At 38.6% G+C, this 121,896-nt stretch overlaps 9 protein-coding genes and 1 long non-coding RNA gene across 11 annotated transcripts; 8 read left to right on the top strand and 2 right to left on the bottom strand.

Annotated features, from left to right (window-relative positions):
* Window positions 1–473: 473 nt before the first annotated feature.
* laptm4a (lysosomal protein transmembrane 4 alpha) lies at window positions 474–5,785 on the top strand. Its single transcript, XM_077220819.1, has 7 exons — window positions 474–753; window positions 1,685–1,805; window positions 2,016–2,092; window positions 2,763–2,885; window positions 2,987–3,082; window positions 3,187–3,285; window positions 4,657–5,785. The coding sequence occupies exons 1-7, from the start codon at window positions 628–630 to the stop codon at window positions 4,729–4,731; spliced, it is 717 nt and encodes a 238-aa protein (XP_077076934.1). The 5' UTR covers window positions 474–627; the 3' UTR covers window positions 4,732–5,785.
* A 309-nt stretch (window positions 5,786–6,094) lies between these two features.
* matn3a (matrilin 3a) lies at window positions 6,095–16,285 on the top strand. Its single transcript, XM_077219586.1, has 6 exons — window positions 6,095–6,271; window positions 9,506–10,081; window positions 11,032–11,157; window positions 15,388–15,486; window positions 15,654–15,723; window positions 15,799–16,285. Exons 1-5 carry the CDS (start codon window positions 6,115–6,117, stop codon window positions 15,707–15,709), a joined length of 1,014 nt encoding a protein of 337 aa, XP_077075701.1. The 5' UTR covers window positions 6,095–6,114; the 3' UTR covers window positions 15,710–15,723; window positions 15,799–16,285.
* Window positions 16,286–19,592: 3,307 nt separating this feature from the next.
* Window positions 19,593–20,679, top strand: ttc32 (tetratricopeptide repeat domain 32). 2 transcript variants are annotated; one of them, XM_077221033.1, is made up of 4 exons: window positions 19,593–19,759; window positions 19,949–20,115; window positions 20,247–20,419; window positions 20,582–20,679. In XM_077221033.1, exons 1-3 carry the CDS (start codon window positions 19,644–19,646, stop codon window positions 20,372–20,374), a joined length of 411 nt encoding a protein of 136 aa, XP_077077148.1. In that variant the 5' UTR covers window positions 19,593–19,643; the 3' UTR covers window positions 20,375–20,419; window positions 20,582–20,679. The 2 variants fall into 2 exon arrangements, with proteins under 2 accessions (XP_077077148.1, XP_077077147.1); XM_077221032.1 differs by having other exon boundaries at window positions 19,595–19,759; window positions 20,247–20,679.
* A 952-nt stretch (window positions 20,680–21,631) lies between these two features.
* zpax1 (zona pellucida protein AX 1) lies at window positions 21,632–27,729 on the top strand. Its single transcript, XM_077221031.1, has 21 exons — window positions 21,632–21,742; window positions 21,825–21,919; window positions 22,015–22,110; window positions 22,197–22,321; window positions 22,389–22,529; window positions 22,614–22,721; window positions 22,793–22,957; window positions 23,029–23,125; window positions 23,295–23,512; window positions 23,587–23,740; window positions 23,977–24,185; window positions 24,258–24,375; window positions 24,453–24,652; window positions 24,720–24,834; window positions 24,937–25,106; window positions 25,175–25,287; window positions 25,369–25,499; window positions 26,600–26,789; window positions 27,208–27,340; window positions 27,409–27,508; window positions 27,607–27,729. Exons 1-21 carry the CDS (start codon window positions 21,720–21,722, stop codon window positions 27,681–27,683), a joined length of 2,778 nt encoding a protein of 925 aa, XP_077077146.1. The 5' UTR covers window positions 21,632–21,719; the 3' UTR covers window positions 27,684–27,729.
* A 4,330-nt stretch (window positions 27,730–32,059) lies between these two features.
* Window positions 32,060–34,097, top strand: mixl1 (Mix paired-like homeobox). Its single transcript, XM_077221229.1, has 3 exons — window positions 32,060–32,398; window positions 32,490–32,698; window positions 33,248–34,097. Exons 1-3 carry the CDS (start codon window positions 32,299–32,301, stop codon window positions 33,911–33,913), a joined length of 975 nt encoding a protein of 324 aa, XP_077077344.1. The 5' UTR covers window positions 32,060–32,298; the 3' UTR covers window positions 33,914–34,097.
* A 15-nt stretch (window positions 34,098–34,112) lies between these two features.
* lin9 (lin-9 DREAM MuvB core complex component) lies at window positions 34,113–50,674 on the bottom strand. Its single transcript, XM_077221221.1, has 15 exons — window positions 50,566–50,674; window positions 49,326–49,358; window positions 49,118–49,209; window positions 48,890–48,994; window positions 48,658–48,788; window positions 46,279–46,404; window positions 45,966–46,123; window positions 45,544–45,677; window positions 45,298–45,423; window positions 36,271–36,372; window positions 36,104–36,184; window positions 35,876–36,001; window positions 35,561–35,743; window positions 35,195–35,292; window positions 34,113–35,046 (listed from the first exon to the last, which is right to left on the bottom strand). Exons 1-15 carry the CDS (start codon window positions 50,594–50,596, stop codon window positions 34,941–34,943), a joined length of 1,632 nt encoding a protein of 543 aa, XP_077077336.1. The 5' UTR covers window positions 50,597–50,674; the 3' UTR covers window positions 34,113–34,940.
* Window positions 39,119–41,491, top strand: LOC143728987 (uncharacterized). Its single transcript, XM_077219969.1, has 4 exons — window positions 39,119–39,371; window positions 40,065–40,199; window positions 40,569–40,724; window positions 41,483–41,491. Exons 1-4 carry the CDS (start codon window positions 39,192–39,194, stop codon window positions 41,489–41,491), a joined length of 480 nt encoding a protein of 159 aa, XP_077076084.1. The 5' UTR covers window positions 39,119–39,191.
* Window positions 50,675–51,661: 987 nt separating the features above from the next.
* parp1 (poly (ADP-ribose) polymerase 1) lies at window positions 51,662–102,160 on the bottom strand. Its single transcript, XM_077221191.1, has 23 exons — window positions 99,082–102,160; window positions 98,309–98,471; window positions 95,262–95,377; window positions 90,157–90,371; window positions 80,428–80,509; window positions 79,955–80,071; window positions 79,596–79,772; window positions 79,339–79,507; window positions 75,570–75,710; window positions 74,800–75,042; window positions 73,808–73,873; window positions 73,578–73,710; window positions 60,696–60,891; window positions 60,060–60,188; window positions 59,882–59,965; window positions 58,623–58,745; window positions 58,407–58,535; window positions 58,210–58,308; window positions 54,867–55,019; window positions 54,525–54,652; window positions 53,489–53,550; window positions 53,282–53,396; window positions 51,662–52,524 (listed from the first exon to the last, which is right to left on the bottom strand). Exons 1-23 carry the CDS (start codon window positions 99,202–99,204, stop codon window positions 52,443–52,445), a joined length of 3,045 nt encoding a protein of 1,014 aa, XP_077077306.1. The 5' UTR covers window positions 99,205–102,160; the 3' UTR covers window positions 51,662–52,442.
* LOC143728856 (uncharacterized) lies at window positions 65,358–67,311 on the top strand. The gene is made up of 3 exons (XR_013199907.1): window positions 65,358–65,393; window positions 65,763–65,918; window positions 66,872–67,311. It is a non-coding gene; the product is annotated as an uncharacterized LOC143728856 (long non-coding RNA).
* On the top strand, window positions 86,509–87,654 carry adorb1a (adenosine receptor B1a). Its single transcript, XM_077219968.1, has one exon. It carries the CDS (start codon window positions 86,509–86,511, stop codon window positions 87,652–87,654), a length of 1,146 nt encoding a protein of 381 aa, XP_077076083.1.
* Window positions 102,161–121,896: the final 19,736 nt, after the last annotated feature.

Raw genomic sequence — 121,896 nt, 5'->3', positions numbered from 1 at the left:
TGCTATGTTCGAAAGAGTCGGTTCTCGGTTCGATGCGGTTTTTTTTTAATTATTAGGCTATTCAAGCAACATGAAATATAGAAATACAAGTAATAAATATGTATGCTAATATGCATACAATACAAAACAAATACAAGAAAACAGGGTGCCTGGGGAGATGATAATATAGAAATCAGAATAAAGGTGCATTTTGGTATAAAGTTATCAAGTAAATATTTAAATCTCACATATTTTTAAAGTCTTGATAGCCTTCTTATTAACAGAGTCTCAAATACTGTTTACATACAGCCTAACCTCTGTCAACACAAACATAAAATTGGGTTTCTGGTTACAAAACAAATTTTGCCTAAAGGTTTACTCGAGAAACCATGAGAAGTAAAACCGTTTTTCTCATTCTGATTCAGACCACTTCAAACCTCTTTTGTGAACCGGTTCAACCGATGCATTAAAAAGATTTGACGAATAGAAAGAACGATTCGTTTCCGAGTCGGGCATCGCTATGCTTTAGCTGTGGCCACGCCCCCATTGTTTATCACCCGTCAAGGGGAGTTTTGCAGAAAGATCGAGCACTGCTGTCGTAACTGCTGTTTTTGACAGAGGAGACTCATTTCGTCTCTTTTTTTTTCGATGTTTCTTCAAAGCAACGGGAACGACATGCGTTTTAAACCGTCTCGAGACCGACTGTACAGCGCGCGCTGCTGCGGCTGCTGTCACGTGCGGACTGGAACCATCATCCTGGGTACCTGGTATATGGTACGAGGCTTAAATCATTCAATAAATGTCGTGTTGTAGATTTTAACACAACTGATATATATCAGCAGTCTCCCCTCTCTTTTCGATGTGTGCCTGTGTGTTTAAAGTGAGTCTGTGTGGATGTTTTTTTGGCAAGCAGAGCCGTGTTAGCTCGATGTTCACGACCTCTCTAGGCTAACTCAATGTTTTGAATTGGAACTATCAACAAACAAGACACGTAAACGAGATTAGACGGGTTACATTTGTATTAAACGCATTATAAGGATCTTGTCTGTCAATTCAATTAGGACATCGTGATGTGGAGATTATATTTCAGTCTTAATTTATATTATATTTGTGGATCGCTAACAAGCTAACCGCTAGCTGAGGCCTGCCGTTGTGTTTACTAACTTGTACTGTCATTGGGTTGAAATTCAGTTCGTTCGATAATTTGCACGAAATGTATTTAAAGGAAATTATTTATAATAATATATATATATATATATATATAATATTTGTTTAAATTAGCTCTATATAGTTGTATGTAGATATTAAACAAACCAACAAATCTCAACTAATAAACGATAATGAAGTGTTGCTTGGCAAGTTAGAAATAGTATTTCAATAGTAAATATTATAGTAAAGCATTGCGTCAAAGTCTGAGTGTTTCCAAATAAAAAAAATTATTACAATTTTTTTTAATAAAAAAAAATTTTTTTTTGTTAATTTTCAAGTTACACATATTCTTAGTAAAAAGTGAAAGGCATATGTTTTAACACCTTCATTTCTTAAACCTGTTGAATTACAATAACAAAATGTACAACAAAAGAGTCACATGACAGTGAATCATCAGACTCTGCCATATTACACTTTCATTTTTGATTAAAGTGTTATGTCTTACTATCTATGTCATCATCTATACTTTCTTTGCTAATATAATCTCTGTCCAAAGGTGGTGAACCTGTTGATGGGTATTCTGTTGACTGTGGCAGTAACTCACCCTGAGAACGTCCCTATTGTTGACCTGCAGTATGAGGTTATTGAGCATTACTTTGCATCAGACAGGATGTCAGGTATGTAATGAGACTTTTTTTTTCAGTCGTTAATACAAAATACAATATTTTGTAATGCTATGTTTTTGTGCCACATACTTATATTTCAATATTGATTTGTATTTAAATGTTTAATTATAAAGCCTAATTCAACATTTTTATATTTGATTGTATTTTGTATATTTCTTCTATTTGTATGAGTTATATACAACATCTCTTTCACCCCTGTAGAGAACGCTTGTGTGGGCTTTGCCATCTCTCTCCTGATGCTCACTATTAGTGCCATGATGGTGTATGGAGCCATTACTGTAAGTTTATATGATTAGTATGCCTGGCTATTAGTTTAATATCTGATGTTGAACACAATAAAATGTATTCTTTGGTACTGTAAATAGGGATGTCATGGTGCACGCATATAAGGAGTTAAACATGGTAAACATTCTCTGACTTTTAAAGGCAATACACTGAATTTCATCCATTATTACTATCAATGCGGAGAAAGTCGGTTTAATGTATTGTGAGAATAATGCATTTCACCATTGTGTTCATCTGAACTTCACAGTCTTGCTTGACGTCATCTTTAAAAAACAGGTTGGATCTGTGAGCATTTGTTGTACAGTAGTTTGTGCTGTGAAATCATGAGTTCACTGCTATACCTGAGCTTGTTAGCTCGAGTGAACATTGAGCTTTAACTGTGTTTTAGACCCTAAGTATCCTCTGACCGCAAATCTTGGGCCTTATAGGCAGTGAAATGCTGTTCCAGTAGAGTCACAGCCTTGTCAGATCTGCTAATAGCTCCCTTTCCATTTTAGGCTTTCTCTGAGTTCTCTTAGTTATTCAGCACAGCTCCTTTTACTTGCTCAAAACTGGATGATTCATTATTCCCTGGAGTCTTACAGGTTTGCATCAGCATTAAAATGGTGCGAAACAGTCTAAAAACGCCTTATGACATGACTGTTATTTTCCCCTCTGGCACAGAATCGTGATGGCTGGCTCATCCCGTTCTTTTGCTACCAGCTGTTTGACTTTGCACTGAGCTGCCTGGTGGCCATCAGCTCCCTCACGTACTTGCCCAGAATCAAGGACTACCTGGACCAGCTGGTCAGTCTGCCCTCTACTGCCACTGCTGACCGCCTGTCTGTCGCAAGCTTCTGACGCTAGAAGCTTAAAAACATGTAACCGAAAATCTCTGTCTCTTTTAGCCGGACTTCCCTTACAAAGACAACCTGCTCTCTCTGGACTCCAGCTGTCTCCTTCTGTTCGTGCTCATCTTTTTTGCCATTCTCATCGTCCTCAAGGTAGATGTATAAGCCTCACCTGATGTTTCCAACAATGTGAACCCGTACATATTTTATTTATAAGATCCAGGTTAAAGACTACTAATGTGTTGGTTTTTTTACAGGCCTATTTGATCAACTGTGTGTGGAACTGCTATAAGTACATAAACAACAGGAACACTCCAGAGATTGCCGTCTATCCTGCTTTTGAGACCCCCCCTCAGGTATGTCCATCCAGACTGAGTCACCAGTCTGAATCTTGGCTACTTTGAGTTAAAGGACAAGTTTGGTATTTTACACTTACAGTACAATTTTCGGTTTCTGTGGTAGCACCCCCCACCTCCACAATGGTTTCATAGGGGCACTGGAACAATCATTCATAAAACTCATTAAACTTTAGTTTACAAAGACGTGAAACTCGCCGAGTGGTCTGGGGTGTTCACTGATATGCTCACACAAAAACCGCTGCAAAAGATGCTTTGCTACAGGTTTTATCGTAGTTTTTGTCCATCTCCATTGATTTAAGTCAGGACTAAAACTACGATAAAACCTGTAGGAAAGCATCTTTTGTAGCGATTTTTCATTTAATCAGAAACAATCTTAAAACAGGGCTTTAAGTGTAAAATACTGAACTTGTCCTTTAAGTAGATGATATTACAACAACAATGCACTAACCCAGGCACTACACCATTAACCGACATTATACAATCTGATGAAATGTAACAACATAAATTAAACCCTATTTACTTCAGCATATGTTGATTGTCTAATTGTGTAGAGTTCATCACTACATTATTCTGAAAAAAACATGGTTTTCTTTGCCTCTGAAACGTCTTTCTCTTGTTTTTCAACACCTTGCTCCATTGCAGCATATAACGCCCGCTTTTTGCAATCCAAACCTCTTCACGAACAAATTCCACTTTTAATGTTTGTCAATTTTGCCATTGCATTAACAACTATTAGAATATTTTTTTTCTTTTGAGTGCAAATTAAAATCAATAATTGCAAATTATTTTAGTATTATTTATCTACTATATAAATAATAATTTGTATACCATATAAACTGCATTTACTAAAATTATATGCTGTTTAATAAAATAATTATTTTAATATATTTATTTAGCCTAGTTCTCATTTTAGTTAATTTTTATAATTTTATCATGTGCTTTTTGTCATTTTTATTATTTTTATTTTATTTTTATAAAGCTTTAATTTATTTTTAAGTTTTAGGTTTAGTTATTTTAGTTCTTTAACTAATACATTTCCAATTTTCATTTAAGTTTTTCATCAAAATTATATTTTATTTAAATTATTTTCAATAATTTTAGTTAATAATAATACTGATCTGTACAGTGATTTAATTTTTGCTGCATCCTAATATCCTCTCTCATTAGTTCTATCCAAATACACCAATACACACTGTTACAGTAGATGGCACTCTTTGCCTCTGAAAGAGCTTTTGAGCAATGTTTTTCTAGACTGCTTAACAGACCAGCAGCTGTACAGTTTTTTTTGCAAAGGAAAGTGTTCTGTGTGGTTTTGTTTGGCTAAACTGCCTCAGATTTTATTTTAATGGTGTCTTCTTTTTATCATAGTACATCCTTCCCACCTATGAAATGGCCATGACAATGCCAGCGAAGGAGCCACCTCCTCCTTACATGCCAGCTTGAATTCCCCTGACTGGTTTCGTGAGTAAAAGCCAGTGCAGACACATCTTTGCCTTTCGATCCTGCCTTCCATCCCAACACTTGGAGGGCGTTTAGACTCCCAGCATCCACTCATCACATCAGCAGCTTACACTTACCCATGACTATTTCTTTCGCATGAATCTTGTAACTCGTCACTGCAGATCTATTTTTGTAAAACTCTAGGAAAACAGTTGAGGCGGCACAGTGTTGGGGAAGAGATTGTTTGTGGCAGGATTTATTTTTAATTACTTGGTGTTTTATCTGAGATATGAAATGCCATTCTCTTTTGTGGACGTCATGACTCGGGCTCTGCAATAAATTGTGCTTACCACAGAATTATATAGTTAATTGATAGTCAATCACTAATGAAATGATTCTGAGATGGGGCAGATAATCTAAAATGACGTTTTTACCAATGAAAGCTTTCACTTTACCTGCCACCATGAGATCTTTATTTTTCCATGCTTTTCAATGCTATATTTTGTTCCTGATGTCTTAGTAGAGGATGTTTTGTGAAAATCAACATTGACTGGGTACTTGCATTTAAAATCACCACCCTTGGCTAATAAATCTGTTTTGCTAGATTAAAAATGTTTAGACAATCCAGTGTGATGGTTAAAATATATATTTTTTTCCATTGTATACTTTTATTTGTGGACGTAGGACTTTCATCCTTTCAAAAGTGAAAAAGCTCAAAGCACTTTTTATCTTGTTTATATAATTTGTGTGTGTGTGTGTGTGTGTGTGTGTGTGTGTGTGTGTGTGTTTGTTTGTGTTAGTTTGTTTGTTTTCCATCCATTGAACCATTGTGCACCATCATGTAAGCAGCTGTCACAGTGATCTGTTGTCATGGTAATGCTGGTTGACACACAAGAGGAAACTTTCCTCACATGAATGACAATGATTTAGAATTAAAAAAGAAAACTGCTAGTGTTGTATAAATCAATGGATGCATGTTATTTTATTTTGTGGTCCGTTTCTTTTCTTGTACATGTTCTGAATCTAATTACTTCAATAAACGTTTCAAAACATTGAATCTGCATCAGACTTTTTTTCCACAATGAGCATTTGGTGCATTAGTACTCTTACATGTGTAACTGTACAATATGTGATTTATAATAACTGCTTTAATGTTTTGCATCCTTTATGAGGTCTATTGTGCTGTATTATAATCTGTGTAATTCAGATTCCTGGTAATTTGAGGTGGTGCTCCCCCTCCTTTATTTGGATTGGACAAAAATCTGACACGTTTCTTTTCAACCCTTTAAATGTTTGGTCTAGGATGCTGTCAGAAGCATACTGGTGTCAGTTAGATGAGAGGACCGCACACAAACCTGAAGCAGACTTGAGAAGAACGCAGAAACAATGAAGTCCTTCATTGGGAGTTTGGTATATTGCTTCTGTCTTTTGCTGGTGGATCTCTGTGAATCCTATGACCTTAACAATCCATCCTACATTTTGGCCCAAAGTTATGCACAAAGAAGAAATCATGCGCTTCCTCACCGGACATTGAGCCCAGCAGGTAGGTTTCTGAACTTAAACCACTATGTTAGTTCCAACTGACATATTGAGTTATTATGTATTATTTACATTTTCAGTGTTTGCCTTGTATCTTAAACTGTATCACAGCAATGGAACATTTATGGTTTCATTACTCTACTAGATGCATTACAAAAAATATTTTTTGACTTTGTGCATGATGTAACAGTATGTAATTTATAGTGAAATGCACAATGTTAGAAATATATATATAGTGCATTTATAATATCATATGTGAAAATAAAATGCATCCACATTTAAGCATTGAAGGGCTAGTTCACCTGAAAAATAAAATGTCTTCATTTACTCAACCTGTTTAACTCTTAAATCTGTGGAACACAAGAATTTTTTCAGAAAAATTAGGTACTGTACTTTCGTCCAATCATTCAAAGTCAATGGGGTCCAATATTCTTAAAAAATATATCTTGTGTTCCACAGAAGAAAAAAATAGGTTTAGAATCACGTCAGGGTGAGTAAATAATGACAGAATATTTTTGTGCAAACTATCCCTTGTGTATGCATAAAAAGTGCATGAATGCTACAGAAAAAGCATTCGTGGGAGATCTGAGTGGCATGTATTTTAAATGTTTAACACTGAGAAATTGGGGCTTGTATTACAAACAATGCCAATTGTATTTGTTTGACTGATGTTTTGTTTGCCTAATTTCCTGTTCCTCTTCAACCTTCTGATGGTCTGAAGTGTACAGGACTAAATACTGGTTAGATGGACCTGATCGCCCTCTCAAACAGAGGAGGAGGACTTTGCCCCATCTAATCCCACTAGGTTATCCAGGACCCACAGCTCCTTCTCAGCTCACAGTTTATGACTGGCTCAAAGACATACCAACCACTAAAGTTTATAGTACAAATAAAGACCAATCTCCACCTGTGGCAATCAAGCAGCTGAAAGGTGAATGGGCGCCAATAGTTTGTCGAAAAGTTCAATATCCAGAACAAACAGTTGTAGTTACAGGAGAATATGGGGAAAAGACAGGCGTTTCAGCAGTGGTGTCAAATCAACCACAACAGTATTCAGGTCCAGAGAAATCAGTGGTTCAATCAACAAACAACCAACCAACCTTTTCAACAATTGCTCCTGAGACAGGTTTTCAGCCATCAAAGACAAATTCTTTGACTTTGGCAGGCAAACAATCTTTGAATCTCTCCCTGTCTCAGGAATCCATGCCACAATCTTTGTCAAAATTGGCACATGAACCTTATTCACAAGGCACCTCACCCCAATCCCTTCCAACCACTACTATGACACCAGAGGCATATCCTCAAAGTACCTTCTTCGAATCCCTGCCGACATCCACCCTTACACCAGAGACATACTCCCAGAGCACCTTATCCCAACCCATGCCAAAGTTCACCTATACTAAAGGGCCAAATCCTCAAAGAATCCCACCCCAATCAGTCACAGTAGAGCCGGATGCCCAAGGTGCCTTCCCCGAATCCCTGCCAACATCCACACTGACATCAGAGACCAATCCCCAAAGCGCTTCACCCGAGTCTGTGCCAATGTCCACTCATAGATCAGGGCCATATTATCAAAAGATCTCATCTCAATCTCTGTCAACATCCAATCTGACACAAGAGGCACATCTTCAGACCGTCCCACCTCAGTTCTCCCCAATGTCCACTGAGCCACAAGAATCACTACCAGAGGCACCAAGCAGGAATATTACACACGGCAGGATAGCCATTACTGGGTCGACAGGTATAATTCCATGAATAATTCTACTTCTTGGTTTAACCCTCCATCTATTCATGTAAAGGTGTCCAATCCTGCTCCCGGAGGGACAGTGTCCTGCCACTTAGATCCAACCTGCCCCAAAATACTTGTCTGGAAGTTTTCAGTAATCCTGAAGACAATGATTAGCTGGTTCAGGTGTTAATAAGGATTGGAGCTGAATTCTGCAGGACAGTGGCCCTTCAGGGGCAGGATTGGACACCTTGTACATAAAAGCAGTAGGGATCTTAAAGGGGTGGTAAAACACGATTTCACTTTTCTAACTTTAGCTAGTGTGAAATGTTGCTGTTTGAGCATAAACAACATCTGCAAAGTTACAATGTTCAAAGTTCAAAGCAAAGGGAGATATTTGCTTTTAAAGAAAAGGACTGCAACAAATGGCTGGTAAAGACTACACAACAATCCTCCCGGGTTAGTGACATCAGCAACCCTAAAATTTACATAAACCCCGCCCCCGGGAACATGCTCTCCATGTTGAGAAGAGGAAAAGTTGTTGTGTAAGAGTACATTTGTGAGTCAACTCAAACTTAGCATCCTTCTTTTCACATGCAATAAAAAGTCACTCTGTGTGCATCTCACAACAGTTACTATACGAGCGATTTATAGATTATCATGACAGAATATGCTAATTGAAGATAGTTAACTCCACATCAGCAACATAAATTCATCAACTAACCATTCAGAGAATTCCTGCTGCATTCTACATGTTGTCACTTCTTCTTGAGTCTCTCCATCTTTGTCTGACTCCGTTTTAACATTAAAGGCAGAACAGTTTCTGTCATTTTAGTGTGTCTGCGTGAGGTAATCGCAGCTGTTAACACACAAGAGCTCTTGAAACCCCGCCCTTTGAGGCAGCTCATTTGCATTTAAAGGGCCAGGCACAAAACGGTGCGTTTTTGCTAACCCTCAAAAAGTGACAACTTTAACATGCTATATAAAAATATCTGTGGGGTATTTTGTGCTAAAACTTCACAAACGCACTCTGGGGACATCAGAGATTTATTTTACATCTTGTGAAAAGGGCATTTTACCACCCCTTTAAGGGTTCTTTGTTTCAAAGGTGGATGAAGCAAAATGACATTAAGGGGCCAATTATTTGTTCTTTATTTCTGGCTTATTCCTATTGTAGGGCATCATACAGATCAGAAAATGTGACCTTTCATATTCCAGAAGCATCCAGTATTCCAGTGTGTTGAAGTATGTCATTTTGCTGATGTCCATTGGGATATTCTAAAAGCGACCACACTCAATATTTGTTAACTGACTAATCTAATCTAACTGTTTGCATGCAAAGTATATGCTTTACTCATATTTACCATTCCAATGGGTCAAACCATATACCATCAACTCTAAATCTGGTTGTTTTACTAATCCTTTAATGGACTAAAGGTATCCTCTTCATTATATCATATAGACATTGAGTAACGCAACTTTTAAAGTGCTTAATTTTTACTGAACTCTCAGCAACAGATTCACAGTGTAGAAGCCGCCCATTGGACCTGGTCTTCATCATTGACAGCTCACGTAGCGTGCGTCCAGGTGAGTTCGAGAAGGTCAAGATTTTCCTGGCTGACATGGTGGACACTCTTGATGTTGGCCCCGATGCCACACGTGTCGCAGTGGTGAACTACGCCAGCACTGTCAAAATCGAATTCCTGCTGAAAAACCATCTTACGAAGGACACTATAAAGCAAGCCATCAACCGCATCGAACCCTTGGCAGCAGGAACCATGACTGGTATGGCCATCAAGAAAGCCATGGATGAAGCCTTTACTGAAAAGTCAGGTGCTCGGCCTAAATCGAAGAACATCTCAAAGGTTGCCATCATCGTGACCGACGGACGTCCTCAAGACCAAGTCGAGGAGGTTTCGGCTGCAGCACGGGCGTCAGGGATTGAGATTTACGCCGTTGGAGTGGACAGGGCTGACATGGGGTCACTGAAGCTCATGGCCAGCAATCCACTTGAGGACCATGTGTTCTACGTGGAGACCTACGGTGTTATTGAGAAGCTCACCTCGAAGTTTCGGGAGACGTTGTGCGGTAGGGTTTATGCAAAAAAAAAAAAAAAGGGAGATGGGGCTCTCTTTTTTTCTTTTTTACAGGAAATATATCTCAGTCCTTGGTAGTGGGTGATGATTCATTCTCTGGAAAACAGTTGGCTCTGAACACCAAATTTAAAAAAAGTAATTTTCATCAGACATAAAAACAATTCAACATACATTGTGATAATTTGGCATTAGAACTTTCAAGGTGATTATTGTGTTTTCCAGAAGTTTGAATCGTCAGATCGCAACACATTCTGAAGGAAATCTTTCTTTAGTATGTGAGTGCTGATAAAGTCCACCGATCATTCAAAGAAGCATTCTTCTAAGTTTGGCTCATTTGAATGCTTTGAATCAGCTAATATATGTGCTTTGCATCCTATTTTTGTGGAATGAAGGTCTTGGAATGGAATGCTTTTGAAATTTAATACTGTCAATGTCTTTTCACAATTGTTATTAGACTAGTGTACTTCAAGTATGTTTTTTTTATAGAAACCTCAGATAATTGAGAGCTTTGAATATTTGACTGACTGTTTGTGGATAATTAAAATTGTTTGTCTTTTTCAGGAAGAGAGTCGATCTTTTGGACATTAAAATTGCTCAATCAAGTGCTGCGCTAGAAAAGTGCTTGCTAGTTACGCCTTCAGAGTGTACAAACAATTTGCTTAGTGCAGCTGTCAGCTAGTGACCATAACCTATTGATATAAATGCTAAATGCTATGCAAACTAAGGGCATCAACTTTGCTGAGTAATTTTATCACATAAGAGCCAATAAAAGTCCCATAAAGTTCCCAGTGTGTCTTTAGGGACTTTACAGATATTTTGAACAATATGTTTTTCCCCCACCAAAAACAAAAGCTAGTAGTAATAAAATCCAGACAGTTGACCATGAACTTAATCTTGCTAGAGTGGCTCATCACTCAGTCGTGTAATGAAAGCTTGTTCCAGGTATGGACGCCTGTGCCATGGGACATGACTGTGAGCACATATGTGTCAGCAGTGGCTCCTCCTTTTACTGCAAGTGTCGGAAGGGCTATATTTTGAAAGAAGACCAGAAAACATGTTCCCTAAAACGTAAGAGCCAGAAGATTATGCTGCTTTACTTTAGATTTTGAAGACATACTTAGTACAAACATATTTGATTTTATTTAACCGTGACTAATTTCAGCTCAATAATAGAGAATGCTTACATTGCGACAATACTTGCAATTCTATTTGACTAACCTGTTTATCTAGCAATTGCTTGCCAGCTTTTTACAAGTGTTCTGATTGTATTACTTGATATCATATGATGGCAGTCTATGATTCATTCATCTCATTGTGTGTGCTAAGTTACAGGTTACATGAAGATTTTCCAAAACCTAGTGAGCTACCTTGCTGTTTACAGCCAACATAGGCAACTGCCTTCTAAGGCAGCATTCTAATCATCATGCAAACTCAAAAGTGACTGATTTGGATCACTCTACTCATGTCACACAAATAGCTTAACATGAAGCATATGGGAGACAACGCAAAATATGTTAACATGCTAAGCTAACAAATCAAATCTCCAATAAGCAGAAAAGCAAATGTTTGTTTTTTTATATTGAATGGGCTGCTGCCTTAGATTTAGGTGAAAATTATGTATTTTAGAAGGCAGCATAACCTTGTTGTGGTTGATGTTTTGGAACAGCCTTTGTGCCTTAAAATGCTTTGGGCAGGTCATTAGGTTTTGGAACAGAGCTGTAATTTAGTTATGCGTGTGCAATGTAACATTATTTTTCTCACTAGCAGCTGAATTCTAGCCACTAATTCAACCCATGCAAAATCACTGTTGAATTACCGTGGACTTTCCTGTTCTGTACTATTCCTTTGCCAGAACAGGACAGCAATAACATCAGTTTCAGTGTTGCTGTAAATCTGAGACAGATGACAAACCATAGCTAATTTATCAGAGGCAGATTATATTGCATATCGGGCCAAATGAGCAGATTGCATAGAGGTGTATTGGTTACATCTTGACTTGAAAATGCCTGGAAACTGGAAGTTTGCTTGACTTTTTCAGTAAAACAAGACACATTTATTTGATAAACAACAATGCATAAAATATCAAAACCCATTTTAATAGGTTGTATCTTGAATATAGGTGTATTTAGTCTTACAGCAAATTTTAAGATAAATGAAGTGAAAAAATCTGCCGGTACAGTAAGACAAGAGGCACTCGTATCAAAAATACAGTCTTTGAAAATAAGTCTTAATATTTAATGCAGTCTTGCTTCTTAAGTGAATTTTGGTATTTTTTATATGAACTAGAAAACCTGAAAAAAAAACTCATTTAGAATAGGATTGTATGCAGTGTGAAGTTCAATTTCATTGAAAATGTTAGTATTGAATTAGTTTATTGAGACGGTAAGCTTGGCAGTGCTATAATTACATTTTAAACTCATTGTTTGAATCCCCAAACCGTGCAATGGAAAAATCCCTGATGCTTTACTTTTACAGTGCACAGTATTGTCAGTGTTTATGTTCTATGGTTGTTCCAGATATGGATGCCTGTGAAATGGGACACAGCTGTCAACATATTTGTGTGAGCAGTGGCGACTCTTATCACTGCAAGTGCCTCTCAGGCTTTGTCTTGAACGATGACATGCAAACATGCTCCATTAGAGGTGCTGGTGCTTACGGGCTTGGTGACAGTGTACACAGGGGTGACCAAAACAGAAGGAATGATGGCGATCAAAATGGTGAAGGTAGTGCTAGTGAGTTACGATCAGAAATGACTATGACTTTATTCATGCCATTTCATGATCTGAAAATCAAATAAAAATTCCATCAAACGATTAGAAGTAGTTTGAGATCCGACTGCTATTGGATATTAACATTATTTTAACAAAAAGTTCTTAAAATTGTAACTTTGCAGCAATGTGTGGTTGGGCGATATGACCAAATTCTTATTTCACGATGTGAGAAATTTATTTCCCGATAACAGATTTATATCATGATATAGCTATCTAATTTCTGTTATTAAAAATAAGCAAATTACAAATAATAGGAAAAATACAATATAACAAAAATATGAGTTAAACTAATTATGTTTTTAAGGTAAATTGGTTTATTTAACATGTAGTTAGAATTAGTACAGAAATGTAATAATCAAATGTAGAAAAATAAAATAATAGTGTAGTCTTTATTGCGTTAATAAAATATAAATGTAATCTTGTTAAAGCTAAAAACAAGTTATTGAGTCAAGAGCAGCAAGTTATTTACACTTTTGTTTGATTCACATTAATGACACAGAGCAGCAAGTAGGTTTATTAGGCTACTGTCACTTTAAAACCAAACACACAGATCCATAATACTGATACACATCCGGTTTACACCCTACAGTTTACTTTCCTTGAGACATAACCAGCTGTGTTTACATGAATATGCCACACGACGGGCATTTTGACATAATTAAGTGCGTATTCGACCATTCAAGCGCAATAAGGCGTGAAAGAGAACTGAATTTGTGATCGCCTCCTGAGAGAGGCAGCTTGTGTGCACACTTTATCAGTGTGCCAGTCATCCTTTTCAGGATGTATTGCGCTTATAACTCTTTTTAACATCAAACACGTCCCACTGTTTAAACTCTCATTCATGCATTTTATCACTCTGAAATGTCAATAGTGCAATATATATCACGATATATCGCGATATACCCGATATAGCAAACTCTCTAACGATAGACATTTTATACCGTGGTAACGATATATATCGTCATACCGCCCAGCCCTATGTCTCAATGGATATTCTGAAAATCAAGTGGAAAAAACTGATCCCGGACCTATTGGCCATCGCTATGGCTTATTTCAGGTGCGGATGTCTGTGCGTTGGGCCACGACTGCCAACACACTTGCGTCTCCAGCGGTTCTTCCTATTACTGCACGTGTCCCCCTGGCTTTGTCTTGATGCAGGACACAAGATCATGCTTCAAAGCCAGTGATGCTGATGGTGATGGTAGTGCCAGTGAGTTTTCTGTTTCAGACCTTCATAAATGGTATTATCATCATACCATTTCATGATAGGTTTCTTTAGCCAGCTGAGGATTATATAAATATGTTTGTTGTTAAAAATGTAATATTCTTTTAAGAAGAATCGAATAGTTCTATTTTCTTGAATGTGTCGCTGAGGTTTGTTAGCTTCAGGGCTCTAGAGTTTTAACTTATTGCAGGTCTGGACTACTGTGCGCTGGGTCATGAATGTGATCACATTTGCGTCAACGATGATTCTTCCTATCATTGTGAGTGCCGGCAGGGTTTTGTGTTGCAAGAAGACAAGAAAACATGTTCCAAAAAACGTAAGAGCTCATCCATGTGTTTTCTGCACTTGATTGATACCTACGATAACAAATGAAGAGTTCAGATGCAAAAGCCTCTAAGCGCCATCTGAAATTTTCTTCTAGAATGATCATTTTTTATTAAGCTTGTATATTTAAGTTCAGTAATTTCACTTAAATGGCAATGAAAATTACATATTAACTGTCATTTAAGTGAAATTACTGAACTTAAATATACGAGCTTGATAAAAATGATCATTCTAGAAGAAAATGTTAGATGGCACTTAGAGGCTTTTGCATCTGAACTCTTCAAATAGTTAAAATATTGCACTGAATGCAATAGATGTAGAAAATAGCGGGGGGGTTGACAAATATCAAACAAGCACCACTTAAAACATTATTCTCTTTGTGGTGGTGGTGGTGGTGCATTATATGGCCAATGCCTAACACACACACACACATATACATGGTCAAAGGTTTGGAATTATTCAGATTTTTTGATGCTTTTTAAAGAAGTCTCTTATTCTCACCAAAAATACTGCAAAAATGTTAATATTGTGAATTATTTCTACAGTTCAAATAATTGTTTTCTATTTGAATATATTATAAAATGTAATTTATTCCTGTGAATGCAAAGCTGAATTTTCAGCATCATTACTCCAGTCTTCAGTCACATTATCTTTCAGAAATGATTCATTAAAATAAATTGGGATCACTAAGCTTCATCTGTCAGTGTCTTATAATTTCTGACATGTTGAGTCAGTTGAACACTGATTCAACATCGATGTAAACCTATGTAACACTCTCACAATGTTGTGAGAAATTCAGAAATGAACAACATTGCATAAACTGTGTTGCACAGTGTTACATAGACTAAAATACTTTATGAAATAACTTTCACTTAGGAGTTGGGGGTAGATAATTTGCTCTGTAATTATTACCCTTAATTCAAATCACCCTTTTTCGAGGTATTTCTGTGATATTTCTCGTTTGACTGTGATGTGAAGAGGTGAAGGTGGAGATTGTTCAGGACCCTTGCATGTGTGAGGCCCGACTGGCTTTCCAGAGGCAGACACAAACCTCCCTACAGGACCTCAACGCCAAAAATATCCTTTCTGTCTTAGTGGAACTACATTTCCCATAATGCATTGCAAGTTGTTCCTCTTAAATCAATAATTCACCCAAACATGTAAATTCTGCCATCTTTTTTACTTCCATATTTGTTCCTGGAAATGTTGCCATTTAAACCCTTTTACCTTAACAGCCGTTATACTCGCTGCTGTCACAAGAAAGGTTGAGCAAATGGAAAACATGCTGGGACGCATGTAACCGAGCAACTATTGGTGAGTAGTGAATCTCTGACATGATTTTGATGGATATTATATTAAAAGCAGTCTTACTTTACTTCTGTTCATCAGGGTCCGCATGTGAGCTTTCAATAGTCCAGAAGCAAACCTTCTTCACAGGCCACAGTGATCTCAGGAACCTCTTTATGGCTTCAAAACACCGGGAACACAGTTTCACATGTTCACAGATCACTGAAAAGTCCCAGAAATTATTATTAATTGTGTTCAAATATAAATGAATATTAAATAATACAAGATGTATTGATTGTGTATGATGTGTAATGATGTGCTTTTGCTCTCCAGAAATGGATAGTAGAAATCTTTTCATTTTAAATAGACCAAATTATGCAATCTATTGTAATCTGTTTTGCTTTGGATCCTTATCTAAGGTGTATTTTTTATTGCCCATGTTCATGTCAAAAATTATTTTCAATATTATTATTGTTAATCTTATGTAGACTCTCAAGTACAAACAAAGACATAATCTAATCTATAATATTTATAATCAAGCGATTTAATCAATAGTATTCATTACATTAAAACTTTTAATACCTTCAAATAACAGTCTCAAAGTCTCTTTGTCCGGTTCATAATTTGCCTTGCTTTCATAGCACATGGTGTATTGAAACAGTACAGACATTCCCTATTGAAAATCATTATCACACAGTTCAGCTAGACAGACTATAGATTTAACAGCAAGATGTCAAAAACCTGTCTGTCTGCAACCAATGTGAGATGTGCCTGAATCAATATCTCAAACATTACAGACCAACTGTAGACTTTCAGTCTAGCCATAGACTAAACATTGTCGTATGAACTGCACGAAAACATGTTCATGACAGTTAAACTGTGTGAGATTGTGACTGTTTAAGCCCACAAATGCACTATAAAAACATTTGAACATCCCACAAATTCAGACAGACTTCACTGAGAACGTCAAGATCCCTCTCTCACCCCAAATGAATCCCATCTAAAATCGATTCACAACCCCTTGGCATTGGAGCATTTTCAGTATCACATCAACCGATATTTCTCCATCACCTGTTAAAGCAAACAGAGAAAGTATTCATCTGGTTGCAAGGAGATAGTATGAAAGAGTTGTTGTTTTTTAAAGAAGATTGATCAGTGCCCATCAGACTGCTCAAGGCTCTGCTCACATTAGACTTAAGTGTAACGTGTTAATTCTCACAGCAAACACCAATATTTGGGTCAAAAGTTTGAGCAAAGATCATTCGGTTCTGTGTAAAATCCATCTACCAGAATATGAGGTCTCGAAGTTCACTGAGATCTGGGTGAAGGTGCACCAGGCGCCATTGGTGCATTTCAAACTGTCCACCTTCTATGATTGCAACATGAGACATTCAAAATCACAACCATTTTATAGAACACAGCGGCCAGTATTTCTGCTGTCTGAATCTTGACTGGCACTTTGCTGGTCATAAATTATCCTATTCCCTTCAAAGCATTCCCTATACACATATTCCTTCCACTTATTGCTTCTCAAACCATCTATTCTGCCAGCGACTGGTTGAAAAACAAGTCTGGTAAAGATTTTCACATCCTAACCTCACGGGTAAGCATGGAGCTGAGAAATTCCCCAGCAAGTTAAAAAGGTTAGGCATAAAAAAATGTTATGCTGAAACACAGTACATATTGACATAACCAGGGGTGAATTTCTGTGCTAGACACCGCACAGAAATATTTTGCACATGCATTTCTTAGAAGTAAAATTACCAGATGCCAACAACATTATACCTCAATGTGGCACTTTGAAAGTTCACACTTTATATTGGTGGTCAAAGACAGTTTTTTAATGTGCTGCAAAGCTCTAGTAGTAGGCTATGTTCAACACAACCGGAGACTGCAGTTTCAGGACCGCAGTTTTAGGTCCGCAGTTTCAGGACCCTAGTTTTTTGTGACAGCGCCACCTACCGAACTGGATGATATAGCAGTGGCAGCGGTTTCAGGACCGCAGTTCTAGGATCCAGGTGGTTTAGTTTGTACATATCAAGACCCACCTATTATCTTAAGTCTTGTTAGAAAAAAAAAAAAAAATAAAAAAAAAAAAAATAAATATATATATATATATATATATATATATATATATATATATTATTAACAAAGAAGATTATGGAATAGAAAAGCTCCTACAGCAGGTGGATTAGTGGAAGTAGCATCAAGCTACATGACACAATTTAAAATATTAATATTACACTTTTACTTAAAGCTCACTTTAAACCACCATCGAGTATTTGTATCATATTCCGGTCGCGGTTTAAAATGGTTTTAAGTAAAAAAAAAAAGATGTTGAAATATGTTATATATAGCATTTTATATGCAGCTAATGGCTACACCTTGCTTGGCAATATTGTAAACATTCTTTATTCATATGAAAATATCAAAAATCACACACAAACCACATATACTCGAAATTGTGCATTTATTAGCTTCCTGTTTCAGGTGAAGAGATGTGTCGCTAGTTAGCTTTGTTATCACGGAGGTCAGAATGAGGATGTGCACATCAGCGCGTCATGCAGAAGGGCAGGATTATTGTCACGTTCAATCACGTGAGATGATTGACAGCTCTATAACGAATAAGAGAGCGCAGAGAACTGACGCAAATCAGGAAGAGGAGAGATAGATCCATAGGCATATGGATTTCTTTTACTGTCTATGGGCATATCTCACTGTGTTCGCTGTTTGAGCTTCAGATCGCATAATTTAGCGGAACATGAAAATCATTATTTCTCCAAATATGTGCACCATTGGACTAAGAGCCGTGGCGGGTGGTGTATGTATGTGAACACAAATAAACCGGAGAAGACGTGAATGACTGCTTTATGAGTGATGATTTCTATTCAAAATAACGAACGTTACAGATTAATAATTTTGCACTCCTGTCATAAATTAAGAATTAGATGTCACTGCAAACCAGTTTTATCATAAACAGTGGTCAACTATCGAAGCTGGAGTTTTAAATATTTCTAATGATGCTCAGTTTGTCCAGATCAAATAAGTAAGAGTTTGCTGTTTTACGAATAATGAATGTTGTACAATAATCTGGGGCCGTCTGTGATCTTTGCTACGAAAGGGGTTAAATGATGAGTGTTGTCGGTGATCCAGTTCGGTAGGTGGCACTGTAACAGAAAACTAGGGTCCTGAAACTGCGGTCCTAAAACTGGGGTACTGAAACTGCAGCCTCCGGTTCCAAAGCACAGCGATAATCATTACTCCAGCTCAGAAGGGGACGCTCGCATATCGCTAACGCACAGAAACATCAAAGGATCTAACTCTTATGAATATTAATTACGTTCAGTAACTGTACGTTCCAGGAAACATAGATATGTATATGTAGATTTCAAATTCCGCTCCAGACACGTCGGCGCTCCCGCCATTTTGGAAAGGTGAGCGTTTCGTTACTCGCAGTAAGAATCAATGATGCCACAACATTGCACAGCTTCTGGTTATGAAATCGCCAATATTTATATTCAAGAAGAAATAGGATAACCTTTTAACGTTACATGTGAGAATGTGTTTGGTTTGTGTTTTTATATGTATTAACTCAATATTACAGATTTGTTTTTACTAGAGTAGCCTACTTTTTAGTGTTTTTAGTTTTACTATAGTAACTTTTTAATGTCGTGTTACCTAATGCCTGCGTTGTATTGTGTTAGTTTAGCAAAATCATCTGTTTAAGTCTTTTGCAGATATAGGTGCGTATAACTACGGTTGCGGACGCTGTCAACTTGCTCTCGAGTGTTGTGTTCACGGACCGGCTTTGACCGTTCCAATACGGCGGACAGCCACTAATAAGGCATCTAGCTATGTAGCCTATAACTATGCCATAAAAAAGTGTAAAACAACTGTAGTACGCAATAATTAATATTCATGAGTTGACTGTCGCCACAGCGCGTCTCATGGAGGACAGGGAGCTCATAATCCTACAAAAAGCACATGATGAGTTCAACAGTAAGAATTTTAAACGAGCAGAGGAAATATACACACAGTTCATCGAGTCCTGCATCAAATCCAGGTATTAATGACTATAATTTAATGCGAATAAATTAGAAAGAAACTGCCCGTGTAAACATTAGCACAGCCTACATGTAAACTGTCAAGTGGGCTACATACATAAAATACAATGATTAGCTTGTCATCGAGTTGGTAATAAATTAAGATAATTTGTTTTCACTAAAAATCACATGTTTTATATATATTCTAGAGACTGTAATGCTCTTGATTTGGCCATCGCCTATAATAACCGAGGGCAGGTGAAGTATTTCAGGGTGGATTTCAATGAAGCCATGGATGACTATACTTTGGCCATACAGATCAACAGCCAGTTTGAAGTGCCACTATATAACAGAGGATTGATACATTATAGATTAGGTAGGTACAAAGTTTAACCATAAGGCTGCATCCCACCTTGCATGTGAAAAACTTCCAGAGCATTATTTCTGTCAATCTTTTGTGTTCCACTAATGGGTGCTGTATGATTTTAGTGTGTTTTTCTTCCCAAGGCTTTTTCAAGGAGGCTGAGAGTGACTTTCGGAGAGCCCTGGAGCTGAATCCTGGTTTTAAAGATGCTAAAGAAAGTTTGAGTCAGACACTCCTGGACAGTGAAGAAAAGTGGAAAAGAGGCTACTGATGAGAGCTAGTCATCACATTTTACATTTCTCATCTGAACCAAGTGGTTTGAACCGTTTAGTCAACAATTTGTTGTATTGTCATTGACAATCATATAAAGTGATTGTGCAGTCACAAGTTTAAGTAACATTAAAAAATGTTATGTTTCTGTATGTATACTGATATACTGATTTTTTTTGGCAATTACACATCCTGCTACAAATTTCAGCGAGTCCTTCAAACTTTTTCCAGTCCTGTTGGTCACTGCTCAAGATGTGAGTGATTACTGTTCTGAATAAAATGCATGACAGTGTATATTTCAGGGTACTTTGAATAGTTGTTGATGTCTCAATCCAGGGTTCCTACATGTTTTCCATTTCAAAATTCCACACTTTTCTTGACTGAAATTTCCAGACATCCTTCTAACCAATTTCCAGACACTATTTAACAGAGATTGTTTATACAGAATTATTTTCAGCATTATATTTGGTAGAAGTCACCTGTAAATGTTTTTGTTTTCTCTGTTTTGTTCCTCTGGTTTTCTTGAAGTGATAATGTTTTTACATGATAAGAAGAAACCTAAAGGGCTTTATTACCTGCATATATTCACCTCTGGCACAATAGTTTGATCCTGTAAATGTGGTTTGACGTTGCACATTCACCAAACATCAAAGTACAGTCTGATTTAGATGATTCTTTGCTCTTTTATCTGTTACTGGTTTGAGTGACTGGCACATTCAATTGCAATAATTATGTCTTTAAAATATTTAAAATGTGCATTTTGCCTGTATTTATGCTTTTTGTTATCTTGTTAAAATACATTTTGTTAAATTTCACAAGACCTTTAAAGAATATGACAGGTGCATATTTAACTCCAAAATAAAAAAATATATATATATTTTTGTTGATTTTGTACTATTTAGGTATACTTATATATTTCAGTATGGGTTGTATTCTCACATTATATTAAATACTAAAAATTAAAAACTGTCCATCATTGTTATTACTTGCACCCTGCAGTAACTAACTAAAATGTACATTTATTTAACCTTTTCAGAAGCCTGTACTGTTTCTAGAAATATAAAGTTGTTTTATTGCAACAATCATTGGCTGGGCTCAGCTTTCATGCAGTAATGGTGAGAGGGATTCCTCCCTCTAAATACTGCAGCATAATAGTTAACTCATGACACCTGTTCTTTAGATGATGATGATGAGCATCACCTGTGAACTATATATCTATTTTTTATACATTTCCTTTCAAAAAGCCTCACGAGTATTACCTTCAGTACTTGAGCTTGATAGCTTTACATTTTGGTGGTTATAATACATCTAGTCCACCTGATAACAGAGGGCTGTTTTGAGCAAAGATGCCATGGCTTCCTGGGATTTGGTAAATTATAAATCTGTGTTAAGAATGTATTGTTGCTGCTTTTTAAAATCCAGTTGTTGTTTAATGTTTTATTCTCTTTCAGTACTTTATGGCTGTTGGGGGTTGTGGTTTTGGCACAAAACTTCAAAGTTGTATCACCACAGAAAAATGTGATTCCAGCACAGAATTTCAACCAACGTATGTTTTAATGCGTGTGTATTGTTTAGGTGTTGGTCACAATTACCACTAATGTCCATTTTCCCTCTGTTTCTCTTGTATGACACATTTTTCAGGAACAGGATTGAAAACTGATTGTCTGGGCAGTTATATGCGGCTAACTGTAGATAAGTCTTTAGCTTTTGGAAGTCTGGTTGAATTTGATGCCGTCAGTAAGTTGCCTGTAATTAGTTATATTGCCAAGCAAGAATATTGTAATCTCTATTCATATTTTAACTTTGTACTTTTTCCTTTTCAGATGGCTCCCAAATTGAACCTTTAACTCCACACCTGGCTTCTAAATGTGGCTTTAGTATAGACTCTGATCCCTGGGGAAACTACAGAGTCTTTGCGTCTCTCTTCAACTGTTTTGCAGAGAATGAGGTAATGGCTCTCTTTGGCCTTAATGATTGCTGTATTCTGCTGTCTTTCACTTCTTTCTCCATTTCAGGATGATCACCTGTTTGATATTAAAATGCGTGTCCGGGTGCGTGGTGTCAAAGCGGAACAAGACGTCTTTCAGGTGGGGAAGACCTGTACCCAGGACCGATGGGCCCCCCGTGAAGTTCTTTGCAATCGAAATTATATGGAGGTAAATCCTTTGTCTTCAGCTATGCCACAAAAACCTCTAGCACTAGTGGTCTTAAGATGTCTGAACAAGGTACTTTACTCCTAGGTTTCTGTTAACCGATTGCCGGGAGAAATTACAGCCATGCGTAGGCAGCCTAAGATGGCTGAAAGGCAAGCAAAGGGTGAATACCAGTGGCCTGATACGGTTTCTGAGGTATGGAGATTCAGTTCTTGTTTGTCATCCTTGCACATGCAGCTTGGTCATGTGCACTCTTCACCTTCTAGGCTATTACCTCAAAATACAACATCTGGCGGATGGTGTTTTTTACGCCTAAACAAAAAGCCATGGTGTTGGAAGATGCCCTAAAGGCAGGATATGGCGTAACAACAACCAAGTCTCGATTGGTGCTACGAAGTGGTTTTGACATGCCTGAGACCTATGTAGAAAATGTGAGTAGAAATTCTGGTTTGTTCATTATTTTCTAAGAGCTAATGTTTGAGCTGTTGTACATGCTCTACAGGTGAATGGAGTGCCAATGAAGATGATAAAGGTGACCACCTACTTCAAGAGACAATGGTCCGTCACCATGTTGGATACTGTTGCTGCATGTCCAGTTGGTATGCAACTAAACTCATTTGAACCAATGAGTCCTTTTGTTCCTTGTCCTGTAGATCTACTTTCTTTCCAAGTGTTTAAGTTCCAATTATATGCATCCAAGTTCACTTGAAAAGAGTTGGGTGTGATGTAAGTGGATGGAGGAACCCTGATCTATTGCTTTACTTGCAGGTGGCCTTTCTTTTACGGATGAAATGATCACCTGGTACTTCCCCCGAATTAATCCACTAATGTCTTCTGCTGAGGCCAGTATCCTTGGGATGTTCATGGGAATTGATGGAAGTCAAATAGACTCTGCGCAAATGGCCAGTAGAGGATATATCTTGACAATAGAAGGCAATAATATTGTAATGAAAATGCCAATTGGTGGACCAGATGGCTACTACAAGGTTGTTGTTTTTTTTCTCTTTAATTTGACCACTTTCAGTCTTGATCTTAAGCTAATGGTTATATCCTGTTGTAGAGTCATGCTGTAGATAACCAGTACAACATAAGATACTACATCGAGCCAATGCTGGAGTTACTGTGGAGTGAGGGAGGCATGGATTCTACTAGATACAGAGTCATCTTCCCCATCAAGACTCCTTTCATGCCTAGACCACCCCAATTTGTTGACTGTGAGTGTTGTGGGTTCTTTGACACTTCAAGCTAGTGTAATATTGTTGCTGCTAGCAGCAATGCAAAATTGACTTTTCCAGGCAAGGTTCACAGTTTTCCTGTTGAACGTGTAGTCTTTACTTCATCGCTACATGCTCTAACTGCATTTCCATTTGGTGTTGCTAGTGTAGCAGAAGTCGTTGTGGTAGTTTTATTATAATTTGTTTTTAATTGCTTGATTTTCATTCCCTTGTAGTCACCGATGTTGACAAAAGGATGTTTGATGTGCTCTTGGGTCCATTTCTTTACGATGTCGAGTTGGTAAACCTCACCTTTTCTGCTGGAGTCCTTACTTTGGCAGAGGCCAATGTGAGGGGTTTCAACATACAGGAACAGCGCTTTCAAAATGGCTCCAAGGCGTTTAGACTTCAAGTCCCCTTCTCTGATTCTTTTGTTGTTAGAACTGTGAGTGTCTAATATAATTCAGTGCGGTTATTTTGTTATGGCTTTTTCTGATCTGCGTTTGTTTTATTGCAGCAAACTGATCTGCTGCTTACAGTTTATAGTCTTCGCTTTGTCTTTGGTTTTATGATCTTACCTGAATCCATGCCATTCTCCTACATTGCAATGGTTGACTTAACCCTTCAAGATGTCAGTAAGTAACAACTCTGGTATCTGAAGTTCTCACAAATACTGAAAAGATTTGTTGCTTATTTTATTTTTTTCATCTAGCTCTCCCAACTGTGGGTGGATCCTGTGATAAGGAAAAGTTCTACATAATGATTTCATATGGAAATCTGGGAAAAAACTTTAATGTCATGCTGGGAAAGCGTGACCTGACACCAGACCTGGGAGTAGAGTATGACATAAAGGAGAATGTTAGTCACATGAGCTTGGTGGTGCCTTTCCTAGCATTTGACGTTGCTTTTGAGGTATGACTTCCCTTGTTACCTTCTGTTGTATACTTTGCTGTGTCTAAGTATCTTGCTTGCTTTGTAGCTGATGTACCCATCATCCTTGAGAGCGCGGCTTGATGTGTTGCTTTGGGAGCCCGTCAACAAATGGACCCTTAGTGATTTCTCCCTGGCTTGCAATTTCCCCATGACTATGACTGGTAGGTTCTTTTACATGGTTATAAGTAATCAACTTTTACAGCCCCTTTGGATTTAATCTTGCCTAGAGAATAACAATTGTTTTGGCATGACTTTTTTCCCAGAGTGTTTTAGCAATGGCTCAATGTCAGCCCTTGCAGTAAAGGTAGAATCTGTACCCCAGCTTGTCCTCAGTCAACTTACCCTGAGGGATAACTCATGCAGACCCAAATTCAGCAACGACCGCTTTGCCTACTTCTCTTATGACGCAAACACTTGTGGAACCACTAGAAAGGTATGGGGTTAACTTTAATTGTCATAGTAATAAATGCACACCCTCTTATGCTTCTGTCTCTCCCTCAGTTTTATGATGGTGTCATGATGTATCAGAACGAAATCATCTTGGGTAACGGGCCACCAGTTTACCAGCAGGGTAAAAATGGAGTAACCACTCTACCTCCTGATCCAGAGTATCGGTGAGATGGACTAGATAACAGTTTGTGTATATTATGCCTGCTAATTGATGTCTTTGAAATTTTAAAACGTTCTTTTCTCAGAGTGACTGTGTCCTGCTTTTACACGCTAAATGATACCCAGACGATTGCCTTTTTCACAAAGCCGCGGGAAAATGAACCTTTGCCGGAGACTGGTTTTGGGGAGCTGCATGTTGCACTGAAACTTGCTTTTGGTATGCTAGAATACTAACTTAAATGCCATCTGCACAAAGACCCAGATATACTCGCAGTGAAGTTGGAAGTTTTGCATTGTTATACAGTTACCGAACATCCCAATACTGCCCACACTCTGTGTTTAGATCATTTAAATGCGTGCTGTGCAATTTCTTCAAAGACAAAAAACAGTAGTGAGAACTGCAGTTAAAGCATCTGATCATAGCAATGTGCATATGTTTGCATGAGCTCTGCAATTTGTCAAATGTGTATATACCAATTATCCCTCTTAGCTAAAATAACTTATCTTCCCATATGTTCATAAATTCAATGGATTGAAAGAAATATTTCCGCAAAGCCTCAGAGCACACCTATTACACAATTGCCATGGACCAATGATAGTTTAATGGCTCACTTGATGGTAGACATCTAACCGGTTTAATTTGACAGTTCGTTTGGCAAGCAGCTTAAACTTTGTTTTGGTTTTAAATGTCACATTCTTTTTCACTTGGAGTTTATCTGGGCCTTAAGATTGCTATGATGGTGTATCCACTCTAGCATTAGCTACTAAGTTGATTTGCTAAAACTTCTTAAAGGTGCAACTTAAACTGCACTTTAGCTCTGTTCATCTTTAGGCAGATTGTTCTGGTGTTTTGAGCTCAAGTCAGAAGTTAAGAAAATGGATGTCAAGGTCCTGAGTTGCCCACTGCTTGATTGAGTGATCTGGTCACAAGAGTTCAGGGAAGGATGTTTTTGTTAAATGCTTGTAATGAGTTTAAAACCTTTTGGGCTTAATTGAAGCCCTGTCAAACCAGGCCTTTATTACTACTAAATTGACAATTTTTGGGTCTGACCAATTGATTTGTTCCTTACGTCTCTTTGGATGAGGCTGCTAAAAAAGAGGGTCCGTTTAAGACCTTCCATTCTACCTAAATTGTGGTTCAATCACACATTGAAGCCATTTCTGCTTGTTTTTATGATGACCATTTTGTGATCAAATCACCCAAAACCAGGGTTAATATCAGGTGTAAAAGGGTGTCTTGGACAATTGAAAAATGGAAGGTAAACTTCAGATGTGCTCTTCATGGATCATGTTGCTTTTTTCTCCCTCTCCACCCAGATGGATCTTATAATACTTTCTATGCAGAGGAGGATTACCCAGTTCTACAGTACTTAAGAAGTCCTCTGTTCTTTGAGGTGGTGCTGTTTCACTCCCATGATCCTCAGATAGAGCTAGTCTTGGAGAATTGTTGGGCTACTCTAAAAGAAGACCGGAGTTCTACTCCAAGATGGGACTTGATTGTTGATGGGTAAATTTTATTTTTATCTAATTGACCCTTTGCTAAGTGTTCCATATGTTACTGATCAGAACTACCAAAACAACTTTGGTAGTAGCTGTCCTTATACGAACCTTTATTTCTAAAGTCTAAAAAAATCCTATATAGCAGGTTTTAAACCATGAAGTGTTCAAACCAATTCTGTACATCTACTGTTACTGCTGCCCACTCAACATTAAAACATCTAAAATTGACATGAAGTTCAATTCCCAGGGAATGTTGCAATGCATGCAACTGAGGCAATTTATAGTATGCCTTTTAAATGCAATGCAAAGTGCATAAATTTAGGCTTTTTTTTTTGAGTGGGTGACTTGCTGTGGAAGAACAGGGCCTTGGAAAAGGACTTTAAAATCTGCTTTGTTTACTTTCAACATGTCTTTGATCTTTACAGCTGTGTGAATCTGGTTGACAATTACGAGACCATTTTCCACCCTGTGACTCTGGTTCGGTACCCATCTCACATGAAACGCTTTGAAATAAAGATGTTTACTTTTGTGCAGAATGATGTCATGCTCCAAGATCAGGTATTTATATCTTATCTGAGAAGTTGTTGTGCTATAGGCTGTATTACTGAGACTACTTCTCTCCCCAGATTTATGTACATTGTGATGCTGTGCTCTGTGATGCCAATCAGAATGATGGAATCTGTAAGAGACTATGTCCATCTCCCACTTTGAAAACTGGAAAGAAAGGTATGCTTTTACTGACCCTTTAAACAAACCATTGGACAAATTTGCAAACTGGATTGAAAAGTTTGTCCGAACTAACTTATTTCTTCCCCATGTGACAGTACGAAGAGACACTACTAATGACCAGGTCCAGAAAACACAGCTGTCAACAGGCAAAATTCTGCTCTCTGCCTCTTAAGTCCATTGGTTTGCAACCTTAATAAAATCTTTCAAAAAGCCTTTTATCTTTGTGTCCTGCAGTTTTCAATTTCAGCCTAACTAAATCAAATCCATTAAACCAAGTGTAAGAGTAGCTTCTCCTGTACCTCATGAAAAGCATTATGTAAGGGTCCAATAAGCCTAAACATGAGTTGTGTGGTTGCAATTGCTCAAATTGTCTAAATATTCATATTTTAAAAACCCCTCATAAGCCAAGTAGTTTATTTTAGAATTTACAGGCAGTTGCATCATGTTGACTTCATGCCCCCCCCCCCCCCCCAAAAAAACAGAAAATTATAGTAAACTAGTCATCTTTAATTTTTTTTTAATAAAAATGAACCATGTCATTGTTATATTGCACTGAAATGTAGAATAAATGGCTCAGTTAATTTGCAACTCTTTGGTCCACTTTAGGTTGGTGCTCTTGAGCTGATGGCACAGCGCTGATCTTTTTGACTTAATGGTTTCAAAGACAGCCCAGCTCTTAAAAAGGTCAAATTTGAGATTGAAAGCTCATTTTGTGTTTATGGAATGTTAGTGGTTGGTGTGTTGAATAGTGGCACTGTCAGACTAGATTGGCTTGGAGAAGCAGTGGTGATTTTGGCAGGTGTGGAGTGATGAAAAAGCACTAACACAGTGTGAAAACTCATCAAAGAAATGTGCTGAAGTTCTGAGGACTGGAGATGTTAAATATAAAAAACCCACTCTGTGCTGCTTTTTAAAAAAAAAGTTTTTCTTTTTTGTAGCATGCAAAATATTTTTCATGTTAATAAGATTTCACATTACTCTTACTGCATTTTTTTTTTTCAAAATGTAGCCTGGGTGAGCATGACATGACTTTCAAAAGCATTGAAGTGTGTGGTTGGTAAGATGACCATTATTTAAATGCATATATCCATCACATACAAATATCCATACATGCATACATAAACTTGCCATGCAGTGATCATGCATTCGATAACTCCTGTGTATCAGGAACAAAAGTAAATATGAGTTTGGAGGAACTTAGGCCATGTTCAGACTGCCAGCAAAAATCTGATTTTTTGCATATACAGGTTTTTGAAAGTCTGGACAGCAAAAAAAAACATGAAATCTGAATTTTTCAAATCTGATTCAAACCAAATATGGAGGTGGTTTGAGATGCGATTCCAATCAGATTTTTACAGATGTGTTTCAGTCTGGACGCTCTGGCTGCTCAAATCAGATTTTAAACTGTCTTTTTTTGTCACATTGCATCTATTCCGAATGGTTTGTCGAAGTTTTAATGAGTTCTGCACTGGGACCCGATAGAGCCTTTATTTGGAATGCGAGATGATGCATCTCATTTTTCCTGCGTACATTTTAAAGTCTTGTGTCAAACGTGGGTATGCCTACGTCGTTACTAAAGCAACCCATGCAGATAGGTTGGTTATGTCTAGGCAAGCAAATCTAATTTGATCACTTCAGAGTCTGCTTGAAAAGATCTGTTTTGAAAAAAAAAAACTCTGATTTCTAAACCGCCTTAGTGTCGATGTGAAAAGGTTATTTTTGCTGCAGTGTTTTACCCAAACATCACTTTTTCCTTTCTTTTTTTACCTACAACAATCAATGCTTATTTTTTTTTATACTAATATAACACAGCTTTTTCTAATTTTGTGTAACCTACTTCCTGTTATGCTTCTTGCAAAAGGGAATCACTTAAAATGAGGTTAAAACTGGGACTTTGAAGAGGTTTTAAATATTTGTTTAAAAGGTAAAGCACCTTTTTTTGTATGTGTGTTGGGAGTGGAGACCTTCACACTTCTGCACTTATCTTTTCTGAAGTGTGGTCTGGGTGCCAGACTTATGACAGTGACACTTCTACTTCCTATTCCACCTAATGTACTTTTCACTTCTGGATGGTGCATATATATATATCTTTGTTTATTGTATAGAATGATCTTGCTTACTATTTCAAATCAGTTTTGAAACGTTCTGATATTACAAATAGCAGAAACGGGAGCAAAAGTTGTGACGCTGCCTTATTGGCCATTAAATTTCAAATGCTCAACAAATGCAATTCCTTCTAAAATTTGACGTATGTTTGTTGATCGTCTCGTATATCTTTATTGCAAAATCTTAAATGTAACAATGCAGATTAGAAGAGAAAAGCTTGACTGTGGGGTGAAGGGACATAATGGAGGAATAAAAGTTTAGGAAGCAGAGTGAAAACAAAAGGAAGTCATTCGTCAGAGCTGAATAAAACACTTCAGCACACGGAGCCTCTCTTTCAGACACCTCTCATAACATCTGTCTGTAAGCACTGCTTGCTCGTGTATTGATATTTATTATCTATTTTCTGTTTTCCCCTTTAAAAGTGATTTTGGGCTGCCACTGGTTATAAAAATGTATTGAATGTTGAGAAAGATACATTAGACACGAAACACTTGATCCCAAACTGGTGTCCGTATAGGAAGTGAGCATGTTGTGTGATTGATATCATAAATATGTTCCTTACGCTACATTTTAGAGTGTAAACAAGTGTTAGGCTTTGGGAGAGTTAGGAAGTATTGTACAAGCCTCACAGAACAGCAAATTCTCAGGACGGATCCTTCATAAAATTTCAGTCGTATACTTTTGCTTTTTGCTGCTGCCATTTTATGCTGATTGTACCTTTATCAACCTGCTACATTTTATACTGTTGTGCATTGGTTAGGGTTATAATATAGTATAATATAAATTGAATGCAGCATATTGTACTTTAATCCACTTGTGTTTTGAATCATTCACACACATTAATATCCAAAGATTTCAGAGGTTTTGATGAACATTATATAAGTGGTTGCACTTGCATTGTCTCAGGAATTGTTTAAATGTGACATAAGAACTGCATTTATCTCATGGAGGCGAAATAAACAGCAATAATTATTTGTAGGTTTGCATTATTACATTGTCTGAATCCAAAAAATAGACATACGTTGATTAAATTAATACAAAAATGTGTTATCTTTGAAGGATATAATAGGCCTGGTTTCACAGACAGGCAGGCAGCTTCTATAAACGTGTCTTTGAAAAAAACTCTGGTGTGAATCTTGAGACAAAACAATGACACAGGGTATATTTTAAGATATGTCAGTGCAAGTTGCTCTCAGTTAAAACAGCTCAAACATGCATTCTAGTCTAAGACTAGCTTAAGACTTGTCTGTGAAACCAGGGGATAATTTATTAAACAAAACTTTTTTAAATTATGTATAGTTCAATTAGTCGATTCAGGTTTTTTTTGTGTACATTTAAAAAAAATAAAGTAAGAGAGAAGGAAAACTCTAGACAAATGTCTAGACAAATGATGCCAACAAATTTGTGACATTAAGGGCAAAATGTCCCTTGCTAATCCCTCTGTCTATGGAGGTATTTTGGAGGTGAGAAAGCTTTGTCTATCAAAGATGGCAGCCGATGTGTTAATGGCTGATCATTAGATGCTGCTGTTGGCTGCATCAAAAGACACGGCCTTATGTCTGATGTTTCCAGATGGTGATATTTGTGAATAGGTGAGTTAATCATTGTGGCCGTGGATCTGATCAAAGTTAAAAAATGTTCATCTAGTGGAGGCATTTAAAACAAGACAAAAGAGGATTAAAGGAGTGCATACATTAGCATTATTTCAAAAGTACAGCAAATGTGTTTTCTTTGGTTTAGTTTATTGTCATTTCACAAGTATTCAGTGGAGCGACTGTTTGGACCTGTGTCGTCTGTTTTAATAAAACCTGTCTGAATCATTGTTAGATTACATGAACAGTCTTTACATGAACTCTACAGGTTCTTTTCAGATGAGGGTTAAAATCCAGGCCAAATTTATCCATATGACGCATGCTTTTTGCATGGCATTCAAAACAATCAATACTATATAAAACCACAATACTCCATTTTTGTCACAGGGGTTGCTCATTTCTGTTTGTTAAATGACAGCCACTTTAAAGCTTTTAAAAGTTTATTTTAATTCTCTTGCCATTTATTTTTGTGCTTTTTCATATTTAGCTTTGTTCTTTTTCCCTTGTCACAGACCCCAAAAATATATATAAAACTCTACTAATAAGAAATATATCACAAAGTAATATTAAAAAGTATTAAAAATATATTTTGTGAAAATATAACAGATTTTTTGTTGTTGTTGGATCGGCCTACATTAGTGATAGGAGGATTCTGTCATTAATAATGTAGCCTATGATGCATGTCTACAAAGAGTATTTTCTAAAAAATATACAGGGCCCAATGGAAGACCCATATAAGTTCTGATGCATTTATACTAATGTTGTATAAAAAGGTGATCAGTCTGCAGGAAGTGCAAGGCTGCAAGCTGATCTAAGGAGCTGATCATGGAAACATCTCAACTCAACAATACACGTACATGTTTTTTCAAGTCATGTGTATTCGGGTGGAGATCCCATTAAACCCACACACGAACCTTTTTCAGATGCAAATAACCCACGAATGTAAAAAATTCACACCTGCGTCCTGCCGCCTCTCAGCTTCACTTTGATCAACTCTGAGGGAAGGCTGGCTGACTGGATATATAGGCTAATGATGTCCGAAGGAAAGTCAAATTATTGCATGCTGAACCCGAGTAGGTCTAGGTCACAATGGCAGTCGTGCATGGAAACCTTGGGAATGGACACTTAAAACAATTCCAGCTGTTTCCAACCGCAGATTTGGAAAGGAGGACTAACATGCACACAACAGGTGGGTGTTTACGCTGGAATATTTCTTGAAATCCATTTGAGAGTAACTAAGTAATCAAATCCGCTTAACTAAAATAATTTTCGTGTTTCTCATTACGCAGCTCAAGACAGGATGCAGTTCCTCAATGGCGCCTCCAGGGCGGACAGCGCGAGCTTGTTTACGCACCGCAGAAAACGCACCAACTTCACGCAACAGCAGATTGACGTCCTGGAGAAAGTTTACTTGGACACCAAATACCCTGATATTTATTTAAGAGAGAAACTTGAGGCATTGACCGGTTTGCCAGAGTCGAGAATCCAGGTGAGATTTCTATTTGCAATGTTCATCAGGAAAAGACCTGCTTAACATTAAACGGGAAACCGGGGCTAGTTGTCACACGTTTGGTTTAACGTCTACAAAAGCTTATGAAACATTTTATTGGTAAGGGGAATAAGTTTAAGTTTATTCAACAAACTTTGAACTCAGAGGGATCAAGAAGAGGTTAAGTTTTTTTTACACAGATCTAAGAAATTGTTTTAAATATTACATTCTATCTTAAGTTTGAAAAAATAAACAAAGAAAAAGCCATACATAAATGTAATATGCTATGTATTTAAGTTTATCTGTATAAAATATTTGATAAAAATTAAAACAGTAAAACAAAACACTTTTGTCCCAAGTTAACATTTATAAAAAATTTGCTTGTCCTGAGAACAGTTCAATCGGTAAGTTTTAGAAAAAGCGTGACAACAAGCCCCGGTTTTCTCTACAGTTGTGTGAATTTATGTCAGTGTGGTTTTCTGTTCATTGAATATATTGTAGATAATTGAATGGCATCAGGTTCCTAAACTGTGTTCATTTTCTATTCAGGTGTGGTTCCAGAACCGAAGGGCAAAGTCACGGCGCCAGGTGGGAATTCCTGTTCCCAACAAGACCAGTGGAAGTATACTGACCCCCAACAATCTCCTTATGAACCAGTTTACGACACATCAGAACCACACCAGCCTGGAAACCCAAAGAACACCAAAGTTCGTAACGATGGACAACTTCAGTCAACAGCTGATCAACTCTGCAGAAGAGAAGATCTGCACCCTGAAAGGTGACATATACGACCCAACCACGATTCCATGCATGTTCAGCAGAACCGAGGAGAACCAAATCAAAACAGATCACCTGAGCGTTGTGGTGCCTCGCAATTACACACAGCAGTATCCGAAGGGACATGGACAGTTCACGGCCACAAGCCATGCTAAGTCTACAATGAAGCAATTTTTGGTGGAATACGACAACTTCCCACCGAACAAAACCATTGGGCCAGAGATGAAGGTGGTTATTCCACCTCTCCCCTCACAGAATAACTTCATGATGTTCTCATCATCCCCCAAACACATTGCCTGTTCTGTCCAAAACATACCAGACAAGGTCCAGCCAGAAAGTTTTGGAACCTTTTCTCCTATCAGAGCAAGCGAAGCTGTCGAGTTCTCAGATTCAGACTCAGATTGGGAAAGAGAAGCCATTTTTAATGGGTTCATTTAGCTTTTTAAGCTTTTACACTCACAGACTTTATCTGAAGCTTTGAAGAACATGTATGGTTTGAAAATCAGATATTTATGGTATATTTCAGATATTATTGTATATTATGTATGTGATTATCACACAATTTGGGGGTAAAAGGGAGACATTCTACACTCATAATAAAAATCTCTATAAACCACCAAAATACAGACTCTGAGCCTTTTTGAAGATAATAGAAATCAATTTATTTACAAATGTTTTGTGTCATGCATACACTTACAGGTTAAAACCCCGCCCCCCCCCCCCCACAAAACTACCGCATTGAAAAACACACCAGTGGGGCATTTGGGTGATTATTTCTTCTTCTAAGGACAAGACAAACTGTTTCATTCCACACAGCTGTCTATTATAGGCCTTGTATAAACAGAATGGTTTCTTTGCAAAAATACCTAAATCTGGCAAGTCAAAAATGTCCACATTACCCTATATATGATCGATTTATTGATATATTTTGAGTGAACTGTACAGTTATCTACAATGTACATATTTAAAACATACAGAACAGTTTAAAACAGAAAGAACAGTACCTCTTCTCTCAGGACACTCAAAGTTAAGCACTTTGAGAAAGAAACAGAGGAAATAAAATTATGCAAAACGGTATCAAAAAAACTGCACCAGCAAGTAGTGTTGCTCGGCATACACCCTAGTTGTAAACCAGCAATAATAATAAAAAAAAAATAAGGGAAAACTTAAATATCAAATTGAGTGTGAGTAGAATCTGAAATTGTGTCAAACATTTACATCTACAAAAAAACTTCACACTCACATTTTTTTTTTACTAGCTAGTCGAACATCATCCAAGACACTCTGGTGCCTTCAGGCATGGAATTTGAACACTACTTTTGCAGGTCCAGTTAATGAACAAACATTCTGACCTTCCATAACGTCAAACAGAAAGAACACAAAAGAACAAAGTGGTGATCTGAAGAGGTGAGTTGCTATCCGCATTTGCGATCGGATTCCTGGGAGGCGTGCAAGTTTATTTCAGTCACGTTCTGTTGGTGTTGTTGGCAGAGAAAGCATGGAGGTTACCCAGCTGGCTCAGACCGCTTTGTATGTGTGCTACATGGATCTCCACATTATCCTGAAAACAACTGTAGAAGACAGATTATTGTAGATGACAATGTTTTAAAAGCAAAGAACATGAATGTTTGGAGTTCTTGGAAATGGGAAAAACAACAAAACAGATGTCAAATAAAAACTTAAACGAATGCAGGAAAAACAAAGCAAAATAAGTATTACCTGAGGTTGGAGTCATCTATTGAACTCTTTATGTCATTAAGAGAGTCTGTGAGTGATTTGAATTCAAACGAGTTCAAGTCTCCCCCTTCGGCCAAACACTGCATTAAATAACGAGAAAAATATGATCAGGATCCAATGTACATGTAGTATGTAAAAGTCCTTGATAGAGCAGGACAAACAACTTGGTTAAGCTAGTATTAATTAAGCTGGATCATAGCAATCCTGACTCCCAAGTTCTTGGTCTGCGCTCTATGTAAATGCCTTTTAGTGATAAGGATGGGCACAAATAATTTTTTCTTCAGAAAGTGTAAAAATGTTCTATGTTGTTGTAAACGACATGCAACCGTAAACACTATAGTCTGGTACCCTGATCTGCAGGAGGAGAGCCGTGAGCCGTGAGACGAGCTGAGTGAGGCCGGGGCTCTGGACACGCTGTTCTCCATCAGGCAACGCATTACTCAGACGCACAATGTCCTGTGACTCTTCTTCACAGCGCCGTCGCAGCTCACTGGGCTGATCTGCAGGCTGCATGCCCTGATCTGGGGCCAACTGAGCAGAGAATATTATAGAAGAGTGAACGCAATTTGAATGCATGTTTTATGTCCAAAATATTACAAAGAAAACCAGAACTGAACATCCGGAGAACAAGTCTAGTGGGTGGGGTGGGGGGGTTGGACATACCTCAAAGCAAAACTGCTGTACTTCATGGAGGACTTTGTTGAGGTCTTTGTTGAGTTGTTCCAGGTCCAGCACTGTTGTGGCATATCTCTTCTGCAAGTCCAACCCAATTGGTATGGAATAGGACTTCTGCAGTGGCAGAATGGAAAAAGTTACTTGCCGTACAGTCATTACAAAAGAACAAATCCATATTAGCTCTTGTCATTTACAGACAGCACTTTAAAACCTTACTAGTTTCTCAGCTTCTGTGTTCATCTCCTTCAAATGCTTTATATGTTCCTTTTTAATCATGAGGATTTTGGACAGACGCGTCTAGCAGGAAAATAAAACAAAATGACAAAATTCTGTCTAAAACGAAAGTCAAGTAAATAGATACCATTATTGACTGCAATTCTCACCACTTGCACAAGAAACTTGACAGGAAATCCACCCAATGTCTCTCCATCAGTTCCTGTCAGTTTACTTTTCCAGGGGGACTGACTGAATAGAGGGTCATTATCCTGGGAAGAGATCTACAATTATTTTTTCAAAAATTTTTGGTGGAATAAGGTTTTGGTTAAAGACACAGATTTTACATTGAATATCAAGTGGGTACCCTGCATAGTACCAAATTGTTTGTAATAAAATAAAAATAAAATTTCTCTCACTTAAATGTATAAAATGGCCCAACAATCTGAAAATTGTTAATAGGGAATAGAATTGACTTTAAAGATTGAGTGTTTGGTTTCTAGATGACTCCTTGACACCTTGAGGTCAGAACAAACTGAACATTGTTGCATTTAATTATTGGCATTTAGTAGGGCTGCTCAATTATGGCAAAAATCATAATCACAATTATTTCTGGTCAATATTGAAATCATGATTATTTAACATGATTATTGGTGGACGATATGACCAAAGTCTTATTTCACGATATGAGTAATTTGAACAATTAGCCAAATATCACAATTATCGACACTTATTATCGACAGAAGCTTATACATGGTTAACTAACGATGAAAAAGGTTCTCGAAAAAAAATACAGAAAACAAGTACATAATCAGCAGTACAATAAGAACAAAGAAACGAATGACAAACAAAACAGACAAATAAATACAACAGAACGAAAAGACAAATTAAATAAACAGTGTTTTTTGTTTTGTTTTTGGAAGATGTACTAACAGTGGTATTCAGATAAGCAATAATAGTAGGGCGAAACCTACGCTCACTCTCACCCTCTCGCCTATCCTCTTTGGTCTCATCCACACTTCCTCCACCTGATCAGCTCTTAACACTAGATACTAACAGTGCAACTGATCCTCTTTTCTCCACTTTTACATCCTGCTTGGACAACATCTGCCCCCTTTCCTCCAGGCCAGGGTTTTCATAAATAAAACAATCATCATCAAACTAACACACATAATCTACCCTCCTTCTCTCTGCTTTCAGAGGCAGACGTCTTTAAACTCCACCTTTCCAATCGCCCTACTACCTGTCCGCTTGATCCTATTCCCACTAACCTACTTCAAGCCATTTCTTCCTCAGTTGTACCTGCACTCACGCACTGGTACACTGGTACTTTTCCCACAGCATTTAAGCAGGCTCGGGTAACCCCACTGCTTAAGAAACCCACTCTAAATACAGGACATCTGAAAAATTACAGACTGGTATCCCTTCTTCCATTCGTTGTGAAAACACTTGAACCAACAAGTTGTTTTCAACCAGATCTCTTCCTTTCTTACACAGAACAACCTCCTGGACAACAACCAGTCTAGTTTCAAAAGCGGACACTCAACTGAGACTGCCCTGCTCTCAGTAATTGAAGCTCTGAGACTTGCAAGAGCAGCTTCCAAATCCTCAGCTCTCATCCTGCTGGATTTGTCTGCTGCCTTTGACACAGTTAACCACCAGCTCCTCCTGTCAATTTTAAAGACGAAGGGCATTTTGCGAACTGCACTACAATTGTTCAAGTCTTACCTCTCAGTGTCATGAAGGGGTGAGGTGTCCAAGACCCAACATCTAACTACTGGGGTGCCTCAGGGCTCAGTGCTTGGATCACTTCTCTTCTCTATCTACATGACATCACTAGGATCTGTGATTCAGAAACATGGCTTTTCCTACCACTGCTACGCTGATGACACACAACTATACCTCTCATTCCAGCCTGATGATCCGATGGTTGCTGCGCGAATCTTAGCCTGCCTGACAGACATTTCTGGCTGGATGAAGGACCACCACCTTCAACTAAACCTTGCGAAGACAGAGTTGCTTGTTGGTCCCGGCTAACCCAACACTACACCACAACTTCTCCATTCAGCGAGGTTCGTCATCCATGACTCCATCAAGGTCAGCCAGGAACCTTGGAGTTGTGATTGATGATCAATTGAACTTTACAGACCAAATTGCTAGAATTGCCTGGTCCTGCAACTTCCCTTATACAACATTAGGAGGATCAGGCCCTTCCTATCAGAGCATACTACACAACTCCTTGTCCAAGCACTTGTTCTATCCAGACTGGACTATTGTAATGCTCTCCTGGCAGGCCTTCTAGCTTGCACTGCCAAACCTTTGCAACTGATCCAAAATGCTGCAGCTAGAGTCTTTAACGAGCCGAAGAGCACACATCACTCCTCTCCTCACAAAATTGCACTGGTTGCCAGTTTCCGCTCGCATCAAATTCAAGTCACTGACTTTTGCTTACACTGACTTTTTGAACCACTGGCTCTGCTCCCTTCTACCTAAACTCATTACTTCAGACTTACACGCCATCCAGAAACTTGCGCTCTGCAAGTGAATGCCGTCTTGTGGTGCCATCTCAAAGAAGCACAAAATCTTTCTCAGACCTTATTCTGGTCTGTTCCATGCTGGTGCAATGACCTGCCCAACTCAACCAGAGCTGCTGAGTCAGTGGGCATTTTCAAGAAACGGCTGAAGACGCATCTTTTTCGGCAACACTTGATCCATTAATACTAACACTTTATCTTCTATTCTATATTTATTATCTTTATATATATATATATATATATATAAATAAATAAATAAAAGTACAAATACTCCATTAGATTAAACTGGGAAGGATCATAGCATATTGTTGTCCTATTAAACATCGTATAAATTTTAAAATATTGCTGATTACTTACAAAGCACTAAATGTGTTCATGCGGCGAACCAAAAAAAAAGTCCAAAAAAACAAAAATTGAGAATACCATTTGACTTGAATGTATGTGTGCCAGTTTGTATACAGAATCACTTTGGGGGTGTGTTCGCGCGACCAAAACTCTGTATTTTAAATTTTAAAATGGTCTCACGCGGAAAAAACTTTTATGTCCACTAACGAAAAATGGAGACGCCGGGTGCTTTCATGTCCGCTTCGGACATTAAAAGGCAAAACCTCGGCAAAAAAAGGAGAGCAAACATGAATGAATGGAAGGACAGAGCAAAGAAGTCTTTGAGGGATGCTGGGAAACCATATGTGAACCGGAGAGGAGAGCAAAAACGAGGAAAAAGTCCACCGAAAGAGGTGAGTGAAAGAACCGTATACAAAGTATCTACTTAACGTTAGCTGTTACAGTCAGAGGGGCGTATAGGCTACTGGGCGTCGTCTACTAGAGTTCATTCAAATAGCTCACTCTGTTTAACGGATCAATTCAGGAACGGGTCGAAATGAATGCTGTAGGCTACTCCTTATAACCACGGATAAATTAATCAAAACATTTTAGCTGCGTTTGATGTCTGGCTAGCCAGTTACTTTGCAACGTAGCTGGTTACAGTCAGGGGGCATAGTGCTGGGCGTCTAACGTTACTAATGTTCATACAGCTCGACTGTTTAGCAAATCATGTCATGAATGGGTCGAAATGAAAGCTGAGAAAATTAGACTTTGATTGCTTTATGTCTTCACTGAAATTGGCACAAAAAAAAATATAGCCTATATATATATAAAAAATTCATTGTTGGTTTAAAATATTTTGATATATTTTTGGATCCCCTGTTACCATTTAATGCAACACTTTGTTTTGTAATATTGTATGCTATGTTTGTTTGTTACTCATTATTTAATAAATAAAATAACTAAAAGGTAATAATAAAAAAATGCATTGATTGTGTAAGCTGTTATATATTCTAGCTAGTAACCTTAATAGCTGTTAATAGCTCTAGTGTTCTATAGCTATAAAAAATAAAAAAAAACGCTAATGTGACTTTGTTTTTGTTAAGGGCAATGTGTGCAAGGAGACGTGTCCCAGGCAGTGTTCAAGCCTAACAGAACAAAGAAAACTCCAGCTCTTCACAGAGTTTTATGCTGTCTCTTATGAGAGGCAGCAGGCTATCATTCTCTCTGGTTTGGAGCAGGTAGGCTAACTTAAGCAATTCATGACCATATCATGTCAACAGTTTGCAATGCATCACAATGTAGGCCCATGAAATAACCAGTGAATTGAATACTAAGTTTGTGAATTCACTAAGACTGCACATGTGCCTGATCACTGTACATGTTAAATTCTGTGAGGATGGATGAAGGATGATCGGCATCAAGTAGGCCACCAAGTGCATTACAGACCACAGCGCTTTGGTGCCCTAAAAGGCATACACATGGCTTATTCATTCTCCTTACCAAAGCCTACTCACATACTTAATGACCTTAACTTGACAGCTCTACACTACGGCTAGCCTGCTACGCTATGGTAAATGTCTTTTTACTTCATGTCTTTTTACTTCTAGCACAAGGTGAGTCGCAGACGACCACGTGGGCCTGACACTGAGATTACTAAGAGGAAGTACACCTTCAAGTACCATGTGCAACAAGGAGGCCAAAGACTTGCTGTTTGTAAGCTCACATTTATGTCAGTCTTTCAACTGCCCAACAGTCGCCTACAGGCAAGTTGTATATAGCCTAGCGTTTTGGTTAGGATTCAGCTCACTGTTGTTGTCCACTCAGGAAACATATTTTTGCACTTTGAGATCGATATCATCAGGTAAAGTGCTATGCAAATGTAATGTATGATTATTCTTTGTATCATTACAACATGTGGATCTTAAAGGGATACTTCAGCTCTGGAAAGATTAATGTGTATTTAAAATGGGTCATTTATGTAGTAGAAATGTGAAATTATTTTTTAATTCGGAGCCTTCTAGACCTGAGAAAAGCCAGAAAATGTATTTTTGATTTATGGGGATGAAAGACAACAACTCCCAGATTGCAATGCTAAAACGCACACATCAATCAATCACATGTTTAGCATCCATGTAAACACTACATTCAGATTCAGAAATCGGAATAAATTCAGTTAGATTGAAACAAAAGGTGTGCAAGTAAACAATGACGTTTTTTGTGTCATCGGAGGATTTTTTCCAGACAAAAAATACATAAATCTCTCATCTCAGGGGGATATGAGGGAGGAAAGCATGGTAATTCGAAAATACTAAAAAGAATTCAGTTTTCTAATGATACAAAGCTTAATGCTAAATCCTGAAGTATCCCTTTAATGATTGTATGTGAAAAACAAAATCCTATAGTTTAGAGGAATGTTTAGAATTATACATTTATGGTCACAGAAACAATGCAATTGTGCAAAACAGACCAGCATAGTTTATTATATTTCCCTTGTTCATGAGTTGTGTTGTTTATTTTTTAGGCCTCATAGCATTCATCCTGCAGTGAGAGAGGGGATAAGATAGCATATCTTGAGCTTCCCACGCCAACCGAACCACTACTCACGGATGAAGGGAGATGTGGAGAGGGAGTACCTGAGCCCTGATTTAAACCTGCTCCGCATGTTCCGCCTGTACAAGGAACACAATCCAACATCCACTGCAAAGTTCTGGCTCTATAGGGACCTCTTCAAGCAGCAGAACCTCAGTTTTGGGCAGCCAAGAAGTGACACTTGTGCAAAATGTGACGCCCTGTTCTCAAAATTAACAGCTGCGACAACAGATGGAGAAAGGTTGAAGATCGCAGCCGAGAATGAGCTTCACCACCGGAAAGCTGAAAAAGCGTACACCCAGTTGCAGGCTGACACAGAGTGGGCCAAAGCCAATGATGACTGCCATGTCATTTGTATCGACATGCAGGGGGTAGTGAACACGCCAAACCTGACACACTCCCAACATGTACTATCAATGGCAACTGGCCAACTACAACCTCTGTATCCAGGAGATGGGCACTGACGATCTTCCTACAATGTGCCTCTGGCATGAGGGCATTGCTCACAGAGGTTCCATTGAGGTGGCAAGCTGTCTTTTGAAGTGGGCAGAAACATCTTTCGCTCCCCTAGTCCAGGCAAAGGAACAGAAGCTCGTCATCTATAGTGACCGATGCTGTGGGCAGAACAACAACTGGCGAGTCCTAAACCTCAAGGCCCTGCTCGTATCTAGAGGGTACTTCAGTCAGAAAGAGCAGAAGTTCATGGTGTCTGTTCACTCCTTCCTTCCCTGTGACCGTTCCTTTGCCACGCTGGACAAGAGGCGTAAGGTGTCCACACTCCACACCCCCAGCGATGTCGCCGAGATGATCCGTGGAGCCAGGCAGCAGCATCCATTCAAAGTCATTGAGATGAAATGTATAAAGAAGAATCTTTATTGAATTTCTTGTTGAATCATGATTTTAGCTGCTGATCCATGGTGTGTCCACACAAAAGGGAGCCACAGCCTCTACGAGGGATGGAAGACCTGGCTGATCACCAGACAGAGGAAGAATCAACCACCTCCAGCTCCCTTGTTCTCCACCAGGTATGCTCGTGCTTATGAGGACCCTCTGCCCGTCAAGAAGGAGAAGCACCGGGAACTTATGAAAATGCTAGCCTACATGCCAGCGGAGGCCCAAGCATTTTATGGGACATTAGAATGCGAAGAGTAGCCTGGTATGTGTAGGTCAGGTGCAGGGTAAGGTGGGGTATATTGTGTAAAAGTAATCATAATTGTAGTTGTAGCTTATCTTGTATGCCTTATCTTATGTTGTATAATAGGAATATATAGTTATTTATTTAGTAAATGTATGAATGGGGTGATTGATGAAATGTATTATAAAATGGTAAACTAGCATATGGAACCATAGCAGGGAATGATGATGATGTATGTCTGTATTGTAAATATGTATTGTTTACAGTTATTACTGTTGTTTATTGTTTGTATGTATTGTTGATTGTATGTACGGTTTATTGTTTGTACTGACGTATGTTTTCTGTACTATAAGTAGGCCTATGTATTGTTCATTGTTCATACTGTATTGTCCGTGTTTTTGTTCTGTGATTTACGTTGGCAAAAAATAAAAGAAATTGAAAGAAAGAAATGCTTAATATTTTCTTTAAGGTTCTTTTACTGTATTAAAACTAAGATAAAGGAATCAAATCTCCAGTGGTTTAAATTGATATGATGAATTGGACTTATACTGTTATTCCACATTAACTGGACATATACTGTTCTTCCACATTCCAGAAATGTAAATTACTCTAACTTTTTTTTTTCTCATTAGAATTGTGAGGCTTTTGTTGTCTATCTTCAAGTAAAAAAAATAATAATAATATAATATTCAGAGTCCAAATTAAAAAAAAAATTATTATTCAAAATTTGAAAAAATGGACTTATATGGTTCTTCGTCTCAAGCCCTCAAATGGTTTAGCTCCCCAGTACTTGAGCGAGGTCTTGACGCATTATAGTCCGTCACGTCTAGGGATGCTAATCGATGACCGTTTGACCGATGGTTGACCGTCTCAACGTTAACCGATCAAAGTTGTCGGTAGTCGGTTAAAAAAAAGGGTTCTCTGAATTAGGCTATTATGGACAGTGGACCAAACGCTACTACAGTTAGCCATCTCATTCCAAGATATTTTTGTGTGAAGTGAACAAATCCCTCACACCCAATTTTTCATAACTCGCCTGTTTGTACTTAATAAACCAATAAAAACATATGGCGCGAGGTCACAGCGTTTGGGTTCGCGCGCTCACAAGGTTTGCGAAAAGTAAAGGCTACAGGCTAAAATACTCAAGGTTAGAGCCAGGGCAGACGACAGGATGAAGCGTGAAAAAAAAAGTAGTGTGTGGGACCATTTCACCAAAAAGAATGACACAGTAAGTTGCAACTTGTGTGATACAGTGCTTAAATACAGTTGTAATACTGTAGAAATACATTAGGCTACATCTACATTTCAGTGGTAACAGATAAGGTGATGATGATCATCATCTTCCTTTATTATCGTTAGCACTACCTCAAACTAAAGCGGAGCTGTCATTTTCTTAAATGAGAGGCGGCAATGTTTCAAATGAGCTTCTAAGGCTAGACTAACGCCTTTATTTTCAACGCGATCACCTTGTACCCAAACCATTTCAAAACTAAGGAGCCATTTGTCCAGCAATTACATACAAGCTCCTCGGCGCCGTGTTTGCGGGACTCATGTTTCGCGCTGTAAGGGATTTAAAAATTGACGTGAGTGGAAGCGCGGCGCCGGAGCAATGTGTGTGTGTGTGCGTGCGCACGCGGGAGGCAGAGAGCGATGCGACAGAGTTGCGAAATTGCAGGCGCGGCTCCAAATGGCAGTTATTTCAAATAGCGTGGCAAATTTTAAACTAATCGGTTAACCGGTTTCAACCGGCTAATGAGGCTCTGTGGTCCGTCAAGAAAATTTTTCGTTTTCGCCATCCCTAGTTACCGCAGTCCACCGGATCCAGGCCGTATCTGGATCTGATGAAGGACCTGCGCCTGGACACGACGACAACGCAGTCCTGAAGTGTCACTAGTCTTTTCCTTGTGAAGGCCTCCTTCCCTTTACCTCTGTACTGATTAAACGTTGTCTGTATAATTCCGATTCACTTGGCTACGCGGAAGCGATAAAAAATTCTCAGAGCCACCAGGCACCGTTTTATGAAATGAGCGGCCGGATCGCATAAAGAATTTTCTGTTAGAACGGTGTCGTGTTAGCGGCCCTTAAGTTAGTAACTAATGATCGTTGCGACGGAAGTGAATCAATCAAAACTAACTTCAGCTGGACAATAACTTTATTCTAGAGCTGCTATAAAGCCAAAACAATCTCTGTTACTTTAATTTCCTATTATCACTGTAAAGCTGATTTGAAACAGTGCATATTGTTAAAAGCGCTATAAAAATGAAGGTGATTTGACTTGACTTGTTAGTTTAACTGCTTCTATTGTTCTCATTTGTAAGTCGCTTTGGATAAAAGTGTTGGCTAAATGAATTAATGTAAATAACCCACTGTGTTAATTTAAATACTCTCCAAAAAGGCATTTTGACATTTTGGTGTGTATGCGCTTAGCTATCATTTGCTTAATCATTGCTTAATCATTTTGCATTAATCACACAGCTCTAGCATTTAATATTGTTTTATCCCGGCAGACATGCAACCCTAGCAGAACAAATCTGCAAAACATTTTTTGGGCAATGACACACCAGTTAACCACCACTAATTCAAGGAACACCTCTTTGAAAGTTTCATTTTACCATCAAGATGGACTGGGTTGAGCCTGGATAAGATCCACGGGGTGGGGTCAGAAAGTTTTGGAAACGAGGTGGCCGCTGTTTCTGAGCAAAAGCAGATATGGGCATCGTCTCATGAGGTTCATTACTCTGGGGAGAAAGCATTGAAGAGTGTTAGCCATTAAAATCAAATGACAAGGTTTTTAATGAAGAGATTGGATGACAGAAAAATTATAATAGCCATTAATGACTAAACAGTTTTTTTCTTACAAGCACTTCATAGTCAGGAACAGTGTGTGTGCCGAGCCCATTTCTGTCAAAAGTCACGCGATATGTTGCTGCACTGGTATCCACTGCATCAATCTGGCCAGTAAACAGGCCATCATGGACACCCCTAAGACGAGCTAGTGTTTAAAGAAAAAAGAAAAAGGAGGATTGTTTTTATATCTTCATTCAAACCATTTCATTTTGTACATTTTTTCTTTTGCTCTAGAAGACATTAATTTGCCTATACAATAAGCAAAGAAATTGTGGTTCTAGAGTGCAAAACTTAGAAAACTAGATCACCTGATCAAGTTCACTCTTTCTAAACTCACAATCATAAGAAAAAGTCTATTTTGAAATATTCTTTTCACATCTGCTGATAGCGTCAGATAATGGCAGATATCAAAAGTGTATAATCAGATGCTCACCTGTAACTTTAGTGCCGATGACCAAGGGCAAAGGAATTTCATCTGGCAAGTCTTTGCATAAAGACATATCTGTGATTTTCCTCTGCTGCAGGAGACGCATCTTCTGCCTCTTCTGTTTCAGAGCCATTCGCTCTTCAGCGAAGAATGCTGAGGAACATCTGAAAAACAACACACAAGATATTTGCATTTTAATGCAGCTTTAATGTGCAAATCTAGATGTATACATATTATAACTGTAAATCATGAGTAATGTACATTATGGGTATTTATCGTGATTACTGTATAAGGTTAAAAAAATGAGGAGTCAGTTAACCTTCGAGGTTTGCCCATAAGTCTTCTGATTGTTCCCCATTCAACTCTTGTCAATTTTCTGGTCTTTAGATTGGGAAAAGACTCCTTCAAACACAGGCAGAAGTCATTGTCTCCTTCAAATAAAGGTCTAAAGAACATAAAAAAGGTGACATTTGGAAAGACAATAATTCAAAATTAGTGGTAAATCAATATTCCAATTTATGGCTGATACAGACCTAATAAAGTTTAATGTTAGCAAATCCCATCTATGTAATATTGTTTACTTAAAAGTTTAAACAATATTTATCTAGAATTTGCTTAAAATAAAAAGGACAATTTTTATTATAAATTGACATGCACTTCTGTTGATCAACCAAGCAGACTATTAAAGCAAATTTATTTATTTATATAATGGAAATGCAAAGTCATGATGTCTTATTCATGGAAGAGAGACACTACTCTCACTTTCCAATAATCAAAATGATGTGTGAATAATTAAAGGTAGGGTAAGCAATTTCGGAGCGGCTAGCAATAGCAAGCTAGCTTTGAAAGCATTAGATCCCACAATTCCTTCAGAGAGTCTCCAAATCCACGCCTCCTTCAAAACACATGATCTAGGGCTGCACAATTAATAGAATTTCTAATTGCGATTACGATTACGGATGCCACGATTACGTAATCGTTCAAAGCCGCGATTACAAAAGAAAATCCACTCTGCGTGTGTGTGTTTAGAGCATAATTATGTTATGAGAGGCGAATCACGACTACTTCAGAAAACCCAGCACAATATGACATACCAGGCAGTGACGTAAGTGTACGCTGAAATAAAAAGTCTTTCACCTCAGAAAAACGGACTTTACTGTCCTGTGAGCCGTTATACTGTGCTCGTAGCGCGCACTCTTCAATATTAAAGTGTATCGCTTCACTGTATAAAGTGCAAAAGAAACTACGAGCATGCAACGTCGTTACAATGTAAATTAGTAAGTCACGAAATAAAAGTAAAATACCAATAAATCACGTGTTAGCTATGAAGGATTTGCATGCAGGTATGATTTTCATTCTATTCACCAGGAGCTGTTTCATTAACAGTTCTTGTTAGTATTGTGTATTTACCATGGTAACGTTTCCATAACCCCAAAATGCCACTTTATTTTCACTTTGTGTTATTTTTTTATATTTTTAAATGACTGTGGTGGCTCATATCACATTTTATTAACAAAAACTAGTTTGGGACTGCTATTTAATTGCTTTAGTAGTCCTAATGTTTTTCTAGTCTTTACTATGAGTCATTCTTACAATTTATGTGTAGCCTATGTTAAGTAAAGGGGGACAGTACTTGTGTGTGTTAACAATTTTTGTGTAAACATGTATTATAATATGCCTATATATATTCAATGTAAATTGTGATAATCGTAATTAATAATCGCAATTACAATTTCAAGGGAATAATCGGCAATTATGATTTTTGTCATAATCGTGCAGCTCTAACATGAACGCACAGGTTGCGCACAGCCAAAGCAGACTCAGCAAAGCATCATAAGAGACGCTGTTAAATTACCTCATGTCTCAAAGCACATAGCATTACAATAAGAATGAATGTAAACCATAGATATATACACTAGATGTCGCCTTGGCTACGGCAGTTCATTGGAACGAATGCGTCAATAGAGCCGCCCATCATGGAACAGGGGAGCCCGTCCTCTTTAAAGCATCAGCGTCAATGTAGGAAAAAGTCTAACGGAAATAAAATCACAATAAATCGTCATGAATGAGATTTTCTAGTTGTTTTGGTTCGTTTCAACGGTCAGACATGTATTTATCATTGAGTCCAGAGAGATTTAAAAAAATTTCACATTCTTGTGAAATGTAATCCCTTGCTATCTGGTTTTTAGATTTCGTTCGTGGGAACATCCATTCGCAGCACAAAAGTCCAGCATCATCCATGTATTCAGCGTTACCTAGCTACTTCATATGACAAGACCCCTGTTCCAAGATGGCGGCGGTTTTGACGCATGCTTAGAACCCCAAGGCGACATCTAGTGTATATATCTATGAATGTAAACAACTTATAGAGCTCTTATTTGTACCACCTGACTGCAGCAGATTTATTTCGGCATTGATAGTGTTGTTGACATAGAAACGCATAACTCCAAGTCGGAGTCACAACTCATAGTGGAACATCACAGACTGAATGCAATGATTGGACGGACATTAGTAGGTCCTGAGACATCCATAGATGATATATGTACATTATTTAATATTTAGACCACTTCTATAATTGATTGCTATCAGGATGTGATAAGAATGTTTCAACCAGAATTCCCAAAAATTGCCTACTCTACCCTTTAACACCACAAGAACCGCACACAGTGACCGGAAATATAAAGCCTGCAAAACATACCTGTCAATATTTGAATAAAACCATTCATAGATGCACCATTTGTGCGCTTTGGGGAGTTTGAGCAAGTTTCTTAGTCTCAGACCAATTTTCTGTGAAACCCTTTTGTCTGGTGTTGTGACATTTGTAAGTTTCTGCAAAGGCAAACATTCAAAATGAAAATACAATTTCACCAAACTTCATGTCAAAAGATCCATCTATCCTTCTTATTAAACACATCCTGGATGTCTCTCACCTGAGGCACAGCGGTGACCCTCTGGCTCCTCCTGGGAGATCTGGAGGCGAGAGGCCGCTCCTCATCCTCACACGACAGTCGACTCCTCTTTGAGCTCCTTGTTGGCTGAAGGACAAAGCAGACATGAGACATTGGGGGAGCAATAAATGCTAAGATGCAAAACTGCTACCATTGCAAGCAATCCTGAAAATACAGAAAAGAGAGTATGAAGCATTGATGACAACTTACCGTTTCCACAGAAACATAACTGCTCCGTCCCCTGGTGGTCTGAGTTTTTGGTAAATTGTTCTTCTCATTTAGAGTATTAGACAAACTTCCTTCTGTAGAAGAACAAAACAAGTGCCAAAAATGACTCAGCTGTGGAGGGGATGTAAAGAAAAAAAGCATTTTGTGACAATTGCAATGTATTTGTGTCAGAAACAAAAGATTGACATACCTCTTAAACTTACAAGAGCTTTAGCTGAAGAGCCTGAAGGTAAAAGAGCACAAAAAGTTTGATCTATTTCTACACAAAGTTTTCAAAAGTAACATATGATTAAGATTTTGAAATAAGTCTTACAAATAGCCGAAACAATGGAACACACTCAGGGGATAAAGTCCTAGATCACATTTCAATTACATTTTTATTTATCTTCCACCTCAAAGCTATTTCAACACATCAAAGTTTTTCAAGAATAAAGTTGGAAAAATAGAAGACCAACTTCTTAATAAAAATGCTATCATGTATCAATAATACTCGAGACATTTTTTTACACTCTCTTTCTATACAATGATTGCATATTGAACTAGAGCAGTGATAAATTACACATCTTGTGGTTTCTGGTCAGATCACCGTCGCTGATAAAAATAAATTAATAATTATTTTAGATCACCAACCACGGTGATCCAACCAGAAACCACAAATATTCTCTTTGTAACAATAAGCTGCTTATAGAACTAGCTAAATAATGTGTCATTTTATATCACTGCTCTAGCTCAATATGCAATCACTTCATATTGCAAATATTAACATTAATGAGGATTAATTAATGGCAATAACAACACTTGAAGAGCAAAGCTGAGGTATTAAATCATGATCCACCCCAATGCAATACAATAAAGAATGTATATATGATAGTGGAACAAAACAATCCACTGAGAACTATTTTGATGAACCAGATAAAATCCAAAAACCAGTACTGCATCATACAAAAGACGTATCTTAACATAGGAAGAGTGCTGTGAACATATGGAACGTGTTTATTTATCATATGGAGAGTGTTTTAATACACAAACAGACTGACACTGACAAGAACAACAAAACCCAGCAGCTGTCATCGAGTTACGACCCTATAAATGTCTGTAAAGTTAAACCCTGTCCGTATTGTAACCACCACGCTACTACTACCAGCCGCACGGTTTGTGCTGATTGTAAATAAATGATTATAACAGGATTTTAAGGCAAAAATCTCTTCAGGTATGATATGTATTTATAGTAGTAGTAGCCTCTGAAAGCTAACTGTTAGCTCGTTAGCCTCGGCGCTAATAACTTTGCGTCTATTTTAACACCACTCATAACATTGAAAAACACTTGAAATGTATGGCAAGTAAAATTAGTTATAAAGCGCTTTTAAATTGGACAAATGCTCGCCAGGAGAGTTATGAAGGTTTAGTGAGGAGTTTGTTATTTTACTCACTCTCGTCTAACAGCTGCTCGAGCTCCGCCATCTTGAATTAGCCGCGCCGGTTTTTCAAAGGCCGAGTGCCGCGATGCATTGTGGGACAGAGAGGGCAGTTCAAACAAACACTCGACAGTATGCGCTCACAAAACTATCAAAACATTTTTTATTTCAGCTGCACGGTATAGAAAAATGAGAATCTTAAGATGCATTAGGAATGTTTGTGCAATTTCTTCTTTTCATCTAAACATGTTTAAAAGGTTAATTTTCTGTATCCAGTTCAGCGGTTGTCAACCAGGGGATTGGGGCACATTAGGGGGCATCAAGATGACAAATTATTCAAGTTACATTTTTATATTTAAAAAAAAAAAAAGGTCTAATTAATTCATTGTAAAACTCTTATGATTTTATTACTATACAATAACTTTCTTAAAGAATCTTCTTTAGTTCTTGAAACTCATGGAATCAAAATAAGATTTATTCGAACATATTTACTCTCAGTTCCTGTTAAAAGTAGTTTGGAAACAAGCAGCTTCTTCAAAATCATAGTAGAACATAGCAGAGAAATTGTTTATCTTATATAAGGGGCCTTTAAATATTGCGCCTTCAAGTAAAAAAGGCGCTGCCGTAGTTTATTTGTGGTATTTGTAGCAAGATCATAGTAATCACAGGTAAAACCATGAATGTATGAGGTTTAATCAGTTCTAAACGTTAATTAACTTTAGAGAAACATAGTACCATGGTGCTTTTTTGCTCTCTGGGACTAAAGTTATAAAAATTGACCATAGTTTAACTGAGGGACTTCCAACAGGACCAAAGCTGTAATAAAAAAAAAAAGATTACAGTAATAGATTTAATGCAAATCAGATATACACCAAAATGCCATAGTTTTGTAGTAAACCCAAAATAACCTTTCATAAAGATTTAGTCAGAACAAATGCTTTGAATGCAAATACTGAGCAATTGTAATTATAAATGTACAGAAATAGGTTATTACAGTACATTTTAGTTAAAAATCAATTATATTAACCCCTGCAAAACATGATTTTAATTATTTATTTTTGTTGTATTATTATGGAAGCGTTTGACAGAAATAAATGAGCTTCAAACAAAATAAGCCAAAACCTGTTTTATTTATGAAGCAAAGATGTTTGTCAGGACACAAACAGGCTTCTTGTTCACAAAAATGTCGTTTACCCCTCAAAAAACTAAACATATTACAGATCTGTGAGTACAGCAGCAGCCATTACTCTTATCTTTACATTGCAATTTTAGTTGGCCAAAGTACATTTTTGCATGGGACAGAAAACTGAAAAGCAAAACGGAGACAGTACACATTTAACATACAAAATATTTGTCCAAACATGGTAATTCTAGTAAAAAGTTACTCACTCATGGCAGGCTATATCCTAGCTTGCAACACTTTTCCCCCCAAAACTGTACATTTTCTCTTTTTTATATTGAGAAGAAAACCAAAAACACTACACTGTACACTACACGTGTTACAGTTAACCTGATCCCAGGTTTAGCAGAAGTATTAAAACAAAGAAAAAGTCTATGAAAAATAGAAGACTGTCTACCTATTATTGTTGGTAGCCTTACAAGAAAGAACTCCACAGATAAGTCCAATCATTTCTGTGAATATACCAAAGCCTGCAACATTTGCAACAATGCTGTGATGCAATTTGTGATTGCAAATGAAGATTTAGATATAGCCGCTTAACTTACTCCAAACTAACAGAATAAAGCAACTGGGAATGTGTTGCTGAAGCGCTAGAGAACTGATTTAACCGTTTGCCAACTCGTATGCTGCTTGGTCTTGGTGCTAAAACTGTAGCAGTGGGCTTCGGTGGAGTCCTTAAGCCTGTCCACATGGGCAGATCTCACCCGCTGTCTCACCAGAGAGAGGATTGATAGTTGAAGCGAATCTTCAGCAGGTATTTCAGGTTAACCTGAGCAATATCATACACAATGTACCTGAAGGAAAGTTTGAGTCAAGGGAAACAGTGAAAGATGAATGTGTAGTTAAATAAATATTGGCAGCTAATAGCGATATATGCTATTTACATTAAATGAAAATATAAGTATTTTCTTTACACAGTGTAAATAGCTGTTAGATGCTATTTTTACTTAGTGCAAATTGTAGCAGATACTGTTTGCACCACAGTGTTCTGTAGTAGTATATCATAAAACAGTGTGCAATAATAACAACATATTCAGTGTATATGATTGTATTTATTATAACTATAAATGGATGCTGCTTTTTGGGACATTACTTGTACTTGACATTACCTCAGCTACACCTACTCCTAACCCTACCCGTTAAAAACGTTATTCCTGCAATTAAATAGGAAAGCCCTTTCCACTTCTCATTTATTTTCTTAAATTTTTATTATTATTTTTTTACTTTTCTCCGAGCTGATATGCGATGGGAAAAGGGATGTGAATTAGTTTTAAAAATGGCAGATTCAAACTCGGGTCGGTCACGTCAAAAGCTTGCGCCATCCGCCTTACGCTGTTATGAGCAGGATTTATTTTATAATTTTGTCTGGCTCAATCAGATAATGGTGGGCGACTGGGCGGTGTTATATAAATGGCATCCGCAGACAAAAGATGGGCTATTTGCACTGGTGTAAAATAAACACCCCATTAAATACATTTAAGAAGCATATTTATATAAAACAACAGATGAAAGACAGCAAGGAGGCAAATAATACACAAAACTAAAGGATACTCGTTGTAGAGCAGACTTGTGTCATCAATGTTTGTGTTGACGCCTTTGCCCAGTGGAACGTCCACTCCATTCAGAGATACAGTAGCTCTTGGGTCCGGAGCAGTTCTTCCCAAACCTTCAGACAGGAAAAACACGGTAAAACATTTGTCAGAAACAAAAAACAGAACAACAAAATAAGATTTCTTTCTAAATGAAGAACCACCTTACCTTTTACACTGTGTTTACCCTTTGGCAACTTTGTAATGTGCGAGGCTTTCTTCAGTTCATGCCTTTAGAGTAGAATAAAACTCAAAATCAGATCTTTATAGAGCACTCAGCAACAAATCATAAAAGGGCTTCATTTTTCAAATATCATTTGCCTTCCTAAAAGTTGTGACAAACACTACTGATAGAAGAAAACTAATACTTTTGAGCAAGAATGCATTAAATTGACAGTAAAGACATTTATAATGTGACAGTTATATTTCAAATAAACACTGTTCTTTTGATCTTTCTATTCATCAAAGAATCCTGAAACAGTTTGTCATGATTAAATTAGGATTTAATAGTAATATATTGAAGTTAGACATCCCGCTAGCGGGACGGTAACAGTTATTAAATAAATGCAGCATTTGTGTGAATGCACGGGAAACACCAGCATCCGCTATTTAAAAAAAAGCTGTGTAAACACATATTATAGCCTATACATTTACTCCAGGAGGAACTAACTATACGAACATGGAAAACAGTGATAGATGGGCCTCTTAACCACACTAAGGAGAAAATCCAACACAACTTTGAGAGGACCAAGCGAAATATGATTACGTATTTCTGCTCAGCTAGCAACACTGGACATCAACCACACGGCAAACGCTAATAGCTTTTCATATACTGTCTATGTATAACAGTTCTATCTAACATCGTATTAGACAGGACTGTTAGACAGATCGTAAACTAATGAACAAGGAGAATGTAAGCACTGTGTGCTCTGGTGTTCTTAGCACCGTCAAAATAAAGTTCTGCTGCGCCGTCAAAATAGAAGTCACAACAACAAGCGCGGCTTACATCACTTCAGAGTTCCTACTGGTGGTGCGATTGCAACCAGGAAAATGTTCCAAAGGGAACCATTTGATCTTGGGGAACCACCCTGTTGGCTAGTTCCTAGAACTAAGTTCCTAGAACTACCCGGTGCGAAAGTCCCTCTTGATACCATAATTACAAAAGGAGACTTAAAACAAACTAGGACAAAAAGAGCATATCTCACATGTTTCCAAGGGCAACCTCTCCTAACAGAAGGAGGCCAACAGGATCAGCCTGGGACGTGTGGCAGTAGTTTGCGCTCTTCGACACCATGTCAGCAAAGTAAACGCCTTTGCCAAACATGTAACCTGTCTGTATTAAAGATCACACAATCAGTATCGATATCATTAGAGTACAGCAATATTGCAAATGTCTGTTTTATACTCAAAGCTCAACAAATATAATAAATGATGCATAAACTAAGAAAGAAACCACTCTAAGTTAGTCATTTATCAACTAAATTATTTTTGCATACTCATTTTTCAGAGAGAGGCAGCTAATGGCACTAGAGGGTGCAGAAACTTACCACTGGAGCCTCAGGCGGAGCGATACGTAGACCCTGAGACAGGATACCCGCGTAGTTGGTGGCGCGGGAGCCGTGCCACAACAGCTGCCGGTTGGGTAATTCTTTGAAGGGGCGGAAACGCTGGAACTCACCCTCCCTGTCGATCTTAAAGATCTAATGGTATAAAAACACAGTAGTCAGAGTTAATACTTGTTATTTTGCAGCTATGGTGTACCCAGTGCATTTATGAAACAATAATTAATGCACTAGTTAAACCTGTAAAGTCTGGCATATGAAAAAAAAGTCAGAAAAAACAAAACAACATTTTTTGAACCTTTAGACAAAGTAGTATGCATGTGCATGTATGTTTAATTATATTTAATACATCAGGCTTTTATGGCTCATATAGTATTATATAAGAGAATATAGAGCTCACACTCGACAAGGGGGAAAAAAAAATATTTAGAGATCCAAACTGAGCAAAAATGTGCAATTTGGTGCAGATGCTGATATTTATATGTTAAAATAAAGATGACGAAATTCTCATAGCTTGTAATGTAAATCAGTGAGATCTTTACAACAGTATAGCAGACTACTAGTATAAAATGCATATCAAAATCAGTTGACACCTAATAATGTCTTCGTAAGTTCAAATTTAAATGCTTAGTTTTATGATCAAAGCTCTGTATTTTTTATTGTGGGTGGCAAAACATACTGTAAAATGCATTGATTGAGAGATGTACAAAAAAAGTTCCTCAAAAGCCTGATGTGTATCATATTTGATACTCACATTTTAGATTGATTTTTCTAAAAAATGATGTATGGATAATCAAATAAACCTAAACGCTTCAGTCTAGTAGTGTTCATATTGAAATATTACTAACAATATAAAAATTATTTTTAAATCATTAAAGACTACACAGAAAACCTGAGTCCCACAACCTGAACCTTTTTTTACAATTATACTAAAGGTGCTTTACTACACTTCGGATGACAGAAGGCATGTAGTAGATTGTGTAGAACAGGGTTTACAGCATTTTTTTTTAACATATTGGCCTCAGAAATGTGCACATCAAATGGTACAGTTAGGGATGTAACGGTATGAAAATTTCATATCACAATTATAGTGACCAAAATGATCACGATTATCAGTATCACAGTTTTGTTAAAATGAGATTAAATGTTTTCAGTGTGCGTAATCATTTTTTTTTTACATTTTCAACAAGTTTTATATTTGGAAATCAAAAAACTACAAATAAGCACTTTTTTATGACCGTTGTCAATAGCAACACATAACTCAGCGCGCTGCACATCTCTTCTATCACTGCAGACGCGCTCTCCTGTTCATTAAAATGCTATTATAAATGAGGATAGTGGATAATTCAGCAGCAAATATTATTATAGTGAAAAAAAAAAACATTTAGTTTGGAACAAATAAAAGGTCAAATGTTCCACATTGCTTTTTGTATTGTTATAAAATACATTGATGAAACATTGATGAAAAACAAATAAATGTATTTACATATAACTTACTATAAAATGAAATGAAGACGTTATTTTTAAATGTATAGCGCGGCTTTTTCATTAGGCAACAACATTTGATAGATAGGACTGAATAAGAAAAAACATTAATAATCTAAATCTTTTATTGGGCAAAAGTATTATAGGCCTAACATGAAAGGCTTTCAATATAGAGCGGCAGAAAGGTTTATGCGCATACTGTGTGCAGAATGATGCACTTGATCGCACAATTTGTATTTAGACACATTGCGCACAGCGCTTCACATTGAAAAGATCAGAAAACAATGGGAAGAGAATAAATGTTGATGCTTAGTGTATCATATCTATGCTAGGGCTGGGCGAGTACCTTTTCTATAAATTTAATCAATTAATAGTTTAAATATATATATATATATATATATTTACCAAATGGAAAATACTTTCTTTTAGTATATATCAACTAAAAGAATAGTTGTATATTAAGTATATACTCAAAAATGTTCTCATTCATATGTGATTATTTTTTTCTCCTTTTATTTAGCACTCCTGGGCAATTGTTTGATTAAGAATATAGAAATATAAAATATGAATGAAATATAAAACACTTTTAAAAAATAAATGATTACAGCCCCAACATAAAATATTGCTTTATAAAATACCAAATGTAAACATTGTACTTTCAAGTTTAACATGTAGCAGCAATCAGGACTCCGAACCTGTAAACAACCGAATGAAATTTTAACAGGAACATAACCAGAAACAGAAACAAAATCAAATTTAATCGTTCTGAACAGACATGCTCATTTGAAATGGCCATTAACGTTATTTTATCAGTAAAATAAAATTGTAATTTGCCAGTCAACCAATCACGAATTCAAAGTAGACTGTGCAAATGTGATACTGACGCATAGCCTATCCAACGTGTTATTCATGTTTCTGCCTGCATCCCCATGGCGGGGTGTAAGATTGCAGTCATCCAAATTATGAAAAAGTTTTGCCGTAAACAATTTTTTTGCGACACCACGATATAAACGATAGAGCATAATATGAAACGATAAGACTTTTTATATCGTCCATCCGATATATAACGTCATATCGTACAGCCCTAATCTATGCAAGTTTATCGAGCCTTTCAGTTACTGTGCGCGTGAAGAACAATTCATAGTGCTCTCTACTCAAGTGTGATCTGACACCCGGGAGAAAGACTCATTTAGAAACATAAATAAACTCCAGCGAGATCAAGTAACGTTACTTTTATGAAAAACCATAGACCTTTTTCTACAAATAAAGTATAATAATGGGAACATTGGTCTTGAAGTGAGTTTCCTTGTGTTACTGTCGTTACCGAATGGGACGCGCTGTTTGAGTGCTGAATGGAGAATGACTGAGGTGAAATGAGTTTCCATTAACTTTAACGACTTAAATATCAATTTGTACCTCACATTAAGCTATCGAACGGCTTCAGAAGTCTCGGAATATAGTGCACAAAAACTTTATGGTGCTTTACAATATTTTTTATATCTTTAGTGGGGCTTAACAATATCAGAGAATAGTACGTACAATATCGGACGTCACTGAGAAGCTACAGCGGGGAAGATTTTCGGGGGATGAATCTCCCGAGCACTGTTACTGCCTTTCACCATGTCTTCTCGTACAAAAAAACAACGTTGCATGCTGTCGCTGCGTCAGACTGATGCTGCCTGGACAGGATTTACCACGAGTTTTCAAAATCGCGATAATCGAACACGGTTTTTGTGATAATTACATTTTAAACGATAATACTAACCGTCAATACATTTTATCGTGAAACCGGTAATCGTTCCATCCCTAGGTGCAGTAGACTTTTTTTTTGTGTTAATCTCACCTCCTCAACATCCAGTGTGTAGGTGTTGTGAGTAGCAGCATGTGTGTTCTTCACATATTGTAGGATAAGCTCAGCTTCATTTGATGACTTGTCGACCACCTAGAAACACAAAATCATTATCAAACACTACAGCATGTTTATATCAATGCTAGCAGCAAAGGATAATTCACTGGTCTTGCAATGAAAGACATTTTTACCTCAATTTTGGTTTTGAGTTTCTCATAGTTAATGTCAATGGGATCTTTCTTATTGTCCTCCACTCCTCCCCGTAGCAGGCTGTAGGCCACCTCGATGTCCAACAGGTTGTCCAGCATCTGCACCTTTTGCTATTAAGAATATGCAACAGGTTTAAGACAGACATCACAACAAGAATGCTGCCAAAACAATATTTTTGATAGTTGCCCAAGCCATACCTGTATGTAATCCACGTTACTCAACAGCGGTGGTTTCTTCATGCCAAAGTCGTGAGGTATCAGTGTGTAGAAGCGATTGGACAGGTCTAAGATCAGTGCTTCCGAAGAGCTATCTGCCACAGCCTACAGAAATAATGAGTTAAAATAAAAGGAGTGCATATTTGATGGACTGGTTTCACAGACAGGGCCTTAAGCCCGGCACAATCCAAGCCGACATCAAAAAACTAGAGGCGATGAAAGCCGACTGTGATGTCACCTCTCGTCAGCTGTGCTTGAACACACCAAAAGAACTGAATGCGGCTAGCACGTGCGTTCTGCACCTACGTGTAAGGAAATATCTGTCTATATCAGCAGGTTTTTGAATATTTTCGTCAATCAAAAAGGGAAAGCGAAACTAGGAGTGCAAATTAGACCATAGATCAGCAGGGGGAAAAAAAAGAAAACAGCTGTTGCATCAGCCTTCAAGTGCGTGAATAGGGGTTGGCGCTCTACCTTTATAAAGCGGCACCAAATGCCAATTCCACTAAATCAATCATTTTCATTTACTTATCTCCGTCTGAACAAAACCCAAAATAGAAGTTGCTCGCAATAGAAACGCATCGCTTCAGTGGATGGAATCACAAGCTTCTATTGTGAACGCGCCACTCCCGCTGCTGTCCGTGTTCCGGTGAGAAGACGTACAAGAAGCTGAGATCATTAGGGGCTGTCAAAAGCTGTTATATATTGGTGCTGTTATATATCGTTCAACCAAAGCATCACTGAAATATTTACTTTTTTTTGTTTGTTTTTTTAATTAAAAGATTTTTCAATGATTTAGTGACATTACAAAGTGAAACTATTTCAAATGTTTTACATTGCATGCATTTCAATTATTTATTTTTGTCCATTTTTAGTTAAATTATTTGGTAGTCAGAGGTTTTTTGATTTTATTTTTAAAAGGTGGGAGTGACCAAAAAAATCCTAGAACCACTGGATTAAGCCAATATTAGACCTTAGTTCAATTAGGACATTTAAATAGCTTTTATAAATGTGCCCTAGAAAAAACATTACCGTGTGCATCTTGAGACAAAACGATGGCACAGATATATTTTTAGATATGTCAGTACAAGTTGCTTTAAGTTAAAACAGCTCAAACATGCATTTTAGTCTGAGACTATCTTAAACCTTGTCTGTGAATCCAGGGGGATGACTTATTATGTCTATACTGAAGAACTGGGCTTGAAATACCAAAATATTGTTTCAGAAACACTAAGACCAACCTGTTGGACCTCGCTCAGAAGGGAATAGGCACTTTGGATCTGTCGCTTGCTTAGTTTTCCCAAAGGCATCTTCTGCAAGTCAATCTGTAGGAGAAATTACACCCAGTTACAATCACATCCATGAACACAGACATTCATTTCTTAATTTAGCTATAATAAAAAAAGGAAGTGAACAAACCTCAAACTCAACCATGGCTTTCTTCATGCTCTCTACATCAAAGATCGTTCGGATGAGGTCTTGGATGGGTTTGGCCAACTGGGATTTGGTGCCCGCGCTTGCAGTCAACAACTTTACAGCCTCCTCATCCTAGGTAAATATATGTGAAAAAAAGATAGATTATAATTAACTTGTTTACCCTCATAATGTATTTGGGTCAGTTTTGACCTGGAAGAAATACCTATTCTCTAAAAAAGTTTTCAGTATGGGAACCAAAATTTGGAAATGTGTAAAAACTGCCAAAATACACATAAAAAATAAATAAAAAAAAGATTTTCTTTTAGTGAAATAATAAAAATAAAAAAAAGAGATAGCAGTCTAGTTTTTGGGTATCAACTGTGGCTTCATGATGTTATGCAGATTGTTTTGATCTCGGAGTTAGATTTGTAAAATATTACTTTTGTAAAATATATTTGGCCTCTTTCACATATCTCTCACACACTTTTAGGACTGTAACACTATATCATGATTACATTTGTAGGTTCTTCACTGAAAGCAGGGAGAAGATCTAGTTCATTCTTTTTGACGTTTAATTCATGTTGACAGGCCCTACTAAAACCCAACCGTTCTCTGGCTACATGTTGTCCCAGTTCTTACCTGTCCGTAGTCAATCTCAAGAGGGTAAAACTTATTGGGGTATTTTGTGAAGTTGCTTGAGGCCCAGGAATTCCCTGTCTTTTCCTCATACACGCTGCAAAAATTGTCCATGGCAGAGTTCTTATCGTAAAACTTGTCGAGTTTGTTTCCCCCAATGGTGGTGCCGACTCGACCCCATGACCTGAACACCCAGTATCTGAAAAAGAAACACAAGCATGCTCAAGAAAATTGGCAATTGGTGCATTTGCTGATATAAACAGGGATCAAAGCAAAAAAAAAAAAAAATATCTTTTGACTCAATTTTTCCTCAGCCAAACCCCATTCCACAGCCTGTCACACCCAATGTGAAGTTTTTTTCTTTTAGTAATTAGGAGTATAGTACTTCACAAATGAAATACTCAAAAGAACATTTGCATTTAAAGAAAGGCCATTTTGTACTATCTCTATTATTTACACACTTTTATGAAATTTTAATGTTTTCAATCTAATCCTTTTACAAGACTTGAGTCTTTGTGATGTAGTCATACAAATAATTAACAATTACACAAATTTTTATTATCTCAAGTAATAAAATCCAACAGAGCTTTTGCTGCAAAGTGAGGTAATATCATAAACTATGTATAATATAATATCTGTTTTTAACCTAGCCATTATAAATAAATAATAAAATGTTATTTTTTAATTTCATCCATGCTGATTATATGAAAAGTTATAAATACCGAGGTCCATGCTAAAGAGATCTTGCTAGGGCAGCGGTTCTCAAAATTAGGGGTGCGCCCCACTGGTGGAGAATAGAGACGTGACAGGTGGGGCATGCCAAACGGCAGGAAATTTTCCTTTTTATGCCTTTATATCTTTATTCGTTCATGGCGAGTCTGCATCGTCAACTTCATCTTTGCAGCGACCATGTAGTGCGACCTTTGCAGTGGATCATGTAGGTTGTCTACAAACCGAAAGGTTGGTGGTTCGATCCCCGGTTCCACCTGAACAAGTGTCGAGGTGTCCATGAGCAAGACACCTAACCCCAGCTCCTCCCGACGAGCTGGATAACGCCTTGAATGGCTGACACCGCCGTCGGTGTATGAATGAGTAAGTGAATGGGTGAATGTGAGGCAATATGTAAAGCGCTTTGGTGGCCATTGGGTCTGTTAAAGCGCTATATAAATCCAGTCCATTTACCATTTGTGGCAAGCTTTATGCATGCGCTCGTACGCGGCTATAACGCTCATTATCCTGTATAGCCTATTTAAGTAATTAAATCAATATAAAGGGGTGATTTATCCACTAATGGCTTAAATTAACAACTACTAGTCGACTAGAAAAGAAAAATTAGTCGGAGGCAGCCCTATTCCACATATTTTTGAACCAGCAAGCCATTCTGTGTTGAGCGCGTGACCCTGAGCGGAATGAGCGAGCGGAGGAATATTGAGTGCGTTCTCCGCTCACATGCTCTAATCGGAACAAAGGAATATTACAATAATTAATCATTAGTTTATATCTTATACACTGCCCATAATTTTAATACCATATCAAACACAGTAAATTATGTCTATTTAAAAAAAAAAATGATTTCACGTTTTTAAGTATACAATATTATGTTAGTCCACAGCCCCCCACAAGGGGGTGCTGATGCTATGACGAGTGGCACTTTTATTTCTTTTCTATTTTTGAACTTAATACAAATTTTGACAACTGCACTTTTATTTTCTTTTTTTTTGAACTTGCTGTTATTTGATGTAGATAGTTAGTTTGTATTTAGATACAACTTGTTACTATACTGATACTACTCGTTACTTCAATAAATTGGAACATTTTAAGCTTGTTGCGCATTTCCTTAGCATTATGTCGGGGCGATGGGGGCAGGTGGGGCTTGAAAATTCACCCTTGTCCAAAGTGGGGAATGACTGAAAAAGTTTGAGAACCACCGTGCAAGGGGGTTTGGGGGAACAGAAAATTTAGATTTTCCTCATCTACATGTGCATTTTAAGGTGTTTGAAGGTCAAAAAAGAAAAGGAGAAAAAAGATAGCAGTAGCATAAATTATTTGTCAAGCAGATTCTTAAACATGAGAATCAGTTTAAATGCTACTATGAATGATCCACACTACAAAATGGAAATGCAGAATGTTTATGCTTATTGTTGACAAAACACAATCACATATTCAAAACGGGAATGACCTTAAATTAGAAATGATTGAAGGATTATTTTGCATAGATGTTACATTTCAATCAAATGCCAATGCAATACTTCTGTATCCAGAGGCAAATGAGCAATTTATATGCGTTCATGCGACGAACAACCGTACAAGTCCAAAAAAAACAAAATTTTAGATAACCATGTGACTTGAATGTATGTGTGCCACTTTGTATACAGAATCACTTTGGGCGTGTGTTCACGCGACCAAAACTCTGTATTTTAAATTTTAAAATAGTCTCACGCGGAAAAAACTTTTATGTCCACTAACGAAAAATGGAGACGCCGGGTGCTTTAATGTCCGCTGTGGACATTAAAAGGCAAAACCTCGGCAAAAAAAGGAGAGCGAACATGAATGAATGGAAGGACAGAGCAAGGAAGTCTTTGAGGGATGCTGGGAAACCATATGTGAACCGGAGAGCAGAGCAAAAACGAGGAAAAAGTCCACCGAAAGAGGTGAGTGAAAGAACCGTATACAAAGTATCTACTTAACGTTAGCTGTTACAGTCAGAGGGGCGTATAGGCTACTGGGCGTCGTCTACTAGAGTTCATTCAAATAGCTCACTCTGTTTAACGGATCAATTCAGGAACGGGTCGAAATGAATGCTGTAGGCTACTCCTTATAATGTTACTCCTACTCTGTTATATATTCTAGCTAGTAACCTCCAACACCGAGGTGCTGGAACGAGCCAACATGAGCAGTATGCATGCAACGCTCAGCGAAAGACGGCTGCGTTGGCTTGGGCATGTCAGGAGGATGGACGCAGGCCGCATCCCCAAAGACCTCCTCTACGGTCGAGCTGGTTGAAGGCACCAGAACCACAGGGCGCCCCAAATTGCGCTTCAAAGACGTCTGCAAAAAGGACTTGAAGCAATGCGGCATTGCCCCCAGCGCATGGGAGAGCCTGGCTGATGATCGCTCCGCTTGGCGACAAGCAGTCCGGCAGGCAACAATCAAAGCAGAAGCGGCACGAAACGACACTGCCGTGGCAAAGAGAGCTAGGCGGAAGCAGCGGCAACAGCAGCCTGACCAGCCATCCCCCTTCTCCTGCGCCCAGTGCGGCAAGGACTGCCACTCTAGAATTGGTCTGCACAGCCATTCCCGGCGGTGCAGATAGACACACCGAGCTACCCCATCGTCTCCCGAGACGGACGGCTGCCGACGACGACGAACCTTAATAGCTGTTAATAGCTCTAGTGTTCTATAGCTATAAAAAAAAAAAAAAAAACGCTAATGTGACTTTGTTTTTGTTAAGGGCAATGTGTGCAAGGAGACGTGTCCCAGGCAGTGTTCAAGCCTAACAGAACAAAGAAAACTCCAGCTCTTCACAGAGTTTTATGCTGTCTCTTATGAGAGGCAGCAGCAGGCGCGGATTTATGGGCGGGCAGCTGGCCCATCCAATCAGATTAATAAAAACGAAATTTAAATTTTTAATTTTAATAATAATAATAATAATAATGAATTAAGTTTGGCCATATACGGCCCGCCGAACACTTTATATGATATATGACAAGCCTGAGCGCGTCCATCTCTGGCTCAGCGCCAGACAACGCGCGAACGCACAGTTTGAATCTGGCAGTTATGTCATGTCACTGTACATATTTTGTCCAGACTTTGACACCCTTGCAAGGAGAGGGGACGAGGCTCATTGTTCACATGAACACCGTGTCTTGGAAAGACAAAGACGGGCCCGTTCACATATCGCGTTTTTTGCGCGCTCAAGTTTGTTATTTCAGATGTTCGCGCTCATAATGGAAGCGAAAGACGTGGTCAGGCATCTGATTGACTCGTCAAACGCATGCGTTTCGACTGCCAAGGGACTCGCGATTTGTCATAAAAGCGCGCGTTCTTAACGTGCGCTTTGTGGTCACGGAAAAAGCGCGTCAGAAACGCGCGTTTTTTCCATCAAAACGTGCGTCCTCGACGTGTGATCTGCTATTTAAATGATATTGTTTCTGTCTGAAGGTGTTTTATGCCTCTGAAGTGTTTTTGTAACAAGAAAAGAAAAACAACTCTCGGTTTCAAGTTCACTGTTTTTTATTTCAGCACCTCGGACAGTCCCTTAATCCCTTCGTTCGAGACACATCTCGCAAATTTTCCAGTTGTAATTCCGGTAACACTTTACAATAAAGTTTCAAACTTTATTTTTTTTTTAATGCAAAAACCACACATTTCTGGCGCGCGTTTTCCGTGACCACAAAGTGCACGTTAAGAATGCGCGCTTTTATGGCAAATCGCAAAAAAAAAAACTTTTAAGAGAGTGCCGCAAGGTCATTTGACTAAAACCAACCGGTCAGCTTCGGTCTTTCCGTATTAACAACTTCGAAAGCTCGGCCGAACAGCTGATCATAGCTGTACAGTGCGGTTTTTATTTCTCATCTCCATAAATATAGCCTACTAAACCCTAGATTCAGGCCCACCTCGACTTAATCCAGGCCCACCCATCTGTCACGTTCTGCATCCGCCACTGGGCAGCAGGCTATCATTCTCTCTGGTTTGGAGCAGGTAGGCTAACTTAAGCAATTCATGACCATATCATGTCAACCGTATGCAATGCATCACAATGTAGGCCCATGAAATAACCAGTGAATTGAATACTAAGTTAGTGAATTCACTAAGACCGCACATGTGCCTGATCACTGTAAATGTTAAATTCTGTGAGGATGGATGAAGGATGATCGGCATCAAGTAGGCCACCAAGTGCATTACAGACCACAGCGCTTTGGTGCCCTAAAAGGCATACACATGGCTTATTCATTCTCCTAACCAAAGCCTACTCACATACTTAATGACCTTAACTTGACAGCTCTACACTACGGCTAGCCTGCTACGCTATGGTAAATGTCTTTTTACTTCATGTCTTTTTACTTCTAGCACAAGGTGAGTCGCAGACGACCACGTGGGCCTGACACTGAGATTACTAAGAGGAAGTACACCTTCAAGTACCATGTGCAACAAGGAGGCCAAAGACTTGCTGTTTGTAAGCTCACATTTATGTCAGTCTTTCAACTGACCAACAGTCGCCTACAGGCAAGTTTTATATAGCCTAGCGTTTTCCGTTTGATACATTGTCCATAACATATTTATTTAAAGTTACTTATCTTTGAAAAGGTTATTCAAGAAAAGTTAGGCATTCAGTCTGAGGGAACAGAGCAGGTAGCTAAAGTCAGGTCTCCATTAGAGGACTTCAGAGGAAAACATAAGAACAGGTAAGTAAAAAAAAAAAAAATCTTGAAGGACCTCATGCTCTCGTCCTGTTAGTTTTTAAAGCTGCACCATTGTCAGCATCCATTGCCCAACAATATTCCCTGGTCTAATGGTGCTAGTGGTAAAGTGCTATGCAAATGTAATGTATGATTATTCTTTGTATCATTACAACATGTGGATCTTAAAGGGATACTTAAGCTCTGGAAAGATTAATGTTTATTTAAAATGGGTCATTTATGTAGTAGAAATGTGAAATAATTTTTTAATTTGGAGCCTTCTAGACCTGAGAAAAGCCAGAAAATGTATTTTTGATTAATGGGGATGAAAGACAACAACTCCCAGATTGCAATGCTAAAACACACATCAATCAATCACATGTTTAGCATCCATGTAAACACTACATTCAGATTCACAAATCGGAATAAGTTCAGTTAGATTGAAACAAAAGGTGTGCATGTAAACAATGACGATTTTTGCGTCAGAGGATTTTTTCCAGACAAAAAATACATAAATCTCTCATCTCAGGGGGATATGAGGGAGGAAAGCATGGTAATTCGAAAATACTAAAAAGAATTCGGTTTTCTAATGATACAAAGCTTAATGCTAAATCCTGAAGTATCCCTTTAATGACTGTATGTGAAAAACAAAATCCTATAGTTTAGAGGAATGTTTAGAATTATACATTTATGGTCACAGAAACAATGCAATTGTGCAAAACAGACCAGCATAGTTTATTATATTTCCCTTGTTCATGAGTTGTGTTGTTTATTTTTTAGGCCTCATAGCATTCATCCTGCAGTGAGAGAGGGGATAAGAGAGCATATCTTGAGCTTCCCACGCCAACCGAACCACTACTCACGGATGAAGGGAGATGTGGAGAGGGAGTACCTGAGCCCTGATTTAAACCTGCTCCGCATGTTCCGCCTGTACAAGGAACACAATCCAACATCCACTGCAAAGTTCTGGCTCTATAGGGACCTCTTCAAGCAGCAGAACCTCAGTTTTGGGCAGCCAAAAAGTGACACTTGTGCAAAATGTGACGCCCTGTTCTCAAAATTAACAGCTGCTACAACAGATGGAGAAAGGTTGAAGATCGCAGCCGAGAGTGAGCTTCACCACCGGAAAGCTGAAAAAGCATACACCCAGTTGCAGGCTGACACAGAGTGGGCCAAAGCCAATGATGACTGCCATGTCATTTGTATCGACATTCAGGGGGTAGTGAACACGCCAAACCTGACACACTCCCAACATGTACTATCAACGGCAACTGGCCAACTACAACCTCTGTATCCAGGAGATGGGCACTGACGATCTTCCTACAATGTGCCTCTGGCATGAGGGCATTGCTCCAAGAGGTTCCATTGAGGTGGCAAGCTGTCTTTTGAAGTGGGCAGAAACATCTTTCGCTCCCCTAGTCCAGGCAAAGGAACAGAAGCTCGTCATCTATAGTGACCGATGCTGTGGGCAGAACAACAACTGGCGAGTCCTAAACCTCATGGCCCTGCTCGTATCTAGAGGGTACTTCAGTCAGAGAGAGCAGAAGTTCATGGTGTCTGTTCACTCCTTCCTTCCCTGTGACCGTTCCTTTGCCACGCTGGACAAGAGGCGTAAGGTGTCCACACTCCACACCCCCAGCGATGTCGCCGAGATGATCCGTGGAGCCAGGCAGCAGCATCCATTCAAAGCCATTGAGATGAAATGTCCGGACTTCAAGCAGCTCCCTGATGCAACATTAAAGCGTCCAGACCTGGCTGATGGAAGACCTGGCTGATCACCAAACAGAGGAAGAATCAACCACCTCCAGCTCCCTTGTTCTCCACCACGTATGCTCGTGCTTATGAGGACCCTCTGCCCGTCAAGAAGGAGAAGCACCGGGATCTTATGAAAATGCTAGCCTACATGCCAGCGGAGGCCCAAGCATTTTATTCGACATTAGAATGCGAAGAGTAGCCTGGTATGTGTAGGTCATGTGCAGGGTAAGGTGGGGTATATTGTGTATATAGTGTAAAAGTAATCATAATTGTAGTTGTAGCTTATCTTGTATGCCTTATCTTATGTTGTATAATAGGAATAGTTATTTATTTAGTAAATGAATGAATGGGGTGATTGATGAAATGTATTATAAAATGGTAAACTAGCATATGGAACCATAGCATGGAATGATGATGATGTATGTCTGTATTGTTTACAGTTATTACTGTTGTTTATTGTTTGTATGTATTGTTGATTGTATGTACGGTTTATTGTTTATACTGACGTTTGTTTTCTGTACTATAAGTAGGCCTATGTATTGTTCATTGTTCATACTGTATTGTCCGTGTTTTTGTTCTGTGATTTACGTTGGCAAAAAATAAAAGAAATTGAAAGAAAGAAATGCTTAATATTTTCTTTAAGGTTCTTTTACTGTATTAAAACTAAGATAAAGGAATCAAATCTCCAGTGTTTTAAAGTGATATGATGAATTGGACTTATACTGTTATTCCACATTAACTGGACATACACTGTTCTTCCACATTCCAGAAATGAAACTTTTTATTTTTAAGATTGATACTAAAAAATCTTATCTCATTAGAATTGTGAAGCTTTTGTTAACTATCTTCAAGTCAAAAAAAAAATAATAATATAATATTCAGAATCCAAATAAAAAAATGTTATTATTCAAAATTTGAAAATATGGACTTATATGGTTCTTCGTCTCAAGCCCTCATATGAATATCAAAGATTGGTTTCAGCAACTTGTTTTTCCCTTAATCAATTTAATGTTTTTGGACTAATCTGTTCATTTATGGTTCAATTACTCACTCATAAAGACAGTCACTTGTCGCCACCTACTGGCTAAATGATGCAAGTTGCGCAAACACAGACAAAGCAGAGTGATACAAACAGTGAAAACTCCCAGTTCTGATACTGGTATTCGAACATATTCGAGGACCATATACAAATATTAATACAATACTACTATTATGGAATTATATTTTATAGTTGCTTGTGTTGTTAAATTGAGCTTATACTTTCCACTGTAATTAGCAAGAACATGTATATGTGTTAAATAGGAATACATTGTAATAATGTTAATCTCATGGGCACAGTATGCAACTCCTGCTCTTCCTCTCTCATCTCCATCACAATCACACTTCTCGCAGTCTCCTAATCCTTATATGTAGGCCTATATCTTATCTTCCCAAAGCTGAGCTTTGATTGATACAGTCTTTGCAAACTGATTGTTTCTGTTACTCGTTTAAAAATTATATTGTAAACAGTTGTTTAGTTTAGCTATACTTACATCGCAAAGGCCAGATTCGCACTATATGACCGTTAACTGAAAACTTTAAAGCCCTAAAGCCTACTCTTTTTTTTTCTTCATCTTGCCTGGGAAAACAAGCGAGAGTTGCAACAGCGTCGCTCTTTATTTGGGCGGACTTTTCACGCATCTACATGTAAAATAACGAACCTTTATGTATTCACATAAACATGTGAATGGCCCCTAAAGCAGCTCAGATGAAGTCAGTTATCGATAAGCAATATCATTGCAGCATCATCAAAGTAGAGTTAACATTAGGCAATTATTTTACAACCTTCATTATATGCACTTATTAGTAGGGGTCGACCGATATATCGCCACGGCCGAGATATGGCTTTTTAAAAATATCGGCATCGGCTGATAAGTTTTTCTGATTGGGCTATGTGTTGGAAGCGGGACTTTTATTTTGACGGCGCTGCAGACTTTTATTTTGACGGGCGGCATTGAGAACACCAGCACCTGAGAAGTGAACGGCAGCGCCTGAATCTGATCACACAGTAGTAGTGGGAAGTTCGGATCATTTTACTGACTCGGATCTTTGAGTCTCGTTCAGCAAAAAGAACGAATCTTTTTTCGAGTCATTTCGTTCATTTCAGCATAATATAATTAAAATGGCATGTTAAATATCCCAACACATCTAGTACTTACGAAAACGTTGATTACATTTGTAAAAAGAATAAAAATAAACTATAGGGTAATGCAGCCAAAGCCAAATTATAAGAAACCGACATGTTTTATTAATTGATTAGTTGTTGGGTCTTAAGTTCAGGCTATTGCAGTCTGATTCTGTTAGTTCACCTCACCTCCTGATCCGAGACCTTCTTTCCTTTGCAACTTCATATTTATCAGGTTAGTTCTCCTCTCGTGTCTCGAGACATTAGCTGTCGACTCGCCAGTGTCTGACTCGGATCTGTCAGCTGGGCTGACCGTGCCGTGTGTGTGATGCAGCAGGGCCGGAAATAGAAATGATTAGTTCATCTTTCGAGTCTCGAGTTCGGGTTCGAGTCTTTCGTTCTTCCTGTCAGTCCATAGAGACTATGCTGTCAGTAGCGGAAAGAGAAATGATTAGTTCATCTCTCGAGTCTCGAGTTCGGGTTCGAGTCTTTCGTTCTTCCTGTCAGTCCATAGAGACTATGCTGTCAGTAGCGGAAAGAGAAATGATTAGTTCATCTCTCGAGTCTCGAGTTCGGGTTCGAGTCTTTCGTTCTTCCTGTCAGTCCATAGAGACTATGCTGTCAGTAGCGGAAAGAGAAATGATTAGTTCATCTCTCGAGTCTCGAGTTCGGGTTCGAGTCTCGAGTTCTTCATGTCAGTCCATAGAGGCTATGCTGTAAGTACCGGACAGAGAAATGATTAGTTCATTTTCTTCGAGTCTCGAGTTCGGGTTTTAAATCCTTTGTTCTTTTGTCACGTGACCGCTGTTATCTCGCATCAAATACAACATTATATTCGTATTATTGACAGCATCTGAATGTATATTGTTTTATATTTAGGAATTAAAATACAAAATATGTGCAAAACATTATCTGTAAAATAAAAGTTCCATCTTATATTGTCCCTGTCCTTCTCTTTTCTAAATGTTTCTTGTACATCTGTGGTATGTTTTATTATATATTATACATTAATTAAGTACTATCATATTTAATACCTTAACTATGTGCCTGTTTGTAAAAAGGTTGTAAATTAGTAGGCTATTCAATACGGTGACAAGTCACGTGACAAAAGAACGAAGGACTCAAACCCGAAGACTCGAAAAAATGAACTAATCATTTCTCTTTCCGGTATTGACAGCATAGCCTCTATTGGACTGACAGGAAGAACGAAAGACTCGGACCCGGCCGAACCCGAACTCGAGACTCGAAATATGAACTAATCAATTCTCTTTCCGGTATTGACAGCATAGCCTCTATGGACTGACAGGAAGAATGAAAGACTCGGACCCGTCCCGAACCCGAAGACTCGAGAGAGATGAACTAATCATTTCTGTTTCCAGTACAGATTCAGAACCCATATGTTGCGCAATGGGCATGCGCGGTTGACACAAAATGAACGAATCACTCTCTGAGACAACTCGGTAGTCCCGAGTCATATTAAAGATTCGTTCAAAATGAACGAATCGTTCATGAACGACACATCACTATCACACAGCGCTCGCTCACATTCTCCGTCTCTCTGTCAGTCATATCTAATACTTTGTTAGACAGAACCGGTGGCTACAGAACTGGTAATCAAAGAAAGTAAATGGTATGCGAAAAAGTAATGCGTTTGCTTTTATATTATTTGTAACCAAAAAGGCAAACAATCATGCTAAAATACTTTCTCATTTACCGTCAACATTCAGCAAATGCGCATCTACATAATTTAAACAAATCTCTGAATATCTAATAAACATTTAATTTCATAAACATTGCAGATTTAATCGAATCCAGCTGTGATATGTTGTGAAGTGTGCATTTGTAGCCTGCATAAACGTGTTCCTGCGAGTGACGGTCCGTGCGAAGTGAGTAAATGTGAACAGAAGATCAGCTTCACAGGAGACGCGATCGAAAAACTTTAAATCCTTCCATTTTAAAATATCCTGTGCTATATCCAGTTGCCCACTGTGTCATATTCATGTCGTTTTCACTGTGTGCTGTATGAAAAATTAGCGTTACCTTGTCAAAAGTCAAAGTAAAAAAATTAATTCACATATTTCCTTTTTATTCACATATTCATATATTTTTAAACAATTACTTTATTTGTGAAAAATACTGTAATAGGATTGCAGAGTCAAGAAGTTGCCATCTAAAGTATAGGGCCTAAGTATATTTATTTTAAATATGTTTAAATATTTATTAAATTTATCTAATTTATTAAATATTGATTTTTATAAATATAAAGTGTGTGTGTATATATATTATGTGTGTGTGTGTGTGTGTGTGTGTATATATATATATATATGTTTGATATATAAATATCGGCTTTATATCGGCCTCCCTGCTCTCTAAGATATCGGCATCGGCCATCAAAAAACCCATATCGGTCGACCACTACTTATTAGGACCTCTATGGTGGGTAAAGCCCTGGGCATGAGCAAGATAGGATCATATATCGGGAGACATATACTCCATATGTCTCCAGATATATGATCCTAATCGTCAGACATGATTTTGACCACTTCATTATGTTTTGTATTGTACAAAGCCTTTCTTTAAAGTGAATTTCGTTTTGTATAAATTATATCTTAATTGTAATCGATGTTTCATCAACCAATTGCCTAGATTTAATAAATGAGAAGCAAATATAGCAGACAATATAATCAGGACATGGAGGCACCAACAAGATATTGCACGTGGACTGGAGTGCGTCTCATAAATGAACTGAAACTCAGCTCATACATAGTAGGTACTTCACAGGCATGATGATATATAGCCTACTACAGTTGGACATTTTTGTGTAATTATATTTATTAAACGTGTAGAATACTTTCCATACCGTTACATATAGTATTATAAATTCAGACGTTCATGATATAAAAAAATAAACATATTAGAATAGCTTTTCAAATGGAGTGAACACTGAGCAGTTTTTCCGTGAGCGGGAATTGAAAATTCGGAGTGGATCGGGAGCGGATTGATAACAGAACGCTTAGAGTGGAGAGAAGAACGTGCTTTAGCTCCACTCCAGGCTTTGATCACATCCCCCTCAGCAGGGTGAATACACCTCGTCCTTCCTTAATATAAGACCTATTCAAACTAAAATTAAGACATTTATTACACTATTTGAAAAACGTAAGCATATTTACGGCCTTCAAATTATGAAAAGTGAATTTAAGACATAAGGACAAGTGGGAACCCAGATATTGACAGAAATACGTCGTAGACTCTGCAATTAACAGAAATATGTTGTAGCGACAGAGAACTTTAATCCCTGTATAAAATAATTACAAGGTATTTCCCTCATAACAAGTGCACAATACAAAATGCTTGCATTGATGAATCTACATTTATTGTACCATAGGTTTAAATCAGGTTTAAGGTTTTGTAGCAGGTGTTGGATAAAAATGCGGCTGTTAATTACTATAAATTACTATTTGTTTTAATTGCCTGTATAAAGATGTACTAAATAGTACTGTGTTTGAGATGAAATTATGTTTTTATAACAGTAATCCATAGTAAATCACAAAAATGTGTAAGGCTCACCGTTTCTGGACATCATCCTCCAGCAGCTGTAATTTGTAGTATGAATTTGTCCCTCTAACAATGTCCACGAGACCCAGAGTGGCACTGTAAATCTTTCCATTCTGATCCAGAACGTGAGCACAGTCTTCCAGACCTGAGCAATTCAATCATGAATAAGGCATTTCACAATCAATATATATCAAAATATAGTATATTGACTTTGAATGAGTTATGGGAAAAAGGACTCTAACCTGAGGCAGGATCTACGGCTGCCCCTCCTTTCACTGTCAGTTTCATTTTCTTTGATTTGCTTTCACCTGGAGAAATAAAAAGTATTATTCAGCAAAAATAATTATTATAGTTAAATATCATGTAGGCGTGTTTCTGAAATCTGTCTGAAAGTGCATTTATGCATGTATATGCGGATTTCAAAAATAAAAAATGCTTAACAACCCTAGCCTGGTCCTATCACACTCTCATACATTTAATTTGTACAGAGAGTCTGGCTACTCCCCATTGACAAGCGTTAACTTCCTTGAAGGCAGGTACTCTGTTGAAGTTTAAAACTATTGGATCTGCCCAGAGCCACTCTCGATCGGCCATAACCAATCGCAAACGTTTGGTCGTGACTAAACTAGCGCAAGACCTCAACGTCATCATTCTCAGCCACTCCCTCTGTTCGCTGATTGGACTGGTAAAAAATTGGCCGGAAAAACCCTGCGAATATACCACAAGCCCAGACGAGGTACTGAAGGAAAATGAAAATTGAGCGGAAGTATGTAGGAGGGCGGAGCCAGGCTAAAACAACCCTAGAACACAACTACAATAAATTCTAATTGAAAGAAACCCTGTTTATTTCTTAATGAATGTCCATGGTTTAATAATTGAAAATTACTAATATTATATATTATAAATAATAATAATAAACTTAAATATTTTCATTTAATATAGAATGATTATAATATATTAAATAATTATATAACATTTCATATATATTTAATATACTGTACATTTTAATAAAATAATATTAATATCAAAGCTTAAAGTGTTTTACCCAATCAACCCCCCCCCCCAAAATAATTTCCATATTTTGTTTCAATCTCAAATATTTTATACAATTGAAGTTAAATGCTTTGCAAATATAAATAATCAATAAAAATAAAATCTCATGCAAAAAAAAAAATGCTTCATAAGAAGAGTTACAGAAAAATTTAAATACAATAAAATAAAACATCTCTCTAACCTTTTTCCTCTTTGACTCTGCCGGTACTCTTTGAGGAATGAGCTCCAGTGGATTTGGAGGCCGCGGTTGCAGCCTGTGCCTCGACTTTAACTTCAGCACCCCAAGGGGAGATGCTGTGCAGGGAGATGAGCTCCTGGAGGGCCTTGCCGGACTCCTTGATGTCAGTGAGGAAGTCCTCTGCCACCACACGCACACCTGCGTCCCTCACCTCCTCCATCTTCTTACTCATTTTTTCTATCTCCTCTGAGACGCAAGAAGAACAGAGAGGGTTATTAAGGAGTTTCGAAGTGACAAGCCAAAAAATAAATAAGCTGGCGAAAAATCATAAGGGACAAATTTATTAATTGGCAAGTAGAAGCAGATCGCCTATTCCTGTGAGAACATACTGGCCTATATAGGACACCTAGTTAACACACACACCTCATTTTATATTACAGACTCTTAAAAGTAAAGGTTCCAAAAGGGTTTTTTTTTTCAGCATAGCCATAGAAGAACCATTTTTGGTTCTCCAAAGAACCTTTTAGTGAACAGTTCTTAAAAGTGTAAAGAACATTTAAATAATATAAAGAATCTTTTGTCCAGTGCCAAGGTTCCATGGATGTTAAAGCATTCTTCATGGAACCATCAATGCCACTATTAAAGAATCTTTATTTTTAAGAGTGTATTGGGCATTACTTAATTTAATCAGTGCAAACCAGCTAAACACACAATTAGTCTATTTAGCAAGGAAGCTCACTAGAGTTTGTAAAGAGTTACAGAGCATCACTCACTCTTGCTGCTGAGGCAGAGAGCAGATTTGTTGGCGGTGCCTGTGATTTTTCCTCCCAGTTCTTCCACTGCATTTTTCAGCTCATCTTTGTTCTTGCTTAGTTTTCCCACGGCCAGCAGCTTCAGTCCTGTCAGAGGCTTATCTAGAGAATACATTTAGACAAAAAACATTCTTAGTTTATAGAAAATTTTAAAGAGCAGAGCAATCCTTAACAACCTGCTTGCCAAATTATCAGTTCCTGAGAGAATATTAAATAATACAAGTGATAGACTGAAGCAGATTGTCCAATATCTGGCCATTTTCAGATCACCCAGGCTCAGTAGCGGCGCCAGGAATTTGATTGTAGGTGGGCCTCCAGAAAACTGGATGGGCCAGTTAAAATAAGCAACAAAAAAAACGGGTTCCCTTTCATCTGCGTTTCAGCACTTTTCTGCAGCACTGGACAACTCGAGGTATTGCACACTTTCTCAGTTTATGGCCAGCAATACTGTTATGTTTAAGGACATTATGGAATTAAGATAATGTCTGTACTATGTTATGATTGTACTGTACAATTAAATACAATCGTTGCTGACTTTGCAGTCTGAACACTTTACCTCAGATCGTCCCTTAACTGAATGAATTGAGAATATCAGCTGAAAATCCGATAACATCAGCAATTTTCATTCAAGCAGCGGATTTCTGTAAATGAATATAAAACTAAATGTATATTGCAGCACAGGGTTTAAGTCAGTATATACATTAACAACGATTTGAGACAAATACATTTAAATTTAATATAAAACAAATGGCGCTCTGTGGCGCGGCAGGATTTTGAACAAGGTCCTGAGCCACTGCTGGGCGCCGCAGACAGACGACAAATGGCGTCGCTGGTACACTTATAGAGAATAAAGTGTTCGAATTTTAAAGACGCGGCGCTGCGCTTCTCGTTTGGTGTGCGACCCCCTTAAGTCACACGTGGGGTAGAAGCCGCTGATTGGTTGAGAAGCTTTCACTCAAAGCTTTCCTCGGGCTGCTTATTGGATGAACTGCTAGAATGAAAATCACTCACTACTCACTATAGGCCTGGGTCAAAATGGGCGGGCCCGGGGCCCAATGGTAGCGCCGCGGGTGGCCAGGCTTCCATCCACATGTTTTATATGCATCAAGATGTGAATAAAACTTTCATTGTTGCATGAACTGTCCCTTTAAGTAAACAACAAAATTAATGTAGCTTTCATTTAATTTCAGCAATATTTGTCAGTATTATTGACAAATGAAAATATTTATCATTAACTGAAATAAAACTTCAGTTAGTTGCCAAGGCAGCATTTCTAATTTTTGTTTAAGTTAATTTACTAAAACATGTTATTTTAGTATCATCGATATACTAGTTAAATTATTATTTTGAATTTTTATTTGAAGATTTTTATTTTATTAAATATGTCTTAACTGTTTTTATTCATTTTTTTTTAGTTTCAGTTATTTTAGTACATCAAGTTAAACTAAATGAAAACCAGGAATTTTGCCTTTGCAACTAGCTGAAATAAAATAAGTTTAATTTCTAAAAGTTATATTTTAATTAAAGTAACAAAGGTTATGGTTTAGTTTTAGTTAACTATAATAACTCTGGTATTAAAATGACTAAAACTGAATTAAAATAATGCTAAATTAGAATATAAACAATTTTAAAAAAATGAAAAAAAGCACTTAAAATTATTAATTACACTGAAATGAAATGACAGCTGAAAATAGTCAAAGCTATCTCAAAACATACTACAATAACCTATAAAAAATACAAAAATAATTTTGCTTACATCTGATAAGCTTTCATTATTTGTGTGGGCATCCGCTGTTGACCCATACTGATCCCCTAAATCAGTGTTTCCCAACCTTTTTTTAGTCATGGCACCCTTAGAAAAGTTGCTAAATTTTGTGGCGATCTTCCCTTAGGTCTGCAATTTGTTCTTGTACTTGCAGTGGCATGCCTTTTGAACTTTCCAGTCCTGATGAACTCCAAGGATCAAGGACCCAGTCAAACTCAGCATAAGTCTCAACTGGAAAATAAAAGTTGAACCTCTCCTCAAGGACTTTCAGATGCTGGGTGATAAGCCCAATGAGTTTGCTGTTTGAGTGTGCATTGCACAAGGGAAACATATCAAGTTGGACCTTTTCAACAAAAGAACGCCAGAGGGTGAGCTTGGACCTGAAGCTTTGCAATTTGTCGGTAGAAGTGAGAATATTTTCATCTTTGCCTTGCATTTTTGTGTTCAGGTCATTGAGATGCTTAAAAACATCGGCGAGATATGCAAGTTTTGAACACCATTCCATGTCTGCAATTAACTCAGCATATCCTGAATTCTCCTGATTAAGGAACGTTTTTAACTCTTCCAAAACCTTGCCACGTGATAGCCATCGAACGGCTGTATGTAATAACAAGCTCTGATGTTCCGCTCCCATTTCCTCTCATAAAATCGAAAATAGACGGCTCTTCAGTGGGCGTGCCTTGATAAAATTAACTACACGTACTGCTCTGTCCAGTACATCGGAGAGTTCCTTCAGGAGCGTTTTTTCTACCAGTGCCTCCTATGTAAAAAGCAGTGAGTGGCTTCACATGTGGGTTTGGCGATCTCACTCTGCTAATGAAGCCCTTCGTTCTCCCCGTCATGGCAGCGGCCCCATCAGTGCATAAACTGTGACAGTCCTTCCAATTCAACCCCCCCCCCGTTCAAGATATTCTGTTGTCACACAATATATTTCTTCTCCCGTTGTTTTGTCGGGCATTTATTTACAAAATAAAAAAGTTTCTCTATTACTGTCACCATCTACGAATCGAATATTTGCCAGGAGCTGTGCGTGCTCACTAATCTCAGTCGACTCATCCAGCTGCAAGGAAAATATCTGGATCAGATGGATCGGATTTTTTCCAAAATCACACTTTCAATGTCTGAAATGACATGTCTTCCATTCGCTTGCTAATTGTGTTGTTTGACAGGGGAACCTTTGATATTTCTTTCACTGCTTGTGGGCCTAGCATGGTGTTAACGATGGCTTTGCATGTAGGTAAGATTACAGTCTCAGCGATCGTGTGCGGTTTTTTTGAATTAGCTACTATTTCAGCCACAAGATAGCTTGCCTTTAATGCTTTCTCAGACACTTTTGCACTCTTCATCATAATTTCCTCTTGTTTTTCATGTTGCATTTTCAGTCGAATAAAATATTCTGCATCCTTGCTCACTAGAGATGGGTGATTTATTTGTCAGATGCCGTTTCAGTTTGCTAGAAACCATTGATTCATTCGACAATTTGTCTCCACATACCAGACACAGAGGAAGAGGACATGATGGATCTTCGATAAAGATGAAGCCATATGACAAGTAATTGTCGATATATTTTCTTTTCTTCTTCTTACTGCTGCTCTCAGCGGCCTACTCTGGGCTGTTACATGAGGAAGTTGACAGCCCAGAAGCATCTGGAACTTTTCTTTTTAGAAATCTGTCCATATTCTTTTGCACTACACACACATCGTCAAGGATAAAACACTCGCATATACTTTACGCATACAGACGTTGACGTGCTGACAGGTCAGTGAGGGGGCGTATCGATTTTTTTAAATTTATGTGTCTGTCTTATTTGGCATTTCAGACATTAGATATTCCTAATATTTATTAATTGATTTATTTACATTTTATCATAAAAACAAAAAAATAACTTGAAAGACTTTTACACGGCACCCCAGTTGGGAAACACTGCCCTAAATAAGCATCAGTACTTCTCAAGGTTTCACTAACCTGCAGGCACCTCTGAGAGGCTGTTACTGGAGGAAGTGGACATGCTCGGGACGGCTGAGGTCACAGTAGCAGACGAGGGGGTGGGGGCCGCAGGAGGAGCGCCTTTGGGAAACAAACGGTCCTGCCGTTTGAACTTAAACTTCTTCAGGAACGGAATGTCACTGAACTCCTGAGGAAGTATAACATTGTCAGGAGTCAGGACATGTTTGGATTGGGAGAACTACGTGCTGAAATTCAAAGACCACAGATCTACTAACCTCAGGAGTGACCCAGTCTTTGCGATCAGGTGTCTGAGTCTTGAATACACACTTGGTCCATGCAGAGATGTCTCCAGTACAGTAGTATGCATCACTCTTAAACACAAGTTGCCCTTTGCAAGTCTCACAAGGCTTCAGGGACCCAAACGCCATGCAATCTGATAGCCGGTCCACAACCTGTGAATCAAATAAAAATTTTATTAAAGAAATGATAAACAAAGTCATAAAGGTATAGTGAAAATAGTCAAAGATGCTACTTGGTATCTGACTTTTGATGCTGCTATTGAAATTACCAGTCATACAGCGAGCATCAGGTCAAATCAGCATTCCAATATGGTTTTTCTGTATTGCACACTTACATTTGACTCCCCAGAGGGAATTTCCTGTTTGTTAGCAATAAGCAGTTCCTTCATGTCATTGATGGAGCAAAACTTCTTTAGCTTGTCTTTAATTCCCCAGATCAGCTGACTTTGCTCCTAGAATACATCAAGAACCAGATAAAAGCATTTATAGGCTGATATATTTTCTAATATTTACAGAAAAAACAAAGAGCAATAAGTTAAATGTTGGGAGCCAACGCTACAATACATTTTTTACAGATGCCTCAATCATGTGTCACGGCTCTGTAGTGACAGCAGGAAAAAAGAATCCTAAATGCAAATAATAAAATGCTAAACTAGTTATAAAATCATTTTAAGAGTAGAAAAACAAATAGGGGTTTGAAAGTTTAAATGTGCAAAATTAATTTCTACATTATATTGGTGTAAATTAATTTGTTAATAGGTAAAAATTATCCACAGTAATCAATACCATGTTATAGATGATCTCATACCTTCAGTTTCAGCTCCAGTTTTTCATCTTCTTTCTTCTGTTTCTTAGAGACTCCTCCATCAACATCATCTGTCTTTCTCTTCCTGAGAGAAAAAAAAAGACGTTTGTAAAAACAAACAACAAAGACGACCAGATGTAAATTCAATGTAAAACACATCGTAAATTCTAGTGGTCATTTTGAAATAAGGTCATTACTTAAATACGCTGCAAACAACCGACAACATTTCTTGATTCTCAATGATCAACTGAGGTATTCACCAGTTAAATACTTCTGCTTAATGATGCTATTCTTAATTATGAAAACTATTACAAAATGCATTTGTTATTTTAAAGCTGAAATAAAATAAAATATAAATAAGATTAAAAACTTAAACCTAAAAAATAAAATAAAAAAATCAAGTAACTAACTGAAATAAAATGTTTAAGCTGAAGTTCTAAAATGGCTAAAAAATAAAATACAAATAAATAGAATTAAGAAAAAGTTAAAATGTCAAAAGCAGATAACAAAATTAATAAAATACTATAATGATATGTAAATAATACTTAAATTACACTGCTACATTGCTCCTTTATATTGATGTAAATAGTATAGTCTTAATTGTAGTAGAAATTTTAATAGTCATTGATCCCAAACAGGTATCATAAGAGAAAGAACCTATTCAATGTATAAAAGTATATGTGTGAACGTGCTTGTGCGTGACGTTTCAGGAACATATGGGACAGGACCTCTGACCTTAGGGACGGTCAATTTTGGCCAGCTTATTTCAGTACCAGTTTGTGTCTTTAAGCAGAAACTGAACAGCAGTAAGGACCTTATCTGAGTGGGTGAAAGGTACAGCGGGTGAGGAGGAACCTTGAAAAGAGTGTAAAGGCTGTCTCATATCTTCCTGTTGGGGTCACTCTCTTGCACAGCGTAACTTCTGTGTACTAGACTGAACCTATTCTTGCAAGAATAAATACTTTTCTTTTTTATTAATTTTACTCTGAGTGTCTCTTATGCAGTGATGATGTTTAACAAAATTTATGCCACAACATTGTAAACTTGAAAAAACAAACCCTGATCCATGATCTGATCACCTGATCTGAATGTTGAACTTTTCCACTTTGTGGATTTGAGTTAATCCTACAGAGAGATTTTGGTCTCCTCTGAGCTAGTGTAGCGGCTCATCTATCAGTGGACCTCATTAGAAGATTATCAGTCCTCCGAGTCACAGTCATGTCTAGACAGGTTCCTCTTTCTGGTGCCCATCATAATGCCGATCATTAATAATTCACCTAATGACAAACAAGCTGATCTCAACATCACCACTGAGCCTACTTTCCCTCAATAATGTAAATAACGCTCAATTGGGTGGCGATAATGATGACCGATAGTGGGAAAAACAAACAGGGGCATTTGTCCCATTAGAATGAAAGCCTTATAAAAGCCCATATCACAGTGATAGGTGAAAGACAACACAGCGAGAGAAAATAAATTATTATAGATGTGGCATCTTTTGCTAATGGATAGAACATTTCTAAGTAGAACCAAAGTCGTCAAATACATTGGCAGAACATAGGCAAACAACAAACGACAAGTGACATCTCAAAGCAATAATACGAAGCATACACAACAGAGACTTGGTATGTACATCAATAATATTTACTATTAATTAGATGTTTTGAAAAAAAATTATTTTGCTAAATTTTAAGTATTTTTTAAGCTAAATTTTTTTTACTTTAACATTAATGTTTATATAATAATAAATTGTTTATTTGAAATTTATGCTTGTACTTTTATTCAGCAAAAGTGACAGTTAAGACCTTTATAATGTTACAAAAGATTTCTTTTTCAAATCAATTGTTCTTTTAAACTTTCTATTCAAATTATCCTGTAAAAATTTAACAGTTTCATAAAAATAATAAGCAGCACAACTTTTTTCAACATTGATAACAATAAGAAATGTTTCTTAAGCACCAAATCAGCATAAAATGATTTCTGAAGGATCATATGAGACTGAAGACTGGAATAAAGATGCTGAAAATTCAGCTTTGGATCACAGGAATAATTTACATTTCAACATATATTTGTTATTATATTAATACAAGCAGGGCTTGACATTAACGTTTTTGCTCACCAGCCACTGAGGCTAGTGGTTTTCCAAAGTTACTATCCACTTAGCATTTTCACCGGCCACAACTTTGACATTGATACCATAGGGAAAAACTGCTATATAGATATTTTTCATATTATCTCATAATTTGGCAGCCGGTATATTAGTCTGTCACTTTAAGACCTGACCCACGGACCCATTATACTGTTTTATTTAGCCAATATACTTATCTTTATGTGCACACACCTGTAGGAGTGAGCACAAAATCTGCGGGAATGAGAAAAAAATGCTGAATACACGCAATCCCATGCCGAAATTCAAGCCCTGTAACAATAACAATATTAATCCGGCGCAAATGAAACGAGTGAAAGAAGGGTTTGTGTGTCAACTCCCTGTCGGAAAGATTAGAGAGTGAGAACACGCAGCTGCTATTGTGTATTCCGTGGAAGAGTGTCAGATATTTCAGTATTGATGATATGTATCGAAAAATCAACATTTTTGACAACACTAAATTGTGTTGTTTATTATTTCAGATGCCTTTTTAAAAGAGCGCAATTAAAAATGTATATTATATAAAATTCGAACCAGCAAATTCACTACTAGTAGGAGTGTCTGTGTTACACGCCACTGCTGAAATCCACCCGCATTTGGCGGGTTGACGAGTGTTAATGTCAAGCCCTGAATACAAGTATTGTGTATAAATAAGAAATGGAAAAAACAAGTGTTAAATAATGAAAGAACAATGGTTAGGGGCATGTGTGTTGTGGTTTTTTTGTTTACCATCTACACTTCACTGACCTGTTGTTTTACTTTGACCTAATCAAAAACTTTCAGACATAACACTGGATATAACATTTCAGAAAGTGAAGTGTTACTCCCCCCACTAACAAACATATGAAAAGGAGTTCTTGATTTCTTTACCGACTGATGGTTTATTCAGAAGGTCAATTCCTCATTCAAAGGCACAGTAAAGGCAATCAGATTGACCATTTTATATCATTTTAAAGGTGCAATGTGTAATATTTCTGAGGATCTATTGACGGATATAAGGGCTGTGCAATTAATCGAATTTCGATTTCAATTTCAATTTCGGCTCCGAACGATCTCCAAAATAGTACAATCGAGTAGAAACGATTATTTTGCCATGTTCTGTTTTGCAATATTTTTTCTTGTGTTCTGAATGACTCGCGCACGCGCACATCCGCCCCTCCCGAAGCCATAAACTCTCTCAGCCTATACAGTCATAAATTGCAAGCACAATAAACTTCACAATAACAATTGGCTAATTTAATATAGACTGGAGTGAGACCATAGACGTCTCTCGAGCTGTCGCAATCTCTTTCTGCTCGATCACTGTAGCGCCTCAGTTCAAGCGTACGGCAGCACGAGCGCACGTGACCTGATCATCTGCTCCGCTTTACAGCACGAAACAAATCGAGAATGAACACAGGGAGCGACATTAACACTTGTCTGCTTGTCCGGGAAAAGGGGATTTTTAAGTTGCAAGTGAAAGAGTTTTACTTGCCCGACCGATCGAAACGCAAGATGGTTTTGATCTTATACAGTCAGTGTACACAGAGATTGGTAATGGATAGTTTCTGGAAGCTGTGCTGCCTGTCTATTTGTGATAGAGACATTAGTGGAGAAATCAAAACAAATGAGCCTAACAGCTCATGCAAAAACTCACAGAAGAAACATACTGAGGTAGAAATGTTGAGTTTTTATTTATTTATAATATATGATATATTTAAGTAACATAACACGACTAAGGGCTGTTCTATAATATCACGATTGCAAGTTACATTTAATTTATAGTTTAATAAACAAGTAGCCTAGTTTATATGTAGAAACTTACATTTTTGACGCAATATTGACTGGTTTTGTTCTATTTCACTGACGAAAATAGTTACAAAAGAAAAGCAACACTAAAGCGCTGTGTTTTGTTACTGAATGATTCATTATTTTGAACAACTCGTTTTAATGAATGACTCAATGATTCATTTATTAAGACGGTCACTTGCCGCCACCTATTGATTTATTGTTTAAAGGTATCATTGATTTTATTTTTTATTTTATTATTTGTTTAAAAATTAATCTCATAATATTTTTACAGTTGTAATTTTGCAGTGTAAATTAATTTGATTGATAACAGCCCTTTTTATTAAAACTGAATTTGATCAAATGTAAGTGTGTAAAATGTGTAAAAAAATCATACACCGCGGATCCCCTTACATTGAAATGCGCCGACATGTTTCTACAGTAGCCCTAAACGGACAAACGCGCTTCGTTACTATGTTGCTCTTCGTGCAAGGAAGCAAGCTTAGTTCAGCGAATAAAACACTGACACAATGATGAACAAGTAACAATAATATTCGCAATAACATATAATTTTACTGAATAATTAATTTCTTAATTTATCCTTGTAAAGAAACCTCATTGCTGAACTGGCTACTCTCTGCTGTCTCAGACAATGACATTTTCCTATCGGCCACCGTAACTTTTGTTGGTTGCAATTCGTAACCTCACCACTAGATCAGGGCTCAACATAAAAAAAAATCCCCACTGGCACCCAGGGCCAGTAGATCAGAGTTTAGCTGGCCCCTTCTATATTTTTTACTGGCCCTGAAAGAAATATAAGGAAAAGCGCTTTTCCATTAAACTGTATTTATTGTATACATTAGGATTAATTTTTCTTGTCCCCTCACAATGACAGTAAACTAATTATTACATTACATGAGTGATGAGTAACGTCCATAGGCCTATTTTCACTTCAAAATGGCGAAATTAGACAAAAGTATATTAGTTTGCCTGATTATTTTTTGTCATTCGTTTAACATTTATGACCTAAAAAAGCTGTCAATGAAAAAAAATTTTAAAAATGAAGAACAAAATGTTGAAATTGAAGGATATGGAAACAAATGTAATGTAGGCTATGCAATAGGCTATATTATGTACAAAAAGGTGGTTAAAATCACATTACATTCTAAAATTGTAACATTACAATCTAAAAACTTTGTTTTTAAAATGAATAAAGGCTAAACTAAAAATGAAAATAAAAACAAAAGCAAACACTAATTATTTTAGCCTGCATTTGATTACCCCATTATAATGGTCACTCTCATAAAAATATACTTGTAGGTTTAAAATTCCACATATGGCAAATTTATTGTCTCCAACAACAAATATTTTAACAACGTATATTTTTATTGCACTACTCTTCTATTATGCTCGTCTGTTTGGCGCGCATGCGCGGGCGCTCGTTCACGGAAGCTTGAATTTTAGCGGAGATTCACTTGTAGAAGCTCGTCCTCTGCTGACAGTGAAATGGACATATTTGTTTGACTTTCTAACATTTACAGATGGAGAATATACATGTGAAATGTAAGTTAAGCACAAAGGAAAGCACCACATCTCAAACGCATTAAACAGCGCCAGTATTTATCTGTCAGTCATCTGACAGGGCAAGCTGCTTTAAACTAAACTATATCTTACCAGTTATTTTGAAGCGCTTAATATAAACTTGTGTCATGTTTAGGACAATAGTACTGTTATTTCACTGCAGGAGCTCACATTGCTTCCTCCGCTATATTTTTCAGATGTGCTCGTATCAAACTACTGTATCGATATAAACGGTATTGCTTCATTCCATATCGTTTAAAAAAAACCGATATATTGTACAAACTCGATATACTGCCCAGCCCTACTAGGAATGTCCTCTTTCTCGTATCAGCCTCGTAGTTCTTTGACATTTTAACACGTTATAAATAACCTGAAGTAACATTGACACTCTTCGCACCACTGTGTATGACGTTTGCTGTTTGTTTTGCTGATGGCCAGTCACTGGCCCCGGGCCATCGGGCCATTGCTTATGTCGAGCCCTGCACTAGATGCCGCTAAAAATCACACACTGCACCTTTAATGCAAAGCTTAATAACTGATTTTCAATCATCGTTTTTCTTCCTGGCTTGGTTTTATATCTACAGGTCAAAATGAATGAGTCTATCGCCAACTTCACTTTCTCGCCGACTCTGCTCTACCTCAACAAGACTTTTATGAATGTCACCTCTTATGAAAATAACACATTTGTGCAGTTCACCTATGGCCTGTCCACCATGTCCACACTTACGCAAGATAAACATACCCAAACTACCTCTACTACAACAACTACAACAGTTGCACCTAACATCCTAGCATCAATAAACCTGCCTTATACGATAGCCGAGCTCATCATAGCCCTCCTCTCCACCGTGGGCAACCTGCTGGTTTGTGTTGCAGTGGGACTGAATCGAAAGCTCCAAACGGTTACGAACTACTTCCTGGTGTCGCTAGCAGTGGCGGATATATGCGTGGGTGCCCTGGCGATCCCTTGCGCCATTATGACGGACCTGGGAATTCCACGGCACAATCTGTATCTGTGTTTGCTAATGTTATCTGTGCTCATCATGTTAACCCAGAGTTCCATCTTCAGCTTGCTGGCGATCGCTGTGGAGCGTTACGTGGCCATTTTCATGCCCTTCCAGTACCACCGGCTCATGACACCTCGCAACGCAGTGCTGGTTTTGTGTGTGACTTGGACACTGGCCTTCCTGATCGGTCTGGTGCCGTTGATGGGCTGGCACAAGCCTCTATCTGAGTCGGGCTACTGTTTCTTCGTGTTTGTGGTGGATATGACCTACATGGTCTACTTCAACTTCTTTGCCTGCGTCCTGTTCCCACTGGTGGTGATGTTCCTCATCTATGCGCAGATCTTCGTCACAGTCAAACGACAGATGAGGAGGATTGCAGCAGAGCGGGGCGGCGCGACCAACACAGAGGGAACGGCGAAGATGAAGAAAGAGATGAAAATGGCCACTTCGCTCTTTCTGGTCCTCTTCCTTTTCACGGTCTGCTGGATTCCACTTCATATCATAAACTGCTTCCTGCTACTGTGCCCTTCATGTCCCGTTCCCCTACCGCTGCTACTAACGGCCATTATTCTCTCCCATGCAAACTCGGCTGTTAACCCTTTCCTCTACGCCTACAAGATGAAAACCTTCAGAAAAGCCTTCAAGGCTATCTTTCTATGCGGCAGGGGCATCAGTGATGGTGATGAGCAGAATGATGATGGGGGACGCAACAACACCCAAAGAACCTAAGACTTAATCTAGTCCTAAAGTAAAGCCTGAAAAGAATCAAAACAATGGGAGTAAAAACTAAATTCTAAGGTGATTTGATGTGTAAATCCAGACCTATATTTTCTACGAGTCACTCTTGTCTACATTAGGGCTGTAAAATATATCAAAATTATCAGAATATTGCAAATGTATATATCGCGATATGCATATCGCAATGGCTTGCAATAACTGGGGTCATGAACAAAAGACAAAGAGAAAATCCCTCACTGCTCGTAGCTTTGTAGCTTTAATAAGAATCAGGATGTATATTTAATTCATACAGCGTTTTTATTTACATTTGATTATTTAGTTTCTGTTGTTAACTAAACCTAATGTAGGATAACCTGAAACCCTGTGGTTTACACTGATGTTAAAATAACACTTATGCTACAGTAAAACACTGCTGTTCACTTTCAGATGTTGTAGAGATGTTTCCTTGTTACAAAAAGAATGTGAAACATGTATGTAGTTAATATAATTTTACATATATTTTAAAGATAATTTAAGTTTATTTTACACTTTTTAAGCATTATTATATTGCATATCGAATATCGCATTATTTAATGAGTTATCGCATTTTTCTTCAATATTGTGCAGCCCTAATCTATGTTTCTAAGAAGCATTCTTTGATTTGAGAGAGAAAATACTTTTTTTAACTTTTTTTTTAAACTGTACAATTTGGACAAATTTTGGACAATTTTGTGATTTTATATTATTATAACTATAAAATAATAGTAGTTATTATTATTTTTAATATGATTATAAATATTTACTAAAAAAAAATTTTTTTCACAAAACAAGAAATAAAACTATTGTAATATTTCACTGTAAAATAAAAAGAGTGCCAATTTCATTTTGCAGTACAACTTTACAATACAATACTAACATTTATTCCTGCATTAATTTTTTTCATTTAAAAATATTAAAGATCAAACTTTTATATTGGCGGAAAAAAAATATCCCGCCAATATAATGGCTTGTTTCCACTGAGTGGTACGGTACAGTTCGGTACGGTACGCAATTATTTGCGTTTCCACTGTCAAAAGTTGTGAATGGAACCAAAAAGCCGAACCGTACCGTACCACTTTTTAGGTACCCTTCCGTTGGGGTACCTAGCACAGTGGTACGGTACTAAAAGGTGGAGCTAGACTCACTGCAGAACGTTGATTGGTTGACAGAGTATCGTCACTTGCGCGTGCTACAAGGGGATTAGAAGCGCCATTTTTAAATATACAGTTGAAATATAATGCTACTGTTATTGTGTCACGAAATGTAGTTTTAAGAGTTTTCAGGCAAGAATGTAGTTTTTTAAAGCTCAAATCTGTGGTTTATTTATAGATTTATGATAATTTGACTGAGATCCATTCCAAGCAATCACCGGGCGCTCGGCGCTCATGTATCCCATCTGGAACAGCCTTTCCTCGGCTGAAACTGAAATTTAACAAAAAGAGATAGGGTTGAGTTTTGTCATTTTTTATTTTATTACAAGATCATCTGTAATGTTGTTTATTGCAACATTTGTACCAATGCACATATGGCCTGGAATATGTTTAATATTTTTAAATTTGAAGGAAAAGAGGCAGGGTTGTGTTTTATATTTAGTTTTGTTATAAATATAGGCTACCATACATACATGCAGTGCCTGAACCACATTTGTGTGCTTATAATGTTTAAAATGTATTTAAATGAAATCGAAAAGAAGCAGAGTGGTGTTTTATAACATATTTCGTTTTATTGTTGCCTAAAATGTACATATGGAGATAACCGGAATAGCAGAGCGAATGGAGTGGCGCTTTCAAGAATGCGCTGTTCCATTAGCAGAATTACTGGACTCGCGTCCTCGGGAGTCATTCTCCTGAGTTGGACTTTGCGTAGGCTACTTGATATTGAGAAACGCGTAATGCCGGCGCTTTTTCTTGTGACAAACATGCCGAGAAGCAAGAACAAGATCTGCTGTATGTCATCCATTGTTGTTTACTATGTCGCTCTCTTCTTCGCGCGAAAATGACGTTGATCGCTTCTTTCCGCCAAACACCACGCCTATCAAGTAAGGGTACTGTTGGCGGTGGAAACGCTAGCCGGATTATGGTTTACCGACCCAAACCGAACCGTATGGTACTGTACCGTACCTCTCAGTGGAAACGAGCCATAAAAGTTTCCCGCCAAAAAATTGGATGCGCTCAGTGCTTGTCATATACCACAACTATTCAATGTTTTCAACCACATAGCCTAATGTTTATTTTAGGTTTCAGACATATTTATATATACATAAGTACTACCAAAATAATACATTTATAGTTTGTAAAATATACACACTGGTGTTAATGGAAGCAGCAATAACAATCCATTCAAATCTATTAAGCTGAAATTGCTACACAAACCTATCCAGTTTCATAAACAGGTATGCTGCATTTCTTGTAAAACCTAAAACTGTGCTTAAACAGTTTGAGGCAACATGACAGCAAAAATAAATCGAATGCTCACCCTTCATTCTTCACTGCGGGAAGTCTTTTCTTCAGCTCCTCCTTGTCTTCATCTCGTAGAGCTCCGAAACCTTTGAGCTGGGCGGCACTGTACTCTGGTTTAAACAATAGTTCCTCACGCTGGCTCACAAAGCAGCTAGTGTGGTACCAGCGATCTATCAGACCAAGCTGAGGTTTCTCTGGGTCCACTGTCTTCTTTGACACACGGATGTGGTCCTGAACATCAGCAGGGAAGAACAGATTAACTTATAACTAATGTCTTGTGTTCAAAAAGCATAATTTGTTAAAGGGACCCTATCATACTATTTTAAAGTTTCCTAATGTTGTTGTGGAGTCTCCTACAACATGTTTACATGCATCAAAGGTAAAAAAAAAAACTGTTTAATTTCCTCATAATATACATTTGCACATCATCACATTTTCAATGATTCTCAAACGTCTCAGCAAATGAATCAATCTCTCTAAATCCCTCCTTTCCGCAAGCTACTCTGTTCTGATAGGCTAGACAGCTCAGTCTGTTGTGATTGGCCTACCATGTACAGCGCGTCGAGAACAAAAACACCCATTGCCATAACAACTTCAGCTCTGCTTGTCCTGAGGCTGTAAACTAAACACAGTAACGAACAATGACGTCAATTTTACCATATCAATGCGAGTGCGAGTCCGATGATGAAACACTGTTATTCAACCTGAACCTCCATCGCCAGGACAACTTGAGAAGGACGTTTCACAGTGATACACTACTCAGTTTGAGGTACATTATAAGATGTTGCAACTGTAATTCCTCACCATCAGCATTAACAAGTGCATGTTTTTTACTTGTACTAATTTATTTACCGAGTATATTTCTAATATACTGCGGTGAATACGTAGCCTGGGTTTCCCCATGCTGCCTTGCACGCAACGCGATTTTATTCACGCTGCTAGGCAGTCTGGATTCCATGGACCAGATTTTCGCCTCAGCGAGGAGACCAATCACAGAACGGGGAGGGACCAGCAAGACGATGACGACGTCTATGCGACACACCAAAGCAGTTTGTTTATACCTATGGATCCAACATGGCAGCAGACGCGAAGTTACCTTTCGATGCAGCCTTAGATATTGTTCTAAGTAATTTAGTTAAATCTCTTCTTCCTCGTCTAATTTCTGTCGCTCTACATACGTCATCTGGTATAATTGAAACAATTGGCTATGAGCTACGTACAGGCGCATTTGATAGACATTCGTAGCACCCAATAAACGGCTCTGGGCACTAGTAAACCACGCCTCAAATACGAGAAAATGAACGTGGTTCCCAGACCCACGTCTCAATGAGATGAGGCCTGACGTTAGCCAGGCCAGTGAATACGTGGAAACTGTATCAACAGGGCTCGAAATTAACTTTTTTACTTGGTAGCATTGGTGCTACCAACAACGAAAAGTTAGGAGCACCAGCAAAAATTTAGGAGCACCCACCAAATTTGACGTTTCGCTCTGCCAGTATAGTGGAACGACCGGCAGCATTCTGGTGATTAACCCCCTGGGGTCGGCTATCGCGTGCTTTTTTTCTTATCAGTGCAAAAGAAACTCAAATAACTCCGTCGATTTTTGTCATACAGGCAAGTGTTATACATCATTAAAAACTGTTAAATGTCTTCTTTTTTGTGTACACTAAAAATAAAAACAAAAAGTTGTGTTTTTCGTAAAATAAAGAAAAAAAACATGATGCACGTTCTGCCTTCTCTCTCAATGTGAAGTTCATTCTGAAACACGACAGAAACTGATCTGTAACTCAGCCAATACTTGCCACCCACACATGAAAGTAATGTCTTTACAAAGCTTGAAGTCTCCTTTTTTTAAATAAATCATATCAAAAACAAATATTCTCGGTTTAAGAAGTCCGTATGAAAGCAATGACATGTACAGTTTCTCCAGCCCGAGCTCATTAACTTTAATTTGACCACACCCCCACAAGTTCGAGCTGTTCTCATTCAAATGATCCACGTGAAGGAACGCAGAGCTGTTAACGCCCTCATCAGCTCGAAACAAAGAATCAACGACTCCAGTATTTCTCTACTTTTCATCAGTTTGGAAGACTGTTTGTGCTGTGGATTTACTTTGGATTTACCTCAGAAGACGACGTTTTGTCTATGAGAACAATTTCTAAGGTAAGAGACATAATAGTAAGTGTTTTACTGTTGCATAAACTTTACATTGTAGCTACTAAACTGGTGCCAGCTTAAAATGTTATGAAATGAGATACAAGTATCCTAGTATGAGTGTTTATTCTAATATGGTGAATATTTTAATGTTTAGACCTGTGTTTACTGTTAAATACTGTGTTTGTGGATATCTGCTCAAACGTAGATGTATAATGTAACAATAATGTTTCATAGTTTGGAGTGGCTCGATCGCTGCACGCGCTGAGTTTGGGTCTGAGTCACGCTGTGTGTTTGAAAAGCAAAACACGCCACACATTAGGCTTCACGCCAAACTCATCTCATTTCATAACGAATAGAAATATTTGAAGTAACATATGATAAACAATATATGTTTGTCTTGTGTAGTGTTACTGAAATTATCATTTTTAACGATTTATAGGCTGCCTGCTATCTAGGCTATTGTTATTATTTTATGCAGCCCTACACATGCCTATATACAAGGCACAACAAACTAGGTGTTCGTATATATATATTTACAAAATACATATGCAAATATACACTGCCGTTCAAAAGTTTGGGGTCGGTAAGATTTTTAATGTTTTTAAAAGAAGTCACTTATGCTCACCAAGGCTGCATTTATTTGATTAAAAATACAAAACAAACCCAGTAATATTGTGAAATATTATTTCAATGTAAAACAGCTGTTTTCTATGTGAATATATAGTAAAAAGCGTAATTTATTCCTGTGATCAAAGCTGAATTTTCAGCATCATTACTCCAGTTTTCAACATTGATGATAATGAAAAATGTTTCTTGAGCATCAAATCATCATATTATACTGATTTCGGAAGGATCATGTGACACTGAAGACTGGAGTAATGATGCTGAAAATTCAGCTTTGATCACATGAATAAATTACACTTTACTATATATTTACATAGAAAACAGCCGATTTCATTGAAATATTATTTCACAATATTACTGGGTTTGTTTTGTATTTTTAATCAAATAAATGCAGCCTTTGTGAAGTTAAGTGACTTCTTTTAAAAACATTAAAAATCATACCGACCCCAAACTTTTGAACGGCAGTGGGTGTATATGTGTGTGTGTGTGTGTGTGTGTGTGTGTGTGTGTGTGTGTGTGTGTGTGTGTGTGTGTATTGCGAGAATCGTGCAGCCCTATAGTTTGTCTTGATATCAACATGTTCACAGGTGTTTATTTATTTATTTTTTAGAAAGGGACCAGATGCCACTGGATGAGTCCTGCTGACTTCAACATTCACATGAGTCTCTGTACATGAACATGGTAAAATGAAAGTCAAACACCTTGGACATGACAGGTATGTAGGCTACTTTGTTTCAGGAATGGCACAAAGGTGTGTGACTGTTTAAGTATTTTTCTTTAGATCAGTGTGTTTACTAATGTGCTTTCTGTCCTTTGTTGTGCATCTTAGGATCATGTTGTGTTGTAAATAAATCCAGACAATCTAAAAGCCATTCTTTTTTTAATTTCTCCTCATTCTTTGTGCAAGGCTCCTCATAATGATCGGGCCTGATAGCACCTGATAGGGCCAATAGGGCAGGGTGTTTGTCTTTCTCAGGTGTAAAATGCATTCATATTAATGAGACCACGCCTCCTCGCATAAAGCTTTCTCACACAAAACACGTCATACAAATTTTAAATCAATACATTGTCTTATCTAAGTGAGTATGCAAGATGATTTTCACATAGTTTTTGGAGCAAATATTCTTGGCTACGTGATACAATTTTATAGACTATAAACTATATTGAACTTGCGGAATCAACAATAAAATCTACGTTGATTCAACGACAAGCAGGAGAAAGGGATACATTTAGCCGTCTAGCTCCATAGACTCCCATTCATTCTGCACTCGCCCGCGATCACCTCCAGTGGAATTCTAATGGAACTGCAACCAAGATGATACAATGGGGCTAATAGGAAGTGCCAAGGCTCTCAGAGTAAGACGGGCTCTGACACTGTGCAGTAATTTGCTAACGTTTTGTGGAGAAATAAAAACAGGTCGCACCACAACCATTATTTGCACTCGCACAAATGCTCCCAAATATATTTTTAGGTCGCACAGATTAAATTTCAGGAGCATATGGAACCAAAATGGTAATTTCGAGCCCTGATCAATAACAGTGCATGTATGCAACGTACATTAGCCAAGCTCTAGAGTGAATGATCTGATGTAACATAAACGTTGGTAAAACAAATATTTCCTTAGTGAGAACAACAGATAATCTGCATTAATAGACACAGTTTTAGGTAATAGTGGTCCGCAGCTGATTAGCAGAAGTATTTCAGTAAGATAGTAATAATGTGAGTTAGCCAGTTAGCAGGAGCCCTACACAATATAAAACTCAAAACGAAGTATTTTGAACACCATCTTTCAAGAGTAAGCGGTTTGTGAATCCTGCATTGACCTCTGAGATTTGAGAAGCAGTCGTCAGTTAAAAAAAGGGAACACAGCAGAAGTTTAGGATTATACTGCTGCGATATCGTGGTAAAGATTAATTTTAACCACTGATTCTTCACATGCTCATCCTTGGGGAGTGAAAACTGGCTTTACCTTCACACTATGCACAGCGCCGTCTTCTCGACATGATGCTATCCAGTATCCACAGGAATCAGCTGCCGGTTTGAGGGGGTTTCACGTTTCCCTGGTGTCTGCGCGTGCTATAAGTGGGCGGGCAATATACTGTTTCGTCTTGACGTCACAACGAAACGGCTTATGACTCGTTTGAAAAACGATTCATTAAATTGACTCAGAGTCGACTCTTACTTTTGAAAGACAATGACTCTATATACGGTGAACTTTCAGATTTAAAACTTTGCAGGATGTTTTCATTCACTTAGAGCTATGTTACACACTACATGAAAGGCCATTTTCAAAAATCCATAATAGGGCCCCTTTAAACAAAAGGAAATGCATTATGTACCTTTTCAATCTTTTGATCACATCCCTTGCAGGTGCTTCTGTTGGATTTGGCATACTCCACAGCAAAGTCATTCAGTGTCTTCTCCCCTTTAGCTGCTCCCTTCTGCTCTCCTTTCCCTGCAAAGCAAGGTGGATTAATGAATTAATTTAAGACTTAGTGAATTAACCCTCTGAGGTCGACTATCGCCCGGGCGCGATAGTCTCGCTTTTTTTCTTATCAGCGCGAAAGAAACTCAAAATACTCTGTTGATTTTGATCTTACATATTAAGTATTTACATCATTAGATCTTGATAAGTGTCTATCTTTTTTGTGGATACTCACAATAAAAACAAAGTGTTGTGCTTTTCGCCAAATAAAGAAAAACAAACATGATGCGCGTTCTGCCTTCTCTCTGTCAGTTAAGTCCATTCTGAAACCCTTCCGAAAATTAACTGTAATTCCGCGAATACTTGTCATACAGGCACGAGTGTTTTGCCATAATGAAGCTTGAACTCTCTTCTTTTAAATGAATTAATTTAATATAAAAAAAAACAAATATTCTCAGTATGTAATCTGTATGAAAAGAGAGAGATGTCAGTCTTTTTCTTTCCAGCTCATTATACCTAATTACGCGTTAATGTGCCACGCCCACGGAGAGCGTGCGGTATTCAACCGCAAATGATCTCTAAGGCAAGTCATTCAAACATGCCAACGCCCACCAGCTGGATTATAAAACACATCGTGTTTAGTAAGTATCTTACTACAGCTGTGTACACAGCGTATCCATACGCTGTGAGGAATAATACTATCTAATAACCCTGGAAAATGTACCAGAAGTGCTGGTAGTTTCATTTTGAGGAGCAACGGATCCAGCTGATGTAGTAAGTCATTTATTCTTAAGTGCTTTGTTCTAATCGCGATATTGAATAGTGTCTGACTGTAAACCGCAAAAAGACTGTTTAAATATGAATTGCGTGTCTGTGTGTAGGCTAAATTATGAATGAACGGCACAGACGCGCGCGCTTTGTTTACTACAGTTATACAGCGCGTGTCTGTGCCGTTCATTCACTCTCGCACCTACATTAGTAAACGTTATGTTTACATGAACACATCCAAACTATATTGCTATAGCCTACTAAGATGAGTAAAAATAGACTGAAATATGTTGAAATAAAATGTCTGTATAAGCAACAAACTGCAAATTCACATGTATATGCTAATATATCATACACAATGTTACAGACTAAATATGAATGTTTAGACGAGATTTTGTGATTAGTTTTGGATAGATTATAAAGTTTTGACTAAAAAAAGACTACAGTCACATTAAATAGGTAAGCTTTTGTTCACCAATTTCTGCTCATAGTTAAATATACTATATGATGTTTTATCAAAAATAAAGTAGCTATATTGAATTATCAACTAAGATGTTATTATAGTGTTTGTTCCAATATTCAAACTAATGAATCCTTACCTTTTTTAATACGTATGATAAAATGTATACTTTTTACAAAGAAATACACTTGAAATATTGTTAAAATTGTAATTGTTGTTGTAATTGTAACCTATTTGTAATTGGTACCAATTTCTAATTGTAAAATATGTATATATAGATAATTTCTTTTGTCCTTGCATTCTTTGGGACCCTGTGACACTCTTGTGTGAAAGGGCTAATTAATATGCAGCTCATTATGTATGTGGCACATTATCCGGCCTTTGTCTTCTCAGGTGTGAACACGCCTCCACGCATATTGCCTTTCCAAACAAAGGGTGTCTTATAAAATTTAAATCAATGTATTGTTTTGTGTAAATGATTAGGCAGGATGATTTTCAGATCATTTTGAAGCAAACATTCTAGGCAACAACACTCAGTCAAAAGTCTTGTGGACACATATTTAGTATGTGTTTTGTGGCCTTATTTCAGACACTAAGTTTTAGTTTTTTCAATAACCACGCATAAACATTATTCTCTAAAAAATACAAACATGTACATACATGTTGCTCACATATCACGGTAGCCCCGTTTGTGTTATATAGAGTAAATTTACACCTTTGCCATTAACATGTTTATAAATAACTGAAAAAAGCACAAATGTCAGAGCATGTCAGAACACCTCAAGGACACCAAAAACCCTTAGACCAGTGGTTCTCAACTCCAGTCCTCGGGACCCACAGCTCTGCACATTTTTTATGTCTCCTTATTTAACACCTGATTCAGATCACCAGCTCGTTAGGAGACACTCCTTGATCTGAACTGAGTGTGTCAGATAAGAGAGACATACAAAATGTGCAGAGCAGTGGGTCCCGAGGACTGGAGTTGAGAACCACTGCCTTAGACCTCAGAGGGTTAAGCCTAACTGCTTTGCAGCCCATATGGCAAATCTTACCAAACCAAATCATTGCTTAGTTTAAAGGGTAAGTTTGGTATTTTACACTTAAAGCCCTGTTTTAAGATAGTTTCTGATGAAATAGAACGGTTAAGATTGAAATTTGGACAAATGCTGCTGTCCCGAGAATTTTCGGTTTCTGTGGTAGCACCCCCGGCCTCCACAATGGTTTCAAAGGGGCACTGGAACAATCATTCATAAAACGCATTAAACTTTAGTTTATAAAGACGTGAAACTCACCGAGTGGTCTGGGGTGTTCACTGATATGCTCACACAAAAACCGCTGCAAAAGATGCTTTCCAACAGGTTTTATCGTAGTTTTGTCCATCTCCATTGACTTAAGTCAGTACCAAAACTACGATAATACCTGTTGGAAAGCATCTTTTGCAGCGATTTTTGTGTGAGCATATCAGTGAACACCCCAGACCACTCGGTGAGTTTCACGTCTTTGTAAACTAAAGTTTAATGTATTTTATGAATGATTTTTCCAGTGCCCCTTTGAAACAATTGTGGAGGTGCGGGGGGGTTGCTACCACAGAAACCGAAAATTCTCGGGACAGCAGCATTTGTCCAAATTTCAATCTTAACCGTTCTATTTAATCAGAAACGATCTTAAAAAAGGGCTTTAAGTGTAAAATACCGAGCTTACCCTTTAAAAAGACTATTATTTTAACAAATCACCTCCAGTAACACCTCCGCTCTCAATGGCTTTCTTTACTTTCTCCTGGTCATCCCAGCGCAGGTCAGTAAATCCAGATATGTCAGAGGGTGACTGTACTGCAGCCCGGAGCCAAAAGCAGGAAAAATGGTGCCAGTGAGGCACTTTGCCATCAAACATGGGAGACTGTGAGAGACAGACAGGAGCGGGATGATTAAGAAACATCCGCTAAAACACTAGTTCCCTGCAAAATGAAACTGAAAGCACATACAAATATAACATTACAGCAGTCAGCAGCTTGGTCATTTTTGGTTGAGGATTTGAAGTAAAATAGATCATGTCTAAACATATATTGTCAATTGTTACAGAAGTCTATCATAACCAAATCTAAACATTGAGTTTATTAAGCCATGAATCCAACTCTAAGAGAAATTCAGTCATTGCAAACGCATTGTTTCTTTAGGGATTCATTGTATTATCACCAATTCATTACAAGAACACAGCTTTTTTTTATTGTGTCCATATTTCCTTTTGTTTCTTGTTAATGTTGTCTAATGCACCACTAAAAGCAATTGCAAACTTATGTACATGTGAAATCATTATTGATATTTATTCCATAACCATTTAAATTCCTCTTGGGCCTGCGAAACTTACATAAGTTACATAACGGTACGTGTAATGCAATTGCGTTGACTACACTATGCGTTCAAAAGCATACCTGCAAAACACAAATGCATTTAACTTATACCAAAATACCATGATGTTTAATAGCAGCATTGGGTCAAAGTAGCATTACCTGCACCATAATGGCCATTCTCAGTGAGTCCTTAGCAATGTTTTCTTTGCATTTCTTGCAAGAGGCGCGTCCACTTTTCGCATATTCGGCTTTGTAGAGCTTGTCGTCCTGTGAATCAGCCATTTCTGCAGATATAATTGTAAAAAGTGGACGTTTGCGGTTTAATTCTAGTCACAGGGCAACAACTAACGTTACAATGCAATGACAAATAGCACTCAGTCCGCGTGCAGAAGCACCCGCGCAGAATACCAGCCCAAACTAATCGAGTCTACATTCCTCTAGAATAGAGAATACGCGCAGGCAGAATTAATCGAACTCGAGCTATCTTTCCGACAATGACTGTATTTTTAGTGACATGTTTTAAACATTACGACAGTTGTACTTCCACAGTGGTAAGGAGCAGTGGTGTTATGTTGTTAATGATAACTTTCATTCCTTCAAACTTTGATAACCTGCTCATTCGAAGTGATGGGAGAATCGCTGCATGGTGACGCCTGCTGGTCAGAACGCTTAAAACACCTTTTACAAACCAAATAAAATGCAAATGTTTTATTAAGTGTCTTCTATTGAATGCAGTTGCCACATTATAATATTATCAAATATGAAGTGACAGTATAATATGTGTTATAATTGTAAGGCTTGTTTTGTTAGTTTAAAGGAGAGCTTGGTTAGTCAGGCCAATAAGAGACTAACTAACAACTTTTCCTTTTTATTATGACAAATTTGTCATGAAAATGTCTACAATTCATTAGGTAAAAAACATATAGACATATAGTGTTTCACGAGTCGGGTCACAAAGAACCATTGAAATAATTATGACCACGAATCCCTGGTTCGATACAAATGATCGCAAAAGTTTCAAAGCAGTTTCGAACGCGTCCATGACTGCTAAAAACAGTCATAGGCTACATGCTATCCTCTACACAAAACAAAATGTAAGGATTGAAATCTTTGTGTTTGAATTTTACATTTCATAAAATAACTGTGGTCACTAACTATTTTGGCGTGAACTAGTTATCATGGTAAAGTTTTTGTAAGGGATGGGAATCATGGGATAGGCCAACTTTGGTATCTGAGAACCCAAGCCTGGATTTTTATCATAAAAAAGAGAACAGAAAAAAGGTAAATACATTTATTTATCTTTGTTTCATTTATACATATACATATCATATAATATGCAACTTGTTTTATCATGCAAATTCTATAATTATAACATTATATTTGTAGGGTTTGGAGCCCCATCTCGGCTCAGCCCCATCACGGCTCCAGACTCTGGGCGTGGGGGGACCACTAGGAGAAAGTAATCCTTTGACCTTTTTGACCGAATGCGTTGTAAAAAACAAAGAATTATGAGATTGAGTCTTGTGTTACAACCTTTACATCTACTGATCAAACACATCCGCGGCAGGGATTTGCTTGCTGATGCTCTCTCACGTGCGTAAATGTTTGTTTTGGTGTGTATCGTTTGTGCATTTCTCTTTCTCTGCCTCTCTTTGTCTCTCTTTTGATATCCTAGGGCCCAGGAGATCCGAGAGCGTAATGGAACGGGATTGCAGAGATGAGTATAAATGGCCCATGTTTTTGTGTAATATATCTATAAATAATTTGTTATTGTTCATATTGGGGGTTTTTTGTCTTAAGTTGAGTTCTTAAATGGTCTAGTGATCTTTTGCCAAGCGTGTCTGAGGTTACGGGTTCTAATCCGCACTCGTATAGTTTTTTTTCTCTCATCAAAACTGAATATGTTCATCAGTGGTTACAGTCTATATCAAGCAGGGACACGTTTGTGTGCAATTTATTTTGTGATTTCACCGGAATGAATAGAAAGTCTCCGCAACAGCGACAGATTGAAGCGCGCGTCAAAGTGAAGACTGCGCGAGGCACAAGAGAACACTGTATCCATGCAACTGATAGCATTGGCAACGAGCGCTCAGCTTCAAAAACAACACATTTTAGCGCTAGATCTCTCATTTAATAGCGAAAGTATAACTTTGCAACTCTGTGAGCCTCTTTGTTGATTTGATGATACAGCAGCTCATATTTACATGCATGAAATGTCCCTTTCATGTTGCCTTAACTGCTTTGAATAAAGACCTCATCTGTCAAAAAATTTTTCAAGTTACTGAGGGACAAATGGGGAGAATGTGTGTTCTGAGTAAACAATAAAAGTGGTGTCCAGTACCTTGTTTGAGTGCCGTGACCCATTTATTTCCACAGTGTATTTATGCTCACTTTAGTACAGCTCAGTCCATAGATCTTCATGAGTAAGTTTTTCTTTATATTGTGTCTTCTTGTACAAATGCTGCCTGCAACGTTGCCTCTTGGACACAGTCAAAAACGGTTTGCTTCCCCTCTCACACATCTGCCACTCATCACCTGTGTCTTACCTTAATGCCTTTCCTGTGATAATGCCCCTTACTTCTATCATACTTCTATCTCCTATTAAGTGAGATCACTTATTGTATGGTCACTTATTCCTAATATGAACTGTTTCACATGAAACCTCAAATGCTTTTGATTGCATGAGATTAAGTTTGTCAGTTTGTAAATGGCAGCCTGTGCCCTTTTGTAGTGTACATACTATTTCTCAACAAACTGTGATAACTGTGATTAAATTCAGTATATTATATACGTCTGCCATGTCGCCTCCCCTCAAAAGGTCCTGCCCCCCTCTCGCCACCCCATAAATAATTTTCTAGTTCCGCCACTGAGTGCTCTGTTTTGTCATTTGGTTAGCATTCTCTGTGGGATAGTTTTCTCACAGGAGCGGCTCATAGCATCCCACTGATTTGTTTTCTTATACTTATCGTGTAGCCTTAATATTTTGTTATAGTTATTTTGCTTGATATTTCTTTATTTCTTTATTTTCACTAGACTTGTTTGTTATGAGTGGTTATTGTTATATTTTGTTAAAGAAAATAAAACCTTTTCCCTTCATCAAGCGCTGGGTGTTTGATTTCTCTTTTATGTCACGGCTTGTAACAAGCTGGCCATAACAAGCCTATAAGCAAAGAGTTGTCTATTTCTTTTCTTTTCGTTTTGAATTGTTTTGTTTAAAAGTAGACATTTCCAGCTTTTTATATTCTCATGTCTGTGAGGAAAGTAGCCTATACGCTGAGTTTCGGTTAATTTATTTAAATTAAATAAATTAATTAAATTATTTATTAATTGGAGACGTGCTCGAGTTCATGAGCAACACTGTAAATGATTTCTGTTGTTTTCACAGTATTATTGATGTATTATCAGTGAAAGTTTACCGTAGAAACAGTTTACAGTACGTTTCTGTCAATTTGATAGCTTTTACAGTATTGTTGCTGTATTTCCAGCTTTGTCTTACTGTAGAAGCGATTTACAGGAAAGTTGCTGTCAATTTATGCTATTCTTTGAATAAAACAGCAGAGTGGTAAAATAATTACAGTAATCCTTATATTACTGTTAAATTGATGACAGTAATATTCCAACAGACAAGCCCAACAGAGGACGTTTTTTGGTTTATTGAGGTAATTTCAGCTTAGGAATTTTATAATAAATTGTTTCATAAGGTAACCCATATTAAGGCATTTAGCATATGCTTAAAAAAAGTTAAATATTTTATGTGGGTGTTTTTTAATTGCGTGTCTTTATGGTTGCCAGATTTGGTCACAAACCCAACTAATCTCATATGGTATAGACTACAATATTTTGGGTGGGAGATGTAGTCCCATCCAATGATCATTAACATAGGCTAAGTAAAATAGATAAAATCAATTCCCACAATGTTTTTTTTTATTATTATTATTATTATTTTGCTTTCTATAAACACACTTAATTACATAAAGAGCAGAATCGCACGGGATAGAGGCCTACACCTGGCAACCAATAATCTAAACCGTCAGCCATCACTCGAATTTTCCATTTCATCCTGAGCTTTTGAGGACGGCACTACCAGCAAGAACCAGCCTGGTGAGATGTACATTTTTATTTTTATTCAATATGTTGAAGATGTGTATTTCTAAATGTTTCACCCCAAATGTGAAGATAATTCGTTTTACCATTAAATCGGTGGTGAGTTTGATAGCTTTGTAACGCAAACATTCAGATGCAGTTAGCCAAATTAGCCATGTTATGCACGACTTGAAGGGACAACCACAGTTTTAAGTCATATTATACATTTATAACGTGAGTAGGCCTACATTTAGTTTACAGAAAAGCCAACAGAAGAGTTTGCACAAAGCAGTGATACAGAGGTGGGCAGTGTTGTACTTTTCCTTTTAATTTTTGTTGCATAAGGCAAGTTTACCCCAATCCACCCCTACCTCTACCCCTAGAAAATAGAGTATTTTGGAAAAAAAAACTTGTCAACTTAAAGAAAAAACTGGCACTGGAGATAGAGTTGCTTCAAAGGAACTTCAGAGTAAGTGCTAATATATTATTTGACACAGAGTACTAATGCTGACCTTGCATAATATTTCTTATTGCAGGCAAAAGATGACTTGATCACTGGCTTTTCTTTACTAAGAACAATTAAAATAAAACTCAAAGAACTAAGCATATTTGTCTTGTTTTTTGTTATTTTTCAGATGATGGCAATGCTGTGTAATATGGCACATGCAATGTCACAGGCCCTGTCAGTTGCAAGTGTATCCCTCAGGCTTTTCAGACACTGAAACCTTTCCATTTAGTTGGCCAAAGTTCACTTCATTGTGTGCCCTTGTGATGGCTAGAGCTGCATTGTAACTGGTCTGGGGTTTGGGTCAGGGAATGGGGTCATAAAACACCTGTCTCCAAGCACTGCAAGCAGGATCCTGTTGTAATCACCTGTATAATGGAAAAATGCGGTTCTGTTAGGAGCAGCATAAGTGTATGTAATTCAGTGAGCTTGATATTTATAATTTTCCTTACCACGTTCAAATAATGTGCGTGTGAATCTCTGAAAATTCTTGAGTCATGCACAGATCCTGGTGATTTTGCTTTCACAATTGTGATATGGAACATAGACACGCACCATCTAAGAGATTTTAGTCAGTTAAAATTTGATATAATAGTATAATCTGGAATATTAAGAATCGTAATAGTAACTTGGCAGCACATTAACATTGTGAGCCCCCTTTCTGTTCACAAAATCCCCTTCATTGAGGCCTTGAAGGGAACGTGCGTGTGCAGTCTATGATCTATAGTCTATGGCACAAATCACGTTAGTGAAGCCTGAGGGACATACTGTATAAGTCATAATCGGCATGGTCACAATTGCATGATCTTCATCAAAAATTATAATAGCCTATCTGCGTTGAAAAAAAAAGAAACCTGCATTACAATCTTGTGTCTTAAGTGGCTTGGAAATACCACACACACACACACAAAAAAAACCCACCTAAAAACTGCTTGAGCACCAGCTGCGAATGGCACGACAGACAGCACTCCGTCAGCAATCAAGTTCTCCGCATCTCCAATAGTGTAAAGGAAAGAGCCACTCGCAAAGAATTTTAGGGCAATGCAAACAGTTTGTGCTGTTGTTAAAGCCCAACTCCGACGAGTCGAACATTAATGTGCGTTTCTTACAAATGAATAATGTAAACGACACCCTCACGAGTCATGAGAATATATAAAAAATATATATCTCAGAAAGTAGCCAACACTATCGCGCTGCGCTAAAGGACTTCCCGTATCAGCTCTGCTTATATCGCGATCTAATCCTGTTAACATGAAATAAGCCTGCTCGCGAGCAAGTTCAAGCTTACGCACCTGTTGCTATGACAGCAAGTGCAGGATGAGCGTCGAAGAACCAAAGAATTCAAGATCATGCCAAATCGCCAACAATCAAATCCAGCTAAATGAGTTAGCGACATACGAAGAACGGGCCCCAGGAGTCATTGGATTAAACACATCAGGTGAGATACATATCTGCGTGGAACATAGCTAAGTTACCTAGCTAGTAGCAAGCAATGAACGTTAGCTAGGATTACCGCGTTAACTTAGCCATGTCATTTTCATTACTCAATATTTAACAGTAAGAGAGTAGTCATGAAGTTAGGAAGAGTTGGGTAAGTATTTAATGTTAGTGAACCCTTTGAAGAGTACTGCCACACCAGTGTGATCATTTGAAATATACCATTTTGTGTTAAGCTGTGTGAACATTGAATATTAAAAAGATCAGGCAGTTCAGGGAGAATCAAAAGGCAGGAAGGCAGGCATGCATGTAATTCTTCTGGACAAAGATGGTGAGCCAGTCTCCTTTTTTTGGCAAGGTAGTTTGATAATTAGTGAGAGAGTGAAAGAACAAGTCTGATAGGGAGGAATCATTTTAAGTGTTGAAAGTGTGGTGAATTTTTGTCTTTTAATTATTTAACCTAATTTGTGAATCTGCAGACACACAAACAGCAACCCACATACAGACACATGTAATGTCACACATTCACACAGTCATCTGACACACTTTACACACTTACAAAAAGTGTAAGAGTGGCACCTTGATTTGAAATCGTGTGAATAATGGTTCTTTATTCTTCTTTTCCCAGGTCCATCTGCACAGTACTGTAAATTCTAACAATGGGTCAAAGACAAGGCAGAAACACAAGCAAGGCCAGGGTTTACCTTAGGGAGGCAGGCTAGCTGGAGGTGTGCTCCGGGATTTGAAGTATTCATTATATAATTTTCTCATTGCAGACGAGCAGACCCAAAGTGTAGCACAACAACAAGCAAGTGTACCCTCAACAAGCAAGTCCATCAACCACGGCTATGCCAAAGTGCTTGAGCCTGCAGACCCAGACACCAACCCCGAACCCGGACCCTCGAGTGAGCAGTCTGGACCCAGTTGTGAAGATGAGCTAGGAGATAACAGCTTGCAGTCTGAGCCTGTTGAGATAAAGAGGTCAGGCAGATACTTTGTAGCATGGCTGACAGATGAGGTCATAAGGATGGAAACAGGGCTTCCAGATATGGCCATGTTTAAAAGAGTGGCAGGGTTGGCGGAGCGCTTTGAGGGCTCCATTGTGTATTTTGCTGGATGGAAAGTGGAAGGCATCCTGCTGGAAGACCAGGTTTTCATGGCCAAAATGAAAGTCCGCCAGGACTATCCAGTCCTGCACCTTGCACAGCTATTTCACTGCAGTACTGCAACAGTGAGTAATGTGGTGAACACCATGATTCATCTGCTCCACAAGGTGCTGTTTCAGGCGATGATTTCCACTGTGCCAAGTTACCAAAAAAATCAAGAGAGCATGCCTGGTTCATTCCAGTCCTCTGCTTTTAACTGCCACACTATTGTGGACTGGACCAACATCCATATAGCTGCCCCCAGTCAGATGGACCAAGCAAAACTGACATACATACAGGGGCACTCATTCAAAGTACTGATCTCTGTTGCCCCGAATGGTGTCATTGATTTTTGCAGCCAACTCTTTCCAGGCTCTGCGTCTGACAAGTTCATTCTGGAGCAGTCTGGCATTCTGGCGCACCTAGTTGCTGGTGATCTCATACTGGCAGATAAGGGGTTCCTGATCTCTGACATTGTGCCTCCAGGTGTCATAGTGAACATACCACCCTTCCTCAATAAGGGAAGGTTCACAGAGCCTGAAGTGAAGGCAATGAAGGACATTGCCAAGAACCGCATCCATGTCGAGAGGGCGAAAGCCAGGCTGAAGGAGTTCAGGATTCTGTACCCGATTCCTTCACACCTCCGGAACTCTGCCAATGTGCTGGTGCAACTCTGTTGTGCCCTGGTAAATTTGCAAAATCCACTCATTAAGGAAATTGCCAGCACCCTTGTTGTTGATTAGCCGATCTGTTCTTGTTCTAATTCCAATCATCACTAAAATGTACAATAACTAAAAAATCATCTGTGCAATGTCTACTTTGTATGTATGATTATCTTTCATAATGTTGTAATTCATAATTGTTGTGTTCACAATGTTCTGTTTAAAAATGAGTAAGTTCATTAAAATCCTAATATGGGTAAGGCAAAGATATAGAATTTGTAATGGATCATAAGCTTCCCTGTTTTTGAACAGGTACTGACAGGAAACGCAACAGGAACGCTGATCCAGTGTCTCCTAAAGAACTTGGAACTTGTAAAAAAAGAACTGATTCTATAAAAAAATCAACTATTTACACATTTACATATTTACATGTCCTCCTCTCTACTGGCCAACACTGGGAGCATGTATTGGGTGTAGAAGTTCTCCAGGAGGAGGAGATTTCCACACCAGGCAGGGTCTTTGGGGATGGACAGGATGATTGCTTACTTTGTTTGCTCGTTTGGCTCTCAACGAAGGCGGTTGCATTTTCTTCCCCTCCTCTCCCTTACCTCCCCTGCTTTGCTCCTCTCGTCTCGTCTAGTCTACGGTCTTGTACTTTGAGAGACTCTCTCCGCACTGCTCTCCAAAACTAAGAAATTATGGATTTGATCAACTGGTTTCTCAACGCAATTGACACCATCTTCTCGACAAGAAGCTTGGGTTCGGGGGAACCTGACTGCCCTGCCGGAACGTTCGCAACTGGCTACACGATGGACGCGTGGGAGAGGTGGTGGGTCGTGTGTCTGGCGGCTCTTTCCGTGGAGGAAATTGAAGATATCTACCTATTTGGAACCATGATAACAGGTTTTCTGCTGATTGGATCAGGAATTGCCCTGGTTTATCGAGGAATTAAGAAAACGGCGACAGCTGTCCAAAGCTCCTCAAGGCTGCCCGTCATGATTGAAGCAGTGGGCAGAGCTGTCAGCACTCAGACTGGGTCTATGAACCACTATATGGATAACATCATGGAGAAGCTCAAAGGTTTGCAAAGGCAAATGGATCGTTTCGGAGACCAAAATGGACCAGGAGCTGTGTAAATCGGAATGCGGCTACTCGTCCCAAGACCAAACAATCCCAATCGTATCTGCTTTCGGCCCCCCTCATCCAGCACTGGCCTTGGCCAAGGCTGCTGTTGGAACAACAACTCCCCCGGAAGAGCACTGCAGCAAGACACTCGTGCGTTCCTTCCCCCACTCCCCACAGACACCTGCTGATTGTTGACTCTGTCTGGGACATGATCATGGTTGTCTGCATAGCAACTTGCTGTGTATCGCTATGACAATCCTGCGGACTTGAGACACCTAGATTATAATGCCAGGCGTAGCTACTCTCCAGGCCTACACATACACGAACTCTTACATATATACAGATATGCAATCACCCACCCCCCATCCCTCACCTTCAACGCTTTGTACCACCAGTCTGACAGGCGGGTGTGTGACCAGCGCCGAGAATGGCTGCAGGACCGGATGGTTGCCTGCCTGTGCTGGGTTACCTCCATCCCCCACTCCCCTCCCCTGTTGCAAGTCTTGTGTGTTCATGTTGTAGAGTGTACTGATTGTGCTAATGTTGCTGAGGTGTTTTTTACTGTTCCCAAACTGTACTCCTCATAGGAGCATAGTCTGGGGGTTGCCATTTTTTCTCCTCACCTCTCCTCATGTTATGCTGTATTGTCTTCCTCAATGCTCTGTCTTCCTGTCCTGTCTACCCCCTTGTCATATTGTATGTATGCCTGTATGGACATGGCTAATTTCGCTGGTACTTGTGACTAGTGACAATAAAGGCTACTACTACTACTACTACTACTACTACTTTGTGGTCCACACCACTGTAAGGACTGGGCTAAGTGGGTGAATCTGAATAACTAAATACATCCGGCTAAAGACCAAAAATCTCTGAATGTAAATTAACCCAAACACACACACACAAACACACACACACACAGACATTCCCCCACCAGTGAAGACCACACTCAGGACAGAGCGTGGTGTCCGATTACAAGACATTTTATGACTGATCGGAATGTCTCAAAGGAAGTGGATTCCAAAGCGAAAAGAAACTTCTTTTCTTTAAAAGACATTTAACCAGATATATTCAATGTGTTTTTATGTGTGTCCATTTGCCCATGTCACATTGGAATGACTATGATTTTATCGTAGCTTAAAGTGAATTATAAATACCTTCATTATGCATTTTAAATATAACTGTCTATTCCCATAACTTGTACACATAGTTCTGGACACCTCCAGAATGCTTTCGGTGTGATCAATCAGAATACGTACAGTAATATCCAGTAAAATATAGTTTACTATGTTTTCCATCTTTGGAGTGAAAAGAGACCAAAACTAACATCACTGGTGTTCTTAGATAACGGCGTTTACGACCCAAAGGAATGTTCACAGAACTGTGGCCCTCTCTGAATTCTAACCAAGGAGGAGAAATGAATCCTGTATTCATATATATATATATGCTATTATATATCCACTTGAGAATTGTATGAACAATGTATCTAAGTTCCCTATTTCATGAGTTGCCTTTTTGTGGTTTGGTCTATGTTTCTCGAACAACTCTAATGCGATAATGTTTTAAACTTTGCCAACTAATGTTTAACCAAATCCATTTGTGGCAAGTTTGGTCTCGATAAACTCCAATCTTCATTCCCCATTTGTTAATTGACATTACATTTTGCTAAACTTGTGACACATTAGTATTATAAGAATTGTGAAGATTCTGCTCTTAAACACCCTAATTTCGTCGGTTTCAAATGTCTCTCTCTTAGACAAAGAGCAATAAAAACCAAAGTCCCGCCTGTGAAATTCCAACCCTCTAATTGGCCAAGTCAACAGGAAGAGGCCGGATTTCTCCAAGGTGATAAATGACGCTTCCCCCCTCCGCTCGCTCTGTTACTTCGCCTGTCTTTGTGTCATAATGTAAGGTCTCGCCTCCGGGCGAGCTCTTCGCCTTTCTTTTATTTGTTTCTAGTTTAGTTTGTGTTTTTCAGTCTTAGATAAGTCTCCGTGTTTAATTCCAATCGACGAGTGAAAAGAACACCGCGTGACATATCTCTTCAGCAAATCCATCTACCAGGGACCTTTAAACGAGCGCGCGCTCGTTTTGAAGGAGAAACACGCGCACGTGACCACGTGGCGAGAGACGCACACACGCTTCTTCACCAGCCATGCGAAGATGTGACGTTAACTCCGCGTGATTTCCCCGTAGAGATCTTTATTTCTTTTCTTTGTTAGTCAAAGTTTTGTTTTCCGTAGTCGACTCTGTTCACCTCCACAAAGTGAAACGAACTTAGCCGAACTATTTTCCTTTGGTAATGTTACCCCAAAGACTTGGAAACTCCGTTCAACACGCGCGCCAAGCAGCACCCAGTGACGCTTCCTAAAGGACTCCGCTCACGCACGCGCAGGAATGCCGTGACACAGAGAGACCCAGAAACTTAAGTATATCTCTTTATAGAGCTTCTAAGAAGCATTAAGATGATGTTTTCGTGTTGTTACAGACAGGGGACTGTCAGGGGGAATGTTGCCAATGCTCTCTCTCTCTCTCTCTCTCTCTTCCTCTTCCCCTCTCACACGTGTTTCCATTGTCCACACTCTATGCATTTCTCGTTCATCGATGCCTTATCGTGTATTGTTGTTTATTATGTTTGTAAATACATATATCCCATGTAACCGTAGTAAATACATAAGTAGTTCTGCCTTATTAAATTCATTATATTCATCTGATTGATGTACTGCCTTTTTGCTCATTTTCAAGTCCCTTAAGTGCCAAAAGATCTTATAGCAACAAGCTTACAAATTAAAGATACTTTAAAGAGTATGTGTTTATAGGGCAGGAAACCCAATTCTTGTGGCCACAGAATTGCTTTTCCTGAAATCCTATAAAATAAGATGATATTGTGGAGTCCCACAAATATTAGTCTGACAATTGAGCTAATTAATTTAGCCCGTTTTGTAAGACGTGGTCCGTGTAGTTAATTGCAATCAACTTGTGGTTAAGTGCAAGGATACACAGACATGCATGCAGGTAAAATGACATATCATCCCTTATCAGGAGTTTTATTAACATGTAAGACTGATCTAATCCAAACATGTATGAATAATTATTAATTACCAATTATTAATTATGATATGCAAATTCCCCACAGATTAGATCCGCCCCAGAGTCTTTACACCACCAAGTAACAGAACTCATGGCCTGTGATGTAGAGCTGTCCTTGGACCTGGTGCCAGTATGGGTGATCCTCTTTCAAGACGTATGATCCTCCCTCCACACGTAGACAGAAAGATGTTGACTGGACTGCCTCTGTGATGGTCATGTTCCTCTGGCTGTGTGGACACTTAACTTCCAGCAGGGCAGATGGCTCCACAAGTCCAGCGGGTGATGCTCCCAGGATACCCGACTCACTCACAAAGAGACCAGACTCAAGCAACTTCAGCTGACAGGCCTGCTCAAAAGCTCTCAAAAGCTCTTCAGCCTCGTTCACTACACCCCAGTTGACAGCCATCACTCCATCCAGGTTGTTCGCCCCAAGCACCCTTTTCATGAGGGATGGGCATGGAGTCGATGAGCGCTGTGACAACAGCACAGCACCAAAATTGCTGGCTGTCAGTCTACCCTGCCTGTGCAACTGCCACTGGGGATTTTGCCGCTGTCCCACGGTGGCAGTCTGGATGGCAGCTTGCTGGTCCTTTGTCAGTAGCATTGAAGCAAGAATTGCCTCAACCCCCCGACCCCCATGCTCCTTCACCAGCTCCGGCACAGTGAGATTGACCTGATGTTGAGGCCGTGGCTCTGGCTCAGGTGACAACAACCATGCCATGCCACACTGTGTGCCCCTCAATGCAGTCCTGAACCAGTCCACATCCTCAGAGGTGATGTCTCTGGCCAGGGGCTTGTATGTTGCCTCACGCTGTGGGTAAAGCTCAGACTCAAAGCTGGATGATTTTGGACGATCAAGGCTTCTTCCACTGGCACTCCACATCTGTTGAACTGATCTCCCACATGGCGAAAATGATCAATGCTACAGTATGGCTACATTTTAGCTCTCCCCGTGCACAATCACAGGCAGATCTAATAATAGTGCCGTCATCTCCCATGCAGACCTGTAAAAATAAAATGGCATACCATTTCTTAGAATGCTGTAATATATTTAATTAGCAGCAAAACATGAATGGGCAGGATATATGTACCAATTAGTGTTAATGACGTTTGTGTATCAGCTGTCTCTGAACAGCAAATGATACACCATTTAACATTAACCCTCTGGGGTCGGCAATCAAATAAGCTTTTGTTCACCAATTTCTGCTCATATGTTAAATATATAGTATGGGATGTTTTGTCAGAAATAAAGTAGGTATATTGAATTATCAACTAAGATGCTATTATAGTGTTTGTTCCAATATTCAAACTAATGAATCCTTACCTTTGAAATACGTATGATAAAATATATACTTTTAACAAAGAAAGATTACACTTGAAATATTGTTAAAATTGTAATTGTTGTTGTAATTGTAACCTTTTTAATAAAATAGCAAAAAATATATTTACAATTTGGGGAGAGGGTATATTCCAAAACTTTCTGAAAATATAGTATGGGAATTAACTGCACAATTACTAGAATGATTAGGCATGGTGATTTTCACATCATTTTGGGCGATTTTCACATAAAACTAAATGTTACTCTTTTGTTTTATGACAAACTGCGACTTTCTTGACTTTCATAATTATCTTTTAAATTGACAAACATCATATGTGTAATTCATGGCAAAGTTCAGACGGAATAAAAAGATAAGATGTCTCTCGCCATTGACTACCATACATATTTTTTTCCGAAATAAGGTCCCATGAGTCGGAAACGAAGGGGAGGGACTTAGGCTCTCTATCTATCTATCTATCTATCTATCTATCTATCTATCTATCTATCTATCTATCTATCTATCTATCTATCTATCTATCTATCTATCTATCTATACATCTATACATCTATCTATCTATACATCTCTCTCTCTTTCTATATATATATATATATATATATATATATATATAACCTATTTTGGCATATTAAAAAGAGCATTTTTTAACATGCCTGCATTAACATAAAAATTATTGATATACAAACCTTTGAAATGGAATAAAATTGCAAGTACTTTTGGTGTCTTGTTTATTATATTTATTTTCATATAAAAGCAACAGAACTTAAATTACATTCAGTTTAATAGCAACACCGTACATGAGCATGAATCCTATCTGCGATATCCGCCTTTGATCTCAATTCTCAAAAAGGTGTGTACTGTCTGCACATCCTTCTGAGTTCATTCTTTCAAGGTAGCCTAACCATTCTGCGTTCTTGGAATTGAGGATTTGAATCTGTGTATTGTTCGTTCAATCGTATTTTTATTTAAAATTGAAAGTAGAAAAATTAGAAAAAAATCCTTTTTCGTTTTTTTTTTCTTTCTTTTCTTTTCATTTTTTCCACAAAAAAACTAAACAAAAACCCCCCAAGAATTCCGCTTGATTTTTTCGGGAAAATTGCAAATTATTTCACGGAACCCTTGGTACTTGAGAACTGTTGGCCTACACAGAAGAAAGCCCTGTCTAGGCTCTTCCCCTGTACGAGTTGTGTCACGCCATTCGTTAGTCTGGTTGCTTGACGATAAAAAGATTCCGGACGGTAGTAACAATAAACGCATTAGGAATCAGCACAACTGAAGCAGCGGAGGACTTTTATTCTGGTGAGCGGAACTGAAGAAGAATAGCCTAGAAATATAGCAACTCTCCGTTTGTTTTTCGAGCTGGTAAAACCAAACTCTAGTCAGGCCAAATTTACATTGTGTATAGAGTTGGTGGGTGGGCTTAACATAATGACGGCAGAGATGTGACGGTTCCGCGTGAATTCCCTGCTACTTGAAAACAAAGAGAATGACCGCTGATGCTGAACAGCGGTCTTTCGAACCTTTAGTTCCTGGAGGACTTAGAGTTAAGCTTTTCTTTGAGAAAAGAACAAAGAACGGCACTTAAGTCATTCTTAAAGGGGTCATGACATGTTTTTTTGTTTTGTTTTATTATGTTCCCTTAGGTGCAATTATAGTATTACTATAGTTTTTTGTACAAAAAAACTTAAAAAATATAGTGATTTATGACCTTTTCCCACCCTGTTTCTCACCTCTGATTCAAACAGTCTGTTTTGGAGGTGTTTCCCCTTTAAGAGTTCAGTGTTAACGCCCACTGTTATGATTGGATAACGTCAGCGCTGCTTATGCATAAATTATTAACGTTTATCATTTTGTATCACACGTAGACTACACAATGCTCCACCACGTGAAACTTCGGTCTTCCGATCTTTTACCATCGTGTCAATTCTCAATTGATTTTGATTCAAATGCGCGAGGGAGGAGAGAGAGAGAGAGAGAGAGAGAGAGAGAGAGAGAGAGAGAGAGAGAGAGAGAGAGAGAGAGAGAGTTTGAAGGCGCGCGCGCGGCCGGGGCTCCCTCTCTCTCTCTCTCTCTGCTCGTTCTACAGTAACATGCCCTGTCACACTCATCTGATCACTCACCGTTCAAATTAAGCTTTGGCGGGCTGCATATGCTGCAAATAAACTGCATCCAACTGTTTTCCCTCACGTCTGGATCGTTCGGCAGCGTATTCAAAGACTCAAACATGAACAGCACATCTGCGTAGCATCGCAGTCATCTTGTAAACAGACCCACTCGCTGCACGACAACGCATGCGATGATGCGAAATGAGGCGTAGTTGTCTTGCGCTGGAGGCGGTCATATGCAAACGACTGGTACGTCACTTCGCACCGTGACGTCACTTCATACCATGGATCTAGAACGAGCTGTATTTAGAGCTTGATTAAATAAATGCTTCGTTTATAATGGGGAGGACGTCTTAAGCTATGAAACTTGCAGGAAGTTTTAATAGTACATAGATCTCTTATATACCAAAAGATCAAGGCAAATTTGGTTTCTCATGTCATGACCCCTTTAAAAAAGGAAAGATGTGTTCGGAGTTTTGCCGACCGGATACGGCAAAAGTTTAAAATATCAACTAGCTCCGTTGTTGGGAAAACGCATGGGACTCACTCAGCCACAATCGTTCGTTGCTCTGGTTGGTTGTAGCACTATCCTATTGCATGCAGAGGGAAAGACAACCGAAATCCGCCCCTCGGATTGAGGCATGCCAATGGTGAGTTTCCAGACCTAACATCTTGATGTGGGTCTGGCTTGCCAGGCTAGAGGAAGAACTGATGACGGAACATTTTGATCTTTGGCTGACAAGAACGAAAAATGAAAAATCAAGCCTAATTCTAATTTTTCAATAGGCTATTAAATCAAAAAACAACGGAACGAATGATACACGGATTAAGAATCAGACAATTTCGAAATTGCCCATCACTAATTATCGTAATCAGCTGGGCTGGTAATGATAATTAGTGATGGTTGATTTCGAAACAAATAATTAGTGGTGAGCGATAATGAGCCATTATAAAGTCTTGCAGCCATCACAGCAAACAAAGCAAGAAAGAAGAAAGAACACAACAATGAGCTCTCGACCGCCATATAAAAAAGTGAAACAGCAGGAGGAAGATGGAGTCCTGCCCAGTATATCAGGATACTTTCATGAGGTTTCACCCATTAAAATTGCAGCTAACAACTGTAAATTCTTCAACGCTTCCCTGCAAACCGACAAAGATGAATACCGCCGAACTGTGCTATTCGCCCCAGAGAAGCACATGTCCTTTACACAAGCTGCGGAAAAAGCAACACCAATACAGCTATCATTTGTCAAAAAAAGTGTTAAGCGAGTACTACTATCTTTAAGTGAGGGAACTGGTGGTGTTTTAAAGCAGTGAGAGAAGTGACTGAAGATTGGCGACAGGTGAAGGTGACAGGTGCAGGTGATTAGAACTTGATGTGGAACGAGTGGGCGGAGTGTAGAGGTCTGACGCTGACGCTGGTGTATCCGTGACAGTACCCCCCCCTCCACGGCCAGCTCCTGAGGGCGGAAATGACCGGTGACGGGGACGACCACGACCTCTTGGTGCCGGACGACTGTGATGAGCAGAGTGAAAGTCCTGTAAAAGTTTAGGGTCTAGTATGTCATCACGGTGAACCCAGCATCTTTCCTCAGGGCCAAAGCCTTCCTAGTCCACGAGATATTCCAGTTGGCCGCCCCGTCGCCGGGACTCGAGAATGTCCTGGACACGATAGATCTTCTCGTCTGCAGGGTCCACAGGAGGAGGAGGTAAATCATCAGCGCAAGACCCTGGGAAGGAAGGAGTGAGAGGATCAATGTAAGGTTTGAGCAGAGAGACATGGAATGAAGGTGCAATGAGATGCGATAGTGTGGGGGTAGTGATAACCAGTATGTGACTTCATTAATCTGCCTCTGTATAGCGAATGGACCGATGTACCTGGGACTCAGCTTGCGGCAGGGCTGTCGGAGACGGGTGTCCCTGGTGGAGAGCCAGACCTTTTGCCCAGGTTGATATATCGGGGTCGCAGATCTTCTAGCGTCGGCCTGGCTCTTGTGTCTCCGAACAGCCCTCTGAAGATGGACGTGTGCTGAGTCCCAGACCCTCCCGCTCTCCTGGAACCAGTGGTGGACTGCTGGAACTTTGGATGGCTCACCTGACCAGGGAAACAGGGGTGGCTGGAAAGCGAGTATGCACTGGAAGGGCATGAGACCTGTTGTTGACTGTTGAAGGGAGTTTTGTGCATACTCGGCCCAGGGTAGATACCTGCTCCAGCAGTCCTGATGATCATTGCAATATGACAGCAGGTATCTCCCGATCTCTTGTATTTTCCGTTCAGTCTGGCCGTTGGACTGGGGGTGATACCCGGAGGTTAAACTGACTGAAACTCCTAAAAGGTTGAAGAACGCTTTCCAGACCCTGGATATAAACTGCGGTCTTCGGTCTGAAATATCTGGGTCAGTCTCGAAGGCTGTGGACAAACCTGGAAGAGGAATGAGCTTACATGCTTTAGAAAAGCGATCTACGGCTACTAGAACACACGTGTGAGAGCCAGAAGAAGGAAGGTCCGTGATAAAATCCACTCCCAGGTGCGACCAGGGGGTACTGGGAGTGGTACCAGCTTGCCTTCCGAAAGGCGTCAAGGAACTTTGGCCATGGCACAGACTGAGCAGCTCTTCACGTACCGGGAGACATCCTGGGTCATATTGGGCCACCAGTACTGTTGTTGTAAGAGCAAGAGGGTTTGCTGGCTGCCTGGGTGTCCAGAGCCCGGAGATGTGTGGACTGAGTAAATGAGGGACAGACGTAGATGAGTCGGGACCTAGGTCCGTCCCTCATGACCTCCTGGCGGAGCAGGTTCTGACCGGGTGGCATCGGCAATGTGATCGTCAATACTCTATTGGATGGGACAGACAACTACGGCTGGAGGGAGAATGGGTTCTGGGTTGGAGCTGATAGTGTCAGGTTGATACAGGCGCAACAGGGAGTCGGCTTTGAGGTTCTTGTCTCCTGCACTGTAAGTTACACAAGCCCAGCAGGCTTGACGAGTGTTATGTCTCTTTGCATCTCGAAGGTATTCCAGGTTCCGGTGGTCGGTAATGACGTCAAATGGGTGTTTTGCTCCCTCCAGCCAGTGCCTCTATCCTCAAGGGCGAGTTTGATCACCAGAAGTTCCCGGTTGCCGATGTCATAGTTCTGCTCCGCCGGGGACATCTGCTTGGAGAAGAAGGTACATGGATGGAGTCGAGTAGGCTTCCCCTGCCGCTGTGATAGGACTGCTACTACCCCGGTGAGAGAGGCGTCTACATCGAAAAGAAACGGAAGATCTGGGTCTGGATGAACAAGGGTAGGAGCGGAGCTGAAAGAGGTTTTGAGTTTCTCAAACGCATTGGTGGCTTCGGTGGTCCAGGACAGAGACTTGGCCCCTTTCTTCAGGAGTGAGGGGATAGGTGCGCTGATCTGACTGAAACCTTGAATGAATCTTCTGTAGAAGGTTGCGAAGCCCAGGAAACGTTGTAGTTCTTTTATGTTGGAGCGTAGTGGCCAGTTGGAAACAGTTTTCACTTTCCTCTGGTCCACAGTGATTCCGTGAGGAGTGATTACGTAACCCAGGAAATGGATAGTTTCTTGATAAAACTCACACTTCTACAGTTTCAGGTAGAGCTGATGATCGCGCAGACGTTGAAGAACAGACTTGACATGATGGTGGTGCTCAGACAAGTTGGAAGAGTATATGAGGATATCGTTGATGTAAATGATTGGTGCAGGAAGTCTCTGAAGATCTCGTCCATGAACCCCTGAAATACTGCAGGAGTGTTGGACAGTCCGAAGGGCATGACCCTATATTCATAGTGGCCAGCAGGGGTCATGAACGCTGTCACCACTCGTCACCCTTCCTGATTCTCACCAAATTGTAAGCACTGCACAGGTCCAGTTTCGTGAAGATCTGAGCCCCACTGAGTTGTTCCAGAGCTGCTGGGACCAGAGGAAAGGGATAATGATATTTAACGGTGGAGTTATTGAGGGTCAGGTAGTCAATACAGGGGCACAAGCCTCCGTCCTTCTTTCCAACGAAAAATAAACTAGAAGCGGCAGGGGACGTAGATGGACGAATGTAGTCTTGACGGAGAGGCTCCTCAATGTACTCCTCCATGGCCTTCTGTTCCGGGATAGACAGTGGATAGATCTTACCACGCGGTAGAACCACCCCAGGCAGCAGGTCGATCGCACAGTCCCATGGCCGGTGTGGTGGAAGTTTGGTGGCTAATTGCTTGTCGAAAACATCCTGGAACGCCCGCCAAACTCAATATAAGGCAAAGCTATAAATAGCTTAATTGATACACGTTTGCCGTTACTATCAGTTACACTGTGATGAAGGTGAATTTGTAAGATTCTTAACATATACAGGTACAACATAAAGACAGTGGTAAACATATGTAGAGCATATAACAACAAACCAAACGTGGCTCACTAACACGTTATACCAGTCGACACCAAAGTTACACTGTCATAGCTAAGTCAGTGTAACGTTAGTTATGCTACATAATGTTACGTAGCTATATTAGGTAGCTACGTGTGCTGGTGATACATGCTGCATGCGGAACAACTAGTTCATGCGTTCATGACATCAAGGCTAGATTATTGTAATGCTCTACTGGGTGGTTGCCCTGCACGCTTAATAAACAAACTACAGCTAGTTCAAAACGCAGCCGCTAGAGTTCTTACCAGAACCAGGAAGTACGACCATATTAGCCCGGTTCTGTCAACACTGCATTGGCTCCCTATTAAACATTGTATAAATTTTAAAATATTGCTGATTACTTACAAAGCACTAAATGGTTTAGCTCCCCAGTACTTGAGCGAGCTCTTAACGCATTATAGTCCTTCACGTCTATTGCGATCTCAAAACTCCGGCCAGTTGATAATACCTAGAATATATAAATCGACTGCTGGCGGTAGATCCTTTTCCTATTTAGCACCAAAACTTTGGAACAATCTTCCTAACATTGTCCGGGAAGCAGACACAGTCTGTCAGTTCAAAGCTAGACTAAAAACACATCTCTTTGACCTAGCATTTACATAACACTCTATAGCCTTCTATAATTCAATATTAGGCTGCTTAGATTAGGTCAGCCGGAACTGGGAACACTTCCCTCAAATCCTGATGTACTCGTTACATCATAAGAAGAATGGCATCTACGCTAATTTTAGTGTCTTTGTTTATCCCGAGGTTTTCCCTCAGCCTGCTGGATCCAGGCCTTTTCCAGATCTGACGAAGGACTTTCGCCTGGACCTGATGACAATGCAGTGCTGAAGTGCCAACTAGCCTCTCCCTATGGAGGATCCCTATACCACTCTACAGATAAAGCGTTGTGGAATTTTTCGTTTCGCGTACGCGTCGTCTTAGCGGCCCCTAATTTAATAACAAATGATCATTTAATTGAATCAATCAAAACTAACTATAGCTGGAAAAAACATTTTACAAGAGCCACTATAAAACCAAACCAATCTCTGTTAACTTAAATTATATGTTTATCTCTGTAAAGCTGCTTTGAAACAATCTACATTGTTAAAAGCGCTATATAAATGAGGATGACTTGACTTGACTTGACTTCATGAAAAAATAAATGCCCTCAAAATGAAAACAGCAAGACTACCTGTCCCGCAGAAATAAAGCCATCATGGAGTCACTTTTCAGCCCCTTGAGATACCTCAGTTGTCGCCACCGCTGAAAAGCCACGCCGATATTGACTCTCATATGATTTCTTGATTTATCCAAAGACTTTTTGTTCATTGCCTTTTCAAAATATTGTCTTCCTTTTTTAACTTGTTTGACTTCGCTGCCTCTATATGCAGGTACTGAGAATTTTGACTGTTCTTTCTCTGCCATAATTGTAATTACTAGCTTCCGTCCGTGCCTCTTCAAAATGGGTGCGCGCATTTGGGCTGCTCCTGTATCAGCAGAGGTGGTATCCATGGTAGCGAGGGAGACTGACAGTCGCCCCAGCCAATCATTTCTTTCGTACTGAATGGAATAATGAGCTGTGTTTATTACAGTCCTGAGAGGACTACAGACACTCGATTTTTATAATTTCTTTTCCAGAGTACTTACATTTTAATAATGCATTGATATATAAAGACAGTTTAAACAAATTTGGAAAAAAGTATTTTTGTGGAGTTCTACCTACCCTGCCTTTAACGATTGCGTAAAACGCTTGCGGAGACGTACTGTACTCACCGCCGGTCGTGGGGGACGAACTGGGCAGGAGATGAGCAGGTGGCCGGCGGTTCCACAGTAGAGACACAGATTATTGCTGATGCGATGTTGACGTTCGACAGGGGATAGATGTGTAGACTTGATATCCATAGGTTCTAGCGCTGAAGGGTTGACAGAGGTTGTGGGACGAGGAGGAGGCAGTGCAGGGCTATCGAGCTGGCAAGCAGTGCGGCGCTGGTCCACACGAATGGACAGTTGTCTTTCTAGACCGATGACATCATCGTAGATGGCTAGCTGTAAACGAATCTCAGGATCTAAACCTTCGCGGTAAGCTGTAATTAGAGCCGACTTGTTCCATCCGCTGGAAGCTGCCAGGGTGTGAAATAGCAATGCATACCAGGAGACCGATGTTTTGCCTTGTCATAAACAAAATAGTTGATCATGAACAGACAGAGAATTTGAGACTTGAGAAAATACTTCACGGAAGTGACCAATGAAATCTGTGAGAGATTGGGGTACAGTACCTCTTGCATCCCACAGCAGTCGCGCCCAGAGCAGGGCTCGTCCAGTGAGGAGTGAGATGATGAAAGCGACCTTCGCTCTCTCTGAGGCGAACTGCGAAGCATGCATCTCCATGTAGAGCTCGCACTGTAGAAGAAAGCCGCAGCACTCCCCCCCTCGCCTGAGAAGGGCACTGGCCGGGCCATGGGACTGACAGAGGCAGACGAAAAAGGATTGATGGCGGGTGGTGGAATGACGCGTTGAATGTCTCGCAAAACATCGGCGATGGTGACCGGGACAGAAGCTTCCTCTTCGACGTGGTCTTTTGGTTCGTGCATGTTGGTCAGGTCTTCTGTCATGAATTAGAAAAATAAAGTTTGCAATAACGTTTATTTTGCACTTAGGAACAGATTTTAGTTCCTTATCTGTGTACTGTGTACGAGAACAGAGGACCCTGTTTTCTGTTGTTATGTTTATACAGCTTGGAGGTGTGTGTGAGACACTCAGCAGGTGGTTGGGCAAGTGACCTCTGACTTCAGAGGTGAGAAGACCCCCTGATTTTGGGGTAGTCATAAAGTTCCTTTGTTCCTCTTGTCTAAACAAGAGATAGAACAGTATAAAGCCCAATTTATACTTCTGCGTCGAACTTACGCCGTAGCTACGCCGTAGGCTGTGCGTATCGCGCGTACCCTTCGGCGTACCCTGACGTGCACCTCTCCAAAAATTTAACAACACGTCAATTCTATGCGGACGTAAGCGCTGTGATTGGTCTGCTCAAACCGTCAACGCGGACAACGACGCAGAAGTATAAATTAAAACCAAAGCGTAGGCTA

Source organism: Siphateles boraxobius, unplaced genomic scaffold (assembly GCF_051911475.1).
Source record: "Siphateles boraxobius isolate OS27281-9 unplaced genomic scaffold, OSU_SipBor_1 8, whole genome shotgun sequence".
Classification (NCBI taxonomy): Eukaryota; Metazoa; Chordata; class Actinopteri; order Cypriniformes; family Leuciscidae; genus Siphateles; species Siphateles boraxobius.
Note: the sequence above shows the minus strand (reverse complement) of the source record. Positions and strands in the feature narration are given on the sequence as shown.

Coding starts and splice junctions, on each gene's coding strand:
- zpax1 (XM_077221031.1), top strand. CDS start 21,720: ATGCCATGGCTTCCTGGGATTTG. Junction 24,835..24,936: donor TTTCCCCATGACTATGACTG/GTAGGTTCTTTT, acceptor CTTTTTTCCCAG/AGTGTTTTAGCAATGGCTCA. Junction 26,790..27,207: donor TGGGACTTGATTGTTGATGG/GTAAATTTTATT, acceptor TGATCTTTACAG/CTGTGTGAATCTGGTTGACA.
- lin9 (XM_077221221.1), bottom strand. CDS start 50,596: ATGGCGGAGCTCGAGCAGCTGTTAGACGAGA. Junction 49,210..49,325: donor AGCTCTTGTAAGTTTAAGAG/GTATGTCAATCT, acceptor GTTCTTCTACAG/AAGGAAGTTTGTCTAATACT. Junction 35,047..35,194: donor ATAGATGACTCCAACCTCAG/GTAATACTTATT, acceptor TGTCTTCTACAG/TTGTTTTCAGGATAATGTGG.
- laptm4a (XM_077220819.1), top strand. CDS start 628: ATGTTTCTTCAAAGCAACGGGAACGACATGCGTTTTAAACCGTCTCGA. Junction 2,886..2,986: donor AGGACTACCTGGACCAGCTG/GTCAGTCTGCCC, acceptor TGTCTCTTTTAG/CCGGACTTCCCTTACAAAGA. Junction 3,083..3,186: donor CCATTCTCATCGTCCTCAAG/GTAGATGTATAA, acceptor GTTTTTTTACAG/GCCTATTTGATCAACTGTGT.
- ttc32 (XM_077221033.1), top strand. CDS start 19,644: ATGGAGGACAGGGAGCTCATAATCCTACAAAAAGCACATGATGAGTTC. Junction 19,760..19,948: donor GAGTCCTGCATCAAATCCAG/GTATTAATGACT, acceptor TATATATTCTAG/AGACTGTAATGCTCTTGATT. Junction 20,116..20,246: donor ATTGATACATTATAGATTAG/GTAGGTACAAAG, acceptor TTTCTTCCCAAG/GCTTTTTCAAGGAGGCTGAG.
- adorb1a (XM_077219968.1), top strand. CDS start 86,509: ATGAATGAGTCTATCGCCAACTTCACTTTCTCGCCGACTCTGCTCTAC.
- parp1 (XM_077221191.1), bottom strand. CDS start 99,204: ATGGCTGATTCACAGGACGACAAGCTCTACAAAGCCGAATATGCGAAA. Junction 79,773..79,954: donor TTCCCTCTGGGGAGTCAAAT/GTAAGTGTGCAA, acceptor TTTGATTCACAG/GTTGTGGACCGGCTATCAGA. Junction 73,874..74,799: donor CAGAGTCAAAGAGGAAAAAG/GTTAGAGAGATG, acceptor TTATTTCTCCAG/GTGAAAGCAAATCAAAGAAA.
- mixl1 (XM_077221229.1), top strand. CDS start 32,299: ATGGCAGTCGTGCATGGAAACCTTGGGAATGGACACTTAAAACAATTC. Junction 32,399..32,489: donor GACTAACATGCACACAACAG/GTGGGTGTTTAC, acceptor TTCGTGTTTCTC/ATTACGCAGCTCAAGACAGG. Junction 32,699..33,247: donor TGCCAGAGTCGAGAATCCAG/GTGAGATTTCTA, acceptor TTTTCTATTCAG/GTGTGGTTCCAGAACCGAAG.
- matn3a (XM_077219586.1), top strand. CDS start 6,115: ATGAAGTCCTTCATTGGGAGTTTGGTATATTGCTTCTGTCTTTTGCTG. Junction 6,272..9,505: donor CCGGACATTGAGCCCAGCAG/GTAGGTTTCTGA, acceptor CTGAACTCTCAG/CAACAGATTCACAGTGTAGA. Junction 15,487..15,653: donor ACAGGACCTCAACGCCAAAA/ATATCCTTTCTG, acceptor CAGCCGTTATAC/TCGCTGCTGTCACAAGAAAG.
- LOC143728987 (XM_077219969.1), top strand. CDS start 39,192: ATGGAGACGCCGGGTGCTTTCATGTCCGCTTCGGACATTAAAAGGCAA. Junction 39,372..40,064: donor GAAAAAGTCCACCGAAAGAG/GTGAGTGAAAGA, acceptor GTTTTTGTTAAG/GGCAATGTGTGCAAGGAGAC. Junction 40,200..40,568: donor TTCTCTCTGGTTTGGAGCAG/GTAGGCTAACTT, acceptor TTTTACTTCTAG/CACAAGGTGAGTCGCAGACG.